The sequence below is a fragment of the Jaculus jaculus genome, chromosome 6 (genome assembly GCF_020740685.1).
Source record: "Jaculus jaculus isolate mJacJac1 chromosome 6, mJacJac1.mat.Y.cur, whole genome shotgun sequence".
NCBI lineage: Eukaryota > Metazoa > Chordata > Mammalia > Rodentia > Dipodidae > Jaculus > Jaculus jaculus.
The window spans coordinates 156,232,930-156,339,798 of NC_059107.1; the positions used below are offsets into that span (position 1 = coordinate 156,232,930).

Consider the following 106,869-nt stretch of genomic DNA (forward strand, 5'->3'; position numbering starts at 1 on the left):
GGGCTTTCTGTTCTCTCAGAAAACTAGCCCCATCACTACCCTTCCTCCTTGGCTCTCAAACATTATGGTCTGACTGCTCTCTTGAGTCGTCCTACGAGTCCTCCCTCCACAGAGCCTAGATGTGAATGCATGCCCACTGTAGCCTCAGGGATGTTTTAAACTTTATTTTTATTCATTTATTTATTTGAGAGAGAGAAAGAGAGAGAGAGATTGGACACGCCAGGGCCTCTAGCCACTGTAAATGAACTCCAGCAGCATGCGCCCCCTTGTGCATCTGGCTTATGTGGGTCCTGGGGAAATGAACTGGAGTCCTTTGGCTTTGCAGGCAAATGCCTTAACCGCTAAGCCTAGCTTCAGGGATTTTTGATTAAGAGTGTGGTGGCACACACCTTTAACCTCAGTACTTGGGAGGCAGAGATAGGAGGATTGCCGTGAATTCGAGGCCACTCTGAGACTATATAGTGAATTCCAGGTCAGCCTGAACTCTATAGAGTGAGACCCTACCTCAAAAAAAAAGTTTAAATTTTCTACTTAAGTCTCCAGCAGCCTGCTGGAGATAGTGTCACTGGGGACAGATCTTGTAGTCCAGCCCTAAAATGTGTTCACTGCTAGTTGAGCTCTGGCTGTTGGTGCTTGATGCTGGTTTGTTTCTCTCTGCTGTGGATGCTAAGTGAGCCAGCTTCCTCCACCATTGATGGTGTTCCCCTGGAATCTGTAAACCTGAAATAAACTCTTTCCTTCTATAAGCTACATCTGATAGGATGTTTGTCCCAGCAACAGGAAAATAACTGCAACATCAAGTTTGTTTGTTTGTTTGTTTTTAGAGAGACAGACAGAGAGAATTGGTATGCCAGGGCCTCAGCCATTACAATTGAACTCCAGATGCTTGTGCCACCTACCGGGCATGTGCGACCTTGTGCTTGCCTCACTTTTTGTGCATCTGGCTTTCATGAGATCTACAGAGTTGAGCCTGGGTCCTTAGGCTTTACAAGCAAGGGCCTTAACAGCTAAGCCAGCTCTACAGCCCAGCATCAAGTTTGATGGAAAAATTACCTTAGGTTCCTTTTCACCAAACAATCCTTCCCACACCCTGCTTAATCCCTGTCCTTCAATTTTCTCTTCTACTTCACTCTCTCTTCTTCAGCCATGTACCTCATGGGCCTGAAACATGACTTTCTCCCTGATTCCTGACCATGCTATGTTCTTAACACTTCTGTGCCTTTTGTACATGAGGTCCCATCTATGAGACTCAGCTTTGGTCATATATCACCTAAAAAAAAAAACCTTCTAAGGGCTGGAGAGATGGCTTAGTGGTTAAGCACTTGCCTGTGAAGCCTAAGGACCCCGGTTCGAGGCTTGGTTCCCCAGGTCCCACGTTAGCCAGATGCACAAGGGGGCGCACGCGTCTGGAGTTCGTTTGCAGAGGCTGGAAGCCCTGGCGCACCCATTCTCTCTCTCTCCCTCTATCTGTCTTTCTCTCTGTGTCTGTCGCTCTCAAATAAATAAATAAATAATTTAAAAAAATAATAATAATTAAAAAAAAAACTTCTGAAATTATTCCAGGTCATCAATACCATCTTTTACACAGCCCAGGATTTGACTTTTATCTATTACAGCACTTAACCTATTGAACTGGATGCTGGGCATACTGACACAAGCCTAAAATCCCAGCTGAGGCAGGAGGACCAAGACTTCAAAACTAACCTGGTCTACATAATCAAATCTTGTCCCTCCTCAAAAAAAAAAAAAAAAAGGCAGGGCTGGAGGGATGGTTTAGCAGTTAAGGCACTTGCCAGCAAAGCCAAAGGGCTAAGGTTCGATTCCCCAGGACCCACATAAGCCAGATGCACAAGGTGGCACATGCATCTGGAGTTTGTTTGCAGTGGCTGGAGGCCCTGGTGTGCCCATTATCTCTCTCTCAAATAAATCAATAAATAATTTTAAAAACTGAGCTGGAATGACTTGCTTCTATATCTTTCTCCAAAGGTGAAGTTTCCTTTGGACTTATCCCCACAGTTTCTATTAAAGAGACTATTCATCTAGGACTGTGCCAAGATAGCTAGATCATAAGAAGGGCCCAGCCCAGGTCAGTACTGTCCGCTGTTCTCTGATGACACTCCTTAGTCATACAGGTAAATGGGAGAGAGGTAAGAAGAGACAGGTACATTGAGGCTTCGCTGAGTTCTCCTACCCATTCCTCAGTATAACTGGAAAACTGGCTTCATCAACTCTGCCAAGAAGCCTTCAGCTTTAGCCTAATGTTAATACGCATGCCAAATGGGAGAACCGAATAGCATGCCTTTTAGAAGAAGTGTTTAAAATACACAGCTGTTCCCTGCTGAATTCTCCCTCATACCATTTAAGGACAATTATCCTATGAAACACGGTAAGTTTTCACTGTCACTGCTGGGGGAGGAAAGAAGAGAATGAACTTCACTGAGAGCTGCACCAAAGCCGGCGCTGTGGGCTGTGCTGGGTGCATGAGGGGCGAGTCCAGTGCTTCTGCCTCAGGAGCGCATGTTCTGGGAGCAGAGGTCTGCTTGTCCCTGCTTAAAGTTAGCATGTTCTAGCGTGCTAAAACAATGCCAAGTCTAGAGCCAGACATCTGTTCACTTGAACCTTCCGCCATTTAATGGCTATTTATTGGGGATCTCCCACAGGCTAGTAATGCACTCCTACTAGGACTAAGATGGAAAGCTAAACCAGACCAGACTCATTGAGTTAATAACGCTTACATCCACCGGGCTAGACTTGTAAAATTAAAATAATTACATAACTATTGATTAACATTTGGACCTTGAGAGCTTGTTTGGAGGTTCTAGCAGGGGAGTACAGCTGCTCATACACCCTTGGCCAAAGACCGGTCCTCCTCTGTTTGGGGAAGGTGGTCCTCTTTGACTGCGCATGCAGCTTCCGGAGGGACACACATGGACCAGTGAGGGAGGAAGGGCAGCCTGGGCTATGTAGTGTGACTGTACCTCAAAAGACAAAAATCTTGGTGTGCTCTGTTTTATGTTTCTATTGAACCTTCTAGGCTAGACAGGGCCGGTTTTGCACGTGGCACTCTTTGCAACGTGGCATAGCTGGAGGAGACACCCGCCTAGCCAGCCAGATCAGCGAATTAATGGGGTGACAGATGTCACAGCCAGATCGCCCTCACATCCTTGATTAACATTTGGGAAAAAGTAGTTCATATTATGATAAACGATAGTTCAATACAGCTTTGAAGGGCTGGAGAGATAGCTTAGCATTGTTAAGCGCTTGCCTGTGAAACCTAAGGACCCGGGTTTGAGGATCAATTCCCCAGGACCCAGATGCACAAGGGGGTGCACACGTCTGGAGTTCGTTTGCAGTGGCTGGAGGCCCTGGCGTGCCCATTCTCTCTCTCTCTCTCTCTCTCTCTCTCTCTCTCTCTCTCTCTCTCTCTGCCCTTCTCTGTGTGTCTGTCACTCTCAAATAAATAAAAATAATAATAAATGAATAATACAGCTTTGAAAGGGAGGTACATGGGGCTATGAGATGACAGTGTGTTTTGACCTGGCTACAGAGGTCAAGATGCTGAAAGAAGAACAGGAGTTAACTGGGTAAGGACAAGGGAAATAGTACCCAGTGGGCAGCAAGGCTGGAAAGATGGAAAGAGGCTACATGGTACTGCCCATCCCAGTAGCCATAGCTGCTACATATGACCGCTAAGCCCTTGAATTTGGTTGGTGTGACAAAGGTAAAAATTTAATTTAATTTAATTAAGCATCTGGGAGGCAGAGGCAGGAGGATTGCTGTACGTTCGAGGCCACCCTGAGACTAAATAGTGAATTCCAGGTCAGCCTGAACTAGAGCGAAACCCCTACCTCAAAAAGACAAAAATAGGGCTGGAGAGATGGCTTAGCGGTTAAGCGCTTGCCTGTGAAGCCTAAGGACCCCGGTTCAAGGCTCGGTTCCCCAGGTTCCACGTTAGCCAGATGCACAAGGGGGCGCACGCGTCTGGAGTTCGTTTGCAGTGGCTGGAAGCCCTGGCGCGCCCATTCTCTCTCTCCCTCTATCTCTATCTGTCTTTCTCCCTGTGTCTGTCGCTCTCAAATAAATAAATAAATAAATAAATAAAAGAAATACAAAAGAAAAAGACAAAAATAAAAACAAAGAAAGAAAATTTAAATTTAGGCAGAGGTAGGAGGATCGCTCTGAGTTCAAGGCCAGCCTTAGACTACAGAGTGAATTCCAAGTCAGCCTGGGCTAGAGTGAGACACTACCTTGAAAAACCAAAAAAAAAAAAAATTATGATGTTTGATTATATTTTGAAAAAATATAGTGTTACATAAAATAATATTCAAAAGAACATAATCTGCTTGCTTTTCCTTTTGAAAATGTAGTGGCTGAAGCCAGGCATCATGATGCATGCCTTTAATCCCAGCACTCGGGAAGCTGAGGAAGGAGCTTGCAGGTGGGCAGCCTGGGCTACATAGTGTGACCGTACCTCAAAAGACAAAAATCTTGGTGTGCTCTGTCTTATGTTTCTATTGAACCTTCTAGGCTAGACAGGGCCGGTTTTGCACGTGGTACTCTTTGCAACGTGGTGTAGCTGGAGGAGAACTGTGCTTGGGGACAGTCCCGGTCCCTCACTGCAGGGATGACCTGGCACACCCACTGCGCAGCCAGGAAATCACAGTGACCCTAGTTAGGACTTCGGGAGCCCTGGAGTTGATTCTGGAGTCCTCTGCCCCTCGGCTCACGGGGCGATCATCAAGAGCCGGCCCTGCGTTTCCCTCGCTCGTGGAAACCGAGGCGCTTCAGGACGTGGAAGGAGAACAGGCCTGCCGCGAGCCGGTGCGCTGCTGGAAGAAGGGGGTCCTCGTCCATCTCCCAGGCAGTCTTACCTGAAAGCTTGGTCGGCATCCAAAAGACTCAGGTCTGGGGACCCCGCCAGGTTCCGCACGGGCAGCGGCACCCGCGGCCACCGGCCACCAGGAGGGGGCGCCCTTCGCCTTGTGGCGGAGCCGGGAAGCCGGGGAGCCGGGGAGCCGGGGAGCCGGGGAGCCGGGGAGCCGGCGAGGTTGGGAGAGGCCCATTTTGTACTGTGAGTCCCGGTGTGCGCCGCGTTTGTCACCGCTTTCATCTTCCTCACAACAATGCAAGCGTCGCGAGCCCGCCAGGCGACAGCCTCACGCGGTTGCCTGGGTGACGGTGGCTGAGCCGGGTTGGGGGGGAGATGGTGGACGATACCAATGTGTTTGCATGTAGGGGGGAATCCTCGCCCTCGACTATACCACCGACACCGCGGGCACGTAAACGACTCCGGAAGACACGGTCTCTCCACCGCCTCCTTAACACGGGCAGGGAGCCGGCAGGAGCTGGTTCTGCGCGTGGGCTCGCCTGGGAGCGGGGAGAGCACCCCTCTGTCCTCGGTGGTAGAAGCCGGAGGGGCCGCGCAGGCGCGCTTCGCGTGGCCGCGGGGCGCGGGAGCCGCAGGGCCGGCGGTTGACTCGGCGTGAGCCGGGTCTCTGCGGAAACCTCCGGGGTCGCTTGGATTCGGGTTTCGCGGGACACGTCAGGTACGTGTCTGAGCTCCGTGACGCCTGGGTCCGGCCGCGGCACCTGGGGCGCTCGGGTCCTCCCTGGTGAGGGCGCCCCGGGGCGTGGCGGGGCCCCGGCCGCTGCGAGCTCCGCTCTGCTGTCTCGGTGGTGGTGATTCCTCCCGGGAAAGCGACTGTAAAGCGATGGACCGAGATTGTGCATTTGGATGTATTTTCCTTACGGTGACCTGAGCCCGACAGTCCTGAAGCCGATGTACCTGCAAGACCTACCTGAGTGGCACTCTTTCGGGGGGCACAATTTCCCCTTGAGAATCCAACGGATGCATGCCTTATCCTCTTTTCAGAATTCAGATGAGATACTGTATTTTATGTCCCCATACAAACTTCAGGGCTTCGCACAATAATTAATGAGGACTAGCATTGCTTGAAGATGGGGACTCTTGATCTGTTTCCAAGGGTCGTTGTGAGGATCAAAGGCCACAACATCTTAACGTATGAGCTGGGTTCTACATTACTATCTTTGATGGCAAATAAAGAAGCTGAGACCCTCAGACATATATGTCTGAGCTCCCGCTGAGGTCATGATGGTTGCAACCTTAACCCCCACCCCCCACACACACCTCATTGAGAGAGAGAGAGAGAGAGAGAGAGAGAGAGAGAAATCCACACGGGGGAGAGAGAATGGGCGCGCCAGGGCCTCCAGCCACTGCAAATGAACTCCAGACGTGTGCGCCCCCTTGTGCATCTGGCTGGCGTGGATTCTTGAGAACTGAACCTGGGTCCCCGCTAAGCCATTTCTCCAGCCCGGCTTCCTTCACTTCTTTGGTCCCGAGCCCTCTCTCCCGGGTCTGCCTTGGACAGCTTGTAGCTCAATCAGGACCACATTGTTGCTCCATCTGCAGAGCCCCCGGATGTCAGCCAGAGTTGGTTTATAAGATTGGCTGGTGAGGCTTGTGGGGTACTGAAATGATTTGTATCCTTGTGTGTGTGAGAGTGTTAAAAACTCATAAAGCTAAGTCAGGCGTGGTGGCACACGCCTTGAATCCCAGCACTCAGGAGGCAGAGGTAGGAGGATTGCCATGAGTTCGAGGCCACCCTGAGACTACATAGTGAATTCCAGGTCAGCCTGAGCTAGATTGAGACGTGAAACCCTACCTCGAAAAACAAAACAAAAACCTTATGAAGCTGAGCAGGGGAGATGGCTCAGAAGTTAAAGGCAGTTGCTTGCAAAGACTGAAGGCCAGGGTTTCATTCCCCAGTACCCACATGAAGCCAGATGCACAAAGTGGAGTATACATCTGGAATTTGTTGCTAGTGGAAAAAGGACCTGGTGTGCCCATTCTACCCATGTCCCCATTTCTCTTCTTGCAAATGAATAAATAAAATATTTTTTTAAAAACCTCATGGTAGAGAAAGGAAGGGAGGAGGATACTTAATAGGTTGATATTGTATATATGTAATTACAATGATTGTAATGGGGAGGTAATATGATGGAGAATGGAATTTCAAATGGGAAAGTGTGGGGGTGGGGAGGGAGGGAATTACCATGGGATATATTTTATAATCATGGAAAATGTTAATAAAAAATTTAAAAAAAAAAAAACCCTCATGGGCTGGAGGGATGGCTTAGCAGTTAAGCACTTGCTTTTGAAGCCTAAGGACCCTGGTTTGAGGCTTGTTTCCCTAGGACCCACGTTAGCCAGATGCACAAGGGGGAGCATGCATCTGGAGTTCGTTTGCAGTGGCTGGAGGCCCTGGTGCACCCATTCTCTCTATTTCTTTTTTTATTTTATTTTTTATTTTATTTTATTTTATTTTGGTTTTTCGAGGTAGGGTCTCACTCTGGTCCAGGCTGACCTGGAATTAACTCTGTCATCTCAGGGTGGCCTCGAACTCATGGCAATCCTCCTACCTCTGCCTCCCAAGTGCTGGGATTAAAGGCGTGCGCCACCACGCCCGGCCATTCTCTCTATTTCTATCTGCTTCTTCCTCTGCCTGTTGTTATCAAATAAATAAAAATAAGTTAAATAAAAAACTCATGAGCCAGGTGTAGTGGCACACACCTCTAATCTCAGCACTTGGAAGGCAGAGGTAGAAGGATTACTGAGAGTTCTGGGCCACCCTGAGACTATATAGTGAATTCCAGGTCAGCTTGGGCTAGAGCAAGACCCTGCCATGAAAAACAAAACAAAACAAAACAAAACAAAAAACTCAAGCTGGGCATGGTGGCACATGCCTTTCATCCCAGCACTTGCAGGCAGAGGCAGGATTGCTGAGATTTGTAGATTTTTCTGTGCTTGTTATAGTTAGGGACTGGGAGATGGCTTTGTACCTGCTGTACAAGCATGAGGATCTGATATCAATCCCCAGAACCCATGTAAAAGGTGGGCATGACTGCATATGTACCTCTAACCCCAGTGCTGGAGTGAGGTGGAGACAGGATCAGTAGGGCTCCCTGGCCAACCAGTCTAATAAAAAATGCGTGGCTGGATGGCTTAGTGGCTAAGGCACTTGCCTGCAAGTCTGAGGACCCGTATTCGACTCTTCAGATCCCATGTAAGCCAGACACACAAGGTGATGCAAGTGTGCAAGGTGGTGCACACATGCAGTTTGCAGTGGCTGGAGGCCCTGGTGCACCAATTCTTTCTCTCTCTCATAAGAAAATTACAAAAAAAAAGGGGGGGAGTTCCAGGTTTAATTTGAGACTGCCTCAGGAAAAGGAGGCAGAAGAGTGGTTAGAAGAGGACACCCAGTGTTTCCTCCGGCCTCCCCATGAGCATACACGGGGTGGATACCTATGTGCACACATGGGCATAAATCCACACACACAGCCCTCAGAAAAGTTAACTTCTCTCCCTGTTACTTCCCCAAACCTGGGAGATGTTAGTCATACTACTTTGTTCAGTCTGCGTGTTTCAGGAGTTTGTAGTATGCTGGAAGCTAGTGTATGGATGGTGGTGGTGGAATTACTGGCGTCATTTAGCTGCAAACTGAGTCACCCAGAGCCAGTACCAGAGATAGAGTAGAGAATCAGAAAATTCACTCATGTCGGCATGGATGTAGGAGAATAATTTCCAAAGCCCGAGTGCTGAGCTCTGATAGCTTAGTGTTTTTATAGACAATATGGCAGGCAGTTTGACATCATCTTGAATGCTTTCAAATTATTCATAGTCTCCAACTTTTTAAGGTTTTATGATTTTGAAGCACAAAAAGAAAATTCCTTAGCAGTAAGTCAGTGATAAAAAAGTACAAATGTTTTAACAGGTTTGCCAGTGGTTGACAACTGTGGAGCCACACAGACTTAGAATCAGATGCTAGTTCCCACTTGTGATGGTTAGTCTCTGGTTGGTCACGTGACAGGATTTAGAATCAACATGGAAACAAATCTCTGGTCATGCTTGGGAGGGACTCTCGATTAGATTAGTTGAGGTGAGAGCACCCACCCTAATGTGGGCAGCATCATTGCATGGTCTGTATAAGAAGGAGAAAGCCATATTTCATTGAATTGGATTGTGTTAGAAGGCTTGATTTTAAAAATTGCTGTTTGAGGGCTGGAGAGCTGGCTCGGTGGTTAAAGGTGATGGCTTGCGAAGCCTGATGGCCTGAGTTGATTCCCCGGTGCCCACATACAGCCAGATGCACAAATTAGCCCGTGCAGCTGCACGTCTGCAGTTTGTTCGCAGTGGCAGTAGGCCCTGTTCTGCCCGTATTTTCATCCCCTCCCCCGACCAAATAAATAAAAATACTTCTAAACTGCGCATATTGCACACGCCTTTAATCTTAGCATTCAACAAGCTGAGGTAGGCGGGACACTGTGAAGTTTAAGGCCACCTTGAAACTACATAGTGAATTACAAGTCAGCCTGGGATTTACCTCAAAAAAATTTTTTTTAAATTGCTGTCTGAGCACCAGTCCTGGTGGTTCATGCCTTTAATACCAGTGTTTGGAAGGCCTCTCCTATATCACAGTGAACTCAAGATCAGTCTAGGACTACAGAGTGAGATCCAGGTCCACCTGGGCTAGAGTGAGACCTTATCTTGAAAAACAAAAAAAAAACAAAAAAAAAAGCTGACTGACTTACCTTTCCTAAAAATTGTTCAATAAATTGTGGTTTAGGATTTAAAAAAAAAATCAGAAAGCTAGCTGAGCATCCAGCATTTATCACCCTCTACTACTTCTGTTATGGGAAACAGGCTCACAGAACTGACACCACAGACTGAGTGGAGAATCAGAATGAAAGTTTATTTTCACACTAGCATGGGCCCAGAAGAATCTCTTCCAAAGCCTGGACCCTGATTCCTGGCGGCTTAGAGCTTATATACCTTATCTTGGACTAGTCTTATTAGTGTTAAGTCTCAGAGCCCTGGCCTAGTGCCAGAGACCTTGAGTGTGAGATAGGCAAATTTTACAGAAACAGGAAAATAGTTAGTATTGGACAGGTGGCTGCAGCTAGTTAATGGAGATAAAAAAGGAAACACAAGATGATTTACAGTATGGGATAGAAGCAGAAGTACAGATTATGGCCTTGAAACAATAAAAAACTACACTGTTGGTGGCTAGAGTCCCAGGCGTACCCTTTCTCTCTCCTCCACCCTGTCTCAAATAAATAAATAAATAAATAAACTTTTAAAGTTTATATGAGCTGGAGAGATAGCTTAGTGGTTAAGGTGTTTTCCTGCAAAGCCAAAGGACCCTGGTTCAACTCTCCAGGACCCACATTAGCCATATGCATGCATCTGTAGTTCACTTGCAGTGGCTGGAGGTCCTGGCATGCCCATTCTCCTCCCCCCCTCTCTCCCCCCCTCTCTTTGTTCTTTGTGCCTCTTTTTCTCTCTCAAATAAATAAATAAAGTATATATTTAAAAAGCTACGGGATGGAGAGATGGCTTAGCGGTTAAACGCTTGCCTGTGAAGCCTAAGGACCCTGGTTTGAGGCTCGGTTCCCCAGGACCCACGTTAGCCAGATGCACAAGGGGGCGCACGCGTCTGGAGTTTGTTTGCAGAGGCTGGAAGCCCTGGCGCGCCCATTCTCTCTCTCTCCCTCTATCTGTCTTTCTCTCTATGTCTGTTGCTCTCAAATAAATAAATAAATAATAAAATTAAAAAAAAATTCCTTGTAAAAAGCTACACTGTTGAACATAAGCATCATAAAAGACTGTACAGTAGAGGACGTGACCAGTACACGAGTCTGTTTAGCACAGGACATAACTTTGGGTCAGAGGCTTCTAAACCTCCTTACCCCAATGTCCATCTCACTTCCTTCCTGATGATGTGATGCTGGCTTCCTGCTCTGCCTTGCTTTCCCCATCATGATGGCTTGCCCTCTGGAAATGTAAGCTAAAATAAACTCTTTTGTAAACTACTCTGGTTGAGTATTTTGTCCCAGCAACAAGAAAGTAACTGATACAACACTCAAGACTTTAGCTTTCTAAATGTCATCTATAGAATGGGGTCAACAAAGGGAGCTTAGCAAAGGATGACGTTAAGTGAGATACTGTGTGCAAAGTCAGCATACTGCCTGGCACAATAAGGAGCATTCAACACATGGGAGCTACTCAGAACTGTGAGGAGCTCATGTCTTCCTTCTCCATTCTGACCCAAAATAAAATACCTGCTTTCATGATTAGGTATCAGTGACATAAGGTCGCTGATCCAGCTGTTTGACCTTCTCTGACCCTAGGAAGGAAGTATTGGTGTTTCCTTCATCAGACCAGAGATGCCTCTCTTTGGGAATATATTCAGTCCGAAGAAGACACCTCCTCGGAAGTCAGCTTCTCTCTCCAACCTGCATTCTGTAAGTGTGCGAGGAGAGGGACTGGGTGACCTGGTGTGCAGCAGAACTGGATAGCCAAGACTGGTCTCTGGGTGGAGAGGTGTTACCATGAGAGGGCATCCTTTTAGATCATAATATCGCTATTATTGGTAACTTTTTTTGGGGGGAGGGGGTTGTAGTCTCACCCTAGCTCAGGCTGACCTGGATCTCCCTCTGTAGTCCCAAACTGGTCTCAAACTCAGTGGTCCTACTGCCTCTCAAGTGCTGGAATTAAAGGTATGTGCCACCACACCCAGCTCACTAAAAATGTTTTTTAGGCTGGGCCTGGTGATGCATACCATTAATCCCAGCACTCCGGGAGGCAGAGGTAGGAGGATCTCCATGAGTTCAAGGCCACTCTAGATGACATAGTGAATTCCAGGTCAGCCTGAGCTAGAGTGAGACCCTACCTCAAAAAACCAAAACAAAAAACATTTTTTAGGGCTGGAGAGATGGCTTAGCAGTTAAGGTGCTTGCCTGAGAAGCCTAAGGACCCATGTTCTACTCTCCAGATCCCACGTAAGCCAGATGCAAAAAGGTGAGGCAAGTGCAAGGTCGCACATGCCCAGTCACTGGCACAAATGTCTGGAGTTAAATTGCAGTGGCTAAGGTCCTGGCATGCCAATTTTCTCTCTCTCCCTCTGTCTCTCTCATCTCTAAAACTCTCTAAAATAAAAAAAATTAAATTAAAAAAATTTAAATTCCTATGTAAGAATTACTATCAGACTTTATTCAAGAACCGAAAATGGTCAATCTCACCTCAAGCAATATTACCCAACTTGAATTCTATTTTATTCCCAAAGCTGACCAAGAATTAAGTTCAGTCATGTTTAAGAATCAAAACCATTCTCAAATTGAGCACAGTGGCGTACATCTTCAGTCCCAGTGTTTGGGAGGCTGAGGTAGGAGGATTGCCATCAGTTTGAGGCTAGCCTGGAGCTACAAAGTGAGTTCTGGGTCGGCCTGGGTTAAATGAGACCTTGTCTTGAAAAAAAATCAAACAAAAATAATTCTCAGAGGAGTCTCAGTAGATGATGATTTTAACCATTGATAGTACTCAGAAGGATATCACAGGGCTGGAGAAATAGCTCAGTGGTTTAGGTTAATGATCTGAGGTTATTCCCCAATATCTCTGTAAAGTCAGATGCACAAGGCGGTACATGCATCTGAAGCTTGTTTGCAATGGCAAGAGACCTTGGTGTACCCATTCTTCCTCTCCCTCTCTCTGCACTTTGTGCATCTGGCTTGATGTGGTTACTGGGGAATCAAACCCAAGCCATCAGGCTTTGCAAGCAAGCATCTTTAACCACGGAGCCATCTCTCAATCCCTCAAAAAGTTATTAAAGGTGCTAAGTAATAACTAGTAGACAAAAATAAGTTTGTTTGGTCTAGAGCTAGTGAAATGAGCTGGGACAGGGGCTTAGATTCTGTAGCCTTCAGAAGCCTTCACATAGCATCTTTCCCACAGCTGGATCGTTCAATGAGGGAGGTGGAGCTGGGCCTTGACTATGGAACTCCCACCATGAACCTGGCAGGGCAAAGCCTGAAGTTTGAAAATGGCCAATGGATAGCAGGTGGGCTGCCCTTCCTGCCATTTTGTCAAATAAGATAGTAGAGGAAAACCTCCCTTTAATTCCTGCTATGTTCTTCCTCTAGACACGGGAATTAGTGGGGGTGTGGACCGGCGAGAAACCCAGCGCCTGCGCAGGCGGAACCAGCAGTTGGAGGAAGAGAACAATCTCTTAAGGCTGAAAGTGGATATCCTGCTGGACATGGTGAGGAGGCTGATGCCAGGAAGTGTGTCAACACTCTCCCTTAGGGAAGGTCCCAGCTTGTGTCATCATCCAGTGGATGCTCCATAGTGTCTGTTTGCCCAGGTACATGGTTGTGTACCAAAGACAAACATAAAAGCCAACCCTGGGCCAGGCAGACTTGGGAGGCTGAGGTAGGAGGATCGTCATGAGTTTGTGGCCCTCCTGGAGCTACAGAGTGAGTTTTGGGCCAGCCTGGCTAGAGTGAGACCCTGCTTCAAGAAAAAACAAAGTCAACCAGAACAGAGATGTGCGACGATATGTAAAATTCTTGCTCCTTGTGGTAAGGGCATCTGGTAGTCCATATGTATGGTTACCTCTGCATGGGAGGAAGACGTCTATAGTCAGGAGAGCTTGTCACAGGAATGGGTATCTAAGCTGAATGCTGAGGGATCATAGCAGGAATGGAGGGTATCCCCAGAAAGAGGGGAGTCTACTTATGATATAGGGGTGCCCCAACCCAAGTACCCATTACACACAGCATCAGCACGGGTTTCTCGAATCTTAATAACCCAGTGAGCTTCTTGGCCTAGACATGCATGTGACTGGAAGGCAGGAGAACACACCTTGCCACAGTTAGAACAGGGGTTCTGGAGCTGAAGGGCTTGGCTTCCTTGCCCCATTGGCTTAATCACGTTGTGATTTTCTTTCTTCAGCAAGACAACGGGTATCAGAGCAGCACCTGCCTCAAAGGAGTCACTGCTCAGGAAGCATAGCTCTTACACAGGCCACCACCAGCTTCGCATATCTCCCCCTGGCCGCATTCAGAGTGTCTTCTACCTTCTACATTCTTTTTTCTGACACTTGTTCCCTAATTCTCTCTTTTTAAAGGATTTCCCCTAATTGCCATTATGTGAGCTACTGCTTAGAAACAATTTAAGCTCCAATCCCTTTGCCTTAGAATCACCACATCTGTTGTTTTCCTCCTCTGAGGCCTGCTGTCCTTTACACAGGGCGTGTCATGCAGTCACAGGTGATCGAAATGCTGACAGAGCAAAGTATGAATGTCTTGCAAGTACTTCAGGTTCTGGGACATCAGGGGGTCACTTTTGTCCCATTACCAAGGGTTTCCCATTGTTAGGCCAGCAGTGTGAGAGGAAGACTGGCCCTTTTCTTGGTGCAGAATAACTGTGAAAACTTACAGCACAGCCCAGAAATGTTTTGTTTTGTTTTGAGGCAGGGTCTTACTTTAGCCCAGGCTAATTTGGAACGCACACTGTAGTCTCAAGGTGGCTTTGAACTCATGGCAATCCTCCTACCTCTGCCTCTAGAGCACTAGGATTAAAGGCGTGCGCCACCACGCCCTGCCAGAGTCTTTCTCTGTAATGGTCTGCTGCTTTACTTCCAGCTTTCAGAGATCACTGCTGAATCTCACCTAAAGGACAAGGAACTGGATGAACTGAAGAGTGTCAGCCGGAGGAGGAAGTGAAGACCCTGAGACATCTTAGGAGAGCGGGAAGATTCCACTGGCCAGGGGAGGAGGGTGGAGCTGGCACTTTGTTTTTAGTCTAGTAGACTTGTCCTGGGAGAGCATCAGTGGGCACTGGTACAGGGAGGTGACATGGGAGGAAACCAAGGTGCCAGGCCATGCAGCAGCTCGGGAGACGCTCCAGTCTGAAACAGACACTAGGTAGGTCTGGGGGCTGGTAGTCTGGGGATGATTGTCACATGTGAGAGCCTTCCTAATATGTCACCTAGCTAACTGTGTTGGGAGCAGCAGCTGGACTTCATAGTCTCACCCCCTAATACTGGTGTTTGGTTTATGACACCAGTTCCAAAGAGCCCTGTATTGGGGGTGTGTAGTGAACAGCTAAGTTGTCTGCACCAGGGCCATGGTCTCCCTGCCTGTGAAGAATATTTGTCCCTCAAGTCCCAGCCCCTCTGGCTTCAGCTTCCCAGCAGCAAGTGCCAGCCTTCCATAGAACACTGTGTTTTGTTACTTTGCTGTTTATAATGTGGAAAAAAAATGGTGTTAAATACTGTGCGTGTGTGACCAAAATGGCTGAAAAAAGTCATCATGGGTTCATCAAGTAACTGGGGCCTGGAGTTTATGTTTCTGTTGCTATAGTGAAAAAAAATGTTCAGGATGTGGAAAATAGCAGTTCTCAGGAAGAGGCTGACCTGGAAGAGAAATTGTCTCCGATACACAAATTCCCAATTCTTCTGCTTTATTGAGGTGGGACTTGCCTGGGCCTGGCAGGGACTGTGGATGGCATGGGAATTAGTGCCTGAGTCAGTATGAATCAGCCATCTCTGGCTTGAAGGAGTCAAGCCATAAGCATCAAGTGGTGGACCCTGGGGTTGGAGCAAGGAGCCAGGGTTTTAAAATGGGGACTGCTACTGGGGTACCATTAGGTTGAACCTGTCCTTTGCACATTCTCACATCACCTCAGCTCAGACCTGTTGGCATACGAAGTGGCAGATAAAGCGATACTCTGTTCAGAGACCAGTTTGGAAACTTTTTTTTTTAATATTTTTTGTTCATTTTTATTTACTTATTTGAGAGTGACAGAGAGAGAGGGAGAGAGAGACAAATAGAGAGAGAATGGGCGCGCCAGGGCTTCCAGCCACTGAAAACGAACTCCAGACGCATGCGCCCCCTGGTGCATCTGGCTAACGTGGGTCCTGGGGAATTGAGCCTCGAACCAGGGTCCTTAGGCTTCACAGGCAAGCGCTTAACCCCTAAGCCATCTCTCCAGCCCAAGTTTGGAAACTTCTTTAGGACTACACAGCACAAGTTTTGGAGGCCTGAAACTCAGACTGTGGTGGAGGCAGGTCTGCTCCTTCTGAGTTGTAGTCCCTCCTGATGGCCCTCTGCTGGAAGGTGGATAGAACGTAGAACATAACTGTAAGTGCCAGCCTATAACCTTCCCGACTCAGGACAGAGTTTAATACCAAAGTCAGAAAAGGATCCAGAGGACTGAAGAGATGGTTTCTGGTTAAGGCACTTGCTGGCCAAAAAAAAAAAAGGACTCATACTTGACTCTCCATATCCCGTTTTAGCCAGATGCACTAAGGTGAGGCAAGCACAAAGTCGCACATGCCCACTAGGTGGTGCTAGTATCTGGAGTTCAATTTCAGTGGCTGAGGCCCTAGCACACCAATTCTCTCTCTCTCTCTCTCTCTCTTAAGAAAAAAAAAAAAAGGCCAGTCGGGTGTGGTGGCGCACACCTTTAATCCCAGCACTCAGGAAGCAGAGGTCCAAGGATTGCTGAGAGTTTGAGGCCACCCTGAGAATACATAGTGAATTCCAGGTCAGCATGGACCAGAGTGAGACCCTACCTCAAAAAACAAAAGAAAGAAAGAAAGAAAAAGGATACAGAGACAATTGCATTTGCTTCTGCCCAAGCCGGTATCTATTGAGCACTCTTGTTTCTGGACACCTGTTTCTTGAATTTATTGTCATCTTTTTGTTCAGATACAACCAGCCCAACAAGCTGACATCTGGAGGAGAGGGAGTCAGGCCTGAAATTTGGGGATCATGTGGTGTGCTAGCACAGTGTCTCCATCACCACCACTGGCACCTTGCTAGGGCTGGAGTCAGGAGCCCTAAACATCGTGTGACATGTGGGGCAGTTGAGAAGCTAGCTGTTGACAAGTGAGCAGAGGAATGCAGTGTGCTCGCCACGCGGGGAGGGTTAACATGGTCAGAGGCTAGATGTGACTTGCTAGTGGAGCCCATCAGAGGATGCTGATGGGATGATGTTTTAAGGGTGTTTGGGGGAGTGTATGCACATGTGCAGAGGCCTGAGGAAGATGTAAGGTGTTCTCTGTCACTGTTTTGCCTTATTCTCTTGAACTTGGAGCTTGCACTCCACACCTCCTTAGGTTTAGGGTTACAGGGGTAAACAGCAACCAGCTTTTATTTTTTAATTTATTTACTTATTTTGTTTTTTTGAGGTAGGGTCTCACTCTAGCCCAGGCTGACCTGGAATTCACTATGTAGCCTCAGGGTGGCCTTGAACTCAAGGCAGTCCTCCTAGCTCTGCCTCCTGAGTGCTGGGATTAAAGGCGTGCGCCACCACAACCGGCTTTTTTTTTTTTTGAGACAGGGTCTTAGTCTAGCCCAGATTGACCTGGAACTCACTCAGTAGTTCCATGCTGGCCTACAACTCACAGTGACCCATCTACCTCTGCCTCCTGAGTGCTGGAATTAAAGGCGTGTGCCACCACACCTGGCCATACCCGGCTTTTCATGAGTGCTAGGGATCAAACTCAGTCCTCATGCTTGCGCGGCAAGCACTCTTACCCACTGAGGCATCTCCCCAGACCCTGGAGTCATGGTTTTTAAAAGGGCCAAGGATGATCATGTTAACTAAATTCTCTGAGGGGAGGAGGGGAACCACCATCTCACTATCTTAACCCAATTTCCTTTAAGGGAGGTTATTGTTTTTCCCTTTAGAGACCATACATTTCCAAGATGTTTCCTTTTTAGTCAAACTCATCCTTTGACTTCTGGCTGAAATTCACCCTCAAAGACTTTCCTAGTCAAAATGAGCACTTAATGAGGCACCCAAGTAAATAGTGCTGGCTCCTTGACCTCAGCACTTTAAACCCTGAAGCAGGAGAACTTAATGGTAGTTTGGGCTACATGGCAAATATCCTATCTCAAAACAAAACAAATATCCAACAAAGTTTCATTGGCTCTAGGCTTGTAAACTGGCATTGAATTTATGTACAGCCAATTTAATTTTTTAAAAAATTAGTAAGCTGAGTGTGGTGGCACACGCCTTTCATCCCAGCACTTGGGAGTCGGAGGTAGGAGTGCCATTTGAGACCACCCTGAGACTACAAAGTGAATTCCAGGTTAGCTTGGGCCTCGAACCCTTCCCCCCCCCACACACACACACATTAGCAGGGCATGGTGGCACACATTTTTAATCCCAGGACTAGGGAGGCTGAGGTGAGAGGATCACCATGAGCTGATGCCAGCCTAGGATACAAAATAGGCATGGCTAGAGTGAGTCTGCTTCAAAAACACAAAAAATGTTTAATGCACGTAAAAGCACAATAATGAATGAGTATAGACGGACGAATTAGCCATAGCGAACACACCCACGCACCTGCCTCCCCAGGTATGAAAACAGAACACTCCAAATACCCCAGAAGCTGCTTTCCACATGCCATCCTTCCCCAAGGGCAATCCGTATCCTGACCTCTCCGCCGACAGGTGGACATGAAAACCTGCCGGAGGATGAGAAGTCAAGACCGTATCAAGTGGAATTGCCAGCCAGTAGCCCTACTAAAGGACACAAGCCAAGGACAAAAACTCATCACTACATGATGTGTCAGCTAAGGATTTAGGCTGCCCAGCCTCCCATGGTCAGTTGGGTAACGTTGTACATCAAAATGCCCTCGTAAACTAGGTATGGTGGCGTATACCTTAAATCCCAGCACTCGGTGGCCGAGGTAGGATCACCAAGAGTCCGAGACCAGCCTGGAGCTAGAGTGAGACCGTACCTCCAAAAGCCAAAACAAACCACGCGCGCGCACACACACTAACACCTATTCAGTGCACACACCCCAGTGCCTAGTTCTTCAGTATTGACGCTTTCCCAAAGATCAGTAAGCCTCCTGATTCCACACTCCCTCGGGGAAATGAAACGAGACTTTCCAAAGTTGGTCGCGGCGGGGGGGGGGGGGGTTGTTCAAGTGCAGGTTTGTGGGCCCGCCCCACCCGGTTTCCCAGCTCTTTTTCTGTGCGCTGAACTCCTATTCCCGGGCCAGTCGCCGGGGGGCGCTGCAGCCTCGCGGCCGCTGCTACCGGATCCCGGAGGCCCCGCAGGCACCGCTCTCTCCGGCCGGCGAGACTCGCTGGCGGAAGGGCGGCTCTGCCCGGGTCTCCCTTCCGCTTCCGGTGTCTCCCCCACAGCCATGGCCGCCGCCGCCGCCGCGGGCGCTGGGGAGCCTCTGTCCCCTGAAGAATTGCTCCCGAAAGGCGATGCGGAAAAGACCGAGGAGGAGCTAGAAGAGGACGACGACGACGAGGTGCCAGGGCCCCGCGGGGTGCAGGGCGGGGGACGACCCGGCCCGGGGGCGTGGGCTCCGCGTGCTGCGGGATCCGGGAGGCGGGCCCGGGCCGCCCGAGTCTCGGCGTCTCCCGGCGCCGAAGCGGGGCCAGGAGTGGAGTGCTGCCGCTGCCGCTGCATCAGCCGTGACCCGCGCCTCCTCCACTACAGCTGGACGAGACTTTGTCGGAGAGACTCTGGGGTCTGACGGAAATGTTCCCGGAGAGGGTCCGGTCCGCCGCCGGAGCCACCTTTGATCTCTCGCTCTTTGTGGCTCAAAAAATGTACCGGTAAGGGTCAGGGCAGAGACCTTGGCGGATTGTGCGGGGGGTTGCTTGGCTGGTGCTGTGAAAGAACGTGGGTCTTGAAAGCAGCCGACCGGAGCTCGAGTGACCTTGGACTGATGGAACTCTCCTTTCTGTGTCTTTTTCCCTCTTCTGGAAAGGGGAGATGCATCCTGGCAGGGTCGTTCTGAGGGAGGGGTCACTTCAGGCTATGAGAGGTGCAACTCGGCTAGGAATGGTATCACTAGATCATGCAGCTCACAGACTGCTGCTCCTGCCTCTGGCATGAGTACAGGGCCAGGAGCGAGTTAAGCATGTTTTCAAAAACACTGTAGTCGATGGTGGGAGAGGTTTGGTTTCTGGTTCTTTCCTGGCCAGGCTGTTTGTGCTGTCACTAATACTCTCAGCCCTCCTGCTTCTGCAGATTTTCCAGGGCAGCTTTGTGGATCGGGACTACTTCCTTTATGATCCTGGTTCTTCCTGTTGTCTTTGAGACAGAAAAGTTGCAGATGGAGCAACAGCAGCAACTGCAGCAGCGACAGGTAAGCCCAGTGGTTGGGAGTTAGCGGCTGTGGGGATTGAGATTAGGCCTGTGCGGCCTGATTGAACAGCATTGTTCTTGGAGGCTTTGCCCCAGCAAGTGTAATGAAAATGAGGTCCTTAAGCCAGGAGTAGTGGTGCAGGTCTTTAATCCTAGCACCTGAGGATGCTCAGGTAGTTGGATCCCTGCAGTACAAGGCCAGCCTAGGGCCACAGAGTGCATTCTTGGTCAGCTTGGGCTAGAGTGACAGCCTGGGGGTGGAGAAAATGAGATTCCTGGGCCTAAATAACGTCTTAACCTTCTTTTTTCTTTTTCAGATACTTCTAGGGCCTAACACAGGGCTGTCAGGAGGAATGCCAGGGGCTCTACCTTCACTTCCTGGAAAAATCTAGATATTCAGCTGCTATAATTAAGCGTTGTGGGAGAATTTTGAAATTCATTTGTGTCTGAACTGGTCATTTGGGTTTCCCTCCCCCTTTTTAACCTTGACACATTGATCTGTTTAAACCTGGGAGGGGGTGTGAACACTCCCTTACTGTCTCATGGAGAGTCCCCACTTGCAACTGTGCCCTTCATACTGTCCTCACTTTTATTTCCTGTTCTGACTCTGGCTCCAGATGGCAGCCATGCGGACGGTTATTCCAGCTTTGGCCACTGTTTTAGTAAGTTGCTCCTCACTGGAAGTTCCTCACTAGCCCACTGTGGGGTGAAACATTAATGCCAGTGGTAAGCAAGCAAGCAACCATGACCCTTAACAACCTTTTTCTGTTTTTAAAGAATGGATATGTTAAGAGAGGGTCATGCACACAAAAAGAAACTGACAAAATACATCACAGCCGTAGAGCAAAACAGCCACCAGGGATCCTTGTGTGTGTTGGCGACAGAGGCTGGCTGCAAGTTCAGCCAGAAGATGGGATGATGGGGCTATAGACGGAACAGCTCATTTCCTCTGAAAATTTTGGCTATTAGAAGACCTGTGTGTTAATGTGTTAAAAAAAAAAAGTGCTTACTTTTATATTTAAGTATTAAAAGGATTCCAACTGAAATTGTCATTCATGTGATAAGTGTTTCAGATTGCTTAAGCATTTTAGAAGGCCTTCTGCACTGTCCGTTATATTTCCTCTTGCCTAATTTCACACGGATGCATCTCATAGGCCTAAATTAGTGAAGCTACCAAAGTGGAAAAGTTAAAATTACTTTTGGCCAAGAACCTACAACTGTTGCCTAACCTCAAATATCACCTTTGTTTCCTTTACCTAAAGCAAAGGATAGGGCTGGTGGATCTGTAGTCTACCATGACAATGTACAGTAGCTGATTCTGGGGCATGAGAGGGAAGTTTGTAAAGATAGGGTCTCACTCTAGCCCATGATGACCTCAATCTCACTCTATATGGTCTGGCCTGGGACTCTGCAGTTCTACTGCTGCCTTCCAAATGCTGGGATTAAAGGTGCACCACCACAACCTGCTTGCAAAAAGGCTTTGAGATCTAGTGTTTGTTATTCCTGGAGACAGTCCCATCTTGTAGCCCAGCTAGTTTAGAACTCAGCTCTGCCTTCTGACTGCTGAGAGATAATGGGTGTATAAGTGATTCCACACCTGGGTAGACCTACTTTTGTTTTTGTGAATGAGCCACTGGTTTGAATCCAACTCTACTGGTCTTTGAACCTTACAGTTCAGTCAGGCTGGCCTTGGACTCACAGTGATCCTACCACAACCTTCCTAGTGCTGGGATTAAAGGCATACACTATCACACCTGACCAATTTAAGCCCCCTCATCCCCCCCACCTCCCTCAGGTAGGGTCTTGCTATAGCCCAGACTGATCTGGAATTCACTGTAGTCTCAGGGTGACTTCGAACTCACAGGCATGCCTTGAGTGCTGGGATTAAAGGTGTGTGCCACCACACCTGGCCTAAATTTAATTTTTTATTAACAAAGTCTTGCATGTGGGTCAAGTGCTGTGATATAGGAGGCAGTGTTATTCCTATAGGTTAAGATTTAAACAAGGCCTGTAACTGCTAGTTCTGAATTCAAATCAAAGCCTCTTCTAGCCAGTAGCCCAGGACTTGGGACCAGGTGTAATCCATGTTGTCAAGGGAAAATGTTACCTCAACAGCAGGGTCCAAGTGTGAACTTAGTCCGATAATTGTGAAGCTTCATTTTTGTAAGTCAAAGTAAACTTCAAGAGCCCCAGTGGCACCTTCTATTTAGTTGGTGGTGGGATACAGCTATGTGGTGCAGGCTGGGGAACTCATGATCCTCTTGCTGTAGCCTCCCCGCTGTTAGGATTACAACTGGCTTAGGCACCTTTGCCTAATGAATGTTTTGTCTGAATTTTTCAGTGAGAAGTTTGAGGAGAACACACAAATACAGAATTCAAGCAAATGAGACTCACCTTCAGAGTTTCCCATTTTTAATATTTGGTTAAACAAAATACATCTTCTGTAAACAAACCCAGCACAAGGCCAACAAAAAAGGGAATAAAAGCAAGAAAAAACAAAGCCTAGGGTTGCCCCTTACTGGGCATCAGGGTCAGGCCTGCCCCTTCCTATAGGAAGTGGAGCTTTCTGCCCTTGGGCATCAGCTTGGGTCCCTGTTCCTAAGCACCAGAAGTAGATATGAACAGAAACCAGCCCTGAAATGTTTAAGCATCTTTGCATATCCCATTGGCTCATGGACTCCACGTGCATGGGATTCCTTTGAAGTGCCATTTGGAAAGGCCCAAGCAGATTGGTGGAGAGGAGATTTGCTCCTCCCAAGAAATGGCTTACTATCACTGACAGTGCCAATGGACCCAAGGCCCTGCTTGTGACAATCATCAAAGTTGGCTGTAACTTCTGGCTGGTGGTGGTTGGAATGTCATTGTGCAGGGGTGGCGCTCCCTGTGGTGCCAAGCAGGTCTGGTGTAGAAAATGGTGCAGAAGAGACCATGGCCAGCTGCTGAGAGCGAAACAGTAGCCATTTAAAGCCTCTGCTACTCGGCATAAAAAACGGCCTTGTTGGATTGAAGAGACATGTGCAGAAAAAGTGCTGGTGTAAACATGCACTCCAGTCACAGTGGGAGAAAGCCCCAGCTTCCCCCGTTAAAGCTTGCTCAGGATCGACATGCAAGCCCCAGGCTAGCTCTGCTGCTGGAGAAGTCTGGCCAGTGGGGCAGCTCTTAGACCTGTGGAGCTCCCTAAGGACTGGTTGGGTCACCCACCTGCCCACCTGCCTTGAGGCAACCACAGCCACTTTGGTGGTGGTAGTGTGTGGTATACTTATATCCACTCTTTTTCCTGTTTTCCAAAGTAACAGGAGAAAAGTGGCCTACAACTATTTGAAGAGGTAGGGGCAGGCCAACCCTGTTTGGTAAATGAAACTACATGGCAATGACAAGCTCAGGTTTTTCTGACAAAATGCACATTGATCCAAACTCGAGAGCTGTACTTCTCATTACAGCCATGGTCTCCAAGCCCAGAACTTCTACCAATCCTAGCTGCTCTGACACTGTGAAGCTTACCTTTGAAACAGTTTCCTCACCCAACTTTGTCCCATACTTAAGTGGAATCTAATGTCAAGGGTAGATGTGTTTCTGAAAATTCCCCCTTTATTGTCTTTTTGCCCCAGAGCTTCCTAGTCAATGTAGTGAAATGGTAGCGACAAAACTGACATAAAAGGCCACTCCGTAACTGTCCCCAGTGTGGATTTAGCCACATTTCCTTAGTTATCTTTCTCGTGTCTTGCTAGAATATTGTGGGATCCACCACTCACTTTGGAATATCAGAGAACTTTTCACTGCAAAGCTCCAAGGCTGGCTATAAACCATCCTTCAAATGGGGTAAGGGGTGGCATTTTAGGATGCAGGCAGCGTATGATGCTACCACTGGGGGAGGAGGGGTTGCAGATGGTTTCCTGAGAGACTCTTATGCTCCACGTCCTTTGAGGCAGTCACGTGTCTGTGCATGTACTGTGTCCTAGACCCACTGGTGCACAAGAGAGAAAAAAGGCAGCCTCCCCATGAGCCTGAAGCAGCAGTGTTGATTCCAGCAGAGCCGGGGTCAAGTCCTCATAGAAAGGGGGAAATAAGCCACGACCCCTCACTCCCTCTCCTCTCTGAAATAGAGCAAATGATGTCTAGTGGCTTGCCCTACCTGCTCAGAGAGCTCCTACCTTCCTTCCCCAGGCACAGACAATGCTGGGTGGTTCTTGTATTAACAGTCCACATATCTGTCCTATTGCACTAGCAAACCTGAAGGGGAAACCCGATGAGATGTTTGGGGAAGTGGCCAGGGCAGAGCCATGGAACAGGCCACAGCACATCAAGGAGAACTGAGGGTTGAGGCCAGGGCAGGTTGAGAATTGTTACACATCAGCCCTCCAGCTCTGACGGGCTTCCACCTCTTCTGGTACCACCAACAGGAGTTCACAGTTTTTTCCTCGCAAATGGTGTTTTAAAAATTTCCTATGAAAAAAGGAATAGGCAACAGAGAAAAATGAGATACTGGTGAGTTGCAAACTCTAGTCTTGGGGCCACACATTCCCCAGAATCCTCTCCAGTTACAAACCCGTAACAATCCCAATGCTCGAGTGGTGACTGATTCTTGGAGGGCTCCACATTTGGTTACCCCTCTATCTGACTTAGAATTTCCACCTGAATTCTGGGTCATTCTCGTATATTACTGCCAACAATAGCTAGTTCAGTCAGGACTAGAACACTATTTTAACTGCTATTAAATGTTTTAAACAACAGTTTAAAAAAAATTTTTTTTTAATTGGGCTTAGATGTGGTGGCACATAATTAATCCCAGTACTTGGGAGGCAGAGGTAGGAGGATCACTGTGAGTTTGAGGCCACCCTGAGACTACACAGTGAATTCCAGGTCAGCCTGGACTACAGTGAGACCCTAACTCAGGGAAAAAAAAAAAAAAAAAAAAAAAAAAGCCAGAAGTGGTGGTGGCCTTTAACCCCAACACTCAGGAGGCAGAGGTAGGAGGACTTTGTGAGTTCAAGGACAGCCTGGGCTAGAGTGAGGCCCTACTTCAAAACAAACAAACTACTTTGGTCCCTTTCTCTGAACTGGAAATGGCAGCACTCCAGTTGTCTAAACTGAGAGGTGACAATGCAAGCCCCATTGTACCAGAAGGCATCCCAGGATGCAAAACAAAGGGACACAAGTCCTAACTGAGACCCTATGCTTCCAAGTAAGGAAGAGAAATAATCTAAGGGCACAGGTATTTCATTAACTTTGTCAACCAAAAAGAAACTCAACTTCCCCAACATACCAAAAATGAAGTCCAGCAGCATAGCCACAAGGGGTTACCTGAGCTCACTCTCGCCTCCAATCCACTCGGGCATCTTGAGTTTGGAGTCAAGGTTGTAGTAGGCCCCATCCACCTCCCGAACACAGATCCAGTGCTGCCTTTTGAGAGGCAACTTGAGTGGACCCCAGCACAGACTGGAGGGCAGGTTCATGATGAAACCCATGACATTAGTGAGAGCAATGACACCGACATCCCTGCAGAAGAGAAAGTGTTAAGTGCAACAGCAGCCAACCTCCAGGGTTCTACCTCATTCAAGCCTGAGTTCCAGCACACAACTTGTGGTTCTCCATCAAGTCAAGCCTGGTTCTCATTACCTGCGCTTGTCCCACCAAACAGCTTCATAGCCTTTGGTTTGAAGTGCTGCCATAATGACGTTCACATCATAGTTCCCATTTCCCAGCATGCTCTTCTTGTGGGGTGTCACCATGGTGTTTGGAGACAACCTACAAATGTGAAAAGAGGAGGGCTGAGACTAGCTGATCTGCCTTACTTCCCCAACTTTGCACTACCACTGCCCCTGAAAGCTGCTTTCCCCTTTTGTGAATCATCTCATTAGATTCTACCTAGCCATTGTAGTATATATATTTTAAAAATGGGCTGGAGATTGCAGTACATTGAGCTCCATAGAGACAGCGCCGGGGCAAGTGAGAGCCGGACGGGCAACTGGGCGACTCTCGGTGCCTCGTTGAGGAAAAAAGTCAACTAAAGATGGGCAAAGGAGACCCTAAGAAGTCGAGAGGCAAAATGTCATCATATGCATTCTTTGTGCAAACCTGCCGGGAGGAACACAAGAAGAAGCATCCAGATGCTTCTGTCAACTAATCAGAGTTCTCTAAGAAGTGCTCAGAGAGGTGGAAGACCATGTCTGCTAAAGAAAAAGGAAAGTTTGAAGACATGGCCAAGGCGGACAAGGCTCGTTATGAGAGAGAAATGAAAACCTATATCCCTCCTAAAGGAGAAACAAAAAAGAAGTTCAAGGATCCCAATGCACCCAAGAGGCCTCCTTCGGCCTTCTTCTTCTGTTCTGTTCTGAATATCGCCCCAAAATCAAAGGAGAATACCCCGGCCTATCCATTGGTGATGTTGCAAAGAAACTGGGAGAGATGTGGAACAATACTGCTGCAGATGACAAGCAGCCTTACGAAAAGAAAGCTGCCAAGCTGAAGGAAAAGTATGAAAAGGATATTGCTGCCTACAGAGCTAAAGGAAAACCTGATGCAGCAAAAAAAGGAGTTGTCAAGGCTGAAAAGAGCAAGAAAAAGAAGGAAGAGGAGGAAGATGAGGAAGATGAAGAGAATGAGGAAGAAGAGGAAGATGAAGAAGATGAGGATGAAGAAGATGATGATGATGATGAATAAGTTGGTTCTAGCGCAGTTTTTTTTTCTTGTCTATAAAGCATTTAACCCCCCTGTACACAACTCACTCCTTTTAAAGAAAAAAATTGAAATGTAAGGCTGTGTAAGATTTGTTTTTAAACTGTACAGTGTCTTTTTTTGTATAGTTAACACACTACCGAATGTGTCTTTAGATAGCCCTGTCCTGGTGGTATTTTCAATAGCCACTAACCTTGCCTGGTACAGTATGGGGGTTGTAAACTGGCATGGAAATTTAAAGCAGGTTCTTGTTGGTGCACAGCACAAATTAGTTATATATGGGGACGGTAGTTTTTTTTTCATCTTCAGTTGTCTCTGATGCAGCTTATATGAAATAATTGTTGTTCTGTTAACTGAATACCACTCTGAAATTGCAAAAAAAATTGCAGCTGTTTTGTTGACATTCTGAATGCTTCTAAGTAAATACAATTTTTTTTATTAAAAAAAAATGGGCTGGAAAGATGGCTTAGTGGTTGAGGTACTTGCCTGCAAAGCCAAAGGACCCAGGTTCAGGTCCTCAGTACCCACATAAATCCAGATGCACAAGGTGGTGCGTGTGTCTGGAGTTTGTTTGCAGTGGCTGGAGGTACCCTGGCATGCCCATCCTCTCTTTCTCTCTCAAATAAATAAATAAATAAATAAAAATTGGGCTGGAGAGATAGCTTAGTGGTTAAGTGCTTGCATATGAAGCCTAAGGACCCCGGTTCGAGGTTCAATTCCCCAGGACCCACATTAGTCAGATGCACAAGGAGGCGCACATGTCTGGAGTTCGTTTGCAGTGGCTGGAAGCCCTGGCATGCCCATTCTCTGTCTATCTGCCTCTTTGTCTGTCACTCTCAAATTAAAAAAAATAAAAATTTAAAAAATTAAAAATTTTAAAAATTATTTTGGAGCTGGAGAGATGACTAAGCAGTTAAGATGCTTGCCTGCCAAGCTTAAGGACCCAAGTTCAATTCCCAAGTACCTAGGTAAAGCCAGATGCACATGGTGGCACGTGTGTGGAGTTCATTTGCAGTGGCTAAAGGCCCTACCTTAGCATACCTATTTTTTCTCTCTCTACCTCTTTCTCTCTCTCGCTCTCAAAAAAATTTTTTTCGAGGTAGAGTCTAGCCTAGATTGAGCTGGAATTCACTATGTAGTCTAAGAGTGGCCTTGAACTCACGGCAATCCTCCTACCTCAGCCTCCTAAGTGTTGGAATTAAAGGCATGAGCCACTATGCCTGAATCTAATAAATATTTTTAAAAATTATTTTGAGAAGCTGGGCGTGGTGGCACACACCTTTAATCCCAGCACTCAGGAGGCAAAGGTAGGTGGATCGCCATGAGTTCAAGGCCACCCTGAGATTACATAGTGAATTCCAGGTCAGCCTGGGCTAGAGTGAGACCCTACCTCAAAAATCAAAAAAAAAAAAAAAAAATTATTTTGGGAGAGAAAGAACATGTAAATGTGAGTATGCTAGGGCCTTTTGCTGCTGCAAACAAACCCCGTATATGTTCATCACTTTGTGCATCTGGCTTTTGTGCTTTTGTTTGTTTTGTTTCAAAGGCACTAGCTTTGGCTGGTCTGGAATATGTTCTGTAGTTCAGGCCCAGCTTAAGTCTTTAAAAAACTGGAAAGTGGTATGTGAAGTTCTTATTTGCTTGGGTGGTAACTGTTTCATTCCTGCTTTTTAGAGTTTAAATACTTTGTATTTAAGGCTTGCATACTGGTAATTATTAAATACTCAAAGGTGTGAGGTGGCCCAGGCAACATACATGTGTGAATGGAAGCCAAATATAAGGCAATAAAAAGTAATGAGGCCTATGTTAAACTGGAATGCAGAGCCCACCTAAAGGCAGTGTGTGTGTAATAATGAATAATAAATCAATTAAAGGAAATTTTTATAGCAGACAAACACAGCTTAGCTGTAGCCTTGGTTGACTTAAGGAGCTTTCATTTTTTTGTTTGTTTGTTTGTTTGTTTTGTTTGAGGCATATTTCCCATATGCAGCTGAAACTGGCCTTGAACTTGAGATCCTTTTGCTTCCGTCTCCAGAATACCAGGATTACAAGTGTGTACTATCCTACTTTACCCTACTGGTCTCAACCACTTTTCCTCAGTCCCTTTAGCAATTCCATTTCTTAGCCTTGACCTGTGCTAAAGGCATTTCTAGCCCTCTCAATTTATTTTCACATGCCTACTAGGCCAGGAGCTGAGCAAGGCCATCTTGAGCATGTTTTTGATCTTCATGTGAAGGGGAAGGAAAAATGTGGCAAGCTCCTCAGACAAAAGAAGACAAGTGTCCAGGAGGCTGTAATGTGCCATTTCCAGAAGAAAAATAAGACTCTACAATTTTAAGAAATCTTTTTTTTTTGGGGGGGGGGTCTTTGTTTTGTGTTTTGTTTTGTTTTTTGAGGTAGGGTTTCACTCTAGTCCAGGCTGACCTGGAATTCACTATGTAATCTCAGGGTGTCCTTGAACTCATGGTAATCCTCCTGCCTCTGCCTCCTGAGTGCTGGAATTAAAGGCATGTGCCACCACGCCCGACCAATTTTTTTTTTTATGTCTCCATACTTGGAACTACACTTTTTTTTTTGGGGGGGGGGTCTGGCAGTGCTAGGGATTGAACCCCAGGGCCATGAAGATGACAGACATGTGCTCCATCACTGAGCTACATTACAAGCTCCACCACTTTTCAAACATAAAACATACTCCTGAAAGGAGCTACCTAGATCTGAGAAGGAGTTCCTCTTTCCTGGAATGAAGGTTTAAATCTGGTCCTGACATTCTGGTTGGTTAAGCTCAGCCTCAAAATTTGGTGTCATGGCTGGCCTCTTCCTGAACCAACCCGAGACCACACCAATCAGCTCTGTCAGTCTACCTGAGCCTGAGAGTAGAGCCCACCACACTAAGATTACAGACAGATGCTTACCAGGTGGGTGAAGGTCTCAGGAATAAGATAAGCTCAAATCCCCTAGCTCTAGCCCGCCAATTTTGCCCACCGAAATCCTAAGCCAACCAGAAGAGTACAGTTTAAATCAACCAATCATGTGCCCATCCCCTTCTCTGTTCAAATCCATGTGCCCATCCCCTTCTCTGTTCAAATCCATGTGCCCATCCCCTTCTTCTCTGTTCAAATCCCTATAAAAACCCTCCGCTCCCACTACTCGGGGCTCTTATACGGATCCACTGTGTTGGTGAAGTCAAGAGGCCGAGCTTAAGCCCGAATTACAGCTCCTTGTCATTGCATACGTGTTTGGTTCTCCTTGGTGGTCACTGGGGGTGGCGAGAACTGGGCATAACAGTGGGCACAGGCTCTTTCTGGCCACTCACTTCTCCTGAACCCCCAGGTCTCCGCTCTAATGAGCCCCCACCTCCTCTCAGCCCAGTTGGACTGAAAAGGGGGAGAACCCCTACTCCCTTGTGGGTTTTACCCCCTCTTGCCTCGCTCAGGGCCAAGAGCTCTCTGTACTTCCTCCTCTTTCTTTCTCTTAATCTAATAAAGCCTCTCTAAACATACATGATCTAGCTATCATGTATCTATCTTCCTGCCACTGCGTCAATTGCAGGGCAAGGTGACACATGCCTATAATCCCAGCACTGGGGAGTGTGAGACAGGGGGACTGTAGAGAGTTCAAGGCCAGCCTAGGTTATCGTGAGACCCCTCTCAAAATAATTAACTCCAGGTCAGTATGGACCAGAGCGACACTCTACCTCAAAAAAAACTAATTAGATAAACAAACAAAAAAGAAGTAAAAGGATTCACTTGCTCACCTTGAAAGCAAAGATGGGGAGTCTGAGGACCCTGGCTCCCTGCTCTGCAAATGCTCACTTCTTTTGTTTTGTTTTGTAGGTAGGGTTTCACTCTAGTCCAGGCTGACCTGGATTTCACTCTGTAGTCTCAGGGTGGCCTTGAACTCATGGCGATCCTCCTACCTCTGCCTCCCGAGTGCTGGGATTAAAGGCATGAGGCGCCGCGCCCGGCTGCAAACACTCACTTCTGAAAACCATGTGCTACAGCACAACAGACACTTCCATGTATGCCTCTCTCTTTCCATTCTCACAACAGGTTATGAATCAGGTATCTTAAGTCCAAAATCTTGAGGTTTACTGATAGACGGGGGAAGAAGCCCTCATGTAGCCCAGGCTGGCCTCAAACTCACTGTGTAGCCAAGGATAACCTTGAACTCCTGACGTACTTGCCTTCACCTCCACATGCTAGGGTTACCGGGCATGCACTATCATGGCTCACCAAAGTTGGTGATTTTGTTTTTTGTTTAGAGGTAGGGTCTTGCTCTAGTCCAGGCTCACCTGGAATTCACTATGTAGTCTCAGGCTGGCCTTGAACTTAGAGCGATCCCCTATCTCTGTCTCCCAAGTGCATGGGATTAGAGGCAGGTGTGTGCCACTCACTACACATGGCAGAAAGGGGGAGGGGTGGAATGGGCACACCAGGGCCTCCAGCCACTGCAAACAAACTCCAGACACATGTACCACTTTGTGCATCTGGCTCCATGTGGGTACTGGAGAACTGATCTCAGATCGTTAGGCTTTACAGGCTGCAAGTGCCTTCACCACTTAGCCATCTCCCCAACCCAGTGTGGTGATTTTTGACTGACCTGTCCACGAGCACTAACAGGTGACCGGACTAGGACTCAAGGGGGTCCATGGGAGTCTGAAGTTATGCTGCTTGCCATCTTACCACTGGGACTTAGAGAGTTAAGGGTAAGTGGTGGTCACAGTTTGCTAAGGAAGGCCAGCTTAGTCCTGAGGCTGTAACATGACTAACTGGGGCAAAGCCCCCCTCACCCCGGGCCATGGGAAAAAGCAGGAGAAAAGCTGGAGCTCCAACTCAAACAGGGTCTTTCTCTCCACACCCAGTGTGACACCCTGTGTCAGCCTCTGAATCCTTCCTGGGGAGCCAGACCAGTACAGGAAGACAAGCTGGAGACACTCCTGAGGCTCCAGCCTCCTACCTCACTGCAGACCCACAGCTAGGGCAGTACTCTCCACGCCCTATACTGGAGGGTCTGAAAGGCATCCACTATGCCAATACAGTGACAACAGAATGAAGCAAGCAAGTAAACTGGTTTCCTACAGGACTCCAGAGAGTCCCTAGTAACACTCTTCACTTGAGTCTCCAGGGGAAGGGTGACATGCTTCAATTCTCAAACACAAATGCCCACACACACACACACACTTCTCAGGAGCACCTCTCAGGACTTTCCTGCCCTTCATTTTGTATCTCAGATTCAGGTGACTCCTGCCACCTCTCCCTACCTGAAGGCTCCCTGCCTCACACCTGAGCTTTTGAAACAGACTGCTAAATTCATCTTTGCTTCCAAACTCTTCTTCCACTAAGTGAGCTTATGTGCTCCAGTCACTTTCACCAAAGTCTAAGTTCAAGCCTTCTATAGGAACTGAGAGTACAGAGTCAACGGCCTGGCTGGCCAACCTCCAGGTCCTGCTGCCCTCTCATGGGGCTTGGGCTACTTTGGGTACCTCAACCATAAGGGTTTTTGGGGGGGGGATCAGTTTTAATTTATTATTTAATTAATTTCTTTATAATTAACTAATTTACTTATTTTATTAGAGATAAAAAGAAAAGAGGCACACCAGGGCCTCCAGCAACTGCAAATGAACTCCAGATGCATGTGCCACCTTCTGCATCTGGCTTATGTGGGTCTTGTGGAGTCAAACCTGGGTCCTTTGGCTTTGCAAGCAAAAGCCTTAACTGCTAAGAAATCCCTCCAGCCCTAGTTCTTTCTTTTTTTTTTTTTAACTTCTGCTTCTGGCTCCAAGCCAAATCCCACAGCTTCTTCAAGCTTAACTTAACCTTTTCTCTTAACCTCTTCTCTTCCATAGAATTCTTCCTGAATTTTCTGTGAAACTGAAAACACACATGCACGCACATGCACGCGCGCACACACACACTCCTGAATTCACATCCCACCACCTTCAATACCAACTGTGAGATTTCATCTTCAAGGCTACTATCTCATTTGTAAACAATTCTGACTTTATAGGAATAATGACATTTGACACATCCAAATGGTAAATTCCCTGAAATGTTTACTTTACCCCTCAGATAGCCTTAGCATGGAATGATGCCAATAAATAAATGATCAAACTGACCAATATAGGAAATGCTGAACAGGGTTTCCATCTCATTCTAGAAGGGTAGTCATGTGAACAAGAGAGGTCACCTGGTGCACTCACAAGCACCGCTTTTACGTCAAGGATAACCAAATAACTGGGTTAACAGCTTCCATGGGTTTTATCATTTAATCCTTCCAACAGTCTGGAGATACCATAAATAAGGAAGCTGAAGTACAAAGGTTGGAGTGACTTGCATGTCCCACAGCTAGTGAGTGGCAGACTGAGGAGTCATCCTCTAAGAACTGTCCTCTTCTGTTGTTGTTTTTGGTTTTTCCAGGTAGGGTCTCGCTCTAGCCCAAGATGACTTGGAACTCACTATGTAGTCTTGGGCTGGCTTCGAATTCACAGTGATCCTCCTATCTCTGTCTCCTTTTTTTTTTTTTTTTTCTATTTTAAAAAAACTTTTAAAATGTATTTTAGAACTGTTCTCTGGATATTTCTCCACACTGGTCCACCAGCCCACCAGCACACATACCATGGGTGTCTCCTGATTCCAGGAAGTTTTCCTGAGGCTGCTTAGCAAAATTCCAGTAAGGACTGCCTGTTTTCCACAGGAATCCTGGACTGTAAAACAAGCCTCTCAAGTACGCCATCATAGCCATGGGATAGAACCAGGAGATCTGAAGACATCTAGGGTGGACGCTAGCCCAGGTCTCCACTACGATAAAAAGCCTCAGCTAAGCCCTTGGTCCTCTCTCAAGGTTACTGTCGTGCCTGCTATGGTGATTATTTGGGGATTTTATTTTATTTTTTTAAGTTTTTTATTTATGTATTTGAGAGCAACAGACACAGAGAGAAAGACAGATAGAGGGAGAGAGAGAGAATGGGCGTGCCAGAGCTTTCAGCCTCTGCAAACGAACTCCAGACGCGTGCGCCCCCTTGTGCATCTGGGTAACGTGGGATCTGGGGAACCGAGCCTCGAACCGGGGTCCTTAGGCTTCACAGGCAAGCGCTTAACCGCTAAGCCATCTCTCCAGCCCTATTTGGGGATTTTATAGAAAAGGAGATGGAGAAACATTTTACCAAGACTTTTTTGTCCCTTCGTTCCTTTTACCAGGCTTGAAGAAGAGAGATAACATTAGAATATATGGCTCAGAATTTACCAGTGTTTCTCAATAAAGAACATATCATAGGACCAGACACAGAAATACTCGGTGTTAGCTATTACTGTTGTTTGGATGAGTCTCAAATCCCTAAAGCACCTGTTCTCAACCCATAACCAACACACTCTTAACTGTGGCCCCTTCCACCTGTTCAGGGACTACTGTGGTACAGAACGTTGGCTGTTCACTAATATTCCCAATCTCTTGATTCCTCCCATATTTCACTAGCATTTTCCCCCAGTACCAAGCTAGTTTTCATCTAATCAGAATTTAATAGCTATTCTATTTGGGGAAGGAGTACATAACTACCTGCAAGAACATTTAATCGCTAAAAGAGTACAGTGAAAATGTTTAAGGCCTGATTCAAAATTAGCTAGCACGAGGCGTGGTGGCGCACGCCTTTAACCCAGCACTGGGGAGGCAGCAGTAGGAGTATCGCTGTGAGTTCGAGGCCACCCTGAGATTACATAGTGAATTTTAGGTCTCAGTCTGAGCCAGAGTGAGACCCCACCTCAAAAAAAAAAAAAAATTTATCTAGCAAACATACAGGCTAAGGGTGCAGCTCAGTGATAGAGTAAGCAACTGCCCAGCATGCTCAAGGCCCTAGGTTCAATCCTCAGCACTGCCAAAAGACAAAAACTGATTATATCCAGTGACCTCTACATCTCTTGAGAGCTTGTTTGGAGGTTCCAGCAGGAGAGTGCAGCTACTCATATATTTGTCACCAAAGACCAGTCCTCTTCTATTGGGGAAAGGTTGTCCTCTTCAGTTGAGCGTGCAGCTTCAGAGGGACGCACATGGAGCAGTGAGGGGGGAAGGGGACACTCGCCTAGCCAGCCAGATCAGCCGAATCACTCCTGGTGATCAATGGGGTGACAGGTGTCATGGCCAGATCACCCTCATATCCTGTATCTCTTTTTCAAAGCTTAGACATTACCATATATGTATATGGTAAAGTATATAGTCAAATATCCTCACTCATATGCATATACACAGATAACATACACCCAGTGTCTGTGATCTTTCCTTCTGGGATCAAGCCTAGGAACAGGCCCAATTCCTTTCATCCTTGTCACCTAGTTTCTGACCAGTCACTAGCTCAGTTCTAAGTCCCTTCTTATTTTTATTCAAAATGTGAATCATCTCATCTCCGTAACTCTTTTGAAACTCCATCCTGCTTTTTATTTCTCTTTTATCTGGCTAAAACTCAACTGCTAGAATGAACTTCTTCTCAATAAATAGCTCTTTTTGTCACTGTCCTCCCATTTCTTACATTCATTAGCCACATTTTTAAAACAGCATAAGGGCTGGAGAGATGGCTTAGTGCTCAAGGTGCTTGCCTGCAAAGCCTAAGGACCTCTGTTTGATTCCCCAGGACCCATGTAAGCCAGCTTCACAGGGTGGCACACACATCTGGAGTTTGTTTACAGTGGCTAGAGGCCCTGATGTGCCCATTCTCTCTCTCTCACTCTCTCAAATAGTTGTTTTTTTTTTTTTAAGAAAAGCATAAAACTTTGGGTCTGAAATGCCAGTTTTCTCATTAAACTTGTCAGCTGTATTTCTCTTTGACTGTCAGGATCTAAAGAGATCATCTTTTCACTTCTACACTGCTCTGAATTCCATGGCTCTTACTACACCTTGGTCTCTTCTCAGGACCTGCTCTGTGCATAGCTCAGAGATGCCCTCCTCAGCTTGTTTGCTCTACAGTGCCTCGTCGAGCCTGGCACGCTGCAGGCTGCAAGTTAATGTTTGTTTAAAAAATTCCATTCTCTCTCATCTCTTCTCCCTTTGCTTTTCCCTCTGTTGTTTTTTTTTTTTTAATTAATACAGGTTCTCTCCAAATAAAAATACTCTATACAGAATTCCACTTCTGAGATTCTCTTATATACTGCTTTTGCTTTGACTCCAAAGTGATTCTTTATGCGATATCGACAAGAGAGTAAATGTGGCACAATTTCAAAAGCTTCAAATGGAGCCAGGTGTCGCAACACACACCTTTAATCCCAGCACTTGGGAGATAGAGGCAGGAGGATCACCATGAGTTCGAGGCCACCCTGAGATGATACAGTGAATTACAGGTTAGCCTGGGCTAGAGTGAGACCCTTCCTCAAAAAACAAACAAAGAAACAAAAAAAGCTTTAAAAGGTTTATGACCCTGGGTGCTTAGCAAATCTTTAGCATTTCCATCCAGGAAAACACATCTGAAAGACCCTTGCTGTTATCCACAAACACGCATAGTCAGTCCAGATTGCCAGTCCTGCCCCACTTACTATTAACTCAGCAGCCATGCTTTGGAATCAGACCCTAGAGCCACAAAACTTGGGCCCAAACCCTGCCATTATCAACTGTGAATTCTGTGCTACAATTTCCTCATTTGGAAAACAGGAAACAACAGAGCCTACAGCTATAGCCTACAGCACTAAAAGGCCCCAGAAGGGTGCTTTGCATGAGTTCATCTATTGGTGTTCACATGATCAGACCTGGGCCTCCTTGGATTGGGGATCAACTCACAGAAGAAAAAACTTGTCTACCTGAGAACAAATGGACACACAGAATCTTACATTTCTTTACTAGTGGGCAGTACTGGGCAAATCCCATAAACTGAGTCCTAATTTCTTTTCCAGGACCATTGTTAATAAGGAAGCTCTGAGATTGTGAATACACCCAACAAAATGGCAAGCACACACTGGTGCTCAAGGTGAACCCTTTCCCTCTTCCTAGGTTGTTTTTTTTTGAGACAGGATCTCACTCTAGGTCAGGCTAATCAGGAATTCACCATGTAGTCTCAGGGTGGCCTTGAACTCACAGTGATCCTCCTACCTCTGCCTCCCAAGTGTTGGGATTAAAGGTGTGCGCCACCACACCCTGCTTCTTTCTAGTTTTAAAGAACAATTTGCAAACATCACATAGATGAAATATTAACAGCAGTGTGAAAGGAAGCAGTTCACTAGCCTAGGTCCTCTTTTCTGTCATTTGACTTGGTGATTATCTTACTTCCTATGTCCCTATTTCCTGAAGAGTAGGCTCTACTTACAGATAATGGGCATGAAGCAAATGACACATTTGCCCTGCTTGGGCAAAGGCACTACTCTGGTTATTGGCATTGGAAAATAATTATTCTCATTATAATTCTGTGAGCACACTCAGATGAGCATTCTTTTAAGAGACGACCTACTTTTCTTTCAAGGTAAATGGTCACACTTATGCTTAGCACATCACCCCAAGCAGGTGGGCTAGCTGTAACTCACATCTTTGTGCAATGATTCTATCACTAAGTGATGGGAGTCATAAAAAGGTCCCTTTGGAGCTGTTATTATGCACTGCTTGATGACACCTTGAGCTTTTTCTGCCCTGAGGTCTGGGTCTAGGTAAGCCTAACCCAGTGCAGTGGCAGTGATCAGATAGGCTCACTGCCAAAGTTGCTACAGACTACAGCTGTGCTACTGTGTTCAAACACCACACAGTTACTTCTCAAGGCTTTTGGTAAAAGAACTGTGGAAAATCAAAGTTATGAGAAAAAAAAAAAAAACACCTCAACTTCTACCCATTTGTGGGGTGATACTTGTTTTCAGGGGATTAAAAAGGCCATCTATTCCCCCCCCCCCCAGTGGTAGGGACTGAACCTAGGTCCTCCTGTGTGCTAGCTAAGCACTCTACCAGTTAGATCCCCAGCCACCAAAAAGGTCATCTAGAATAAAATATAAAGGGCTCCACATCACAGCTTTGTTGACCTTTCTGCACATTTATCGGTATCTGTTGGTAAAAAAGATTGTTGGGAGGTCCACACAAAATGTGTGAAGAGCCCATGGCCTCAGAAAAGCTAAGCACTGTAGGTACACTTTTTTTGGGGTATCCACCACACTACACCTTTAGTGGTAGATGTCTGAATGTAGACTTATGCCAACGCCCTTCTAGACTGCAAGCTCCTAGAGGGCTGGACTTGGGGTGAATTAAGAGCAGTGGCCAACAGGAAAGATTCAAATCTAAATTCCAACCTGGCTCCAGAACTTGGTATATTGCTTTGGGCAAACTAATGCATTTGGGGGAGTATTATCTTCATCACAAACTGTAGTAACACATGCAATATGCATTCCACGGGGATTCTGTGCAGCACACTGGTGAAGCCACAATTGAGGCTGTTCCACAGCAAATGGCCCATAAATGATAGCAATTATCTTCCCATTCTTGTGCCCCTTACACCTTCTAACAGCATCTAAAACATGTAGGTTTTTAGGTGTATTTAGCTGAGGCACTGCACCACCCACACAAATTCAGAAATAAGTGGGCATCGAGATGCCAAGGAGCGCCCTACCTCTGGAAAATATCCTGCAGCGTTTCCCGCGTGAAGGCATTGCTGTCCTGGAAGACGTTGTTGAGGGCGTGGAGAGCACAGAGCTCCCGGCGCTGTTTCTCATGGTAGATTTGTGGGGGTGCCGCCTGGGGCAGCTCCAAGGATTCGGATTTGGCCTTGTCGCCTTTCCATGGCATGCAACTCATGTTTTTCGCCTTGGGTTCCAGAGAGGGCTGAGAACACCCCACTCTTCCCTCCCGAGGGAGATGTAAGCTTCCCTGTATTCAGATTCCTGAGGTCTGCCTTATTCTCTGGTGTCCATGATTTATGCCTTGTCACGGGGAGAAAAGGTTGGAATCAAAATGGAAAAAAAAAAATCCACCTCTTCTGTCTTCTCAATAGAAAAATAACTTTTAGTTTATTTCGCCACCACTTTCAAAGTGCAGAATATAAACACACACACACACACACACACACACAGATATAAAATGGTTCTGCCCTTTCCCCACCCTCCCCTCCCACCCCCCTTTCAAAAAAAAAAAACAACAGAAAAAACCACGCTTTCCTTGCTGTGTTTTCCTCTTTGCAGATGCCAACTAGGCCTCAATGCTGCAGGGCCGAACCGAATGGGTCACATCGCTCCTTTTCTTCCATTTCCTTCGAATCACGACGCCACTGACTCAGGAGACAGGGCCTGGGTGGTGGATGATAAAACGCCCAATGCCAACAGCTAGCGAGGGCCGGTCGGCGTGGGATCGCGGGCCTCACGGGGGCCTCGAGGGCGGTCCTCCATGCCCTCCGGGCGAGGTGGCAAGCGGGTACAGCTTTTCAGGAAGCTCGGACTCGTCCCCCCCACCGGGGACCCTGCGGAGGAGACAACTCCGGTCAGCTCGGGAGGGCAGGAGCGCCGCCGCCGAGCAGCGGGCGGGGCGGGGCGGGGCGGGGCGGATCGGGGAAGGGGTGCGGCGGGCCCGGCCCCTGCCCGCGGGAAGGTCCGGCGCCCTCCGCGCAGGCCCGCGTGGGTGGGGCCGGACGTTCGCCTCGCCCTCCGCGGCCCCGGCCCAACCGGCTCGCCACCCTCCACCACCCCGACCTCCACGCCATCACGTGAGGGCAGGCAAGCCTAGGAGCCCTCCTGCGGTCCCCCTACTGGGTCCCCGTGCTCCGCGGAAACGGCTCGCTCCCTCACCGCCAAGGCCCGCCACCTGGGACTACGGGCTGCCACCTGAGCCACGCGCGCGCTCGCGCGGGCGGGCGGGGGACGGGCGGGCGCGCGCGCGCACCTGAGCCCGACGTCAGCGGCGCTCAGCCGGCGCGCGCTCCAGAAACGCCCCACCCCACCCCCGGCGTTGGCCCCGCCCCAGTTCTTACGTCATGCTTGACGTCAGCGCGACGTCAGCGGCGCCAGCTGAGTGGCGGCTCCCGGCGGGCGAGGGTCTGTCGAGAGCACAGATTGCGCCGAGCGTCCCTCGCGGACGGCTGCGGAGCGGGGCGGGTTTGGTCCGGTTCCTTTCGCGAGCCTCAGGCCTGGCACCGCCCGCAGCATGTGCGGTTCTCCGCCTTCCGTAGCACAGACCTCCCACCGTAAAGTTTCTCGAATCTGGTCCTCGGCTCTGCCCCGGGCCGTGTTAAGGTTCACCGAGCGCGCCGTTCACCGGCTGATTCTAAACACTTGACCGACGGGGCGGATCGCGATCTTGGTCAGTGAGCCCGGCCGCTTGGTGCTTTCCAGGAGCGCCGAGGGTGAGAGTCTCTCCTGGTGTCACGTTTCCAGGGGAAGGGAGAGTCCTGCTTCGGTTCCTTGGTGTCACATGCCGGTTCACTCCACAAGAACCTTTTTGCCCAGCACCACCCTCTTTTGGTGGCTGTCACGGGGCTTTCCTCTCTTGTTTTCTTCCTTAAAAAATAAATAAACCGGGCGTGGTGGCGCACGCCTTTAATCCCCCCAGCACTTAGGAGGCAGAGGCAAGAGGATTGCCAAGAGTTCAAGGCCACCCTGAGACTACATAGTGAATCCCAGGTCAGCCTGAGCTAGAGTGAGACCCTATCGTGAAAAACCTATATATATATATGTATGTATGGGCGCGCCAGGGCCTCCAGCCGTTGCAGACGAACTCCAGATGCATGTGCCACCTTGCACATCTGGCATACTGGGGAATTAAACCTGTGCTGACACTTTGCAAGCAAGCCCCGTTAACGGCTGAGCAATCTCCCAGCCCCAGGTGTATTTACTTTTTAAGAAAAACTACTAAGATACTCTAGATCCCTGTAGAAGATTCAGCATTTGAACTTAGGTGAACCTGTTTTCGGGAAAAGGCTGCAAGAATGAGTAGGGAATTCCTTCTGAAATTCACTTTAAACTTCATTTGATTCAAGAAGCACCTACTCGGAATATCTTTTCTGTACAAAATCTTGTGGTGGAAAGGACACGTTTTCGTCTGTTTCAGATGTTAGCTCATCTGTCTAATCATAAGTTGCTAAATATCAATCTGAGTGAGGGAGTTAATGCCATCCAGCCCTTCTGGTCACACCCAGCCGCCAATCAGTTCTGCAGCCGACAATAGGTGAGTGTCCTACAACCCAATTCTGACACTGGAGATAGTGTCAGACCCACAAGTTAAAGGCTCAGAACAAAAAGAAACTGCCTCTCAATTCAGATGCCAACTGCAAGCCTGAGCCTCTGAAATTTCTGGCCCACCAGCTCTATAAATTGACGCCCCTATGACTCCATCCTTACTCCAACCACTCTGCTCACAGATGACAGAACTCAGGGAAACACTATACTAAGGTTTAACAGTTCAATATAAAGAATGTTGTCCTAACAGTGAGACCTCTATTGTCCACTTAATCAGATCAGGAATCAAGTAAGGGGCATAGCACTAGAGTGAATCTGAGGGCATTCCCAGGGCAGATTACTTGACGGAGGAAGACCTGCCCACAGAATGAGTGGGCAGCCCATCTGAAAACACTGTTTTGTCTGGCTGTGTTTTTTGTTTTTTGTTTTTTGTTCTGGTCTTTTGAGGTAGGGTCTAACTTTAGCTCAGTCTGACCTGGAATTCTCTATGTAGTCTCAGGGTGGCCGTGAACTCACAGTGATCCACTTCCCAGAGTTCTGGGATTAAAGGCATGCACCACCATGCCTAGCTTTCTTTTTTAATTCCACCCCCCACACACCGCTCCACTTTCCTGTTTGAAACTCCACTCTCCATCATATTCCCTCCCCCTCTCAATCAGTCTCTCTTTTATTTTGGTGTCATGATCTTTTCCTCCTATTTTAATGGTCTTGCATAGGTAGTGTCAGGCACTGTGAGGTCATGGATATCCAGACCATTTTGTATCTGGAGGAGCACGTTGTAAGGAGTCCTACCCTTCCTTTGGCTCTTACATTCTTTCATTCTTTCCACCACCTCTTCCACAATGTACCCTAAGCCTTAGAAGATAGAGATATTTCAGTGCTGAGCACTCTGCTGTCACTTCTTCTCAGCACCATGATGCCTTCTGAATCATCCAAAGGCCACTGCCATCTGAAAAGAGAAGGTTCTCTAACCAAAAGGGAGAGTAGCATTAATATATGGGCATGAACATTAAGAGAAGCGCTTACTGATCCACCCTGATTCTTACTTTTTAAATTTTTATTTATGTATTTGAGAGCAACAGACAGAGAGAGAGAGAGAGAGGCAGAGAGAGAGAGAGGGAGACAGGGAGAGAGAATGGTCATGCCAAGGCCTTCAGCTACTGCAAACGAACAACAGATGCACGCACCCCCTTGTGCATCTGGCTTACATGGGTTCTGGAGAATGGAGCCTCGAACTGGGATCCTTAGGCTTCACAGGCAAGCACTTAACTGCTAAGCCATCTCTCCATCCCCCTATTCTTATTTTTAAATACTTTATGTATTTACTTATTTTGAGAGAGAGAGAGAATGGATGCAGCAGGGCCTACAGACACTGTAAATGAACTCCAAATGCATGCACCACCTTGTGCATCTGGCTTATGTGAGTACTGGGTAATCAAACCTGGGTCTGTAGAATTCAAACCCAATCACCTTAACCACTAAGTCATCTGTCCAGCTGGTGAGCACATCTACCCTGTCACTACTGTCCTTCATAGACACTGGAACTTTTCAGACTTTCAACATGGACTGAAGACTAGTATCCCTCCAGGGATCGTCCAGGACTTTGGTATCAGGTTGGACTCTGAAGTATCCAGTCCCATGGGCTGAGCAGCTACTGGCTCTACTGGCTTCTCAGACTTTCCAGCCTACACAGCATCATTAGGCTGCCTAGCCCATATCATGTAAGCCAATCTAATAAACCCCTATATTGTATATTTTCATTCTACAGGTTGTATTCCTCTAAAGAACCCTGATTAATGCAGTGGCAAAGGACCTAGATTGAACAGGCAAAAGATATACAGAGTTGTATATGTGGAAAGGGAACAGGGAGCTTCCATGTTGCACCTGAGGGAGAACCCTTCCAGCGACCTTCATGTTTTAGTTCTCTGGGACCCCCTTTTTGGGGATTTTATGGAACCTTTGTTATAAAGGATGACTGATTAAGTAATTAGTCATTGGTGATCAGTCCTACTTCCCTCTCCAGATGTTGGTGGTGCACACCTTTAATCCCAGCACTTGGGAGATAGAGGTAGGAGGATCACCATGAATTTGAGGCCACCCTGAGACTAGTGTATTCCAGGTCAGCCTGGGCTAGAGTGAGACCCTACCTTGGAAAGGAAAAAAAAAAAAAAAAAGGATTTGTCAGGAGATCCCAATGACTGTAGGAATCTTACATCAGTAGGCACACTAAGATCATAAACATTTCAGGCCAAGCATGGTGTCACACACCTTTAATCCCAGCACTTGAGAAGCAGAGGTAGAAAAATTACCATGAGTTGGAGGCTACTCTGAGACTACATAGTGGAGTCCAGGTCAGCCTGGGCTAGAGTGGGACCCTTCCACTCAAACCCTCCCCTCATATTTCAGGGCTAAAGAGATGGCTAATCACTTAAGGCATTTGCCTGCCAAACCTAATGACCTGGGTTCAATTCCCCAGTACCCACATAAAGCCAGATGTACAAATTGGTGTGTGTACCTGGAGTTTGTAGTGGCTAGAGGCCCTAGCATATACATTTTCTCTCTCTTTCATAAATAAATACTAAGAAGTTACATTTCACATTGGCTCAGTTATTGTAGAATACAATGCCTTAATACTTGGCTTTTTAAACAATCCAACGCTTGAATTTTTTGTTTTTATTTAATTTTATTTATTTGGAAGCAGAGAGAGAGAGAGAGAAGAGAGACAGACAAAATGAATGCACCAGGTCTCTAGCCACTGCAAACTCCAGACACATGCATCATCTTGTGCATCTGGCTTACTTGGGCTCTGGGGAATCAAACTTAGGTCCTGAGGCTTCACAAGCAAGTGTCTTAACCACTAAGCCATCTCTCCAACCCCAACAGTTGAATTTTTAAAATATTTTTGTTTATTTGCAAGGAGAGTGAGAAAGAATAAGTATGCCAAGGAGTCTTGCAGTTGCAAATGAACTCCAGATGCATATGCTACTTTGTCCATCTGGCTTCACATGGGTACTGGGGAATTGAACTTGAGCTAGGCTGGTAGGCTTTGCAAGCAAGCACCTTTAACCACTGAGAATTCTCCCCAGCCCTTGAATATTTTAAAAATATTATTTGTTTGTGTCAGAGTATGAGCATTGCAGGACCTCTTGCCATTGCAAACAAACTCCAGATTCATGTGCCACTTGGTAAATCTGGCTTTACATGGATACTGGGGAATCAAACCGGGCTGGCAGGCTTTGCAAACAAGACTTGATTTGAATATTTTAACTACCTCATGGGACCAGATAAAGAGAAATTAGTGGTGATCAAGTTAGCCAGAAGAAAAAAAGGTTATCAGAAGAACTGTTATCAAGACCTTTGAAATTTTTTTTTTTTTTCGAGGTAGGGTCTCACTCTGGTCCAGGCTGACCTGGAATTAACTCTGTAGTCTCAGGGTGGCCTTGAACTCACGGTGATCCTCCTACCTCTGCCTCCCAAGTGCTGGGGTTAAAGGCGTGCGCCACCACGCCCGGCTAAGACCTTTGAAATTTGATTAATGTCCAGGCCCCTACAGTGCCTGTACAATAAAGCTGACAGGTTTGAAAGATGAGACTGTCTCGGGAAGGTACCTGAAGCTGAAGGTCGTTTTGATCCCTTTCTCTCTGTTTATTTCATAGCCTGGTGTCCACATTCTAAATTATAGGTCCCTTCTCTTGTTTACTAACTAGAACAAGTGTTCAAGACTAGCATTGCTAGAGCTTGGTTAATCCTAGTTTCACCCAACAGGTCTAGATTTTTTTTTCAGATATTGGAAATAAGAATTTCAGGCGCATGGATGACATTTTGGATTGTGGCTTTCTACAAATGACATTAAAAAAAAAAAAAAAAAAGGTCCATAGGAAATTTACTTCTCAGATCCCAGATCTTTGGCTCAGCTGTTCACCTTAATGCGGTGAGGTGTTTTTGGCGTGGATTTTTAAAAAGCATATTTTAAAAAGATTTTATTTTTATTTACTTATTAGAGATAGAGAGAGGGAGAGGAGAGAGTGAGAATGGGCACGCCAGGGCCTCTAGTCACTGCAAACGAACTCCAGATGCATGTGCCACTGTATGCATCTGGCTTATGTGGGACCTGGAGAATCGAACCTGGATCCTTAGACTTCACAGGCATGTGCCTTAACCGCTATGCCATCTCTCCAGCCCTTGGCTTGGATTTTTGCTGCCTGTCTGTTTTCCTTGTTTTGTTGGCATAGGCGAGCTCTCCACGAGGCGATGAATGGAGAATTCTCCCTACGGTCAGCGTTTAATTAATTGCCTTTTTTTGGCAAGTCTTGGAATATACAGCATCGATTCTACCATTAAATTTGTCTGAAGCGTGCCAACACGATCGGACATAGTATTCCAGCGACAGCCTCCCCTCAACTCCGAGTGTGAGGCTCGTTTTGCAGTTTACTATGTGGGTGAGCCGCAGCCCGCCGCGCGGGACTTCTGGAGAATCAGATTGGGTCTGGGCGCTGTCCATCATCAGGGCTGCGGGGCGCGGACAGTTTTGCAGTACGATTTGTGCGCCCCGCCTCTGGAAAGCTGGGCACCTTCCTGAGAAGCGTTGTGTTGATGTCTCTTCTCATTGGACAGCTGCCACGTCAATCGCACGCTTGTTTTGCCGTGGTTGGCAGCAAGGCTCCAAGGCAGGTAGCCTGGATACTGTGCTGCCCCGCCCCACTCCGAGCGTGGCCCAGGGCCTCGTGACGTCTCAGACATTTGTTGTTGGGGTTTGGGCCTCATGAATTATTCATTAAGGTGCTTGAAAGAGATGCAGCGATTGGTGGCTACGAGACCCGGTCAGTTGTGTCTTAGCTAGAGAGACGTGTCGCTCTGCGTGGCGGGAGAAGCTGTGCATAAATTATTCTGATGAGGGAGGGGGCGGGGCCTCGCGTAGACTAGTCAAATGAGCGGGGGAGAGAGAGAGGGGGAGAGAGGAGGAGGGAGGGCGACCGGCTGCGAATTAGCCTAAGTTATTAAAGATGGCGGCGGAGCGGAGTCGCTCGCCCATGGACTCTCCCGTGCCGGCCTCTATGTTCGCCCCCGAGCCCAGCTCCCCCGAGAAAGCTAAGGCGGCGGCGGCCGCAGCCCGACTCCACGGCGGCTTCGACTCCGACTGCAGTGAGGACGGAGAAGCCCTCAACGGCGAGCCGGAGCTGGACCTCACCAGCAAGGTAGGCCCGGGAGGCGGCGGCGGCGGGCCGGGCGGTCTCCGAGGCGACGGTGGGCGGGCGGGCAGCCGGCTGTCCAAGTCGCCCGGCACCCGGCGACGCGGGAAAGAACGGAGCCGCTCTCGGTGACGACGTGCGAGGGCCGAGGCCTCCCCCCACCCTTCCTGGACCCCCGCGACCCCGAGCTGGCCTCCCGCGCTCCCCGCCGAGATCGCAGCCCCCCTCGGCTCCGCCACGTGGATCCAGGGCGCCCGAGGCGGGCAGCGCTCCGGGCCGCCCCCCCACACTTCAGAGTCCCCACTAGTGAGGACCTGAGACCCGGGATGGTCCTCTGCCTGGAGCGGCGAGGCGGCCCTGGGTCCGGAGGACTTGGATCGCGGTGGGATGCTGGGGAAGACAGGTAGTCCGAAGGGTGGCAAGGGTGGCACGCGCCTCTCTTCCTGGTCAGTGGAAATGAAACAGAAAGTAGCCGCGCAGCCTGTGAGAAGGACGTCTGAGGAATGTCCACTTTGCTTGTGGACAAAACAAAATGGAAAAGGGGCAATGAGCATGACCCGGGATCTCGCCATCTGGGGGAGTAGAGCCTCCGCCCGCCTGTATGCGTGGAATAAGGAAGGGCGTTTTAAATAGTGCCTTGAGTTGTTGAGAAGGTAGGCAGGAATTAAGGGCTCACCATCTGCTTTGCATTATAGAAAATTTTTTAAAAAGTAATTATAAGATATAACTGGTGTTTGGAAGGTGCTTAACATCACTAAACAAGGAATGCCAACTTGGGGAATCTGACAGGTCTGGGTTCCTTTCCAGCTCTGCCATTAAGAAGGTTCTGTGACCTTGGGAAAGTTTTTTAACCTCTCAGATTATCAGGTACCTCATTTTAAGATAGTACATATGTGTGGCAAAAACTAGAGGTATATTTTCAGACACTCAGTATAGTGCCAGGTCCCTATTAGAGACTATTGGATGTTTGATAATAGCTGAGAATCCTCTGTGCAGACCCGAAAGCAGCTGAACCAATGCCTTTTGTGCGATAGTCATTGTGGAGCTTTGATGTATTCCTGCTGGTTGGAACTCATTCAGTCTCGCTGATCTCAAGCTAAGCAGGGTCTGGCCCGGTTAGTACTTGATGAGAGGTTTTAGGGAGCTTTGAAAATGTTTGTGACTTTTCATGTCTTATGGTGGCACAACTGCATACAAGTTGGCCCTAAACTGGAGGAAACTTTCCCTACAGCCTAAGTCAGTAGTCCTCAGCTATTCTTTCTCCTTCCAATCCTAAGGACTTGGAAGCAAACTAGCGCCTTATGGCCTTATGCCACATTGGTCCTGTCTGATTCCTTTAGTGCCATGATGAGGGTAGCCAGGCTCAAAGAGGCACTGTAAACACAGGAGACAAAGTGACCAAGGTAGCATCCAAGTGACAATTAGGAGCTCTGATGAATCAACTCAGGAAGTTGTAAGATGCTTAGGTACCTGGTTCAAAAGTGGGCTAGCTGGATGTCATTATATAGTCAGGATGCTGATGAAACCTAAAAATACAGTGGGCAGTTCCAGCCGAGCTGTGAAGAGGGTGGTACCTTTATTTTCTGACCATCTTACTTTATTTGTTATTTCATCACAGTAGCTAGAGAAATTCTCATGACTTTAAGATTCAGACACTAGCATATATAAATACTGATTACATTGAAACGCTGAGCTGTGTGGAGGAGAGAAAAGGGACAGATTGACTATGTACTGAGCTATGACCTGGATGCTTTTTGCTTTGTTTTAGAGAAGGGTCTCACTCCATAGCCCAAGTGACCTAGAAATCATTATGTCGCCCAGGCTGGTTTCAGATTCACAGCAATTCTCCTGTCTTAGCCAGTATTATAGGCATGAGCCATGACTTCTGGCTCAAATGTTTTACATGTTATTATATTAGGTCTTTACAGTGGCCTTGGGATATAGGGTAGCATCTCTGTAGACTGGAAAATTGAGATTCAGAGAGGTTAAGTTCTTTGTTCAAGGGCACATAGGAGTGATTAGAGGATGAGGTCTGACATGCTTACAGGTGCATGGCCTCCTTAAATAAGTGGTTGATACTTGGTTATTGACAGAAATTTGCACAGCAGTAGCACCAATAATATTCATCTTAATGGTAGCGGTGTTTTGTTGAATAAGATGATTCTTGCAGGCACCTTTCACTGCAGATAACCCAAGACAGCTAAGACAAGGTGGAACAGGACTCTTGTTATTTTGGGAGCCCTGGCCTGTGGGTGGAGGGTAGGCTTTGTGTGTGAGTTGCTTATCCTTGAACTTCCAGATGCAGCTGCAGGCAGCAGATTGGCATGGAGGTGTAGAAGCACTGTTCCTCTGCCTCTTGGGCAGTGCCAGGCGCTGCCACACTCCTCTCTGTTATTTGGGACCTGCCCTCTTGTGAAGCAGCAGGAGGCAGGCTGCTCGCACCTTCCTTCTCTCTTGCGGATTGTAGCTCAGGCATATGCGTGGAGTATGTCTTCTAGGTCATAAACTGTTTCAGGAGAGGCAGAGAGGGCCTGCAAGGGGGGGGGGGACTACACAGCTGTTTTTAATTAGGGTGCCCTGGGGGTTGGTCAGGCTGTTGATCAGCTTTGTGGAGCTCTCTAGTAAGTGTGGTCCTAAGGCTGTTGGTTTCTCTTCTAGCTGGTTCTAGTGAGCCCTACATCAGAGCAGTATGACAGCCTACTTCGGCAGATGTGGGAGAGGATGGACGAGGGATGCGGAGAGACCATATATGTCATTGGGCAGGGATCAGGTGAGCATAGTTTTCCTTTTGTTTGTTTTAAACAATTATTTAGAGCACAGCTTCCCCACTTATTAACCTTCTTGCTTGTGTGTCTGAGATCCGTGGTGTTTTAGTATCTGCAGAACTGCTCGGAGGACATAAGCTCGCAGAGTGAATGTCAGGGTGTGCTTGGCTGTCAAGATTCCCTTTCAAGCAGCTCTCCAGATGCTTCCTTTCTACCTCAGTAGTCCCAATTTGCATAAAAGGAAATGAAGCACCAGACTAGGAAACCTCTTGTGTAAGGTACACCAGACAGTCTTAGCTGTGTCTAGATTAAGCCTGCACTGGGTAACTCCAAGTCTTTCCCTCCAAGCACTGTTTATGGATCCCATTGTTATCTATTTTCTACTTAACAGAGGATCTCTGTGACTCTTATTGAGGTCTATCAGGAAAAGACTCCCAGAATTCTTCACTTCTGTCAGGCTACCTTGACCCAGACCACACTGGCCACTCAGTCTGGATAGCTGTCACAACAGAAGTCTCTTCTCACCCCACAGATACTGTGGGGCATGTTGGCTTGTAACTATTCTGGCTATTGTCCTCCAACCTGCTTATTCATCATAATGGGGCCTCCTGTTTTAGAGAAAGGCAGACCCGTGACAGAATGCCAGATGATATAATGGAATTGGTTTTGTTCCCCCATCCTGTCACTCTAGTTTACACCCTCATTACCAAAGCCTACTTACCTTCATCTTTATCTGAGATTACCTTTGCTGAAATGATAGCTGAGATGCTTAACTATTGTGAACTTGGCCCATAGCACTTACTTCTGTCACCTTTTCAAGAAGCCTAGGATGGGCCTGCATGCATCGTTGAAGAGGCAGTGGTTTTGCTTTGTAAGAAGGCAGGTAATAATTCTTTAATGAGAGATGTCACAATCATTTTCAGCAGGCTTGGTGGTGGTACATGCTGGTGATCTCAGCAGTCAGAAAGCTAAGACAGAGCCAGGCGTGGTGACGCATGTCTTTAATCCCAGCACTTGGGAGGCAGAGGTAGGAGGATCGCTGTGAGTTCAAGGCTACCCTGAGACTATGTAGTGAATTCCAGGTCAGCTTGGGCTAGAGTGAGGCCCTGCCTCAAAAAACCAAAAGAAAAAAAAAAAATAAAGCTAAGACAGAAGGATTACAAATTCCAAGCTAGCCTGGGACCCTGTCTCAAAATAATAATAATAAAAATAAAAAGGGCTAGAAGTATAGCTCAGTTGTATAATGCTTGCCTAACATGGAAAGCCCATTTGACTCCTCAGTATTGAAAAAAAAAAATCATTCTTCAACTATTTGACTTAGCAATTAAGTATCTTCCAAGGTCTGATACTGTTACAATGTTCTTTTTTTTTCCTTCAAGGTAGGGTCTTGTTCTAGTGCAAGCTGATTCACTATGTAGTCTCAGAGTGGCCTCAAACTCATGACAGTCCTTTACCCTCTGACTCCCAAGTGCTGGAATTAAAGGTTTGCACCACCACACCAAAGTTTTTACATTGTTTTTTTTGGACACTTAGGCTTTGTTCCCAGGTATGGGAACATAGTTTATTAATAGAATGCTCACCTGTTATGTGCAAAATCCTAGGCTCAGCCCCCAGCACTGGGGGTTGTGGGAATAAAACAAAGCTGGTCCTTGCCCCAAGAAGGAAAGATAGCATATACACAAATAACCTCACTAGAAAACAATAATTAGAAATTCTATAAGAGGGCTGGAGAGATGGCTTAGTGAAGCCTAAGGACCCATGTTTGACTCTGTAGATCCTGTGTAAGCCAGAAGCACAAAGGTGAGGCAAGTGCAAGGTCGCATGTGCCCAGTAGGTGGTGAAAACATCTGGAGTTTAATTGCAGTGGCTGAGGCCCTGGCATGCCAATTCTTTCTCTCTCTAAAATTAAGAAAAAAGAAAAGAAACATTAGAAGTGTTATAAGACAAATTCCAGTGTTCACAGAAAATTTTATTGAACATTAAAAATAAAGAAATGCTATAAGGTGACAAAAGTAAGAAAGGTTTGATTTCTAAATACTACTGTGTCTTCCTTTGAAATGTCTCCTATCTCTTCTTTCCATTCCTGTTGCCACCTCCTCAGTGGTAGGTCTTTTTTAAATAAAGGCACGGTCAGAGAGATAGCAGACTAAGAAGCTGTATGTTGAGGAAGGGAGGGAGTTATCAGCATTGCCAAGCACTACTTAGGCAGTAGGTTCAGAAAAGGCCATTCTACTTGGTGACTCAGAAATCACTGATAGCCCTTTGCAGGCTTGTCCTGTGCAGCTCTGGCCTGCTTAATAAGACAAACTGCTCATAGGATTCATAGGTCACTTCATGCTTGGTAGAATTTCAGAAACCTCATGAAGGTCAGCTTTGACAAGTGGTGGGACTAGTCTTTGACTCAGCTTTTTTTTTTTTATTTTTTACTTTTATTTTTAGAGATAGGGTCTGGTTCTCCTTGAATGTGCAATCCTTCTGTCTTAGCCTCCCCAAAAGAACTTCCCCCCTTTTTTAAAAAATTTTTTATTTATTTGAGAGCGACAGACACAGAGAGAAAGACATATAGAGGGAGAGAGAGAATGGGCGCGCCAGGGCTTCCAGCCTCTGCAAAGGAACTCCAGACGCGTGCGCCCCCTTGTGCTTCTGGCTAACGTGGGACCTGGGGAACCGAGCCTCGAACCGGGGTCCTTAGGCTTCACAGGCAAGCGCTTAACCGCTAAGCCATCTCTCCAGTCCCGTCCCCTTTTTTTAAAAACTCCCTTTATTTTTGTCCTTTAATATGCACCCTTAATTTTACCATGACTTGGTAACTCACAACTAATTAACCCTCTTGGGAAAGGTCAGCTATCACTCACTAGCCCATGTCCCTCACACCCTAGCATTAGCCATGCAGCGTCACAGTGGCACAGAGGCAGAAAGAGATCTGAACTAGTTAAACAAGTTAAACATCAAACAGTACTGTATCAGAGGCAAGGCCCATGGGTCAGCTTCACCCCAACTTCCTGTGGTTCTTTGGTGTTTCACTCCACCCTGTCCCTCTCCCCTATAGAATAAGGATAATGAGGCCTTCCCTATCCTTTCTCAGAGAAATTTTGTGTGGATAAATTGGACATTAGAAAAATTGTAGGGGCTGGGGAGATGCCCAAGTGGTTAAAGGCCCTTACTCCACAAGCCTGCCAAATAGAGTTCAATCCCTAGCATCCACATACAGCCGTCAACAAAGTGACACACTTGTCTGTAATCTCAATGCATCTATTGCAATGGGAAGAGGAGCCTGAAGCTGGTAGATCTGTGGCAATCAATAGGGGAGACTTACCTCAAACAAGGTAGAATGTTAGGACCAACACCCCAAGATTGTCTTCCGATTTCCACCATTTTTCATGGTGACATGTGCGTGTGTATACACGCACACACATACAAATAAAAATTGTAAATGGGAGGTGGCTCCATTGATAAGGGCACATGCTGTACAACCATAAGACCTGAGTTCAATCCCCAGCACCCACATAGAAATCCAGGCATGGCCATGCACACTTATAATCCCACTGCTGAGGAAGGTAGAGACAGGAGGATTACTGGGGCTCTCTGGTCAGCAAGTCTAGCTGAAAAAACAGTGGGTTCCAGGTTCAGAGAGACCCTGTCTCAGGGAAATAAAACAGAATACAATAGAGGAGGACACTCAACATCTTCTTCTGGTTTCCACATATGTGTGCATGGGGCACACATGTGCATGTATCATATACATCACATACTTACATATATACACACCAAAAAATTGTGAACAGTGCAGTGGCATATGCTCAGTACATGCATGTTCTTAGTTTAAGGTTGATATTTCAGGAGACAAGTCAGTGTTGCCCAGTAGTTTGGGGTCTGGAGCCTGGCAGGTCTGAATTTTACTTGTTTACTTTTTTCCCTGTCTTATATGTGGACAGTAGGGCTAGAGAGATGGCCTAGCAGTTAAGGCACTTGCTTACAAAGCCTAAGGATCCAGGTTCAATTTTCCAGTACCTACATAAGCCAGATACACATGGTGGCACATGTGTCTGGAGTTTGTTTGCAGTGGCTAGAGGCCCTGGCATGCTCATATTCTCTCTCTCTGTGTCTCTATCAATCTGCATCTCTCTTTCTCAAATAAATAAATAAATAAATAAATTTTTTTTAATGTGGATAAGGCTAGAGAGATGGCTTAGCGGTTAAGGCTCTTGCCTAGGAAGCCTGAGGACCCATGTTTGACAGATCCCACGTAAGCCAGACTCACAGGGTGACACAACCACACAAGGTCACACATGCACACAAGGTGGCACATGCCTCTGGAGTTTGATCACAGTGACTGGAGGCCTTGGTGCACCAATTCTCTTGCTTGCTCTCTCTCATAACAAAAATAAAAAAAAATTAAAAAAATAAAAAATAAATAAAAGGCCAGTCTTGAGCTGGACAAGGTAGTGCATAACTTTAGTCCCAGCACTCAGGAAGCAGAGGTAGGAGGACTGCTGTGAGTTCAAGGCTACCCTAAAATTACATGGTGAATTACAGGTCAGCCTGTGCAAGAGCAAGACCCTGCCTTTAAAACAAACAAAAACAAAACAAAAGGGCTTGCCTCAAAAAAAAAAAAAAAAAAATGTGGACAATAAAAACTATCCCATGGTGTACTAGTGAAAGAAAATCACTTGGCATATAAATACTGGTATGAGTAATTGTAGAAATTTTTCAGGGTCCCAGGTGATTTTACTTGGTTGATTTACCATGAAATTTTCTTCAAGTGTTCTGTTTCTTTTTTGGTGTATGTATTGTGTGTAGTATGTGGGCATGAATGTTTCCCTACCAGTGTGTGCAGGTCAGAGGTTGTTGTGGCTTGTCTTTCTCAGTTGCTGTCTATTTTACTGTTTTGCCTTAGAGGTAAGGTCTTGCTCTAGCCCATGCTGACCTGGAATTACTGTGCAGTCTCAGGGCAGCCTCAAACTCACAAAGATCCTCCTACCTCTGCCTCCCAAAGTGCTGGGATTAAAGGCATGAGCCATCATGCCCGAGCGGCCCATTTTACTTTTTTAAGAAAATATTTATTTTTATTTGTTTATTGAGAGAGGGGGGGACATATATATATTATAAAAGAGAGAGAAAAGGGGCATTCTAGAGCCTCTAAAATGAACTCCAGTTGCATGCCCTACCTTGTGCAACTGGCTAATGTTAGTCCTAGGGATTCAAACTTGGGTCCTTTGGCTTTGCAGGAAAACGCCTTAACCACTAAGCCATCTCTCCAGCCCCCATTTAACTTCTTTTTTAAAGATTTTATTTAATTAGTTAATTTATGTATTATAGAGAGAGAGAGAGTGAGAATGGGCACGCCAGGACCTCTTAGCCACTGCAAACTCCAAATGTATGTGCCACCATGTACATCTGGTTTATGTGGGACCTGGAGGATCAAACCTGAGTCCTTAGGCTTCACAAGGAAGCATTTTAACCACTAAGCCATCTCTCCAGATCCCCATCTTACTTTTTTTTTTTTTTGGGGGGGGGTTTTCGAAGTCAGGTCTCACTCTAGCCCAGGCTGTCCTGGAATTCACTGTGTAGCCTTAGGGTGGCCTGGAACTCACAATGATCCTCCTACCTTGGCCTCCTGAGTGCTGGCATTAAAAGCGTGCACCACCATGCCTGGCCTATCTTAACTTTTTGAGACAGGATTTTTCACTGAACCTGGAGATCACCAATGGATGCTCCTTGCTCCATCATGTCTTGCTTTCATGTGGATGCTGTGAATCTGAACTTAGGTCTTCTTGCTTGCATGGCAAGTACTTTACTGATTGAGCCATCTTCCCAACCCCTCCTTCCTTCCTTCCTTCTTTCTTTTCTTTTTCTCTTTCTTTCTTTTCTTTTCTTTTCTTTTTTTTTTTTTTTTTTTTTTGAGGTAGGATCTTGCTCTAGTGCAGGCTGACTTGGAATTCATTATGTAGTCTCAGGGTGGCCTTGAACTCTTGGCGATCCTCCTACCTCTGCCTCCCAAGTGCTGAGATTAAAAGTGTGTGCCACCACACCTGGCCCAACCCCTCACTTCTTGAATACTGAGTCGTGATTTCCAGCAGGCAGAGAAACCTCATGCACAGAGGCATGGAAGCATAGGAGACTGGAATATTTAGTGACCAGACTTAATCCATAGGCTGTCTGGGTCCAGTCTGAGGGCCCTTGAATGCCATGCCGGAGAGCTTAGACTCCTCTCCCTCTCCCTCAGAAGTCTAAGAAGCCTTTGCAGCAGGGTGATTAGAAGAATGCTTCTGAGAAAGGTAAATGAGCCAGCAGGATGGAAATCTGATTAGGGCCCGGCATGGGTGAGTATGTGGCCCTTAGTAATTGGATCTCTGTTGCTTTTCTCCTTAGTTTTTTGTCTCCACTTCTAGAGTAAGGAATGGGTTACATGCTAAACAAGGGTAATGCGACCATCTGAGAGCCCTGATGGACAAGGTGACATTAGCAATGGCCCCTGATGTGGGGCAGGACCTGAAAGAACTGCTTTTCTTTACACAGTTGCAGAGAAGGTTGGACAGAACTGGGGAATTCAGCGAGAATGATGGCCTTCCCTTAGAAACACTTACCCCAAGCCCTTCTCTAACCCAGAAAGAGCCAGAGCTCACTTGGCAATGCATTTAGAATCCTTCTGCCCAGCTCTTCTCCCTTGGTTCATTTGTTTTACCTTTGACAAACATTTGAGAATTTGAGATGGGAAAGCTCTGTGGGACACCAGGGAATGGTTGATATATGGGTCCCATCCTCAAAATGCTGTAAAGGAAACAGATGCCTCTGAGCAGAATGGTTAGGCTCTTGACAAGAGATGTGCTGATTGGTTGTCTGGAATAGCAGCTCCATGAATTGAGAGTGTATCTGGGACCTTGCAGGAACCAAGGGGGAGATGTGCCTGGGTCACTTGCACTGGGACAGAGCTTACATGGAGAGACTGAGGGATAAGTTGGGGGAGGCCCTTAAGGAATTTGGGTGGGAATACTATTTGTTCTGGGAAGCCATTCAGAGGTTTTAGTGGGGAGGTGACAACGTCAGAGCTATGGTTTCTCTATGAGCTTAAATGTGTGAGTCTGTACTGGATAAATGGGAATAAAGACTGATTTTGCTATTCAGTAGAAAGGGCCAGAACCAGGCAGAGAAAGGACACCATAAAGAGCCAGAACCAGCAGGGCTGAACTGATGAGAATATTAAGCATGGATGACTGGAAGGAAGGTATTGTCATTTATTAGAATAGAGAAGGTCAGAGAAGGAACTGGTCTGCCAGTGAGTGGGACATTGGTGAATGAGAAAGCTCTAGATTTGGAGTCAGAAGGCCCAAGGTGGGTGTGGTGATTTACAGCTTTAATCCCAACACTCAAAGGCTGGGGTAGGAGGATTGCTGTGAGTTCCAGGTTAGCCTGAGCTATAAGGAGACCCTCCCTCAAAAAAAAAAAAAAAAAAAAGAGCCAGGTGTGGTGGTGCATGCCTTTCATCCCAGCACTCAGGAAGCTGAGGTAGGAGGGTTATTGTGAGTTTGAGTCTAGAGTGAGGCTGCCTCAGAGAAGAAAACAAAAAGGTAAGACCCCAGTTTACATCATGGTCCCTCTGCTGCCTTTCAGCTTCTTGGCACCTAGCTTCTGTTCACTTTCTGTTGATTTGAGGCTGCCCTGCTTCAGCCTCCTGAAGTGCTGGGATTCCAAGCTTGAGCTGCCATGCCCAGTTGTTTCCCCATTGTTACAGGGAGGACTCTGTGCTCTGTAGATAGCAGTCACTTGTGTGCCACTGTTTAAGGGTGCTAGTGGCTAAGTCTGGATCTCAGAGTTCTACAGTTATCCTCCAGGCCTGTGAAAGTTCTTTGTGGAGCCGAGGGAAGCAGAAGGTAGGTGCTAGACAGGAATGTTTTTATAGTCTTCCCAGTGACAGTTTAGGCCATAGCATGAGATGCCTAAGGGGAATGTTAGAGGAAAGAGAGAAGGGCTTTGACAGATGACTGAAAGAGACTGGACTCGAGGGATGGAAGTAAGGAGAGTGAGGGGCACATTAGGAGAAGATGAAATGGGTGGGTAGGGTGAGAGGAATGCGCCTCAGAAGAGATGGCAAGGTGGCAACAGGGTAGCATGCTGGGAAGCAGTGGTGATGTTTGACAAGAACAGTTCTTCAGGAGTGGTCAGTTCAGAGCAAATGGGAACCCGTGGTCAGTCAACAAGGATGGGTTACTCTTCCAAGTTACGTGGTAGTCAAAGGAAGAACTGAGGAGATAGTGGCTCAGGAGGTGAACAGGGAAGGGAAGATGAGGTGGCTGGCTGGCTTTCCTTCTTTCTTTTTTCCTTAACTTGAGGGTGGTTAGCTTGTTTGTAGGGAAGTGTGGAGGGTGACGAAAGAGACATAAGGAGTAAAATAGGCCCATGCAGGTTTCTGGGCAGGAAAAGAAAAGAGGTTGCCCTGCTGAAGGGGTTTGCTTATGAGGAGGGAGTGGTGAGGAACTAACCCCATGACATACAGAAACAGGGGTGGGTTGCTATACTATAGACTCTCAGTAACGCGTGGCTGATCAGACTGTTCTATCCCCCTCCTCATCCTGAGCTCAAACTCCTTTTTCCAGCTACTGTCTAGATACCTCACCTGAGCCACCCTAGTTAAAACTCTGTCTCTAAGACAATCCAGAAGTCTCTCCCATCCCCTCCTCTGTTCCTGTCCTTATTGCTTGCCAAGGTTATTTAGAATTCCTCTTGCTGGGCTCCCCTGTTCAAGCCTGTTGCTTGCTGTGTGGATCATTCCAATCCACCTAGGTCTGACTGGGTTATTCCTGCGGATCCCCCATGATCACCGTACCTGGTATGAAAGTTTCCTGTTGCCTGATGTCTGTCTGTCTACCATACTAGCCTCCATATATCCTGCCACTCCATGTCCCTCATCTTGCTCCTCAGCACACTGAGAAACTTCCTAGTCCCTCCGTGTGCCATCATCTCCCATGTTTCATGCTTTGGTCCTCTGGCTCTCTCTGGGCTCATTTCTCACCCCTGAAAGCTCATGCTGGAAAGTTAGCATGCCCCATACTGCCCTCTGCTTCCCCAGGCCGTGCTGGACATTCCCTTGTCCAGTTCCACAGCGTAGTACCTGAGCTACATTGTAATTAATTGATTTCCTTTGTCTCTCCCTTGAGGCATTGTGCTCTCTGAGGGCACCTGTAACCCTAGCACGAAGCTTGGCATAAGTTCTAGGAGAGTCTCAGTGGTAGTGGTTGAAGGAATTACCCAGTGCCCTGCTAGTGGGGAAGCCCATGGCCCTATCATGCCTTAACTCTTTGCCCTCACACGGTCACTCAGGTACAATGTCTGTTCTCCGGTCCAGGTAGGGGCCTTGGTTAGGTGGGGTTGTTGGCCAAGCTGATTGGTCAGGACTCACTCTCCTGCTGATGTGTGGGCTCTTGTCACCAGATGGGACTGAGTACGGGCTGAGTGAAGCTGACATGGAGGCCTCCTATGCCACAGTGAAGAGCATGGCGGAGCAGATAGAGGCCGATGTCATCCTCCTGCGGGAGCGTCAAGAAGCTGGCGGCCGTGTGCGCGATTACCTGGTCCGGAAACGAGTAGGAGACAATGACTTCCTGGAGGTCAGGTGAGAAGGCCCAAGACAGTTGCAAGGCCCCTTGCTGCATGACGGGCGGGGCTTCAAGAGTGGCAGTGAGCCCGAGCCATTTGGTGTGTCGGCTCCTTCCCTTCCCTTCCTTCCCTTGAGATGGGAAAGGATGCCCAGGGTCATGGCCAGAGTAGTTTTGTTCTTTGCTTCTGCATTTCCATTTTGGAGTGGGAAAGGGCCTGGAATGCATTCTGTGGCCACTCAGTGGCTACATTTGTTCTGCCATCAATTTGAAAGGCTAGAAGTCCAGCGCAGGAGGGAGAGGACTTTGTGCTGGTTATAGCTTTGGGGTTCTTCCCAGTGATAGACGTTAGGGGATATATAGCCATTAAGGTTTCCAGGACTCCTGAGTAACTTTGTACTCCCTGGATATAGCTCCAGGATATTCCCAGTGTGCTCATCCAGGAACAGGGGGCGTCATGAGCAGGACTGCAAGGGCAAGCCTGGATTCAAGGATCCAGGTTCTGGGCTCTGAATTTTCTCTTCACCCACTGACTCTCACACGGATGCATGGGTTCCTGTCCATGCAGGGTAGCAGTGGTGGGCAACGTGGATGCCGGCAAAAGCACACTTCTGGGAGTTCTGACACACGGGGAGCTGGACAATGGCCGTGGCTTTGCCCGCCAGAAACTTTTCCGCCACAAACATGAGATTGAATCTGGTCGCACCAGCAGTGTGGGCAACGACATTCTAGGCTTTGACAGTGAAGGCAATGTGGTAAACAAGCCTGACAGCCATGGTGGCAGCCTGGAGTGGACAAAGATCTGTGAGAAGTCCACGAAGGTGATTACCTTCATCGACCTGGCTGGCCACGAGAAGTACCTTAAGACCACTGTTTTTGGCATGACTGGCCATTTGCCAGACTTCTGCATGCTCATGGTAAGTGTGAGGTGCTCCTCACGAGGAGAGTTGGGGGCAGGGATGCTGGGCAAGAACCCAGGATTGTTCTGAGACTGGGGCTTTCTGGCTTGGGGAAGGAAAGCAAGTTTGGAATCTCTGAGCTGCACAGTCTTCTGATCTCTGCAGTTTTCTCCCAGGTGGACTTTGAGCTCCTTTCCAAATTAGACCAGGAAGGGATCCTGTTGGTACAAACCAAATTGCCCTTGCAAACTTACTTTTGGAAAAGTATGCAGGAGGGTTTTTCCTGGGGCTTATTTTCTGCCTCAAAAATTTTTTCTCCACAGCCGTGGGATACTTTGAGGAAGTGACCTCAGGTGGCTTTTTCTTTTCTCTCTTTGTCTGTCTCTCTCTTTTTTTTTTTTTAAGTGTAGAGTCTCACTGTAGCCCAGGCTGACCTGGAAAATCACTATGTAGTCTCAGAGTGGCCTTGAACTCATGGTGATCCTCCTACCTCTGCCTCCCATGTTCTGGGATTAAAGGTGTGTGCCACCACACCCAGGTTTTTTTTTTTAACTTTTAAAAACATTTTTATTTATTTGCAAGCAGAGAGAGAGAGAGAGAGAGAGAGAGAGAGAGAGAGAGAGAGAGAAAATGAGAGTGAATATAAATGTATGAATGAATGAACAAACCAGCCAATGTGAATGGGTACACCATAGCCTCCTGTCACTACAAACGAACTCCAGGCTTATGTGCCACTTTGTGCATCTGGCTTTATGTGGGTACTGGGGAATTGAACCCAGACCATCAGGCTTTGCAAACAAGTGCTTTTAGCCAGTGAGTCATCTCTCCAGTCCTCAGGTGGGATTTTCAAAAGGTAGGATTAGGGAAGCTATGGAGGAGATCACCTCACATCAGGAGTCTCCCCAGGCCTATCCTCTGGCACAACTGGACATAGGCCTTCTTAGTCCTGAGGTGCCAGAGAGCTTACAGTCTAGTGTGATCAGCTTTTTGAGCAGCTGATCAGGGGTCACTACTGAAAAGGGTAGAGACTGAGGGCTCAATGGTATGGAATGAGTGTTCCTGTGTATTCTACTGAGCTTCCTCCCTGGACAGAGTAGGAGTCATGAGGCTCACAACCCTATGCACAGCTTACAGCTCTCCAGGAGGAAGAGTGCACATGTGTACGAGTAAGAATGAGTTTTCCTGTGGCAAGTCTTTCCCAAAGTCCTTCTGCCTTCTTGGTTCCTCAGCTGCCTATATTAATAAGTGTGGTAAACACAGGCATCTGTTCCTAGCAGACTTGTTCGAGTTGCCCCACAAACACAGGTTCTCAGGCCAACCCTCAGACTAGAGAGGAGAGGGAGGGCGGCAGCACGTGTTGGGCAGGGAGGATTCACACAACTTTCTTGGAATCACAGCATGATTTTATTTCTCATTTCTTTGAACATTGCAAAGGGGAGTCACCAATTCACTTGACTAAGAAAAACTGCTATACAGGAAAGATTTTCCGTGAAGGATATATCTGGGACAGTTGCTATTAAGGGTTTGGAAACCTTTGCTTGTAAATAATAAATATATATATATTGGTTTTTCAAGGTAAGGGTGTCACTGTAGTCCAGGCTGATCTGGAATTCGCTGTGTAGTCTCAGACTGGCTTTGAGCTGACTGATCCTCCTGCCTCTGCCTCCCAAGTGCTAAAATTAAAGGTGTGTGCCACTATGCCTGACTTTTTTTTCATATTTTATTTATTTGTTTATTTGAGAGAGAGAGAGAATGGGTGCACCAAGTCCTCTACTCACTGCACACGAACTCCAAACGCATGTGTCTTGTGCATCTGGATTACATGGGTACCAAGGGTGTTGAACCTAGGTCCTTAGGCTTCACAGGCAAGTGCCTTAACTCTAAGCCATCTCTTCAGCCCTTAAATTTTTGTATGTGTGTGTATGTATTTATGGTGTGCGTGAGCATGTGTGGGTGCATGTGTGAGTGCACATGTGTGTGGATGCCAGAGGTTGATGTCATTGTCTTCCTCAGTCTCTACCTTATGGACTGAGGCAGGGTCTCTAACTTGAACCCAGAGCTCCCTGATTTCAGCTGCTCTCAGTAGCCAGCTCGCCCTGGGATCCCTTGTCTCTACCTCCTGACACTGGAATCACAGATGAGCCACCAGGCATTTATGTAGGTGCTGGGGATCCAAACTTGGGTTCTCAAGTTCACTGAGATATCTTCTTAGACCCATATTGTTGCTTTAATTAACATGTAGAATTGTAACATTTATGGGGTCCAGGGTGGTATCTCAGTATATGTATACAAGATACCATCCTATCAGGTCATTAGCATATTAACATTTCCTTCTGAAGATAGACTCACCACTGTGCACCATGGGGTCCTGGTTAGCATTTCCTTCTTACCATTCCTTTTTTTTTTTTTTTTTTTTTTTGGTTTTTCAAGGTAGGGTTTCACTCTAGCCCAGGCTGACCTGGAATTCACTATGGAGTCTCAGGGTGGCCTCGAACTCACAGCAGTCCTCCTACCTCTGCCTCCCGAGTGCTAGGATTAAAGGCGTGCACACCACGCCCAGCTTCCATTCCTTTTTTAAAAAATAAATAAATAAATAAATAAATAAATAAATAAAACTTTATTTATTTGAAAGAGGAAGAGAATAGGCACTCCAGGGCTTCCAGGCACTGCAAATGAACTCCAGATGCATGCACCCCATTGTGCATCTGGCTTATGTGGGTCCTGGAGAATTGAACCAGGATCCTTTGGCTTTGCAGGGAAATGCCTTAACCACTAAGCCATCTATCCATCCCTTAAAATATTTTTTTTTATTTATTTGACAGAGAGAGAGACAGACAGAGAATGAACACACCATGGCCTCCAGCCACTGCAAATGAACTCCAGACACATGTGCCACCTTGTGCATTTGGTTTATGTGGGTTCTGGGGAATTGAACCTAGGTCCTTTGGCTTTGTCAGCAAGTGCCTTAACCACTAAGCCATTTCTCCAGTCCTGTTGTTGTTTCTGAGGTAGGGCACCCCTCTAGCCCAGGTTGACCACAAACAGCAATCCTCCTACCTCTGCCTTATGAGTGCTGGGGTTAAAGTCTTGTGCCACCACCCCAGGCTCTAATCACCATTTACTCTTTTGGGGGGTTAGGGTCTCACTCTAGCTCAGGTTGACCTGGAATTCACTATGTAGTTTCAGGGTGGCCTTGAATTCATGGCTGCCGGGCTCCTCCCCAGGCAGGTAGTGCTGTGGAAGGACCAGGCCTGCTGGTTCCTCCCTAGGGGTTGAGGAGGAAGATGAGCGTACGACAACTCAAGAAACCTCTCCTGGCCACCGGAGAAAAAACCACACTGAGTCAGTCGGCAGTCTTGTGGAAGCAGGAACTCAGAAAAACTCGCTTTATTGCTATGAGCAATTGCCTATATCATGTTGGGGGTGAAGGCGAGGAGTATAGGATGAGGGAAGAGTTAAGGGCCAATAGTAAACTGTAACTATTGAAATGGTAATTTCAACTCCTGCACGGAGGTAGCAGGCCAGAAGCCATTAGGCGTCTTGCTGAGTCCTAGCTGGCCAGAGACAGGTCACCAGACTTTAGCTAGGCTCAGGAAGTTCCACTAAGCCTCATGCCTGGGCTTTTCAGGGCCCAACACATGGCAATCCTCCTACCTCTGTCTCCCAAGTGCTGGGATTAAAGGCATGCATCACCCTATCCTGCTCTCCATTTACTTAAAAAAAAAATTATTAAAGAGAGAATGAGGGCTGGAGAGATGGCTTAGCGGTTAAGCGCTTGCCTGTGAAGCCTAAGGACCCTGGTTCGAGGCTCGGTTCCCCAGGTCCCACGTTAGCCAGATGCACAAGGGGGCGCACGCGTCTGGAGTTCGCTTGCAGAGGCTGGAAGCCCTGGCACGCCCATTCTCTCTCTCTCCCTCTATCTGCCTTTCTCTCTGTGTCTGTCTCTCTCAAATAAATAAATAAATATTAAAAAAAAAAAGAGAGAATGAGTGAATGAATATGAGCTCATCAGGATTCCTATCCCTGCAAACAAACTCCAGACACATGTGCCACTTTGTGCACCTGGCTTTATGTGGGTCCTGGGGAATTGAACCCAGGCCATCAGGCTTTGCAAACAAGTGCCCTTTGTCATTGAGCCACCTCTTCATCCTTCATTACCATTTCTCTCTCTCTAGATAGATAGACAGACAGACAGACAGATAGACAGACAGACATAGATATGTATAAATATACATATCTATCTAATGTTATTTATAAGCAGAAAGAAAGAAGGAGCACAGCAGGGTCTCTTGCCACTGCAGATGAACTCCAGATGTGTATGCCACTTTGTGCATTTGCTTTATTTTTGCAGACTAAGTTTCTCTCTTAGAGTTCTTTATAAAATAAAAATTAGCATGTTTCTAGCTGAGCTATAATAAGACCAATGAATGGAATTATCTTCATCCCAGCAGAATGTTCATGCCTGACTTTTAGCTCACCATCCAATACTAAAGCTAATGTTGAAAACAATGGAATAACCAAATGTGGTGATGTAGGGCTATAATTCCAGCACTTGAGTGGTGAAGGCAGGAGGATTAAAAATGTTAGGAGGGCCGGGCATGGTGGTGCATGCCTTTAATCCCAGCACTCGGGAGGCAGAGGTAGGAGGATCTCTGTGAGTTCAAGGCCACCCTGAGACTCCATAGTGAATTCCAGGTCAGCCTGGGCTAAAATGATACCCTACCTCGAAAAACCAAAAAAACAAAAAAAAAGAATGTTAGGAGGAGCAGGGTGCGGTGGCACACGCCTTTAATCCCAGCACTTGGGAGGCAGAGGTAGGAGGATCGCCGTGAGTCTGAGGCCACCCTGAGACTCCATAGTGAATTCCAGGTCAGCCTGAGCTAGAGCAAGACCCTACCTCAGAACCCCACCCTGCCCCCCAAAAACATGAGTTCATGTTACTTAAGCTACATAATGAGTTTGAGGCCAACCTGGGCTACTTGAGACCTTATCTCAAAAAGCAAAACCTAGGCTGGAGAAGTGGCTCGGTGGATAAAGCACCTGCTGTGCAACCCTGAGCGCCTGAGCTCAGATCCCCAGGCCCAGCGGGCATGGCAGTGCCCACCTGTAATCCCAACACTCAAGGTGAATTCTAGGCTAGCCCGGGCTAGAGTGAGACCCTACCTTGAAAAACACAGAAGAGAAAAAAATCCCCAGACCTAAAAGAAAGTGTGGCAGGCTGCTGTAATTCCCCTGAGTCTACTGCAGGAAGGAAGTTCACGAATGCAGCCATGAACAAGGAGAGACGTCTCACATGAGGTGGGATTTTGATTTTGAGGACCAGCCTGAAAGTTGTCTTCTGAGTTCCACATGCATGGCATGCCTACACTCACACACATGTGTACACACATATCAAATAATACAGAGCCTGGCATGGTGGTACATACCTTTCATCCCAGCTCTGGGGAGGCAGCCTCAAAAAACAAAAACAAAACAACAACAACAACAAAAAACAACAGAAGAACAACCAAACAGAAACACCCAATGGAATAGAGCTGGGTGTGTTGATGTCCATCTATATTCTTAGCACACAGATGGAAGACACACATCCGGGTCTCTTACCACTGCAAGGGAGCGCCATCTGCGTGCCCCACTTTTTGGCTCCTGGCTTTATGTGGGTAGCTAGGGAATTAAACCCAGGCCAGTAACTCAGCCCAGCAGGATTATAAACTAACACCTTTACAGCCATCTCCCTAGCCCCAGGATGGTGGTTTTCAGGCCAGCCTGGGGTATATTGCATGCATGACCCTTTCTGAGACAAAAAAATAAAGACTAATGATTAACAAACACAATGAACTATTTTGATAATCTCTGTAATTTCCAAGTGAAATATTTAAAATATATAGACCAGTCAGTAGAGCATTCTTTTTGTTTGTTTGTTTGCAAGGTGGGGTCTCAAACTGGCCTGGTATTTGCTCTCTAGTCCCAGTCTGGCCTTGAACTCAGTGTTCCTCCTACCTCCACCACCACAGTTGGCTGCTAACAGAGCCCTCTGTGTCCAGCTTGGGAAGAACAAAAGTAATTTTTTGTTGTGTGAGAAGTGGGAAGAAGTCAGGGGACACTGAGGGGTCTTGGTATAGAAACAGCGAGCAGCCAGGCCTAGGACAGCAGCAGAAGATGGTAACTTCTCTGACAGTTGTGGCATCCAGTGAAGATGTCCTGCATATGCAAAGCATAGAGACACGTGATGGTAACATCGTTTAATTTTGTTGTAGTGTTTGATGCAGTTATGTGGTACAAAAATAGAAGATACCAAAAAGATTGTAGTAAACGTCTGTCTTCCACCTCTCATTTCTTGGATTCCTTGGTGAATGTGTGTATACTCCCTTCCTCCAATTTCACACATTCTAAAAAGTTGAAAGGATAATTATCAGGTCCCCCCCTTTTTTTCAATTGTTTATTAAAAACTTCCATGATTATAAAAAAATATTCCATGGTAATCTCCTCCCTCCCCCCACTTTCCCCTTTGAAACTCCATTCTTCATCATATCCCCTCCCCATCTCAATCAATCTCTCTTTTATTTTGATGTCATGATCTTTTCCTCCTGTTATGGTCTTGTATAGGTAGTGTCAGGCACTGTGAGTTCATGGATATCCAGGCCATTTTGTGTCTGGGGGGAGCACGTTGTAAGGAGTCCTACCCTTCCTTTGGCTCTTACATTCTTTCTGCCACCTCTTCCGCATTAGACTCTGAGCCTTGGAAGGTGTGATAGAGATATTACAGTACTGAGCACTCCAGACACTTCTTTCCAGCACCATGATACCTTCTGAGTCATCCCAAGGTCACTGCCACCTGAAAAGAGAAGATTCTCTACCAAAATTGAGAGTAGCATTAATATAAGGTATGAACATTAAGAGAAATGCTTACTGGGCAGTTTAATAAGCATAGTATATACATTTAGCCAGACATCAGCAGACATTACACCCCTAGGGCTCATGACTACCCCTGTTTTAAGTTTTCAGTATCAAGGATGTGTTCCTTCCCATGGAGAGGGCAGTTGGTTTCCACCATGACAGATGTGCCACTATTGCACTTGTTGGCTTATTTGGCTGGCTGGCCAAATATAAGGCTTGCAATGTTCACTGTTGAGTATCTTCACTGGTGATTTCTTTCTCTCCCATTGAACTGCATGCAGAATGCCTTCTTACAGCTTTCTGACAGCTGGTCTATATGGAGGAGGTTATCAGCTCAGTTCCAGCAGGATTTCTCAGTGGCCTTGCAGCCCAAGTATGTGGAGTCTTCAACAATAGGGTCTTACCATCTATTTCTGGTGGGAAACCAAGAATCAGGCCCCCTTTTTAAAATTAAGTCATTTGAAAGTATGTTGTAGACATTGGCCTTTCACTGCCAAAAATACTTAAGCACACAGTTCTTAAAACTAAGGACTATCTCCTGTAATTGTAACCAAGAAAATGAATATCAGGCCTGGAGAGATGGTTTAGCAGTTATGGTGCTTGCCTGTGAAGCCTAAGGACCCAGGTTCAACTCCCCAGGACCCACATAAGCCAGACGCACAAGGTGGTGTATGCACCCAAAGTGACATGTGCATCTGGAGTTCGATTGCAGTGGCTGGAGGACCTGGCACACCAATTCTCTCTCTTTCTCTCATAAAAATTTTTTTAGAAAAAGAACTTCAGCTGGGCTTGATATACTCAGATGTTCCTCAACTGCCCTACACCAGCTGCTTTCTTTCAAACAATTATTCACTGGAGATTGAACCCAGGGCTTTGTAAATAGTAAGCAAGTGCTAACTGTTTAAGGTAGCATACTGTGTGCACCATGCTTTTTTTTCTCCTTAAAAACATAATCTAGGGCTGGAGAGATTGCTTAGTGGTTAAGGTGCTTGCCTAAAAAGCCTAAGGATCCAGGTCGATTCTCCGGGACCCACATAAACCAGATGCACAAGGTGGTGCATGTGTCTGGAGTTTGTTTGCAGTAGCTGGAAGCCCTGATGTGCCCATTTTCTATCTGCCCCCCCTCAAATTAATAAAATAAAATAAACCATAATCTAGCCAGGCATGATGATGCACACCTTTAATCCCAGCACTTGGGAGGCAGAGGTAGGAGGAGCACTGTGAGTTTGAGGCCACCCTGATACTACATAGTAAATTCCAGGTCAAAAAGAAAAAAGAAAAAAAAAGGCTGGAGGGATGGCTTAGCAGTTAAGGCATTTGCCTGTAAAGCCAAAGGACCCAGGTTCGATTCCTCAGAACCCACGTTAGTCAGCTGCGCAAGAAGGCGCACACATCTGAAGTTCGTTTGCAGTGGCTGGAGGCCCTAGCTTGCCCATTCTCTCACACACTCTCCCTCTTTCTCTGTTAAATAAACAAATAAATAAATAATATTTTAAAAATAGGAAACCAAACAACCACTATATAGATATGTGAGTTTGTGTATGTATATATTCATTCTTAAATATTAACCTTTGTTTTTCCTTCCATCTTTCTCCCCTACCCCCTCTCTTCTTTCCCCTGTCCCTTTCCCTATATAGCTATGTAGTCCATACTGGACTTGAAATCATCAGTCTACTGACTCAGCCTCCTGAAGGCTGTAATTACAGGCATGTGCCACCCCACACATCTTTGGTGATGATGGAAAGACTTTATTATTACTGGACAGAATGGTAACAGTGATGACAGCTACCATTGTTGAACACCTAGTCCCTGGTGGCTGTGTGCTGAACCTTTCATGTATGTTGTAACATCTCAGCATCATGTGACCCTCTAAAGTGCAGGTGGTTAGCATCCTGTACTACAGATGAAGAAACTGAGGGCCAGGGTTGTTAGACTGAATCTGCTTTGAGGAATGAAGACATTTGTTTTCCCAGACTGTATGAGGCTATCTTTGTTATTGTTTACAAGTCTTTTCAGGTTTTTTTTTTTTCTTTTCTTTTCTTTCTTTTTTTTTTTTTTTTATTTGGAACAAGATCCTCTTACTAAGTTTCCCAGGCTGGCTTTGAACTTTGTCTGTTACCCAGGCCAACCCTGAACTTGTGCTCCTCTTTGCTCAGTTTCTTGAGTATTGGGAATTACAAGCCTGATCCACGGGGCCATCTTCTCTTCTCCCATTTATTATTACTTATTTATTTATTTGAGAGAGAGAAAGTGGGGGGGGGGGGAGAATGGGCATGCCAGGGCTTCCAGCCACTACAAACAAACTCCAGATGCATGTGCCCCCTTGTGCATCTTCCTTATGTGGGTCCTGGAGAGTTGAACTGGGATCCTTTGGCTTTGCAGGCAAGTGCCTTAACCGCTAAGCCATCTCTCCAGCCCCTATTTATCTATTTATTGGTGGGTTTTTAAAAATATTTTATTTTATTTATTTATTTGACAGAGAAAAAGGGAGGGAAAGAGAGAACGGGCACGCCAGGTCCGCCAGCCACTGCAAATGAACACCAGATGCCTGCGTCCCCTTGTGCATCTGGCTTACGTGGGTTCTGGGGATTTGAACCTGGGTCCTTTAGCTATCCAGGCAAGCACCTTAACTGCTAAGCCATCCCTCCAGCCCTATTTATTGGTGTTTTTGAGGCAGGGTCTTACTCTATCCCAGGCTGACCTGGAACTCACAATGATCCTACTATCTCTGCCTCCCAGAGTGCTGGGATTAAAGATACGCACCACCACGCCCAGCTCTCCTCATTATTTGATAGATCACACCACTGGGACAGGGTTAAAGTGATCTGTGCCCAACCCAATTTTCATTGACTGCATTCTTTGAGACACTGTGCTCACCCAGCAGCAATCTCTGTCTCCCTTGTTCTGACAGTTTCTTTCTGTGTTGGGGCAGGTGGGCAGCAATGCTGGCATCGTGGGAATGACCAAGGAACACCTGGGCTTGGCATTAGCGCTCAATGTACCCGTCTTTGTAGTAGTTACCAAGATTGATATGTGTCCTGCCAACATCCTGCAAGGTAAGTGAGGCTTCCAGCTGCAGCAGCCCGTGAGACTGTCAGCACTGTGCCTCCATGGTGGCCTGCCAGGACTTCAGTCCACAGTCTTCCCGTGCTAGACCTTGGCCTGAATTTCCATCTGCCCTGAGTCTTCTGCTTCTTTCTCGTCTGTTTAGCTTTTTTGTTGTTTTTTGTCTTGTTTTATTCGTTTTTCAAGGTAGGGTCTCACTCTGGCCCAGGCTGACCTGGAATTCACTAGGTAGTCTCAATGTGGCCTTGAACTCACAGCAATCCTCCAACCTCTGCCTCCCGAGTTCTGGGATTAAAGGCGTGCGCCACCACAGCAGGTTCTGTTTAGCTTTTTTTTTTAGAAAAAAATTATTTTTATTTATTTATTTGAGAGAGGGAAAGAGGGAGGGAGAGAGAATGGGCGCATCAGGGCCTCCAGCCACTGCAGATGAACTCCAGATGCATGTGCCACCTTGTGCATCTGGCTTATGTGAGTACTGGCGAATCAAACCTGTGTTTTCAGGCAAGCACCTTAACCACTAACCATCTCTCCAGCCCAGTACAAATTCTTGAGGTTTCTAATGTGGTATCTCCCCTAGCCGCAAGCACTGGGCTCTACCATTGGAGCAGGTTGTATATGGAGGAGTGTGGATAGAGAGTCTGATGGCCTTTAGGACTGCCAGAGCTTCCCCACAGGCAGCAAGACTCAACCTTCATGCACCTCGCACCTCTTCCTGGCTGTTGCAGGTTATAGGTACCAAGCACCGTCCTGGTCGAAGGTCTCATAAGAAGGGCCTCTACACACTTCTATTTGCTCAAAAGAGCTTTTTCTTAGATAAGTCTGTTTGTTTTTTTTTTTCTTCCAGGAAGCAGAGTATTCTGAGAATAATATTCAGGAAGCACCGAGTCATTTGTCTATGTGATATGACGTGCCAGCTTTCAGACGCACAGCCTTGAAAGCGGCCCCATCTGTGCTCTGCACACAAAGCATGCGTCTACCCAGAGTTTGTTTTTAATATATTTTTTTCTTTTATTTATTTATTTATTTGAGAGACTAGAGACACATACAGAGAGAGAGAGAGAGAGAGAGAGAGAATGCACACACCAGGGCCTCCAGCTGCTGTAAATGAACTCCAGATGCATGCACCATCTTCTGCATCTGGCTTACATGGGTCCTGGGAAATCGAACCTGGGTCCTTTGGCCCTCCAGGCAAAGTGTCTTAACTGCTAAGCCATCCCTCCAGCCCTCAAAGTTTTGATCCTCCTTTTGCTTCTCTAGGCATTGTGGCATTTAACACTGGTCCATCTGTCTGTCTCCTGCTTGCATCAGTAATGACTGGACCCATCTTACTCTGGAAGCCTGGCCAAAGAGAAGGTTGTGTCCCCTAATTCTGTTCCATTTCACCCTTTAAGAAACCCTGAAGCTGTTACAGCGCCTGCTAAAGTCACCAGGCTGCCGGAAGATCCCTGTCTTGGTGCAGAGCAAAGACGATGTGATCGTTACAGCCTCCAACTTCAGCTCCGAGAGGTAATGGCAGGGCTAGGACCAGGGTGGGAGGGTGGAGGAAAGGGAGCACGCACTTCCAGGCAGGCCCCTCGTTAGCACAACTGCAGCGATCAGTAGGCTTAGAATAGCCAGTTCAGGCACGGAGTAATCCGGGTGATTCAGAGATTGGAGGAGATAGGTTTCTGTCTTAGCACAAGGTCTTCCAGGCCAGAAGTGCTGTCTAGAGCCATATCAGGTGACACACATTCTGAGGTGCTGGCCTCTGAGGTTGGAATCCCAGCTGAGGCTTCAGTGTCCTTATTTGGGAAATGGGAATAATATTAACTTATGTGTAGGGCTCTTGAGTAGTGGAAATGATGCATGCGCACTGCCTGGCCACTGTGTAACACACTGCTATTTTTTTTATACTATTCTGTTAATTTTTTGTACTATTTCTCAAAAGCTTTCTAATTACAGATCAGTTTTGGCATTAACTTAGTGTATCCTTTATTTATTTATTTTTATTATTTTTTAATTTAATTTTTATTAACATTTTCCATGATTATAGGAAAATCCCATGATAATCCTCCCCCACTTTCCCCTTTGTATTTTTTGTTTTTTTTGAGGTAGGGTCTCACTCTAGCTCAGGCTGACCTGGAATTCACTATGGAGTCTCAGGGTGGTCTCGAACTCATGGCGATGCTCCTCCTAACTCTGCCTCCCGAGTGCAGGGATTAAAGGCATGTGCCACCATGCCCAGCTTAGTGTATCCTTTTAATTCCACAAATATTTATTGGATATTTTTTCTGCCAGGCTCTTTATCTAAACATTGGGGATTCATCTAGATAGTTCTCAAGGTAGTTCAACTCCCTGGTCCAAGATCATCTCTTGATAACCATGAACTTCATGAACCATGGACCTCTGGGACCACCTGCCTCCTTGCTTGCTCTGTAATGTAGAGCTGCTTGGTTTTCCTTTTGTGTTTCTTTAGCCTGGTGCTGTCTTCTGTATCCCCCGTTGGCCAGTAGGGGGCCATGTTTCAGTTGGCCCTGTTTGAGCTCATACATGTTGAATCTGTAGTCTATTCAGGCACTCTTGCAGGAGCAGCTCCTAATTTCAAGGTGTTTAAGTCACTCTGAATAGGAGAGACAGAAGCAACAGGTGACTGGTGGAAGGTCCACTGGCCACCTGAGCTCCTCTCTCCCGTCTTCTTTCTCTTCCTCCTTCACTTAGGATGTGCCCGATATTCCAGATCTCCAATGTTACAGGTGAGAACTTAGATCTGCTGAAGATGTTTCTCAACCTATTGTCTCCCCGCACCAGCTACAGGGAAGAGGAACCTGCTGAGTTCCAGATTGATGACACCTATTCTGTCCCGGTGAGTGGCTTTGGGTGGGAGTAGGCAGGCTGGGTGGCTGGTAGGTACTTCCTACCCTGGCATCAAGGAATGAGTCTGTGGTGGGCATGGACTTACTAGGCTGGGGTCTTCTCCTTGGCAGGGTGTGGGGACAGTGGTGTCAGGGACCACACTGAGGGGCCTGATCAAGCTGAATGACACACTGCTACTGGGGCCAGACCCTTTGGGTAACTTCCTGTCCATTGCTGTCAAGTCAATCCATCGCAAGCGCATGCCTGTCAAGGAGGTGCGGGGGGGTCAGACGGCCTCCTTTGCACTGAAGAAGGTGAGTGGGGACAGTTCCAGAAGCTCTCCTCAGGCTCCACTGTGGGTCTGGGCCAGGCACTTCATTTGCCATCTCTGGTTATGTGGCTGCTCAGCAAGGTGGGGATTGCTTATTTTTACAGAGGAAGAAACAGGCTTAGAGCTCAGTTTCTTGTCCAAAACATGCTAGTAGGTGCTAAGCCGGGACTGGACCCTGGGACTACCTGCCTCCTGAGCGTTATTCTTCCCTCTGGGGCCTGAACAGGGGCAGGCTACATAAGGCTTGGGTGGGGTTTACGCCAGTCTTCCCATTAAAGTCTTGGAGTTTAGGGTGAATGCTGGCTCTGGGCTCCCCTGCCTCTCTGCCATCAACTTGACCAACTGGACTTGGTCGGGCCCACTGGTCAGGGCATGCTCCCCCATCCCGTGTCTACCTGCATGCTTGTCTACCAGACTTCCTTGCCCACCCTCAAATCCTAGCCGCTGGGAAGACAGTTCTGTGTAAAGCCTTTCCTGACCACCAGGAACAGTGTGGCTTCTTGCAGAGCATTGAGACTGCCTTGTGCTGTCTGCTCTAGAAGGAGCAGAGAGGCAGGGCTGAGTTGAGATGGTCCCCATTCTGAGAGACTTCTGGAGCTCCAGAACCAGAGGGCACCTCTGGCAGACACCATTGTTCCTAAGCTCTGCTGTCCCCTTTTTCTTTCAGATCAAGCGCTCGTCCATCCGGAAGGGCATGGTGATGGTCTCTCCACGTTTGAACCCCCAAGCCTCCTGGGAATTTGAGGCTGAGATTCTTGTCCTCCACCACCCCACCACAATCAGCCCACGCTACCAGGCCATGGGTAGGTGTCCAAGGCCCTGCCTAGGAGGCTCTGTGCCAGTGCAACACCCACCCCAACCTCCAAAGGGAGTGCCAGCAACTCAAGCTCCATAGTTCCAGCTGTAGCCAAGAGGCAGATATCCATCCTGCTTAGTGGGGTCTTCACTTCTGCTCATGAGCCAGTGATTCTGGTCCCATAGTGGCCCGTTGAGGGCTCTGAAAGCCAGGCCTGTCCGCAAGGCCTTCTCATGCAAATATCCCTTCAGGCCATGACTACTGCGTGCTGCTGTGTGTCAGGTACTATTGCCAAGTGCTGGGGAAAAGCTGAGAGATGTAAGAGCTCTCCCCCAGGAGCTCGTAGTCCCCTAAGGAGGTGCAGGTGCAAACAGAAGCCGCTGCATAGAGGAAAGGTGAGGGCCAGAGGCAGGGTCAGATACAGGAGTAAGTACCACCTAGCCACCTCGACCCTTGGAGGTCTTGCCCTACCCTGGAGCTGTAGCTTCAGCCTGTCTCATGCTTTTACTCACTGCCTCCTGTGCTGAGGCCATAGGGCACATCACACGTGTCCTGACCTCCTGACTCTCTTGGCAGTACACTGTGGAAGCATCAGGCAGACAGCCACCATTCTGAGCATGGACAAAGACTGTCTACGCACAGGGGACAAGGCCACTGTCCACTTCCGCTTCATCAAAACCCCTGAGTACCTGCACATAGACCAGAGGCTAGTGTTCCGGGAAGGCCGCACCAAGGCTGTTGGCACCATCACCAAGGTATGGCTTCCCTGCCCCCTCAGTACCAGGGACTACTCAGCTCCAGTGACCACGAGCACCACAATCTCCTTTTGAAAACTGTCTTCCTCCCTCTGTGGGCTGAGGCATAGTCCCCACTGGACCGAGCTAGGCCAGTCCATGCTGCAGTGTGGCTTCAGTGAAAGCTTTGCTTCTTCAAGAGTTGCCCTTGCGCCTCTGGTCTAGGGCTGTGGTGGACTCAGGAGGGAAGGTGGGATTAGGACATGATGTTCTTTGTCCAAAGGCTCCCTGCAGCACAGTAGGTCCAATTGGAATGAGTGAGTAGGAGGTTCCATGCCTTGGGTAGGGCATTTGGTGGAGGGTTTGACCCTTGTTCCATGCAGAGAAGGAAGTGGTCTCCACATGTATGAGTTGGCAAGACGAGCCTTGGGCCTGTCTGTGGAGATGCTGGAACTTCGTCTCTGGAGGGCCTGGCTGCCTGCCTAGGGTTGGCTGAGTTTGGCAGAGGCTGATGCCACTATAGTGGTGGGTACAGCTGGACTTCTTTGGTTGGATTGAATTGTCCCACAAGGAAACTTATGAATGAATTGTTGCTCCTGGGTGGTAGCTTGTATGACTTCTAATAGATAGATGCCAAATACTTCCAGCTGTTGAGGTATTACTCAGCCTCTTCAAGAGGCTTAAAGTGCCCAGAGCAAGTTCTGCATAGCCTGGACCCTGGCCTGGAAGTTGCACTGAGTACAGGGTGGCACAGGTTCAGAGAGCTTGCTGTAATAACAACAGAGCCTTTCTAGATGGGGATAGGCAGGAGATGAGGCAACAGCCCCAGGATTGTGGCAGTCTTGGCCTGGGAATGGGGACAGGAGGACCTTCCCCCACCACCTCCTAGCATGGTCTTCCTGCCATCTGCCCGTCACAGAAGCAGCCATGCCAGGAAATGAAAAAGCTGATACAGACACAGGGCAGGCAGCTCACCTCACACTACCCCCTTGGCTTCCACAGCTCCTCCAGACCACCAACAACTCCCCCATGAACTCCAAGCCCCAGCAGATTAAAATGCAGTCGACGAAAAAGGGCCCTCTGACCAAACGAGAAGAGGGAGGCCCAGCCGGGGGGCTGGCAGGGGGGCCTCCCCCGCCTGGAGATGAAGCTTCCTCTTCAGGGACTGGGCAGGCAGCTGCATCCGGTGGTCTCCAGCCACAGGTTAGCATGGGCGCTTCCTGGCCTCAAAGCGGGGCGGTGGGAAGGGCAAGGCTGCTTCCTAGGAGGTGACTGCTAGAGAGCCCCAGTCAAAGGGAGACGGTACACCAAGCAACTGGTGGCCTGTGTGCACCATCTGAGGCAGTACTTCTCAACCTGTAAGATTTGGTCCACCGAAAAATTACTCTTAATTGCTCCTGAGTAGCATTTGGTTTTAATGAATAGAATAGGGAAAAAAAAAAGTCAAGGTTTCCTTCTAGTTCTGGGATTATAGGCTCTGCCATCACAGGCCAAGGTTTTCCTTTCACAGTAGAGGTTGTGAGAGAGTGATTATGTGTCCGTGCTACAGCTACAGTGCTGGTCAGAGACTGTCACCCCCTAGCCTGACACCACTTGCCTGTTCTTTCTAGTTCTCCCTTGGCCTGTCTTTGGAAAGAGGCTTTTCCTGGGTCTGTCACCCTTGCACAGGAACTGTTCTCTTCCCCCTACAAAGACTGATTCCTTAGTTCTGAGCCTCTCCACAGGCAGCAATGCTATTTTTTCCTGCTTTGACTCGCACTTCAATGATTGCCCTCCTCACACCTTTACTTCATGTCCACTGTCACTCCCCAGCAAGTAGAATTCCATTTCACCATATAAACTCATGGCCAGGCTGGGACAGTGTCACCTACTATCCAGTCTGCTGCCTGGCCCTGTCCCAGAGGCCAGTGCTTCTCAAGTTCCTACTTTGTTTCTTTCAGCCTAAACCCAGCAGTGGGGGCCGGCGACGAGGGGGCCAGCGCCACAAGGTGAAGTCCCAGGGAGCCTGTGTGACTCCTGCCAGCGGCTGCTGAATCTTCCTTGGCCCACCCTGACCATCTGTGGGATTCACTCTGGCCACTGTTCCCGATGGGCAGAGCAGCTCTGCTCACTACTCGCCCATGCCCAGGCCATAGCCAGAGACTTCTTTTCACCCACCCCCATTTTCCAGGGGGTAGTAATTTATAAGCTGAGGAGGGACTAGATTTGCTGAGGACTGACCATCTCCAACCTCCCTCCTTCCTCACTCACATCATTTGTACATCTGGGCCCTTAGTTTTTATTCTTTTTATTATATCTCTGTCTCTAGTGTGGCTGTGTGAATGTTCGTGAGAGGGATAGGAGTGCAGCTGGCCAGGGCTGTCAGTCTCCTTTTCTTCCTCCTCACTGGCACATCAGCCTCGGGAAGTTGGCTGCCTGCCTGTCCTCAAATCTGTCCGTCCATGTGTCTGTCTCAGTAAGATCCTCAGAACCGTTAGGGGATGTCAGTAGCCCAAGGCACCTCTCTTCCCTGGCCTATTCTCTTCTCAGCTGGAAGCCCTTCCACAAGGTTGACCCTTGGGCCTGTGGGATTCAGTTGTCAGACCAGTGATCCCCATCAAAGATTTTGGGAGTTTAACAGGGAGAAAGTGGTGGCTTCCTCCTTTCTCTCCTTTTCTGAAACTGTTAAGCTCCCAGGCAGATAATGCCAACAGCTCTTCACTGGTACTGTAAGTGGCGACAGCATTTGTGAGACTATCCACACTGACTCTTGACCCTTGCCACGTATCCAGACCTTGGTGGGATTCCCCGTGCAGACAATCCTGTGCTTGCCTGACTGCTCTGGCCTCTGTCAGTCTTGCTGCCTGGAGGCCCCTCCTGCTTAGACTGACCTCTGGCTGAGCCTGGGGTTCTAGACTCCTCTGGGCCTTTGTGGGATCAGGTTTCCTAGCTACTCCTTGCCCACATTACCCTCAACATGGCTGCTACAGCCATGGCTTTATAGCAGTGAGGGCTTTAAACCAGATTTGGATGCCCCTCTTGGGGTACACAAGAGCAAGCAGAGCAGCATTGAGCCCTGCACCCCCCCCCCCCCATTAGCACTGCTGCCTGGGGTGAGGGCAGGATGGCACCATTACCTTGGGCTGAGGTCCTTCTTTGCAGCCAGGGCATACACCCAGCCGGCTGGGTCCCTCTTTAGTCCCACCTCACCTCTCCTGTCCTCTGCTCCTGACTTCTGTCCCATGTCCCTTCCTCCCAGCTACTTCTAGTTAGCACTGCCCCACGGCCATGGGCTGACAAGACCAGCACTTAAATAAGAGTTTGTTCCATGTTGACAGTGTCATGCTCCCTGCCTGGCCTCCAGGTGGAGGTGCTGCAATGGGGATGCTGTGGTTCTGCCTGCCCTTGGGGACCTGGTGACAGCCCAGGGCCCCGGCTGCCAGGAGTCCAACTTCAAGAGGGTGTGAACCCTCCACCAGCTTTCTTTGGACCCCACTGCCTTCATCTGCTGTAGGAAGCTCACCCCCGTGTGGAGGTTCAGTGAAAGCCCGAGGGAGGCCCTGGTGCCCTGAGCCAGTGAAAGCAGCGTGCTGTGCCACGTGTCTGCACTGCCTGGTAGGCTCATGAGTCACGATCTGACACTCCCTGCTGCCCTCTCTGAGATAGGCACAGTCCAGTCTGTACCTAAAGCTCAGGAAGTGGCCGTTCCCACTGGATACCACTTCCTCCGCCAGCCTTCACCCAGCAGCTTTTCCTGGCCAGCTGTGGCTCGTCCTGACGTGCAGTCCTGTCGCTCGCCTGTTTCACCTGCTCCTTTGCGGCTTTGGCTCACTCAGGCTGATGCCTTCATAGTGCCGGGCTCCAGTATGGTGACATAGGACATAGCCAGGGCTGTGGGCTGTTGTACATCATTTGACCACAGTGGAACTTTGATTTGAACTCTGCCCCTGTAAGCAGCAGTGGTCACCAGAACTGTTCTTTTGTGTTCGGGAACCATGCTGCCACCCTGGCCTCCACTGTCAGGTGGTGGGACTGGTAGACCCCACCCACTGCCAGCAGGGAGCTGACTGATTTCAGTGTTGTACTGTCATTAACAGGACTACAAAGGTCTCTGCAGGCCTCAGCCCTCCCATCTGGGGCAAATACCAGCCCATTTATAGTTGATGAAGAATAAAGTTGTTAATCTGTTGATTTCAAGGGCAAGGCCTGAGCCTTCCATGTTTGTAACTGGTGTTTGTGGTATCCTCAACAAATGTAAGACCCTAGGATGGCATGGGGTGGAAGTGGCTAGATCTTCAAGTCACAGGCATCTATTTGGGTTCTCTGGTAATAGGCAAGTGCCACAGGGCAGGGGTGTATCTGGGATTGTGGAGTGCCTCAGAGAAGGCCATCTGAAGCTTAGTCCTGAGGGGCAGCAGGATTTGAATACGGGCGAGGCATGGCTCGTGTGTGGCAAGGTGTAGGGCTGTGTTTACTGGGGCTCTGCTTGCTCAGGGTCTTGTTTTGTTGATCCAGGACTAGATGCACAGCAGGTGTTGGGAGACAGGTGGGCTCAAAGCTCTGGGCTAGACTGGCATTCCACACAGAGCCCTATTCTGGTTCTGGCTGTTGCCCGTTTCTCTGTGGTGACAAGGACTCTTCTGGCATATCCTGGCCCTTCCTTCAAGGAACACACCTCCTTCAGCATGTGACCTGCATTGGTCAATGGCACAGACAGAATGGGGGTATTGCTAATAGCTCCCAAAGCTATCACACTTCCTCCTGCCAACTTTAAAGCTCAGAAACACTGGAGTGGACCTTACCTGTGGTCCCAAGTCCATCCCAACTGGATTTTTTTTCTTTTACAAAGAGACAATTGGCGTGCCAGGGCCTTAGCCACCACAATCAAACTCCAGACACTTGTGCCACCTTGCACTTACCTTTGTGCATCTGGCTTACATGGGATCAGGAGAGAGATCAAACATAGGTCCTTGGGCTTCACAGGCAAGCACCTTAACCACTAACTCATCTCTCCAGCCCCCAACCGATTTTAACTAAAGACCTGAGGTCACTCAGCTAAGAATTCACTCTCTGTTTCCCCAAGAGCAGCTGCTATGAACAGCTCTCAGAGAAAAACCACATGTCATTGATCCTGGGCATCCTTTATTTTTGCATAGGCATAAATTAAGAGTCTAGAGATTAAAAAAAAATATTAAGAACTAACAGTGCAGCATTTGTGACAGGAGAGCGCAAAACAAGCCGCTGGTGACAGTGGCTGGGGCAGGGCAGTGTGGAAAGCTGTTTCCTTTCAGCAGAGCCACCCTGTAAAACAGGGCCGCTGCTGGCCCTCCCCACAAGCCAGGACCAAGCTCCTCTCAGGAACTAGGAACTCAGTACCACCTGGTGCCCCCAGAATGGGGCTAGGAATCAAGCCTGTAGCTTTTCAGTTAAAAAAAAAAAAAAAAAAAAAAAAAACAGACTTTGAAAAGTATATACATAATACAGCAGGGCTTGTCGGTCCAAAAGTCCCCTCTTCCTCCTCACACAGGGTAACTTCTGCCAGCCTCCCCTCCCAGGGCCCAAGAGACCACCACCACAGAGGAAGAGCAGGAAGCAAATAGAATCTGAGCAGGAGCTGAGAGCTCAAAGGGGCTCAGGGAAGGGCCCCCTTGGCCCGAGTAGATAGGGTCGGGCCAGTGCAGTCCCCTACTCAACACCTTGGCCATGGGCACTGGACCAAGAGAGCCTAGGATGTTCTGTGCTCCCATCCCTTCTACCCGCAGATGGTAATGGGCACGAGCACACAGCCTAGGGGGATACGGAAAACTCACTGTGGGGCACAGGGAGGTTGGAACAGGAATGCAGTGCAGAATGGAGCCTTGCCCCACATCGAGACAGACAGCAATGTTTCCCACGCCAGGATCCTCCAGGTTGGCACAAGCAATAGCCCTCAGAGGCACACAGGATCTGGCTCTCTCCAGGGTGAAAGAAGCCCCATGGCTACCAGGGCTCAGGATAAATTGGGCCTTGTGGGCTGTGGTACCCAGCATGCAAGAACACAGTAACGCTCTGCCAGGTAGGTACCTGCTGGGGACAGTCCAAGGGCTGGTGCTGAGCACCCTCCTAAAGGGCCATACAACTCGCCCAGCACACCTTCCAGGATTTGGCTCAATGTGCCCATGGCTTTGGCACCTGCTTCACCTACCCTCTGCCTACCAGGAAGTCCCTAGTGCCAGCCCCTTCACTCTGGGCAAGGGCAGTTGGCCTCACCTCCCCACCACCCAGTCCCCCAAAGTATGCTACATATATACAGCCTGTGGTAGGTACCTAGCTCAAGAGGGGACGAAGGGGACTGGTGGAGCCCGCTGGCCACCTCAAGCTGCCCCATCAGGCAGGGGAAATCCTGCCCGTGATCCGTTCATCATCTCCCTGGGACCAGGCCTCTTCTCTCTTGCTCCTGGAAGTAAGCGCACTGCTCAAGCATGTGGGGACAGCTGGCGGGGTGCTCTGCACCTGCTCCTGGAGCAGAGATGCCAGAAGGCATGGGCCTCCCAGGTGGCTGGTTGGCAGCAGGCATGAGCTCTTGAGGGGCTAGTGGGTAGGCTCCCCGTGCACCCGGAAGCGGTAGATGCACGTGTACTCGGGGTGGCCCCAGTTGGTCAGAATGCGAAGCTCCACCACCTGGTACGGAGCCATTTTGGTGACCTAGGGAGAGAAGAAGGTGAGTCGGGGCGATGGCCACCCTTGCAAAAGCACCTCTCTCCTGGAGCAGAGTGTCTAGCCAGAAACAGACCCCCAGGGGCTTCAAGGTTCCTATAGGGTAAGCTCCGTCTGAGTATTGAGAACCAGACTGGAATGAATTCACTCACAGTTGCTTTTAGCATTGTCAATGCAGAGTTCCTGTCATAGGAGGTAGTTTTGTTCTTTCTTCAAATGGTTATGTAGCCTGTATTCTATGCTTAAGAGCCACAGTGCCTGGGGTTTGGCTGAGGGGTTCCATCTCTAGCACCCACAGGGAGGCAGGCATGCTCGTGTGTGTGTGTGTGTGTGTGTGTGTGTGTGTGTGTGTGTGTACGCACGCACACGAAGCTGGGCATGGTGGTGCACACTTGTAATCCCAGCACTTGGGAGGATTATTACAAGTTAAAGACAAGCCTGGGCTATATAGTGAGTACCAAGCCAACTAAGCCCATATAGTAAAAACCTACCTCAGAGCAAAACTGCTTAAAAATCACAACAGTGGAGCCAGTGTTTATAGCAACCTGTCACGGCTCTTCCCTCCCTCCCCGCAGGCACTCGTGTCCACAGCGGGTGGCGCTATCTTGGGAGGATGCAGAAACTTAGGTAGGGCCTCGCTGGAGGAAGTAGGTCTCTGAGGATGTGCCCTGGCCCTTCCTGTGTTCCCTCTGCTTCCATCCACTGAGGTGGTAGAGGACGTCTGCCACATGTTCCTGCCATCAAGGTGTTCTGCCCAACCCGTGGGCTAAAATATCCCGAACTATAAGCCAAAGTCAATCTTTCCTCTTTTACTAAGTAGTCTCATGGTGGTTTCAAACTCACAGCGATCCTACTACCTCTGCCTCCCAAGTGCTGGGATTAAAGGCGTGCACCACAATGCCTAGCTCTTTCCTCTTTCAAACTGTTCTCTGAGGTATTTGGATTTGTTTGAAGCAGGTATTCAGGTTCCATCAACTCTCAGGGAGGCTACGAATCTTCATTTATTTGTTTGCTTGTTTGTTTTCAGTTTCATATAGCCCAGGCTGACCTCGAATAAACTATGCAGTTGAGCATGATCTCAAACTTCTGACCCTCCTGCCTCCCAAGTGCTGGGGTTAAAGGCGTGCGCCACCACACCTGGTTGATGCAGTGCAGCCTTCTGTATGCCAGGCAAGCACTGCCTGCTGAGCTACTTCCCCAGGGCTTAGGAGATCTGACACCCACTTAAGTTTAGGCTATAGGCACCGCCTGAGACGGCAACTGGCCACACCCTGGTCAACTCAGAGCTCCCTCTAGAGTGGCTTTCTTGTCACCCCAACCCGTGCCTCAGTCGTGTCCTGCTCAGAAACCTCTGGATGCTGCCATTCTGGCAGGTCCCCTTCTCTGTACCATCCATAGAAGGAAGGGTCACCAGCACCCTGTACCCTGAGCTGAGGCGGGGGAGGCGGCAGGGGCCTGTCTCTGAACCCTGTGTCTGGCAGAGCAAGTGCCAGGAAGGTGTTTGACGCCAACTGGGAGTGTGAGGAGTGACAATCCTGTACCTGGAAATAGAAGGTCTGAATAGGCTCCCCATCCTGGTCATAGGTGAACGTGCCAAGAAGTGTCCCTTCCTGCTGCAGGTCTTCATCAAGGCCCTGCAGAAGAACGCACAGGGATGGAGGGGAGGCGGGAGGGCCACTTCACTCTGGCCTCGACGTCGTCTTCTACAGCCCGAGGCAGCCAGGCCTGAGGTGCCACAATCTCCCCCCATCTCCATTTCCCATCCCTTCTCTCGGGGCCAGAGTGGCCCAACGTGGTCCTCAAAGGCTCCCATAGCCCCATAGTGCCTGAATACGTACAAAGATGGCAAAGTCCTTTGGGGCACTGGAGATGGTGCTGTTGGGTGACAAAGCCTTGGGCACATGTTCTAAGGTGACAGCCGTGGGGCGGATGCGGGCAGAGAGGCGGACCACGGCAAAGCCCTGGGGTCCCTGGAATGCCCAGCAGTTGCCTGGGTGCACATCTGGCTGGAGAGGGGGGACACATCAGACAAGGCCCTGGCTCCAGCTCTGCATGGTAAGAGAGGGGTATCCCCCACTGGATGCCCACCTGGAGAATAACGCGGGGTGACTGAGAGTGGTACCACAAGGGGATACCAAAGAGGCTGAGGAGGGCCGTCTTGGTCTCATAGGTCTCGGAACACCGGGTGCTGATCACACTGGCCCCTGACAGGAAAAGAAAGGCAGGAAAGGTGACCCCCACGGAGAAGCCCGGGAGTCCGGCCCCAGCAACCCAAGGAGGGACTGCCATTGCTGGTCTCCTCCATGAGTGTGCAGGGCAGGTGTCTTAAGCTTAGCCCTTTGCCCTAATCCACACCCAAAGGACCTCTCCTGGCCAGGGATGCCATTCAGTACCTCGTGGCTTCCCTCAGCTGTCCCAGCCCTTGGTTGGGAGTCTAGGTTGGATGACTGACAGGCTTAATCCCAAGCCTGCCCACTTAGCACTACAGTGCCTGGCAGAGAGCAGAGACCCGGCCGCTGTGGTATCAGGATAAGGCAAGGCGAAGCGGCAGCACACACCTCCGGATTCCAGGGCGTAGTCCACCAGCCCAATGCGGTCCTCGCTGTAGCGCTGCAGGGCCTGCTTGACGATCCGATGCACCTGCTGAAATGCGGCCCCACATGCAGTTAGTTGCACGGGACGAGGAAGAAGAATGCACTGCCAAAGACCAGGCACCCATGGGATGTATGGCACGCCTCCCCCACTCACAGTGGACCTAAAGCACATCTCAGAGCCTTCTGCAGGGAGGCAGCTCTCACGTAAGGACTAGAACCTATGAGGAGCTGGTCGTGTGGGGATGGTCCAGGTCCACAGACCCCAAGGAGGAGGGCAGAATGTTGGGATATTCGTTCCTCACCTCCTCGGTCACCCCAACCATGCCTTCTTTCTGCAGTGCGCGCCCCAAGGAGACGGCAGCCTCCCTGGCTGACGTGCCCTGCATCTCGGCCACGTGGGCGAGGATCTTGCTCTCCAGCTCCTGCAGCTGCGCATGCATCTCCTCCCTCTGCAGGAGCCCCGTGTGGGCGCCCCCGCCTCGGAGAAGGAACTGACTGACCCAGGCAGGGAACTGCGATTCCACCTGGGGACAAAGACAGTGTCACTCTGGGAGGCTTGCGGGAACGGCAGGGCAGCTAGAGCTGGGCAAGGTAGGTGGGGTGACAGGCTGGCTCCCAGTGAGGGAGCAGAGCTGGGCAGGGGTGAAGGAAAGGAAGCCAGAGAGGAGAGGTCAGAGGCTGGGAATTACATGCCTTTGGCATCCACCAAACACAGGAAGCCCCCACCCCCTACCCGAGCTGAGGCAGGTGCTTCTGGGAACAAGAGACCAGGGCCACGGCTCTAGCTATGCAGCCACCCAGGTGGGTGGACTCAAAGGTAAGGACGGTCCCACTCACGTCGTCCCGCACAGCCTGGATCTTCTGTGGCAACAGGTCCACTTCATCTGCCACTGAGCTCTGCTTCAGAGCCAGGGTGGACAGTTCTTGCCTCAGGCCAGCCAGCTGGGCCTCCAACTGCCCCAGCTCCTTCATAGAGCTCTCCCTGAAGGCCTCTTGGGTCATCCTAGTATTACAGAAGGAGGAAGAGGAGTCAGGGACAAGTGAGGCTATGCTAAGGAAGAACAGGAACCACCCCCCACACACACAACTACCGACTCCTGTCAGGGTTTATGCCTACCACTCACTGTGAGCATGAGGGGTCAGGGCCACTCTGGGAGAGCCCAGCTATGGGACACAGCCCAGGAGCTTGCAGGCTGACTTGTCTGTCCCAGAGCTAATTCTGACCTGTTTCTAAGTTGGGAGTGCTGAGCCTCTCAGACTTCCACAAGCATGGACACAGGGGCTGGAAGGAGGCCGCCCGCACGGAGTGCACAGAAAAGACCAGCCAAGGAGCCATTCCTACTGCAGTACCTACCCTGCTGGGGCCCCTCTGTCTCAAAGACAGACTGCAGGTGGGTCTCAAGCAGCCCTTCCCAGGGGGCCAGGCAGAGCTCTGCTCTGGGTGCAGCTCTCTGGGCCTGCCTGGGGTCAGATGGGGTGGGGGAGCAGGCCGAGGCTGGCTATTACCTTTGCCATTCTGACTTCAGCTGCTGGACACGAGCCTCGGACTCCTGGAAGCAGGAAGAAGGGACGAGAAATGCTGAGCTCAGGGAAATCTAAGGATCTGCTGTCTATAGGGGTCCTTGCTTAACCACATCCATGCCTCCCATGGGCTCCCGGCCCCTGAAGCAAAGATCAAATAGATTGAAGTGCTTCTGAGAGACTCGGCCCATTATCTGACTCCCACATACACAGTTCTCATTCGCTGAGCGTGTGCACACCCAGCACAACTTTCATCCCTGCCCTCCCCCACCACCACCACACACTCCCAAGGTCCCTTTTCAGCATCCAACTCAGGCAAATTCAGCTCCCAGAGTAGGCAGGAGACAGTACTTCCATCCACTCAATGTCCCCGCAGTCACAGGGTGTGCCCAAGATGTCTCTCAGCCCAAGGAGTGATGCAGGCCCGAGGGCCCTGGCGCACCCACCTGGGAGGCCTGAACAATCTTCCTAAAGAGGTCTTCTGAGTCTTGGTGATGCTCCGCCCTCAGCGTGGCCAGTTCCTCCTGCCAGGTACAAGGAGAGGACTGGCAATGGCACTAGAGGGGGCACCTCACTAGGGTGTGGTCTGACGGGAACTCAGTCCTGGGCTCTTTAACTCCCAGGCTTCAGTTACCACCACATACCACAGGGCCTCTCTGAAACAGGAGTCCCACCGGGTCTCTGGCATACCTTGGTAGTACTGGGCACTGTGCTGAGTGCTCACACCTTAGGGGCAAGAACGGCCTCTACCTTGACAGGGTACCTGCCAAGTGGCAGAGCTCCCTCTATGTCCTATGGGGCCTCCTTCACCCCACATGGCACCATCCCTAGGAGACATTCAGCCCCCACACCCCCTGACCTGGATGCGAGCGGCAGTGTCCCTGCGGAAGTCTTCCTTGAGGGCAGCCTCACGGCGGCTCACCAGCCCCTCCAGGAGCGCCAAGGTATCCTCATGGCTCAGGCCACTGCCACCTGCCTGACCAGCAGCCCCCTGTCGCAGCTCCAGGCGTTCTAGCCGTATGGCCTCCTTCTGCCAGTTGGAAGAAAACTCAGCAGCAAGAGCTTCCAGGCGCCGCTCGAGGGAGTGTACCCGGGAGAGAATGCGCTGCTCGGCCTGGTGGGGCAGGAGGGAAGGCAGAGGTGAGCACCGTCTGGGCATGCTCGCTGGAGGTGGCTGGCAGAGAGGGGCACCCAGCTCAGCATAGCTGGGGCATGGAAACGGCAGCACATGGCAGGGAGCCACAAGAGCTGTGAACTGAGCACTTAAGAGGGAGGCACGGGGAGCCCAGGAGGTCCCAGGGCACAGTGCGGGAGTCAGATCCCAAAGTAAGAGGGGCTGGGAAGGGGTTCTGATCACGGATCCTATCCCCCCAAAAACAGGTAAGCCGCAGAATGGCAGAGGAAGGGGAGTGACTAGCTTGGCCACAACACACCCCATGAGCTAGTACATAGGTTTGGAGAGCCAGCAGGTCCCAGTCACTGGCTCTGCACAGCTTTTGTTCCTTCCACAAATAACTGTAGCTCAAGGAAGAAATGATTTTAAAGCATTTTCTTTAATGGATGCCCTACAGAGAAAATGGAATAGCAGCCATTTGGACCTGAGGGTGGCGTTTGATAGTATGTCCTGAATTCTGAAGAACTTTGTTGGCTGAGTAAGAAAAATCTTTGCCAAGAGAAATTATACAAGGCAATTTGTCAACTTTCCACTGAAGGGCAAAGGGCTGTGGGACAGAGATCCTGGTTTTAGAAAATCCATTTTTAAGACAGACAGTATGTCTGCATGTCTCTAAAAGCAACAGCAGGATCCTGTCCCCCTTGCCCGTCTACCCTGCCGTGGCTACTACCTCTCCAAACCAGCCCTGTTTTCACTGGAGTCTTCATGCCAACCGAAGCAAAGATGAACCTCTGCCGGCCTGACTTCCCCTTTCCACACAAAATGTGGTCTGAGAACAAACTGCACTTAATGTCTTCAATGATTATGCTAAAAGAAGGTCTCACTCTTATCCCAGGCTGGCCTGGAACTTAGGTAGCCCAGATGACCACAAGCTCATGATGATCCTTCTGCCCCAACCTCCCAAGTGCTGGGGCTGTAGCCATCATACCCAAGTGGAACACAAGGTTTATTTTATTTTAAATATATTATGTTTATTTGCTGAGAGAAGATACCAGAAAGTGAGAGAGAAGATATTATGGTCTCTTGCCCTTGCAAACAAATTCCAGCTGCCTGCACCATGTTGTGCATCTGGCTTTATATGGATAATGGGGAACTGAATCTAGGCCGGCAGGTTTTGCAAGCAAGCACCTTTAGCCACTGAGCCATCTCCCCAGCCCCAAGGAACAAAAGGTTTCAAGTGACCTGTACTCATACCACATTCTGGGTGTGTGTCCACCTGTCACCACTGACTAACTGCAGGCTCCTAGGGAGCCAAGCTGGGCCTGACCCATCTTTAGACATGGGCAGATTATGAAACTGACTACCATCCCTCACTCCAGTGTCTTTTGCCTCTGCAATGTGACTCTGCAGGGTCCCTACTTAAAAGGCTTCTTACCCTTTATTCCCCTTAAATCTTGTTTGTTCCTAACTAATAAGAGGGGAGTCAGTGTGCAGCTCTGAATCTGGGTCTCTTGCTAGCTGGCCTGTTTCTTCTCCAAATGTCATGGGAGCATGCCTGGGCTAGCCTGTCGGGTGCCTGAAGTGCATGTGGGGCAGCTGTCCCTCAGCTAGTCCACCAGCCAACTATGCATGGCTCAGCCAAGGAAGTTTGTCCTGACTCAGACCAGAAGGTCCACCCTGCTCTACAAACTCAGAGCTAACCATAGGCTTGTGGTCTTAAGCCACCAGGTTTAGTGTTAAGGCAAGGGTCATGTGTGACCAGAGATGTCCAAGCAGGATATTACCTTATCCACAGAAAGTCTGAGGCAATGATGGCAAAAGTGTACTGACAAGGAACCAAGTAAAGCAGTAAGGCAGCCCCTTTTCCTCTGGCTTGCTGTGCTTCTAGGATGTATGTAACTTTTGGGTACTGCTGTGAGGCATGCTTAGGGCGTATGCCCACCTAGCACCTGTACTCCAAATAGCAACCAACTGTCACTGCTTTGTGGTGAGATGTGAGTTGGAATGGCCACTGCAGTCAGGCAGGGAGGTCCGCCTGCCACCTTTGGTACTCACCTGGAAGTGCGGGGATGTGTCTCTGGATTCCCACACCTCAGGCTGCCTCCTGTCCTCCTTCAGTGCCCACCATGAAACCACAGCTGGGTGAAATGTCTGCAGCCCAAAGGGGAAGAAGTACCAAGCACCTAGAAACAGGAAAAGAGCGCTTATCATCTCCTTGGTCGCCACAGCTTGTGCCACTCATGTGAGCCCTGATCTACCCCTTTTTCTTTGCCTGTTTTGTAGACAGCGACTCAGAAAAATGTCTCTTTGATCAGCTAGGGGTGCTCTGGGGGCTCTGCAGGGCTGGCACTTTAGCAGTCACCTGGGAGTTTTACAAACACCCACTGTCTTTCTATACCCTCCAGAGAAAGAGTTAACTGGCCTGGGTGGGGGTGTGCATGGGTGAGCTCAGAAGTTACCTAGGTGTCGCCATAGGCTGCCAAAGATTCACCCAAGAGAACGCAGTACATCACACCTTATGGTGATTTGATTCAGGTGTCTTCCATAAACTTAAGTGCTCTGAATGCTAGATTCCCAGCTGATGGAGTTTTGAGAACTAATGCCTCCTACAGGCAGTGTATTGTTGGGGGTGGGCTTATGGGTACTATAGCCAGCTCCCCCTTGCTACTGTTTGGCACAGTCCCTGTTGCTATTGTCCATCTTATGACCCTCTGCTCATGCCATCATTTTCCCTGCCATCATGGAGCTTCCTCCTCGAGCCTGTAAGCCAAAATAAACCCCTTTTTTCCCCAAAAGCTACTCTTGGTCAGGTGATTTCTGACAGCACTAAGAACCTGACTGCAAACAGTAAAGTGGTACCGAGGAGTGGGATTGCTGCTAGACACCTGACTGTGTGGCTTTGGCTTTTTGGAGCTGATTTTCAAGAGGAATGTGGGAGGATTTGAAACTTTGGCCTAAGAGATGCCTTGCAGTGCTGTAAGTACAGCTTGGTGGACTATTCTGGTCAGAGTTAAAAGACCTGAATGCAGTAAGAACTATGAACCGTGAGGTTTGGCTTATGAGGATGAGAAAGAGCTTTGCTTGGACTAGGCTAGCAGTTTGTGTGGGAAGCTTGCTCTTATGCCCGTGTCCTGAGAAGTTGTGCAGGATTGCTGTGTAGAAATGAACTGGTGTGAGCAGAGGGATAGGGCACAGGGAAAAAAAAAATCTTTGGGTGAACTTCTGGCCATTCAGCTGCAACTGAGAGATTACAACCTTTAAGATTGGGCCAGCTGACCTGCACTGGGGCAACAGGAAGAATGTAGACTCCTTGAAGGGGCCTGAGTGCTCAAGAAGAGTTCTGTTCTTCAAAGTCTGCTTTACAACCCCTTGGATTAACAAATCGGCACCCTACTTGGTATTATGGAGCATAAGAAATGCAGGAAAGAGAATGTCATTGAGTTTGCAACAGTCTTGTGTTTTGGAAATGGCCATGGGCAGTGTGAAGCAGGTTTGCTGGATGCCTGCATGGAGACCCAATTGAGCCATGAGGATGAACCGTAGATTGCAGTGGAGACCCAGTGGAGATGCAAGGACCACGAGATGGCTGCTAAGGAAAGCTGCCGGCCCCCAGATGAAGTTTTCCAGGACTGTGAGTAGCCTAGCTGGAAGGGCGGAATTGGAACTCCAGAGACTTGTTGCTGATTAGAATTACTGGACTTGGAAATTTGTCACTGGCTAGAGTTGTTGGACTTGAAGCTACAGAGTTTGATGTTTGCCCTAGTTGTTTTAAATCTTGTATTGGTTGATTATTTCTTTGCTATGCCCAATGCCATCTTTTGCAATGTGAATGTTTATTTTGGGCCATTATGAGTTTTTTTTGGTACTGTGGCTCAATTAAAAGGTCTTGGACTATGGGGATGTTTGAACATCATTAGTATTGATAAAAACTACAGGGACTCTTAAAGTCATACTTAATGCATTATATCCTATATCATGTATGGATATTAGTTTATGAGGCCAGGGGCAGAATGTGGTGGTTTGATTCAGGTGTCCCCCATAAACAGGTGTTCTGAATGCTAGGTTCCCAGCTGATGGAGATTTGGGAATTAACGCCTCCTGGAGGCAGTGTATTGTTGAGGGCAGGCTTACGGGTATTATAACCAGTTTCCCCTTGCCAGTGTTTGGCACGCTGCCCTGTTACTATTGTCCATCTTATGTTGGCCAGGGTGTGAGGACCACCCTCTGCTCATGCCATTATTTTCTCTGCCATTATGGAGCTTCCTTCTCGAGCCTAAGCCAAAATAAGTCCTTTTTTTCCTCGAAAGCTACTCTTGGTCAGATGATTTCTGCCAGCAATATGAACCTGACTGCAACACATCTGCTCTCAGGTGGGACACCAGGGCCCCGAGCCACGGTGCAAGGTTGCAGCACAGGGACGTGAACAGCCTGCTTAGGAGCCACTTTTAGTGATGTGTCTATTCTTGAGGTGAGAGAGGAGGGAGGAGGAGAAAAAGGTTGAGAACCTAGTCATTGGGCATGAACAGAGGAAGTGGATGTATGTGGCCATTAGGCCTAAAGTCCAGAGTGAACAAGCCCACATACACTCTGAGCAGGTCTTGGCCCCCTCCACTTGCACCCCCACATATCCTGAACACGACAGTAACTCTACCAATCCCATGAGGTGATGGCAAAGCTCAGATTAAGCTAACACTCGGGAAAGCTCTGGCTGGGTAAAACACTAGGCAATCATAAAAGGCCATTATTATTTTAAGGGCGATGCCCAGTTTCCACTGGATATGAACAAGCTGTTCTTATAACAGGAATCAAAAAGGAAACCAACATTTGTAAAAATGTTCTACCCCGTTATTAATAGTAGAAGCACAAGCCAAATATACACAAAACCTATAAAACCAACACTAAAAAAAAAAAAAAAAAAAAACAATAAAACATGGCTATTAGTTATAAATTGGTGCAATTGTTAAAGTGAGGCTGGGGCTCCACAGCCTATTCACAGGAAGCTGGCAAAACTCAGGTGACATTGTCAGATGAGAAGGGGAACACACAATATAATGCTGCAAGACCATCCGGAGGCAGGGCGACTGCTCCTGAGGATCGCTAAAGATTTAACTTGATCTTGTAAAACCAACCCACTCACACAGACTATGTGTTTGGAAGGGAGGGAAAAGGACTGCTACTAATAATAGCTCTGTGTTCCTGCTTGTTGCCCAAGCGCTGCTGTCCCGGGGTGAGCTCCTCCCTGGCAGCACAGAGGGTGCTTCAGGGGCACCTAACGCGCAGCAGGCCACGCTCAAGGCATGCTCAGTACATAGGGCATTCCTCCTCTGCCCTGGGACACTGAGCGTGATTTAGCAGAAGACCCAGCAGGGAGGACAGACAGAAAGAGAAAGGTAGGCCCAGGGCTCTGCTGGGACAGCCCAGCGTCTGCCACATCCTGTCCCCACCACTTCCCTCTCACCCGCCCCAGCTCACCGTAGGTCAAGCCAGTCAGCAGCAGCAACAGCAGCAGGAACCAGAGGAACGGCTTCAGGGACGAGAAGCGCCGGGACCTCAGGAGGGCAGACAGAAGGAGGCTTGAGAAGATGGGCCCTGGGCCTCCACGCTTCACTCCTGCAACCTTCCTATCTCCTCTTGTGTTCTTTGGTGACACAAAGCAGTCCTCAGCATGTCGGCCGCCCATCATGGCTTGGGTCACGGCCAGGGGGACCCTGTCCTACTTGTCTACTTTCTTTCTTTTGCCTAAGGGACAAGTTCCCAAATCTTGGTCTGCTGACCCCACAACATCTTCAGGCAGCGCCTCTCCTTAGCGGGAAACCTCTGGGGTATGGCCCATCGCAGACCTAAGAGAGAAGCTAGACTTTCTGGGGACCTCATTTTTGGGCTAGAACCTCAGGATGGGAACAAAGTCACTCCTTTTCTGAGGCTGAGAGGTGACTGGGCCTGGTGACACTTAGTCTTTAGGAAGGGTAAGAACCTGTGTTTCAGGGACAAAAACCTGCCTGAGCACCCTGTTGTTGGTCAGGGATAAGGCTCCAGGGCTCCACTCCTGCTCACTGATCTAGCTACCCATAACGGGGGGGGGGGGGGCTTCAGGGAATAACCAACCACATACAGGCTAAGACACTTTTATTACTTCCTGTGGTCCCAGGGCTTTGATTCATCACCCAGATTAGAGTCTCGCTCACCTGGTTAAAACGAAGACATCCAGGAGGGAGGCAGCCGTTGTCAGGCGATACCAAGTGGTGCCAACCCACCAGTAGAGAAGACTGAAAAGCCGGCCTGAAAAGTGGCCAGTAAGCCCAAGACCTGGTCATATTTAGCACAGCCCCCTCTCCTCGCCTGGGATCTTCTCCTGTCCCACAACTCCATCCTTTGTCCCAATTCCACGGTAGAGTTCCAAGCCCTCCTGCCCACACCCTCTTTCTGCTCTACCCTCCCCTTCCCATCCCCATTCGCCCCCCCACCCCATCCCCACCACCTTGAGGGTATTCCCACAGTTCTGAGTTCCCAGTCTTCCCAGTCTCTCTGAGGACTGGGTGTCCAGTCACAGAGATGTTCGAAGTGAGCATGCACAGCCGGCACCCACCTGGAAAAGTAAGTAGCATCCAGACAAAGGCGCCTGCCCGAGAGATGGCGCTCCTTAGCCTTGACCCTGAGCTATGCTGCTCCAGGTCTGAGTAGCCTGTGGGTGCGGGGTGGGGGTGGGGGACAGCTTAGCTACTCTTTGTCACTTTCAGAGCCTCAGGATGCAGTCTGGTTGCTGCTAGAGCTAAGGCCACACACCAGTCCCCTTCACTTCCTAAAGCTCAGAGGTGTCCCCCCCCCCCAACACAGTGGGGAGGAAGAGTTTGCCAAAGGATGAAATGAGAGAGTTCTGATCTTTTATTTCTTATTTGCATCCCTCTTCTTACTCACAATCCCTCAAATGGTTGTTTAGAAGGTAGGTCACTCATGCATCTAACAAAACTTGCTGGGCACTGACAATGCAGGAGTCCTGTGTAACTGGCCCAAATACACTGGGGTGGCCATGGGTCACTCAGGCTTAGGGAGGAGGGCTTGGGTGTAGTAGGGACATGGGACATTCAGCAAGGGTTTTTTTTTTTTTTTTTTTTTTTTTTGGTAATTTGAGGTAAGGTTTCACTCTAGCCCAGGCTGACCTGGAATTCACTATGTAGTCCCAGGCTGGTTTCAAACTCATAGCAATCCTCCTACCTCTGCCTCCCTAGTGCTGGGATTAAGGTATGTGCCACTACAGCTGGCTTTTCTTTTTCCTTTTTTTTTTTTTCTCTGTGTGTGTGTGTGTGTGTGTGTGTGTGTGTGTGTGTATGTGTGGCCTTAATCTAGGGCCTCATGCTTGCCAGGCAAGCACTCTCCCACTGAGCTCTGTCCCTAGGTCCCAAAAAGGCTGTGAAGTGGCCGCCATATGCCATGTCCTCTCCCAATATCAAGATACGCCTTGCCCAGGCTGCCCACAGTCCCCTGTAGTTCTGGAACCCACTCACTTCGGTTAGGGAGGTTGCACCTACCTGCAAAGTCATCCTCGGAGGAGTAGCCCGAGGAGGAGCCGAAAACCTCCTCGGAGGCCTTGCTCTCTGCGGCGAGGCCGTTGGTCTTGCTGCTCTCTGAGCCGCCCGTGCCTCTCCTCCTCCTCACCCGCAGGTCCTCACCTGGCAGGGAGAACAAGGGCTCTTCTGGGCCTCCCAGAGCCTCGTCATCAGCGGGCTTGGGCTGAGGGGTGCTCGTGCTCTGAGGGGCCCCTTGGGGATGCTGGGGGGGAGAAGCTGGGGAGGCCAGGCCCCAGGAGGAAGGTCTGGGACACTCACTCCAGTAGGGCTCACTGCGCAGACGGTCTTCGAGGAGGGCGCTCCTGGCCAGGGAGGCAGCGCGGGGACTGCCTATGTAAGACTCCCGTACCACAGACTCGCTGTAGTAGGAGGTATGGGAGTCAGAGGAGGGGCCCAGCTGTGGTGCCGGGGAAAGGCGCTTCATAGTGCTGGATTTCCTCTTCAAGGTCCTGGGGGAGAAGCGAGGATGTGAGCCTGGCCAGGGAGGAGAAGCCAACAGCCCTGGCAGCCTGGGTTGGCCTTGTTGCTAGGCAACCAACCACCCCATCGACTCCTGACTACTTCCCAGCACAGGTACTTTCTCTGCTCCTGGTGTCACTGGATCTCACCAGATAGGCAAGTTCATCAGTTTAGGGGTACAACAACCTGCACTCAAGCCAGGCTTCCAACTTCAAAGCCAAAGATTTTCCCATACTTCCAAGTGGTATTACTAGTTTCCACAACCCACTGAAAACCTGGCCAAACCTGTCCTGGCCTCCCAGAGCTGATCGGAGACTCAGGGCCCGCAGACTGCGAGGGGGCAGGAGGCTGAGACCTCATTGCCCCGGGCCCCCTTCCAGCTGCCAAGGCCCTATAGGTGGGGAGCTAATGAGGCGTGGGCAGGGAGAAGGTGGCTGTGCTGCCACACCCATCCACAGCAGAAGGGGTGCAGCCTCAGCATTTCCGGCCTAGCTTCTGCCTGAAGCTGCCTTGCCACACTTCCTGTCCTCTAAACCTGAGGCAGGGCACCGGAGAGTGGCATCCTCACAGGTATGCAGAAAGGCAGGACCCTCTTGCTCGAACAGGGGCATCTCTTCTCTGCCCACAAAGGTGGCAACTGGCAGAGCCATCTGCTCTGTGGAGCTAAGCCGCAGCCCATCCGTACCTGAGAGGACTGTCTTTAAACAGGGGACCCTGGCTGCCCGTCACCGAGCTGCCTCCACTGCTGCTGCTGCCGCCATCGTCGTCACCCTGAGCGTAGCGCGTGAGGCGCTGGCTTCGTCGTGACATGATGAGCTGTGGGAACCTTTCTCCTGAGAAGAGACTTGGGAGAGAGAGCATCACCCGTGAGGTACGGGGCTGTCCCAGCTCCTCCCCCGAGAAGACACACTGGCACTGCCTCTCGGTGCACCTCAAGTGCACCCAGGCAGAGCGGCTCTGAGCTGTGTGGGCATCTCCCAGCACCACGCCCTACCCCCACGCCACGTCAGTGCTCAGCTCTGGGACTGACTTAGGAACCAGGGAGCCTCTGCAATGGCACTTGTCATAGAGTTTCCTAATTTGAAAAGAGAGGCTGAGAGGGGAAAGAGGTATGATGGAGTGTGGAGTTGCAAAGGGAAAAGTGGGCGGGGGGCGGATTACCATGGTTTATTGTCTATAATTATAGAAGTTGTAAAAAAAAAATAAAAGCATTTAGGGGCTGGAGAGGCGCTTGCCTGCAGAGCCTAAGGACCCAGGTTCAATTCCCCAGTACCTATGTTAGCCAAATGTACTAGGTGGCATATACATTTGAAGTTCATTTGCAGTGGCTAGAGGCCATGGTGCTCCAATTCTGTCTCTCAAATAAATAAAATAAAATATATTTAAACAAAACAAAACAAAAGCTGGGGGTGGTGGCACATACCTTTCTTTAATCCCAGCACTCAGGAGGCAGAGGTAGGAGGATCACTGTGAGTTCGAGGCCACCCTGAGACTACATAGTGAATTCCAGGTCAGCTTGAGCTAGAGTGAGACCCTACCTCGAAAAACAAACAAACAAACAAAAAGTTTCTGAATTTGCAGGTTCCTGTCTTTATTTTCCTGGACACTGGGCTCCCTGGGAGTCAGGACTGGGCCTTTCTCAACCTCTGACATGCAGTGGAGAATCTGACAGATGATGGGCACCCTGGAGGTGTGAGACAATGCTTTTGATCACAGCTGCTTGGCATGCGCCCTCTACCCCACCACAAGGCTCTGCCCTCTCTCTAGCTTTGCCTAGCCGCACACTCCCACTCCCTGACCAGGGGCCATGCTTTCATTTCTTTCCTCTTAGCCACACACACTGATCCAGGGCCTTAGTCACATCCTGACTCCAGAAGCCCTTTCCCCAGCCAGTCCAACAATGTCACAGTGCTCTGATTCTGCAGCTGCATTGTGCTGTGACATCTTGATGTGACAATGACGATAAATGACTATGGGCTGCCTGGCTTCTTACAGACCCCATTAGCGATCCAGTCAAGTAAGGTGGCCTCCTCGGCCATCATCCCTCCCATGTCCAAGGGAGGAACCTGAACTTACCCACCGCCACCCACCCTGCAGGTGACCGGCCAGATCCAAGTTCAGACCAAGCAGGTTGGCAGTGCCTGGGTATTTTTCCTCCAACAAAAAGTTGGGAGTTGTTTGAGGAATATGTAGCATGTCCCACCTGGAATCTTTTATAGCCCCTTATAATATATGCTTGGAACAGGGCAGTAAACTGTGTGGTTACATGAGGAATCTGTGTTAAAAACTAACACAAGAGGTGGAGCTACAGTATGGTGTTACAGTCAGCCGCAGCCTATAGGCAAGTCACTGTATTGAAGTAGAAGTTGATAAAGAGGCCAAAGGAAACCAACGTGAAAGACCTGGCCAACGGACGGGTTTCACCACATGAGGAAGATTAATAACCCTTTCAGTGCTAGAAACCTGAATTCCAAATCTCAGATTACCAGTGCGAGGTGCCACAAAGTAGCACCTCGGCCAGCCCAGATTACAGCGTAACTGTTACATCCTGAACCCCTGCACTTGTCATTTTGTATCCCTTCTGCTATTCCTGGTGGATACTGAACTCTGTTCCTCTGAGCCAGGGGTGAGCATACTCTAACTCCAACCCTGACCATGGAAACTAGAAGGTCAGGTTCATCCAGCCACAAAGACAAGTAGCCTCATGTTTAGGCTAACTGGCATCTTCCCAGATGGGATGCCCATCTGATACCCCTCCCTGTTGTTAGCTGGTGTTGGTATAGGGACCAACTGGAAGTAGCCAAAGCAGGAAGCTGGCCTGGGTCCCGAGCGGTACACCACTCCTTATAAGGCAGTTCCACCCCTTGACAGACAGCCGCCCCCAAATGCCCACACCCAGCCCCTCTTCTTCACCCCCGCCTCACTGAAGCCGATGGAGCCTTCGCCAGGGGCACAAACAATGCAACATGTTTATACTGCGCCCAAGCTGCTGTTGGCAAAAACCTAAACCTTCTGCAGAAGTGGGGAGGTAGGGCGTTGAACACTGCCAGCCCGCCTCCACCTCGCACAGCGTCCAGAGCCGTGTTTTAAGACTTATCTCAGTCCTTCCTACATCGTGCTGCTGTCCCAAAGCAGTTTACCGTCGAGCGTTGGGGATGTCCCAAGATGCGGAAAGATCTAGCCACTGTCCTCCCAAACAAAAGGCGGGCTGCTAGCAGCTCTTTTTTGCATACCCGTATAGACTAGACGCTATCCCACAGTCAAGAAACCCTTCGAACAAACACTACATCTCCTCCTTCAATTCCGCCCCCATCAACAGAGACAACAGCAGCGTCCACCCAAGCCTGAGATCTTGGACATCTCCCACGGAACATTTCCACTCTTGTGACACAGTTGCACCCCACTTCCCGTGGGAGCTGAAAAGCGCTCCAGAAACGCAGTTCCTGCAGGCCCGGGGTGCGCTTCCCAAGGTCCAGGGCATTCAGACAACATCCCGCTCCCCGCCCCCCAAACTGGCAGTTTTGTTTTGTTTTATTTTGTTTTAGAACTAAGCAAAAGGGACCCCTCCTCCGTCTATTCCCGGAGTTGTGACAGGCGGCTGTGGCGCAGGCAGGGAACTGCCCGTCCCTGCAACCGGCCTGTCTGGCACTGCCCTGGGCCGGTTTGGGGCAGCTGGGACTCAGCTCCCCTCCTCCCGGGAGGCTGCTGGGGGGAAGTCCCGCCTGGAGACACCGCCCTCCCGGCTGACCAGTGGGATGGCCGGCCTGGGGGCGGCGGCCGCGGGCATGAGTCAGGGCCGAGCGGGGGCCGGGGCCGGGCCCGGGCCGGCCCGGAGAGGAAGGCGCAGGCCTGGCGGCGCGGCCCTGGCGGGAGCGGCCCGCCGATAACCCGAGAAGGGGAGGGGATCACCCCGGGACCCGAGCCCGGCACTTTCTCTACCTGCTTCCGCGGCTGCTCCGTGCGTGGCCGGGGAGGCGTCCGAGGCCTGCGTGGGGATCCCGCGGGTGGCGCCCCGCGCAGGGCCGAGGCGGAGGTCGGGGCTCCGGGGCTCCGGAGCGGCGGCGCGGGACGACGCGGGCCCGGCTGGCGGACAATGCAGCCGACCGAGGCCCGCGCTGCGCGAGTGGGCCGGGCGGCGCGCGCGTGGCCGAGTGTGTATGTGTGCGCCTGTCACTCAACGCTGACAGCCCGCAGCCGATTGGCCAGGCTCTGCCGCTCGGCCCCGCCCCCCGACGCCTCCCATTGGCCGGTTTGAACACAAAGGCCCCCTCCCCTCCTCCCCAGGCTCGCCCCGCCCTCCGCGTGGGCCCCACCCGCGGCTCCGCGCGTCCAGCCTCCTAGTCCCGCGCGCGTGGGTGGCGAGGGGCGGGTACGACCCTCGGGGCTGCGGGACGACGCGCGGGAGCCCGGCGGGACCTCCGAGCACCGGAGTCATGCAAGGCGCCAGGGACTGCCCGGAGCGAGCCCTCGCGCGCCCCAGCCCACGCGCGCCCGGGTGCCAGGGCCCTGGAGACGTTAGGTGATGAATGACCCGAGGGGCTGGGGCGGGCGGAAGACCCTCCCCTCCACCCCGGCACGGGGCCCATCCCCCGGGCTCTCCAAGCGCTTGTGGAGGGCTTGCCAAACGCCAGGCACTTGCGTAATTGTCTCCACCAACCTTTTTTTTTTCTGTGCCCATTTTAAAGGCAGGGAAGCAGGCTCGTGGAAGTTTTCCATTTCTCTGACCCACCCAGGCAAAATGATATTAGGTGATTCTCTCCATTCCTGACCCATGCTGTTTTCATTCTGAGGTTGAATTCTGGGATCCAGGCGGGGCAGGACACTCCCCACCTACCAGAGTCTTTTCACAGTAGCTTTTCTATTTTAAGGAAGGAGCTGTCCACCGAGAAAGCTGGGCTGGCTATAGTTCTGCCAGTCCTCTGATCCCAGGAGTCCTGGCCCTTGTCTTCCCACTCCAGCTGTACTGGTATAACAATTGTAGCTGGGGTTTCGTGGAGCTCTTGTAATGGAAAAGAGACTGGGCCCTTACTTCACTTTAAAAGTGCCAAGAGAAAAGCAACATAAGAAATGACAAAGGCAGGTATGGCACCTCCAGATAAAAATACACCCCCCTTTCTGGACTTTCGTGTCCCATCTGGAAAGGAGGTGTCATCTGCCCTTGCGATATCTTAGGACAAAGGTGCCTGCCATTGTTGCTTCTGGGCAACCCAAGCTTGCTGGAAACTGGCTCCTATGTGAGTCTCTATCAGAGGACCAGAAGTCAGATCACACCAGAGGCTGTCTCAACTCCAGGCCTCTGAGTCTCTGAGGTGCCCTTCAGTTCTGTCTTAACTTATTCTAGTGGAATCTCTACCAAAGCCTGCTCCCTTCCTCTCCCAAGGCCTGGCAGACACCCCCACACCTGGCTGTGCTGACGTGTGTCTGCAAGGCTCAGGCTCAGGCTCGTGCCCACAGGCTGGCCCTTCTCATGTGTTGTGGGGGACAGCTTCAGGTTCACTAAGATGAACTTCCAAGCCAGGCACAGTTATGGAGGAAGGGGAAGTTCCATAGTAGCAGAAGAAGCTTTCACAGGACCAAACACAGAGAGAGAAGCCACAAGCCAAGCCAAAAGCCAGACAGCACACTTCAGGAACTCCAGGTGGAACCAGGCACTTTGCATATCTTTAGATTGGAATTTCAAACCCACCACCTTGCCTTAAGATCTGCCCAGTGACACCTTCCAGCCAGGCGGCTGCAGATCCCAAGTACAAACTAATAAAACACTGAATTTATTGGGGGCCATCTATTCAGACTACCACATGTGTGTTGCCTGGACAGACCCTGCACATATTAGGTGTTAATCCTGGGATCCGAGGGTGTTACCTAAATGGAAAGGCTTTGCAGAAGTGATTAAGGACTTTGGAGTGAGATGATCCTGGATTATCAGGGACCTTGTTATCATCACAAGCATCCCAGAGAGAGAGGCAGTGGAGGGCAAGAAGGCCATATGGCCACAGAGGCATAGATCAAGTGATGTGGCCAAAAGTGCAGGAATGAACTGGGCGTGGTGGCACACACCTTTAATCTCAGCACTCTGGAGGCAGAGGTAGGAGGATCGCTATGAGTTCAAGGCTACGCTGAGACTCCATAGTGAATTCCAGGTCAGCCTGGGCTAGTCAGAGACCCTACCTCAAACCCCTCTTCCAAAAAAAAAAAAAAGTGCAGGAATGCCAACAACAGCCAACAGAAGCTGAAAAGGACAAGGAACAGTCTCTAGAGTCAGAGGTAGTGTGATCCTGCCAATATCTGGGTTATGGTTCAGTAATACTGACTACAGATTCTAGCTTCCAGCAAGGTGGAAGAAGACATTTCTGTTGTTTAAAGTCTTGTGGTCATTTGTTATAGTGACCATAGGAAGGGACCTTGGGAAATGCTTGGCCTTGGCATTCAGGCTCTCATGAGTATGTTTGGACCCTTGCTGTCCTCTAACCATTCTCATTGATGCCCCCCCACGCCACCCCCGCCATCAGACATCTGAGATGATACACAGACCTGTGCTTCTGCCTCTTGCCTCTCTTCATCTGATCGCTCAGCACCTCCCTGAAGCCCTCTTCCCTGTCCTGCTGCCATTTGGGAGGGGGCTTTCTCTCTGCCACCAGTGTGACCCTTCCACTGCTCAATTCCCCTGGACCCACATAAACCAGATGCACAAAGTGGCACATGCATCTGGAGTTCATTTGAAGTGGCTGGAGGCTTTGATGTGCCCATTCTCTCTTGATCTGCCCCTCTCTCGCTCTCTCTCAAATGATTAAACAAGTATATATATGTACACATATATACTTGTTTATTATATATTTATATATTTAAATATATTTATTTATTTGAGAGAGAAAGAGACAGATACAGAAAGAGAGAGAGAATGGGTGCTCCAGGGCCTTCAGCCACTGCAGACAAACTCCAGACACATGTGCCACCTTGTGCATCTGGCTTTAAGTGGGATCTGAGGAATCAAGCCTGGGTCCCTAGGCTTTGCAGGCAAGCACCTTAACCACTAAGCAGTCCCTCCAGTCCAAATATATATATATATTTTAAAATCAAGATATGCTAAATGAAGTTGGCCTATTCTAGAGAAAAGGAGTGAACCAAAGATTGTCCTGCACTGTGCCCTGCCTGTACAGGGTCACTTGACTGGCCCTGGCTACTGCTCCCTTCTTGTCCAGGCTGCCAGAGGACGTCCCAGCCAGTAAAGGCTGGTGGGAGCACAAGGTGGAGGACTCCACAGCCCTTGCCTTGGACGTGCCCCTTGCTTGCTCGCTCTGTGACCCTGGGCAAGTCACTTAACCTCTCCGAACCATTTTCTCTTTTTATAAACTGTGAGCAACGACCAAGTGACTCTGCAACTTTGGACAAGTCAAGGAGGCCCGCGGGCCTCTTTCCTCATGAATGAGGTCAGGTGAGGAAAGGAACATGGAAGGACTTCAAGCCCTGCCTTCCCACACCTGCAGGCTGTGGGCAAAGACATGGAGCGCCTGGTCTGCCCCGGACCAAGAGTCAAGGTCAGAGAGGGTTTCTCAGTGCTTCCAGCACCCAGGGCCTCTGCACACACCTGGCAGTGCAATACACTGGGCACCTGTGCCCTTTCCCCAAGGACAGTGCCAGCGTCTTTGTGAGAGAGGCTCTTGTCACTTTGGTGTAACCAAGGCCACCTCCAGTTCTCCCAGCCACACAGCATCTGTGAGCAGTCAGGTTGGCGTCTGTCATTTAACCATCAAGGCCGACCTGGCAGGGTGGCGACTTTCATGTCAGTCCTCCTGACTGCTGGAACCCGTTGGGCAGCTGTCAGAGGGTAGTAACCCCAGAGAAGCCTGGTGCCCCGACTCCTGGAGGCTGTTCCTTTGCCTCCTTGGGATCTGATGTGGTCTGCCACTGCACCCTTCCCAGCCCTGCTGTGGCGCTGTGGGCGTTTATAGACACTTTCATCCAGTGGCCCAAAGAGCCTCTCAGCAGCAGAGGCCAGCCCCGTAATGCTGCTTTATGGAAGAAGAGTGGTTTGGGGAGGGAGAGGCATCGGATCCAGCTATAGTCCATCAGTCATGCTCTAGGAACAGAAGATGAATCTCGGAAGAGGACACTCCCAGATTGGCCCAGACCCCTGGGAGGGAGGATGACTGTGTCTTCATTATCGCCAACCACCATGCCCATTACAGCGCCCAGCTCCTAATGAACGCTCAGTGAAAGCGTATCATTACCGATGGATCTTCAGTCGTCTTCCCTGACACAGCCCTCTGGGCCTCAGTTGCATTCCTAGAGCCTCACCCATGGCCAAGCCCTTGCTCAGGCTGGGCTGTGGCCTGGCTTGTCCCTTCTTCTCCATCTGATGAAAGTCTGCTTAGCGTTCCAACAGAGGCCGTGTCTGTCTCTTCCTTATGGCTTCCCAGCCCAAGTCCCCAGGCCAGTCGCCCAAATGTTGCTCCCACATTCGGCATAACTTTCTCTGTGTCCCTGTGCCCTCGCTGTGCCCTGGGATGGGTCCCAGAGAACATCAAGATGGTTCCATAGGCTACCACCTGACTGATGCTCATGGCCACTGCCACCCCAGCATAACGTTTGTCCCCACGTGGGCTGCTGCATGGAGGAAATCCACTTGAAATAGAGGGTGAGCATTCAAAAGGGAGGCAGGGGCTGGCCGAGGGCCCCCGAGGATGGCTCCACAGATGAGAGCTTAGGGGATAACGTGGCAGGACTTGTCCTAAGTCTGTAGGAGGTCATCTTGACTGACACACCAGCTGCCGCACTTGCCGTGAGAACGTTGTTGAAGTCCAGACGGCAGGCCTGAGACTTGGACGTGCCTGGCGAACAGTGAATGGTGTTGTCACCAGAGCTGTTACCAACAGTCTGACAGTGCTAACAAGCCAGGCTTGAGCCACACACCCTCAGTAGCTGATTAAAGACACAGTTAGACCAGGTGTCCCAGTGGTTAACGATGTAGACTGCCAAGGAACAATTAATAGTGCAAAGCGGAGAAAGGAGATGTATTCACTGTGGTCCCACTGGGAAGAGGAACAAAGAGGTCCCTCCATCCTGACACAAGGCTTAGGTTTAAACCGAGGGCTAGAAGTGGACATCACTAAGCAGCCCTGGTCAGGATGTGCCTGCCCCATCATCACGGTCTCAGCTCCAGATGCTCCTGCAAGGTGGTCTGACAGGTTGTCAGAACTGTGTGAATCTCTTCCTGGGAGACAAGCCCCCTCTGGCAGGGACTAGGTTTCAGCTTCCCTTCTCTGGCGCGAGATTCCTGGGGGAAATTCCAGTATCTTGGAGTCTATTGTTTCAATACTCTGATAGCCAAAAGGAAGGGCACAAGTGCCTCTTTTGAATATCTTCATTCTTGCCAGGACGATTGCAATGTAAGGAAGTTATTTAACTGTAGGCGGCCTTTATGTCCTTATCTGAACAATGTGGGTGTTAATAACATGTCAGTGAGCTTAGTACAGTGTGCGTCCTGTGACCTGGTTAGGCACTGCCACTCCTGGGCTTTTTTTTTTTTTTTTTTGAGGTAGGGTCTCACTCTAGCCCAGGCTGACCTGGAAGTCACTATGGAGTCTCAGGTTGGCCTCAGACTCAGTGTTGCAGTCAGGTTCACGTTGCTGGTAGAAATCACCCAACCAAAAGCAGCTTCTGGGAAAAAGAGGTTTATTTTGGCTTACAGGCTCAAGGGGGAAGCTCCATGATGGCAGGGGTAAACGATGGCATGAGCAGAAGGTGGACATCACCCCCTGGCCAACATATGGTAGACAGTACCAACAGGAGTGTGTGCCAAACACTAGCAAGGGGAAACTGGCTATACCACCCACAAGCCCGCCCCCAACAATACACTGCCTCCAGGAGGTGTTAACTCCCAAATCTCCATTAACTGGGTACCTAGCATTCAGAACACCTAAGTTTATGGGGGACTCCTGAATCAAACCACCACACACAGCAATTCTCATACCTCTGCCTCCCAAGTGCTGCCATTAAAGGTGCGCATCACCACGTGGGGCTTACCCACTCTTGCCAAGTCTCAGCAGCTATGCTCCGGGGCCAGGGTTGCTGAGGTGGTGAATGAAGCACCATTTCCTTCCTTCCTTCCTCCCTTCCTCCCTCCCTTCCTTCCTTCCTTCCTTCCTTCCTTCCTTCCTTCCTTCCTTCCTTCCTTTCTTTCTTCCTTTCTTTTCTTTCTTTTTATTGACAACTTCTATAATGGAAAAAAAAAAAATCCCATAGTAACTCCCTCCCTCCTCCCACTTTCCCCTTTTAAACTACGCTCTCCATCATATCCCCTCCCCCTCTCAATCAGTCTCTCTCTTATTTTGATGTCCTGATCTTTTCCTCCTCTTATGATGGTCTTGTGTAGGTAGTGTCAGGCACTGTGAGGTCATGGACATCCAGGCCATTTTGTGTCTGGAGGAGCACATTGTAAGGAGTCCTACCCTTCCAAGCACCACTTCTTATGTCGCTCCAGGTCGTGCTGCTTGGGTCCTGGTACCTCTCTAGGTTCAAACAATTCTCCCTCAGCACAGCTCCCCTTCTTCTCCCTGGAGCTTCTTTAAAAAATATATTATGGGGCTGGAGAGATGGCTTAGCGGTTAAGCGCTTGCCTGTGAAGCATAAGGACCCCGGTTCGAGGCTCAGTTCCCCAGGTCCCACGTTAGCCAGATGCACAGGGGGGCGCAAGCGTCTGGAGTTCGTTTGCAGTGGCTGGAGGCCCTGGCACGCCCACTCTCTCTCTCTCTCTTCTCTCCCTATCTGCCTCTTTCTCTCTCTGTCACTATCAAATAAATAAAAATAAACAAAAAATTTAAAAATATATATATTATGTATAATTACATATGATTTATTTAGGGAGTGAGGAAGAGAATGGACATGCCAGAGCCTCCTGCCACTGCATAAGAAATCCAGACACAGGCCCCCCTTGTGGGTTTGGTTTTATGTGAATACTAGGGAATTGAACCCCAGACCAGGAGGCTTTGCAAGAAAATGCCTTTAAGTGCCGAGCCATCTTCCCAGTCCCCTGAGGCCTCTTCTTGCTAGTTTCACCCTAAGATTCTGTGCCATTTCTGCAGCTTCCGAGCCTAGTGGTCACCTTGCTCTCCTCCAGCCTCCACCATGCTCCCAGGGATCTTCTTTGAGCACTGGCTGCACGTGGTCATCTGCCCCCAGATTATCTACTGCACATGGCTTCAATGCCCCTGAGGCCAAGACAGTGGCCTAGAAGGGGCCTGTCCTCCCCTACCCACACCCTCCCTCCCCTTTGGTGTCTGGCCAGGCCGGCTGTAGCTGGCTTCCAGGTAGCTGGATTTGAGGGGGTCCCCACCATGCTCTGACAAGAACAGCTTGCTGTGCCCAGCCTGTCTGTATAAACATGGTGTGTTGCAAATGGGCTTCCCTCCTGCTAGTTGGTGACTTTGTTGCACACCAGGCATATGGTGCCCACATAACCAGCCCACAGTACAAACCCCAGTCACCCAGTCCATTGAACTCCCCTGGTAGACAGCAGCCCTGGGCTGTCATAGCTGGTTGCAGGAGGAATTAGATGCATGTTGGGTGAATGCTGGGAGAATATGCTGGGAAGTCTATGCCTAGGTTCCTTCCATGCCTCAGACCTGTGCTGATTGGGCCTGGAGCCCCGTCACCTTCATGGTGGGCCACAGAATGGGGACAGCTACTGTTTCCTTTGCTTTTCCTCCAGTTTTTTTTTTTTTTTTGTTTTGTTTTGCTTTGTTTCACAGTAGGGTCTCTCTCTAGCCCAGGCTGACCTAGAATTAACTCACTATGTAGTCCCAGGCTGTCCTCAATCTCATGGTGATACTCATACCTCTGCCTCCCAAGTGCTGGAATTAAAGGCATGCATCACCATGCCCAGCTTTCCTCCAGTATTTATTTATTTACAAGGGAGGGGGGAATTGGGCACACCAGGACCTCCAGACACTGCAAATGAACTCTCATATGCTTGTGACACTTTGTGCATCTGGTTTACATGGGTCCAGGAGAATAGAACCAGGATCCTTTGGCTTTGCAAGCAAACGCCTTAACCTCTAAGCCATCTCTCCAGCCCTCCTCCAATTTTTAAAATTATTTTTTAGAATATTTTACTTATTTATTTGAGAGAGAGAGAGGCAGATAGAGAGGGAGAGAATGGGCATTCCAGGGCCTCCTGCCACTGCAAAAGAATTCTAGACACATGTACTGCTTTGTACATCTGGCTTACGTGGGTCCTGGGGACTCAAACCTGAGTCCTCCGGCTTCACAGGCAAGTGCCTTAACTGCTGAGCCATCTCTTCAGCCCGCCTCTAGTTTTTTATTATTATTTATTTTTAAATTTTTTTTCCTCCTCTAGTTTTTTGAGATAGGGTCTCAGCTCAGGATGGCTTTGAACTTGCTGTGTAGCTGAGGATGACCGTGAACTTCTAATACTGTCTCCACCTCCTGAATGTTGGGATTATAGATGTGTGCCACCACGCCTGCCTGCCTGCCTGTATGTATGTATGTATGTGTGTGTGTGTATGTATGTATGTATAGTCTCAGGATGACCTCAAACTCACAGCGATCCTCCTACCTCTGCCTCCCGAGTGCTGGGATTAAAAGGCGTACGCCACCACGCCCAGCTTTCAGTTTCCTTTTCTTAACTGATCTCACTTCCTCCCTTCTGTGTCTGATGGACCAGGCTTTCTCCTGTGAGCTCAGCACAGCGTTGTCCTCCTCCCCAGCTCCTTCAGCCTTCTGCTCCAGGTTGTACTGTGGAGCAGTGGTTGAAAGCACTGTCCCCACTTGCCAGAGCTTCCTAAAGTAGGGCCTACACTTGCCCTCCATGGGGCTAGAGTAAGGCCCCTGTAGAACTTGCCAACTGGGGCGGGAGAGATGACTTAGCAGTGAAGGTACTTGCCTACAAAGCCAAAAGACCCAGGTTCAATTTCCAAGTACCCACATAAAGCCAGATGCACATGGTGGCTCAAGTGTCTGAAGTTTGTTTGCAGTGGCTAGAAGTCCTGGCATGCCTATTCTTTGTCTCTGCCTCTTTCTCATAAATAAATACAAATTTTTTTTTTATCCAGGCATG

At 49.1% G+C, this 106,869-nt stretch overlaps 5 protein-coding genes and 1 pseudogene across 7 annotated transcripts; 4 read left to right on the forward strand and 2 right to left on the reverse strand.

The window, feature by feature from the left end:
* The first annotated feature begins 5,422 nt into the window (after nucleotides 1-5,422).
* Cby1 (chibby family member 1, beta catenin antagonist) lies at nucleotides 5,423-15,185 on the forward strand. Its single transcript, XM_004650314.2, has 5 exons — nucleotides 5,423-5,546; nucleotides 11,209-11,322; nucleotides 12,809-12,914; nucleotides 12,997-13,115; nucleotides 14,500-15,185. The coding sequence occupies exons 2-5, from the start codon at nucleotides 11,245-11,247 to the stop codon at nucleotides 14,578-14,580; spliced, it is 384 nt and encodes a 127-aa protein (XP_004650371.1). The 5' UTR covers nucleotides 5,423-5,546; nucleotides 11,209-11,244; the 3' UTR covers nucleotides 14,581-15,185.
* A 3,796-nt stretch (nucleotides 15,186-18,981) lies between these two features.
* Nucleotides 18,982-21,030, forward strand: Tomm22 (translocase of outer mitochondrial membrane 22). Its single transcript, XM_004650315.2, has 4 exons — nucleotides 18,982-19,139; nucleotides 19,331-19,449; nucleotides 19,868-19,985; nucleotides 20,302-21,030. Exons 1-4 carry the CDS (start codon nucleotides 19,026-19,028, stop codon nucleotides 20,374-20,376), a joined length of 426 nt encoding a protein of 141 aa, XP_004650372.1. The 5' UTR covers nucleotides 18,982-19,025; the 3' UTR covers nucleotides 20,377-21,030.
* Nucleotides 21,031-22,379: 1,349 nt separating this feature from the next.
* Nucleotides 22,380-38,665, reverse strand: Josd1 (Josephin domain containing 1). The gene is made up of 4 exons (XM_004650316.2): nucleotides 38,214-38,665; nucleotides 25,601-25,729; nucleotides 25,286-25,480; nucleotides 22,380-24,427 (listed from the first exon to the last, which is right to left on the reverse strand). The coding sequence occupies exons 1-4, from the start codon at nucleotides 38,396-38,398 to the stop codon at nucleotides 24,328-24,330; spliced, it is 609 nt and encodes a 202-aa protein (XP_004650373.1). The 5' UTR covers nucleotides 38,399-38,665; the 3' UTR covers nucleotides 22,380-24,327.
* LOC123461574 lies at nucleotides 25,896-27,102 on the forward strand (annotated as a pseudogene).
* Nucleotides 38,666-45,733: 7,068 nt separating the features above from the next.
* Nucleotides 45,734-78,042, forward strand: Gtpbp1 (GTP binding protein 1). 2 transcript variants are annotated; one of them, XM_004650317.3, is made up of 12 exons: nucleotides 45,734-45,962; nucleotides 48,615-48,726; nucleotides 58,151-58,331; nucleotides 58,883-59,231; nucleotides 69,040-69,163; nucleotides 70,565-70,679; nucleotides 71,871-72,015; nucleotides 72,137-72,319; nucleotides 73,004-73,139; nucleotides 73,709-73,887; nucleotides 74,869-75,069; nucleotides 75,807-78,042. In XM_004650317.3, exons 1-12 carry the CDS (start codon nucleotides 45,771-45,773, stop codon nucleotides 75,897-75,899), a joined length of 2,010 nt encoding a protein of 669 aa, XP_004650374.1. In that variant the 5' UTR covers nucleotides 45,734-45,770; the 3' UTR covers nucleotides 75,900-78,042. The 2 variants fall into 2 exon arrangements, with proteins under 2 accessions (XP_004650374.1, XP_045008542.1); XM_045152607.1 differs by lacking the exon at nucleotides 72,137-72,319.
* A 925-nt stretch (nucleotides 78,043-78,967) lies between these two features.
* On the reverse strand, nucleotides 78,968-97,860 carry Sun2 (Sad1 and UNC84 domain containing 2). 2 transcript variants are annotated; one of them, XM_045152148.1, is made up of 18 exons: nucleotides 97,734-97,860; nucleotides 94,480-94,638; nucleotides 93,594-93,784; nucleotides 93,297-93,437; nucleotides 92,357-92,452; nucleotides 91,956-92,049; nucleotides 91,243-91,319; nucleotides 87,826-87,953; nucleotides 85,516-85,770; nucleotides 85,103-85,180; nucleotides 84,642-84,685; nucleotides 83,973-84,138; nucleotides 83,438-83,659; nucleotides 83,100-83,184; nucleotides 82,630-82,745; nucleotides 82,380-82,547; nucleotides 82,083-82,175; nucleotides 78,968-80,529 (listed from the first exon to the last, which is right to left on the reverse strand). In XM_045152148.1, the coding sequence occupies exons 2-18, from the start codon at nucleotides 94,602-94,604 to the stop codon at nucleotides 80,416-80,418; spliced, it is 2,193 nt and encodes a 730-aa protein (XP_045008083.1). In that variant the 5' UTR covers nucleotides 94,605-94,638; nucleotides 97,734-97,860; the 3' UTR covers nucleotides 78,968-80,415. The 2 variants fall into 2 exon arrangements, with proteins under 2 accessions (XP_045008083.1, XP_045008084.1); XM_045152149.1 differs by lacking the exon at nucleotides 97,734-97,860 and adding an exon at nucleotides 95,218-95,232.
* Between the last annotated feature and the right edge of the window lie 9,009 nt (nucleotides 97,861-106,869).

Excerpts from the sequence above, each read along its gene's own strand:
- Tomm22 (XM_004650315.2), top strand. The coding sequence starts at position 19,026 with ATGGCCGCCGCCGCCGCCGCGGGCGCTGGGGAGCCTCTGTCCCCTGAA. Across the intron at positions 19,450-19,867 it reads GTGGCTCAAAAAATGTACCG|ATTTTCCAGGGCAGCTTTGT; the intron begins GTAAGGGTCAGG and ends CTGCTTCTGCAG. Across the intron at positions 19,986-20,301 it reads AGCAACTGCAGCAGCGACAG|ATACTTCTAGGGCCTAACAC; the intron begins GTAAGCCCAGTG and ends TTTCTTTTTCAG.
- Sun2 (XM_045152148.1), bottom strand. The coding sequence starts at position 94,604 with ATGTCACGACGAAGCCAGCGCCTCACGCGCTACGCTCAGGGTGACGAC. Across the intron at positions 93,438-93,593 it reads GCGCAGTGAGCCCTACTGGA|GTGAGGACCTGCGGGTGAGG; the intron begins GTGAGTGTCCCA and ends TCTCCCTGCCAG. Across the intron at positions 83,660-83,972 it reads TCCAGGCTGTGCGGGACGAC|GTGGAATCGCAGTTCCCTGC; the intron begins GTGAGTGGGACC and ends CTTTGTCCCCAG.
- Cby1 (XM_004650314.2), top strand. The coding sequence starts at position 11,245 with ATGCCTCTCTTTGGGAATATATTCAGTCCGAAGAAGACACCTCCTCGG. Across the intron at positions 11,323-12,808 it reads CTCTCTCCAACCTGCATTCT|CTGGATCGTTCAATGAGGGA; the intron begins GTAAGTGTGCGA and ends TCTTTCCCACAG. Across the intron at positions 13,116-14,499 it reads TGGATATCCTGCTGGACATG|CTTTCAGAGATCACTGCTGA; the intron begins GTGAGGAGGCTG and ends CTTTACTTCCAG.
- Gtpbp1 (XM_004650317.3), top strand. The coding sequence starts at position 45,771 with ATGGCGGCGGAGCGGAGTCGCTCGCCCATGGACTCTCCCGTGCCGGCC. Across the intron at positions 73,888-74,868 it reads CTGTTGGCACCATCACCAAG|CTCCTCCAGACCACCAACAA; the intron begins GTATGGCTTCCC and ends TGGCTTCCACAG. Across the intron at positions 75,070-75,806 it reads CCGGTGGTCTCCAGCCACAG|CCTAAACCCAGCAGTGGGGG; the intron begins GTTAGCATGGGC and ends TGTTTCTTTCAG.
- Josd1 (XM_004650316.2), bottom strand. The coding sequence starts at position 38,398 with ATGAGTTGCATGCCATGGAAAGGCGACAAGGCCAAATCCGAATCCTTG. Across the intron at positions 25,730-38,213 it reads CTGCAGGATATTTTCCAGAG|GTTGTCTCCAAACACCATGG; the intron begins GTAGGGCGCTCC and ends TCACATTTGTAG. Across the intron at positions 25,481-25,600 it reads GTTTGGTGGGACAAGCGCAG|GGATGTCGGTGTCATTGCTC; the intron begins GTAATGAGAACC and ends TCTCTTCTGCAG.